The sequence below is a fragment of the Pezoporus wallicus genome, unplaced genomic scaffold (genome assembly GCF_028554395.1).
Source record: "Pezoporus wallicus isolate ANWC-B61680 ecotype Strahan unplaced genomic scaffold, APGP_CSIRO_Pwel_v1 contig_7162, whole genome shotgun sequence".
In the NCBI taxonomy this organism is placed as follows: Eukaryota; Metazoa; Chordata; class Aves; order Psittaciformes; family Psittacidae; genus Pezoporus; species Pezoporus wallicus.
The window spans coordinates 826,118-970,296 of record NW_026641997.1 but is presented as its reverse complement, the minus strand read 5'-3'; the positions used below and the strand labels follow the sequence as shown (position 1 = coordinate 970,296).

Below are 144,179 nucleotides of genomic sequence, written 5' to 3'. Positions count from 1 at the left end.
ACTTTTGCATTGGATACTCATTCACACTGATGGCATTCCACTCAATTTCAGATGCGTTAGTATCTTAGCCGTAGCCGAAGGAGACTCCATAGCCTTTCATGCACAGACAGAAGAAGCAGGCAGTTATACTCCCTTGCTGGCATGCTCACTTTCCTAAACAAAAGATCTCTGCGCGATGTCACTGTGTAATGAGTTGCACTTCAGTTGTAAATACACTTTCGGTGTTTCAAACCCACTTCAGAACAAGGAGGAGTGCCTCAATTCAGGTCAATACTTTGCAACATCATCATTTGAGGAGAAAAATAGTTTTTGTCACCAGTTGTCTTGGTATCACTGTTTCATGGAAGGAGGCTTCCTGATACATTTGACACTGGCTGTGATGTTGAATACCTGTCACTGCCCTCTTTAATCTTAACTGGTGATCTCTGCTTTTAACTTTGTTGAATTTATGTACACTCAGAATTATGTGAGTGAATCCTATTTTATTTGGCCTTCAAAATTACACTCCTGGTTTTCAAAGGTGCTTGCAAGTACGTAAAATCTGAGAGGCAAAAAAACAACAAAAGACATGCTGGGCTGGGAGCAGGAAGGTTGGTTTGCTTTTCCATAGGAGGGCAAATTTTCAGATTGGTCTACATAGTTCAATCCATCTCAAGGATCACAGGTCTGCAGGCTTGTTACATAGTGTGTTTTCACCCATACCTTCCGCATGGACTTTGTATTTTGATTTTGAAACTGGCTCAAAATACTGTATTTCTTCTAGAGTCTGGGTTGAAATTTAGAATTTCAGCTACTGCATGCTACCTTTCAGGGGAGTTAATGCAACTGTTTTCAGACAGTATGCTTTTAGGATTCCAAAATTAGATTTGCTTTCATAAACACCAACAGAAAAACAGAAAGACATTTTTTTTCTGAACTGAATATTACAGTAGACTTCCTAATAATCAACTAATTAAAGCTGTGAACTAGCATAAATAATAATTTATTTTCAGTTGGAGATGCCCACATCCCTCTCACTACAACTAACAGACAAAGCAAAACTACATGTTAATTTAAAATTTTTCAGCTTTATTTGTTTCTTCAGCACAGCAGGATTTAAAGAAGCCTGTTGGGTTAAAAAAAGCCCTTACCTCAAAATCTTTGTCAATCTCTTTACCAAGCTCTTCAGCACATCCTGGTTCTAGGTTTGCTCTTCTCTGTTCTTATTACTGTATATACACTACCTTTCAAGTTTACAGGTACAAATGAACAGAGACAAGTGATTAGAGATTGCAGTAAGCGTTCTGAAGACCTTAGTAGTACCTTCTTTTTTTTTCTCCCAGAAGTGATTAATTTATGTTTATATGATGGTGGCCTGAGATTGCAGTAGAAGTGAAAAATATTTTCGTGTGCCACATTTCCAGTATCAGATAAGTCTTTGCAACTACACTATTAAAATAAAGCACTCGGAAAATATACCCTACTGAGTTCCTAAGTAAGGAAACATACAGGCAGATTTTCTTGGCAGATTCTAAAACTAACATACCAGCACGTTAACAAGGTACTTTATAGCAATATATGGCCAGGTTACTGTGCAAAATATTTAGTTTTAGAAACATCAGTACCTTTCGGTATAACACTTATGCTTCCTCTCTTCCGAGTGTTTTGCATGCTTTCACTTACTCCCTTCCTGGACTTCCAGAACATGTCTGCATCATCTCATGGCTTTGATGAGCCAATCCCCTTTTTCTACCTCTGGCAGGAAATTCCTAGAGCCTGATGACTACAGTTCCTTTGGAATTATATTACTCTTCTTTTAGACACAGACCTGCACTTGTTGTAGTGCATTGTTTAGACCCAGGCATAATGGTAGGGTTTCTAACCTCTCACAAGGGCTACCTCAAAAACATGTTACCAAATGAGGCAGAACACGAAATATTCCTTGAGTAAACAATTAACTAACCTTCACCCCTGCTCACTCCTCACAAATCAATCAAGCCTAGGTGTTCTGCATCTTTGCTTCTTCTGAAGTGGTGGTTTCTGACCCACCAGGGTGTTTTCTAATTATATAGTAGCTTATCAACTGGCATCATGTCAGAGGAAAAAAAGTTCCATGGGAAAGACTGCAATCTGGCTCTTCTGCAGCTGTGCTTGTGCTAGAAAATGGAGATAGCTTTGGAGAGCGAGTGTTTTTTCCTCCCTTTCCTCCTCTGGCTGGCCAAAGCAGGGAGGCTTCTGACTTCTGCTTTCAATTGAGATTTTATTTTCTTTGACTATTGTTAAAACCAAAAAGATTCTGTGAGGGGGAAAAAGCTTTTAAAAGAAGATGGGTGTGGCTTTTGCTTCCCCTCTCAGGCTGGTAACACAGCCTACATGGTTGTAGTTTGAAAATGCTTTTCCTGAGGGGGAATGAGGAGCCGGGATGTCTCCTGCAGTATAAAAGATTCTCCCTCCATAATCACAGCAACAAAGACAAGGTCAAATTTAAGGATTTCAGAGATTTGTCAGGATGATTCATCATGATGTACTGCAGAATTTAACAAGCATGTTAGATGTAGAGCTGATTTCTCTGATCCTATCCTACTACTGCAAAAAAAAAAACCCCAGTAAACGTCTCTTCTTCCATTTATGACTCTCCACCCCTTCATGATACCTGCCAAAAAAAGCACAAGAGCTTTAATATTTAAGCATAACTGAAAAAGTAATAATAAAAAAAAAATTATTAAAGGAAAACTTCAGCTTATCCAGTCAAAAGGGTCTATTTACAAGGGGCTCAGGAACTCCAGTTCCATCTTTATGGAACAAGATGTAGAATTCAACCTCCCTCTTCAGGACACAGTAATACCACAGTTGTAGAAGAGTTACAACTTTTCTATTTCTTTGGTTTACTTTTTGTTTCAAAACAGAGGACTTTATTCCAGAGGGATGGAATAGGTAGAACAGAATAACTGGAGGAACTCCTTAAATTTCTGTATTTCATTCAAGCATGATGCTGGACCACAAACAGATCAGATTAATGTCTGTCTGATAGCTGGTTTTCACAGACATTTCTGTACACTATTCAACTTCATCCAAAGCCTGTTTTCAAGAGATTTCTTATTTTACAAACCCAACTACACTAGCAAAAAAGACAGATGGGTAAAACTGAGTATTTGAAGAACAATCAAAAAATTATGCTAGCGCCAAAACAAATAAACAAATACAATACCAAAAGCTTTGGTTTTGTTCTTCTAAATTGTAACCTTATTTTGAAAGTTGGTGTGTGTTTTGTCATTTTTTTGTTTTCTTGTTATGACAAAGAACAGCATTCACTGGAGATTTAATTCACTTTAACATGTTCTTTGGGGAGTTTTTTTTAATGATGATAAGAAAAAGCCTCTGCTTTTTATAATAATAATTTAATTTTTTCTTTAAATTCTGTGCTTTTTTATAGCATTTTATTTATTAAACTTTCATTTGGAAGAAAGAGAAAGGGATGACAAATTAACTTAGATGGCTTTTAACACAGATGTCATTATTTTAATCTTTTTTCTTTGAAAAATACATTGAACCAAATCCTACTTTCAGTTGTAGAATATAGTTTCAAAAACTTCTAATAAAGTCAGTGGATTTCCTCTAGTTTTACAGGTGTAACAGATTAGGCTTTACCCATATATAAACCCTATGAACAGCTTTATCTAGATATAACCAGTGCATCTCTATTTATGACAAAAAATTACAAATGAAAGTGTCTCACTCTTCAAAAGAATGCTTGTTTTTCCTCTAAATTTGGTTCCCAATTTCACATGGAGTCGTTTACTTCTTGTCTTGAAAGGATTATGATTCTGACAAAACTATTTAAAAAGCTTTTCACATATTTACAAAATAATCTAGGCTGTTCTTCATTCCACAAGGTACTGTTCTTCTCTCCAATAAAAATCTACTCCTGAAAGTCATCATATATTAAAAACTACTCTAATTTTTGGATTACCAATTTATTTTTGCCTAGTGTTTCATAAAGGTAGCAAGGCAATAACTTCTTAACTGAGGCCATAACATGTAAAACTGCTTGCTAGATTATGCTATAGTTCTATTTAGAATCAGAAAATCACAGAATAATTTTGGTTGGAAGGGACCTTAAAGATCATCTAATTCTAATCTCTACCACAGGCAGGGACACCTTCCACTAGACCAGGTGCTCAAAGCCCCGTCCAACCTGGCGTTGAACGCTGCCAGGGATGGGGCAGCAACAGCTTCTCTGAGCACCCTGTGCCAGTGCCTCGCCACTCTCATCATTAAGAATTTCTTCCTCATGTCAAATCTAGATCTATCATCTTTCAGTGTAAAAGTGTTGCCCCTTGTCCTGTCACTGTGGGCCCCAGTGGAAAGTTTTTCTGTCTTTCTCATAGGATCACTTTAGGTACTTTAAGGCTGCTTTAAGGTGTCCCTGAAGCCTGCAGGCTGCACATGCCCAACCCTCTCAGCCTGTTTTCACAGAAGAGGTGCTCCAGCCCTCTGAGCATTTTCTTCTGGCCTTGCTCTAACACTTTCTTGTGCTGGGGATCCCCAGGGCTGGAGGCCCCAGTACTGGCTGCAGTAATCTGGGTAAGATGTCACTGCAGGGGAGTAGATGGGGACAATTACCTCCCTCAACCTGCTAGCAACGCTCCTTTTAATACAGCCCAGGATATGGTTTGCTTTCTGGGCTGCAAGAGCACATTGCAAACTCATATGTAATTTTTCATCTACCAATATTCTTAAGTTCTTCTCCTTAGGGCTGCTCTTAATCCATTCTGCCCCCACTTGTTACTGATCTCCATTTGGACATTGAGTCATTGACCACAAATCTTTGGATGCAGTTATCCTGTTCCTCGAATTGTCCATCCATCAAATCACTATCTCTCTAATTTAGCGACAAGGATGTTGCGTGGGACTGTGTCAAAGGCCTTACAGAAATCAAGACAGACTACATCATTTTTCCTCCCTTATCCACCAATGTCCTTAGTCCATCCTAGAAGACCACCAGATCAGTCAGGCATCATTTTCCTATTGTAAATCCATGTTGCCTGTCTCTAATCACTTCACCGTCATATGTATGCTTTGACACAGCTTCCAGCAGGATGTGCTCCGTTATCTTATAGATACAGGGTACAGAAGTAAGTATGATAGGTTGATAGCTCCCAGGGTCCTTCTTTTTATCCTTTTAAAAAATGGGTATGATGTTCGTCTTTTTCCAGTCACTGGGAACTTGGCCTAACTGTAAAAACTTTTTACTTTGTGCAAACTATAAATATGGTGTGGTTGATAAGACAGTCTTCTAGTCTAAAGTTACTCTGCTATCTACCCCTTACACAGAATTATAAGGAAATCAAAGGAAATGTCCTTGTCTGTTGATAAAAATAATATAAACCAGAAGTTATCTATGTCAGAGAGCAACAACATTTAATCTCTGTCTCCATTTAGAGTATAAATGCTTTATTACTGCATAAAATATTGCATTTCCCAATTTTGGTAATTTCCTATCTCTTACTGCAGTATATTTTTGTCTTTGACCATGATCAAAAAATACTATTTTTACAACTAGATGGAGAATAAGTTCATAATGTAGCTTTAACATTCACAATTTTCTCCTTTTCTCGTATGGTTTTTCATATTTAAAAATTAAAATCCACTAGGCAGGATTATTCTTTTCTTGAGATGGGGATTCCCACTGGTATAGACCCCAAACTCATTTAGCTCAACTTTCAGGAGAAATTCAGGGAATGGATGATCTCTATTCCATGTTTCTTAAATCAGTGAGTTTGGAGTAGCTTCAGCAACAAAAGGATGAGAAAAAGTGCATCATCAAATTATAGGTTTAGAAAAAGGAACAATTTCAGAAACTAATGCTCAGACATCACAGAATTTCTATTCTCCATACAGTGAACGTTATGTGTATATGAACAGTTATGTCTCCAGCTGTTACTACTGTAGGTTTCTAAGTAGTTTGCATGCAATGGAAAAGATTTTGTATTTTGACCTAGCTGCATATTTTAAATGAATGCCATAATTTATTCCCGATGATCACAGCAATACAAACAGGAGATGGTAAGAGCAGGAGTTCCTATCAGAGAAAGATAATCATAAACCACCAAAGACGGTGTTTATGTCACACACAACATCCTTATCTCTAAATTGGAGAGACATCAATTTGATAGGTGGACCTCTTGGTGGAATAAAGAACTGGCTGGATGGCCGCATGCAAAGAGTTCTGGTCAATGGCTCAGTGTCCAGCTGGAGACCAGTAACGAGTGGTGTCCCTCAGGGATCGGTGTTGGGACCGGTCTTGTTCAACATCTTTGTTGCTGACATGGACAGTGGGATTGAGTGCGCCCTCAGCAAGTTTGCCGATGACACCAAGCTGTGTGGTTTGGTTGATACCCTGGAGGGAAGGAATGCCATCCAGAGGGACCTTGACACGCTTGTGAGGTGGGCTGATGCCAACCTCATGAAGTTTAACCATGCCAAGTGCAAGGTCCTGCACCTGGGTCGGAGCAATCCCAGGCACAGCTACAGGTTGGGCAGAGAAGAGATTCAGAGCAGCCCTGCGGAGAAGGACTTGGGGGTGTTGGTTGATGAGAAAATGAACATGAGGTGGGTTCAGTGTGCGCTCACATCTCAGAAAGCCAACCATATCCTGGGCTGCATCAAAAGGAGCGTGACCAGCAGGTCAAAGGAGGTGATCCTGCCCTTCTACTCTGCTCTCGTGAGACCTCACTTGGAATATTGTGTGCAGTTCTGGTGTTCTCAACATAAAAAGGACATGGAACTGTTGGAACAAGTCCAGAGGAGGGCCACGAGGATGCTCAGGGGACTGGAGCACCTCCTGTATGAAGACAGGCTGAGGAAATTGGGGCTGTTCAGCCTGGAGAAGAGAAGGCTGCTTGGAGACCTCATAGCAGCCTTCCAGTATCTGAAGGGAGCCTATCAGGATGCTGGGGAGGGACTCTTCATTAGGGACTGTAGTGATAGGGCAAGGGGTAATGGGTTAAAACTTAAACAGGGGAAGTTTAGATTGGATATAATGAGGAAGTTCTTTACTGTGAGGGTGTTGAGGCACTGGAATGGGTGGCCCACGGAGGCTCTGAATGCTCCATCCCAGGTTGGACAGAGCCTTGGATGGCGTGCTTTAGTGTGAGGTGTCCCTGCCCATGGCAGGGTGGTTGGAACTAGATGATCTTAAGGTCCTTTCCAACCCTAACTATTCTATAATTCTATGATTCTACTAAGGAGATCTTGACACTGAGTCTGTGCCAGGGAAGTTTGGACCACAGATGTTTCAATTTAGTTAATGAAAGCAGTGTGACATACTCCCTCCCACATAATGGGATTAGATATTAATTTAGGAACACTAAATATCCTAAATTATCAGAAGATGTTTGATTTATAAACACAAAATCTGTGTACACAACAGTGATGCAGGAGGGTGAGAAATTATGGAAAACTCATAATTCCAGAGAATTTTTTCAATTTGCTCAAGTTACTTTAGCAGATATATCAACATGAGAAGGAAGGCTGAAGACACAAAGTTATACTGAAACAAAGATGGAGAATGATAAATCACTGATGTGTCAATAGAATTATGCAAGAATGAAGTGGAATATTTATTAGTAGAGGGATTTCTGATGATTAATGCTAGCCTGGTGGGCAAATTCTCATTAAAAATATCACTAAAACTAATACTTCTGTCTCAAATCTGCAAAAGAGCTCATAGCAGTAGCAGCACAAAGTTTGGCAGTTAAGACATTGGAGGCAAATGCAAGGTAAGATAAAAACAGGGGCAATTATCCACATTTTTAGATACAAGAACTGGGGTGGCAGATGATTGGAGAGTCATTTGTCAACTAAAAATGTCAAGTGTGATAGGGCCTTGGTCTTGTTGCTAGACAAGACCCACCTCTTCTCCTTCTGTCTCTCATTGTTTCCACAGTGCACCATGGTCCAAAAAACGCAACCATACAAAAATGCTTTTAAGAATAGGAAAGAAATCAAATGGCTCATTTAGAAGAAATAATTCTTCAGTACTCTAATAGGGGCATTTTAATAATTATATTTGCTATACAAATGAAAAAAAAACTCAGAAACTGTGAGCATTCAGTAAATAGACTACTTCTTTAATTCAAAAGAAATAATTTTCTTGATTACTATATACAACTGCTTGCAGAAATCAAGTTGATTGTTACTCATATTTCAGCTTTCTTGATGCACTGTTTTCATAGTTCACATGAGTATCTGAAGTTACAAGCAGACCACAGGCCTTAGCTAGACATGTAACATTTTGTGTTTGCAGATGCAATGGTAAAAATTAGTTTGATTTCTGCAGAATTTATTATCAAAGCTTATATTGCTCTCCTGGGCATGTTCTTTAGTTTAATACTTAAAAGAACTCTGTATTTCATTCTGAATTTCTGTAAAAAAAATCAAGAACAAAACATCTCTTTAGCAGAATCTCATGATAGTCCTATGAAATGTAACAGAACTCCTAGCAAACATTACATACAGGGATAAACTTGTTTTTTAGAAGAGTTCTCATCTGAGAATAACAATTAAAATTTCACACCTGGAGAAATATAAAGAGTGAGTTCAAACAGAATGAACAGTTTTCCTGTTAATTGCAATTTAAGGGTAAGTGGCTGAAACAAAGGCTCTGAAAATGGTTCTTGGGCTAGCTCAGCAGAGGTAGGTGAATTATTAAGAAAAAAAATCAGGCAAGGCAAATTTACTTCCTCTGTGAAGTTATACTTCAGATCCTTACCCTAACCTCCCATTACCTTCATCCCCATATTCTACCTCTTTCCCGCAAAGTCAGTGTACTGTAAACAGTTACAGGTCTTAAACTGACTTGTCACATTTGGCATTAGTTTAATTAGTTTTGGCAAATGCTTTTTGGTGACTCATGGGAGAGTTCCTTTGGTCTCTTTACTAACAGATGTACCATTTCCTGTGCTAAAAGCAATGACAACAATGTCATAGGGCTATAACATTGTAGGAATTTGCTACTCATAGTCCAATAAAAACAACTTGCTTAAAAAAAAAAGAAATGGAGCAGATAAGATGGAAAATGCACATTAGCAGAAACATTTGATCATAACAGATTTGATCCTTTGTCACATATCTAAACTTTGTAGGTTGAACTAGAACTACATATTATACAAACCATTAACTTGGGGGCAACCATCTCTTTGTGCGCCAAAGAACCCCACTGCATTGCAGAAAGCCACCTCTTCCTGTTACGTGCATGGAGTAAAACAGACACATATAAACAACTATCACTATTTATCAGCTCTGGTACAATTTCCTATATGTTCCCTTATTTATGCTAGCATGTTTCTCCTGGTTAAAGATTTCTGATATGAAAAGCAACCTCTGTGGAGTAATACTAGAAGACCAAAATACTCCATAACAATTTCTAAATCACGATTTATCTGCTTAAATGTCCTTACTTCCCTTCTCTGGTTAGTTTACGCAGCAGAGAAGCCCCCAAAAGATACAATAAAAAGTTAAAGTCTAGCGATTGGATTATGGCAACTTTTGGTTTTGATCCTCAATCTCCCCTCCCCATTTGCAAGTAGAGGGGGATGACATCTCTTCTGGGGAGAGAAGGGAAGCAGCACCCTGCCTGCATGCCATCTTCTTGTTAAAGAGAGAACCCTGGAGAAGGCCACCAGATCTTTGTTAGACCCTCCTCAAGCTGCCAGAAGAAAGCAGCTGTAGATACAAGAGGAATGTCCTGCCACATGTCACTCACAACTAATGTTTCAAGTAAAGCCCCACAAACACGAGTACATATTTGATAGTAAATTCAATTACCTTTTGTAAACATTGTGAGATTTTGATTTTTTTATATATATGTATGTATTTCTCTTAAGAACAGGAAAATCCTATGAATTATCAAGAAGAGAGTTTTCCGTGTGAACATTTGTCTGGGCATTCTGAAATATTTTTGAAATGCTTGTCCTACAGACAAAACTATGTAGCTAGTGCCCTGCTGAATTACACAAATAGCATTTCAGTGTGTGGTACAGATATCTGGATGAAAGTAAAAATGAAAGACTCTCCTGCTGTTACTAACCTGTGATTTTTAGACCTAGCTGAAACATTTTTCAGATAATTCAAGAAAAAAATAGAAGTTAATGAAATAGGTTTTGAGCCATTTCTTAACCAGCTTCAATGACTTCATTCCCCTGTGCAATTTATCTGTCACCTTTATCTGAGCTGAATTCACCAAAACAAAACAAAAATGAAGGGAATGTATTCATCACTTAATTGCAATTAAAGGTTCAGATTTAGACAAGCTGCCACAGGGAGATGTAATTTGCACTTCCTAACATCAGCCAACCCTTCTGTGCCAGAGGGGGCAATTCATCACTGTGGAGAGTATTGCTGGTTTGTGAGAGCTCTGCTGGCAGCAGGCTCCAAGTCAACACCTTTGTTACACATCCCAGTTATGCCCTCTTTCTGGACAATCCACACACAGCAGCCTGGAGTACCTATGACTCTGTACAGATAAAATTTATATTGAACCAGCAGTTTGCAGTTACAGCTTCCCCACACATCACAAGGCGGGGAGAATAAAATTCTTTGGAGTTAGAAACAAGATATAACAGTACACACACATATGCTTTTATGCCTACCTGTACAAATATATGAGGACAAGAAAGGAAAGTTCTTAACGAAAAGGTGGACATAAAAGTGAGACTGCAATTAAACCTGCAGTTCAAATTGTCTCAAATGTATTTCTTCAATCACCTTCTTTTATGTTTCCATGCTGCTTACCATGATGTTTTAGATAGGACCTCATCCTGTAATGTTTATTCAAGCTTCAGTTAATCAAAATTTGGTATTTCTCAACTATCACTTTAATATTTTAGTAACATGTTCAGTATTTGGTGAAATACTGGTCTAGATTCATCAAATGACGTACTGTGGAAAATCTTTTCAGAATAGAATCACAGAAATTAGATGTTCAGTGTTAGGGAGTTTAAACATGTCCAAGTTTCGTTTGTTTGTTTGTTTTTGGAGGAGACTCTTTTTGGAGTCTCAGGACAATGTTTAACACTTAATGAGCTATTTTGCTAATAAAGAAAGCCTACTGTGACCTTTACATTGTTTGTGATATGAAAAGCTCTCACCTTAGCAGAAAGCAATATCAGATTTAATTTAATTCCTTGCAATTTGAACTGCCATCAGTGATAAGTTATCCCTCATCAGCAACAGGGACAACATGTGCAATAGTTTGGAAAAGTGTGAAAACCTTTCATGTTAATGAAAGCAAGTTGAGTATTATTTCCAGGTTAAAATTTTGGTTGTATTAACTGAAGATGACTAAGCACAATTTTAACAGAGTGATAATATCTCCTGTCAAAAGACTTCAGACCACTTCAGGAGAACTTTAAGTGGTAATGTTTTAATTTTGCAGTGGTAATGTAGATCAGTATAATTGCCTCCTCTAGAGACAGACAAACTGAATGAAGTTAAGATTCTATTTTATGAGAGACCTTTCTGGATTTTTTTTTTTTTTTTTTTTTTTTTTTGGTGGGCATTTAACTGGAAATAAGAATGCTTTGCTGATGCAAAAAAGAAATGCTGGGTGTCTCATGTGCATGTTAATGGCTATTTAGAGCAGTATCTAGTGGAATGACTTGAGTCTTGCACTATAATTTAGTCTCCATTCATGTTCCTCTTTTACCTTATCAGGAATTTGTAGCCAAGGAGTTGAGAAAATCATTATTTACAAAATTCCTGACAGTACTACATAGTTCATATTGTCTCCAATGAATTTATAGGAACATTCATTTCATTACCATCTTATCACCACTGAGCATAAAAACAAAAAATAAGGCAGTTTATTGTCTTCCTATCAAAAATCTATTACAATTAAAGTTTCAACTTTTAAAATGCCTGTATTTCATGAATGCATGGTCATTATAACTGAATGCTATAGCAATCCTTTCTTCTGTCTTTCAAATCTATTCAGAAAACGAAATAAATACTAGTCACAGAAAAAGGATGTGTAACTTTAACTATAGAACATGACTTGTATTTTCATTACTGTTTAGATAACACACTAGATTTTATATAAAATACATTGTAAGCATTGCTTCTTACCAGTTTTTAGTAGCAGTTTTTCCTTAGAAATTGTTTCTGTTTCCAACAAACTTGAAACTTGTTCAGGGTGGCTAACTAATTTTTGTGTAAACAGTAAAAATAATCGTAAGACATCATGTTGGAACCTGAATTACCACCCAATATTTATCTTATTTTTAAATGTCATTACTCATGTGTTTATATTTTTTTAGATATGCTTTTGGCTTGATTTTCAATTCTAAGTCCCCAACTAGGCTTTATATATATAACAGGAAAAATTTTTTTGCCGAGAAGGTGAACAGGTATTGGAAGAGGCTACCCGGGGAAGTGGTGGAATCACCACCCGTAGAAGGGTTTAAAAACTGTGTAAATAAGGCGTTCTGTGACATGGTTTAGTGTTGGTCTTGATAGTCCTAGGGTAATGGTTGGCCGTGATGACTTAGAGATCTTCGCCAACCTATTTGATTCTGTGATTCTATATAATCTGCCTACATCATTGGGCAGTTGTTTTCCAATTAGTATCAGTTACCCACTCCTCCACCTCAGGGAAACTTCATCACTGCTAATAAAAAACCTTTCTAATGATTTTTGGATTTGTGTAGCAACATAGTTTGGGAAAGACATAACAAGCGTAAGGGTGGTAAATTCAATCCAGCAGCATTACTCACCAGTGCAGGTGAAAAGAGAATTCACATCAGTTTCCTACTAAAAGTGACGTGAGATCTGATATGAGGATGACTGTGTTGACAATCTATTACAGCATTAGGCACTAGGAATATCACTGAAACACTAGACTTAGGAGTGATCAAGTTTATTTAAAAAAGTAAACTTGAAAACACAGGAGAAGTCACCATTTTTGATCAATATAAAGGGGAAATATTTCCACCGTATATTCAGATGACAATGGAGAATTTTAGTTCCGTAAAATTTTGAGAAGCAATCTTCTTATTTACCAGAGTATAGCTCTTAATAAATGCAAAAAATTTTAGCATGAATAGTCACAGAAGATTATTTTGCCCACCTTGTTTGATGATCAGTATCTTTTACAAAATAATGAATTTGGGAATGTGCATTTGAGTATATGGATGCATGCACAGCATTTACAACATAGGCAAACTCCTTGTGGCATATTCCTGTACCCAAAGATTTTGATGTCTTCTGTGTAGTGACCATGTAGTGAAAAGAAAAATGAATTCATCATTCTAATGATCCTTCTCATTAAATGTCCCACACGCAGCTAGGATAGGTATGCACAGCCCTCTAAAACAACACTCAAGAAGAGTACAATGTTTTTTACTGTACTCTTACTCTTGGCAGGTCACTGTGAGAACCTTTTTCTTCTTGACCTTCTTGACCTTTCAGCTTACACATCTGGACTCCAGAACAGCTCTCTTACAGGGTCATATAAAACCATCCCTTCTTGGATATATATATATATATCTTCTTGGTCATATAAAACTGTCCCAAGTCCAAAATAAGCACAAAACACCAAACTATTTCACCGCTTTTGGGCCCAGACTTCCATGAGCCTCTTCATGGATGATAGACTCTGATAGACAAATGCTTCTATACTGCCCAGGTTCAGGCAAGCCTAAGCTGTTTTTTGGCAGCTAAGTAAGTAATCATCTCCTATTATGCTTTACCCTTCCACAGAGAACAATCTTCCCTAGATCCTGGCACTCAGCCAGTGCTTATACTCCTAGAGTAAGAGATTAAAAAAACTCTCTTCTTCCCATTATCAAAGAAAAAAAAGCCAACAAACCCAAACCAGTGCTTCTCCCTTTGAATCCTCCAAGAAGCTTAACATTGGTCTCAGTTGCTCCAAAGCTACCAATTAAGATTTCTTGGAGTGCACTGTAAATCTCCTGTGCAAGGGTGACAAATCTCAGTAGAGCTGTCTAAACCTTAGAATACCTAATTAAAGAAAAATAAAGATGGGGTGCCTTTTTTCTAAAAGAAAAGAGGTGAAAAGGAAGACCACATCATCATGCACTGTTCACACCACGGATTTTGACTCAAATAATTCCAAGAAGTGTCTCAAAGTGTATAGATTGTATCTATACCATACACACAAATGTAGTGGGGGAATGTGCAAGAAAGAATGGAGGAATAAGCATTTCAACTACTTCATTGTACCAAGGAAATTACAAACATAGACATGTGACATTAATTAGACCAAATAGCTTTCATCCTGGTGTTATAGAATCATAGAGTCAACTAGGTTGTAAAAGACCTTTAAGATCATCAAGTCCAACCACTACCCAGCACTGTAAAGTCCACCACTAATCCATGTCACTGAGGGCCTCATCTACATGGCTTTTGAACACTTCCAGGGACGATGATTCCACCATTCCCTGGGCAGCTTCTTCCAATGCCTGATCACCTTCTTGGTGAAGAAATTTTTCCTAATATCCAATCCAAACCTCCCCTGATGCAGCTCAAGGCCATTACCTCTTGTCCTATCATTTGCTACCTGGTAGAAAGACCAACCCCTGTCTCACTACAACCTCCTTTCAGATAGTTACGAGAGCAATAAGGTCCCCCTGAGACTTCTCCAGACTAAACACTCCAAATTTCCTCAGTCGTTCCTCATAAGACTTATTCTCCAGATCCTTTACCAGCTTCGCTGCCCTCTTCTGGACTTGCAGTGAGGGGCCCAGAACTGAACACAGGATGAGAAATGCAGCCTCACCAGTGCTGAGTACAGGGCTGATCACTGCCCTGGCCCTGCTGGACCCACTATTTCCAATATACGTCAGGATGCTGTGGCCTTCTTGGCTGCCTGGGCACAAGCTGGTTCATATTCAGCTGTCAATCAGCACCTCCAGATCCTTTTTCACAAAGCAGCTTTCCAACCACTCTTCCCCAAGCATGTAACGTTGCATGGGGTTGTGGTGGCCCAAATGCAGGACCCAGCACTTTTCCTTGTTGAACCTCATACCATAGGCCTTGGCCCGTTGATCCAGCCTGTCCAGATCCCTCTGCAGATCCTCCATATTCTCCAGCAGATCAACTCTCCCACTCAAGTTGGTATTGTCTGCAAGTCTGCAAATCTACTGACGGTGCACTCGATCCCCTCATCCAGATCATCAGTGAAGATACTAAACAACACTGGCCCTAACACCAAGCCCTGAGGGACACCACTAATGGCCGGTCACCAACTAGGTGTGACACCATTTACCACCAGTCTTTGGGATTGACCACACAGCCAGTTTCCAACCCAGTGAAGAATACACCCATTCAGGCCATGAGCAGCCAGTTTCTGCAGGAGAATGCTGTGAGAGAGTGTCAAATGCTTCACTAAAGTTCAAATAGACAATGTCTACAGTTTTTCCCTCATCAGCCAGTCAAGTCACCTTGCTGTAGAAGGAGATCAGGTCGGTCAAGCAGGACCTGCCCTTCATGAACCCATGCTGACTGAGATACATACAGGAAAGTTCTAATGGGTAAGAGTATGGGTTCATAGGTAGGTGTACAAAGGCAACAATCTAGAAAGATTTTCTGATACTGTGATTGTTGCTTGTTGTTTCAATCCTACTGTAAATTAGAACTAACACATGCAGGTGGTCTGGGAAGCTGTAACTATATGCCAATACTCTGCCAGCAGAAAACTTCAAACATAAGTTGTACCACCCAGGAAGATACATTTGTTGACACCAAACAATCAGTTGACACTGATTTACCCTAACAACGGCCTAACAGGTCAAGTTTTACTATTAATGTTTATTATGTAGAACAGTGCCTCAGGGCATCAGTACCTTCCATATCCAGCTTAATATGTACGTTGCAGAAAAAAAAAAACACCAAAAAACCTCTCCTTTGTATAGATCTTTCTGTTTGTTTATTTTGCTGCTTACTGAAAGATTTACTATGTATTGGCTGTGTCAGCTCCATTGCAGATCCCAGTGTTATGTCACTGTTGATTCTTAAAGGTAACTGAATGTCTTGTATGCTTGTTCTTATTGGTTGACAACTCTGTAATGACAGGTACAGTAGCAGGAAGTATTGCAATTTTAAGAACAAGTTCTGAGATGCTGGGAACATTACTATTAAATGTTTTTGCCAAGCTATCCTACTTCAACAAGGCACACATTTTTCAAATAATAGAACACGGCCAGAGGGTTAAGTTATGGCCCTCTGGTGTTAGTTGGCTGCTTCGTATGTGTGATGTAATTGTGAATCACAATATATCACAAAGTTACTCAGTCTCAGTAATAGAACAGTTTCTTTTCATGCATTCTGTGAATTTTTTTTCCTATATAATAGGAAAATAAACCAAACAAAACAAAACCAACAAAAACCCAGCACAAACTTTTACAGTGAATTACAGTTTATGGTATTCTTAGCCAAAGAATGATTTTGTACATACCAGTGCAGATCTTCACCAGTACTAGGAGTGCAATGCCCTGTTACAATTCCTGTTTATGTAATAAAAATATTCTGCATTGTTGATGCCAGTTTTCAAATGAGACTGAAACAGTACATTATGACCAATTGTCATAATTAAGGGACCTGTCAACTTTTTTTCTTTGCAAGAGTGGCATGACTGCTATGGGATTCTGACCAAAATGCAGACAAAAATATCTAATTATCTGATACCGACTGAATAATGTATTGAATTTAATTAGCTCAATGCAATATGGACTTCCTGACATATATAGTTATAGCAAAGAAGTTCTACGCACAGTAAAGGAAAGACATACATACGAAGCTTTTGCTTTCTGTCATCTGGTGTTCATGCAGTGTACTGAATGGTTTCTCAGGAGAAGTTTACATCTACTTCTAGTCTGTGTTTCAAAGAGAGGTTCTGGAAACCGGTGCACCACAATAACCAAGGTTTATACTTTTTCTCCTGAGTTACACATTCCTCCTGGGAACAGATCTTGCCTTCAGCATTCCATTCTTGCGGCTAACTTTGATATCTTTGTGACCCATATACAATAGGATTATCCTACAATTGGACATAGGATATAATGTACCTAATGACTCAAACTCTCCCCTAGAATTAACGGTCCCATATCCAAAAAAGAAGAAACTACATTTCAGAGACAGACAGCATGATCAGTTGTTATTCTAAAAGACACTGAAGTCTATGGTGAGAGTCTAAAATCAGTAAATATTTTAAATAGGCAAGTTCTCTCTGAAAAAGCAAACAGGAACAGGAAATATCAGATGAATATGCTGAAATGGAAATTATGCCCATGCCAAAGGCAGGAGTTTTATCTAGAGGGGGAAAAAAAAAAAAAAAAGGAAAACAGACTTGAATTGTGCAATGACTAATACTTTTTTTCTTCTGCTTGGTTGTTGGTTTAAAATATGGTTAATATAAAAAAAAAATCCTTTTATTTACATATCAGACTAAAAGGCTAGTAAGATTGAAGGAACATTCATGTCTCTGTGATCTCTATGTCTTCCATTGCATGAACCTTCTGTTCCAGATAAAGATTTTGGTTTTAACACTCACTTTTCCTTTCCACTCATTTTCATGGTTTATCACCTTTCAGAAGATTAATGTGGCATGGATCTACTGGAGGATTGCTTTGAAGCTTTTTCTCCTTATATTCCTGTACTTGGATGCTCTCCATGTTAACCCACCGAGGCTTTCTTCTAGAGCTTAGGCTTGTGCCTCAGCACTCCACCTTCCAAGTGGGAGCTGTTTGTTAAGGAAAACGAGCAGGAATTTCAAACCAAACCTGAAAACTTGCTTGACAAGAAGAAGAAAAGAGATGTAAGATCAGCTGGTGCACTCTAGCTAAATAGGGTGTTGCCATTTCCTCTCACTGGACACCTAAGTTGCCCTCCCAGGTGTTGGTGTTAAATATCAAGCAAGTGTAGAGTGATTTCTTTTGGATGCTGAGTTGGATTCTTCTGGAGGCTATGTGGCATAGAATATTCAAGATGAGTTATTTGATGCAGAAATAATCTGTATGGGTTAAGCTTCTATTCTGAAAACAAATCTTTATTTGTAACACTTGAATGCATATCTTGAAAAACTTGTATAGTCAAGAGGTTGTAACTGTGTATAAAGTTTGGGTCTAAGACCTGATAAGATTTCTAATGAATCACACCTAACTGAAATCAGTAGGTGTGTTTCATGACTTCCAATAAACTTTAGATAGGAATCCTTCTCAGCTACTGAGGAAGCCATGAAGAACTGGAACAGTGGTGACACCAAATGTTATAAATTATCGTATCTTCTTAGACTGCTTTTAATTTTATATTTTAATAGCACAGAGCAGATTCAAGCCCTCTATAATAGGACCTGTATGCATAGAGAAGCGTTAGACCAAAATAGTTTAGGGAATAAAATGCAAGCTGAGACACATAAGACTACAGTGGTTAAAACTGCAAACAATGTAAGTTGGATAAATGGTGACAGACAGCATATTAGTTCTCTCTAGTTAAAGAACAAACAAACTCTTCAGTAGATTGAGGGGACCAAGTATGTGCTAAATTTTAGAGAGGCCAGCAAAAGGGAAAGTGATTAATTCTTGGGGTTGAATCTGGCACAGCAGATCATTCTCCCTCTTCTGACAGCTACTTTTATTTTGTGGCAGTCTACTTTTTGACAGCATCTAACCTTCCAGCTAGTTTATACACACTTTAAACTTTACAAGTAGTACCCATAGGAAACGTGCATAGCAGTGCCAGGACCCTGATGAAGACTGCAGCCTTTTTCCCCAACCAAAGCAAGAAGAAGAGTACAAAGTACACAGAAGCTGCATGCAACCTGTTTCTCAAGTTTCAACTCTTCCATTACCCAGTTCAGTATCCTCCCTTTTTACAGGCTGCCTCTGCTGTCATAGGAGCTTAAAATCTGTAATGTGTTTCCTACAGGTATTCAGAAATAAACTTTCCACTACATAGCCTAATGTCAAGATAGGGCCAACAGTCTCATCACCAAGTCCGATTCATTGGCCCTCACAAGACTAAGGTTTTCTGTCCTTTCTATGAACTTGAAAGGTACAACTCTGAAATGATAAATAACAGTGCCCCAGGCAGCAGGGAGAAGGAAAGGCAGTGTTTCCTTCATCATATTCAGGCATTACTGTTGACAGAAAACAGTATTTCTTAAACAAGATAGAAGGAAGTCTAAGGCCAACATCTCAACTGCTTCATAAGCCTCTTCTTCTGGACAGCTTTCAGTTTAGCTGGGAGATATCAATTTTTGCTTTTTCAGAATGCCCTCAGTTCTGTGTTAGAAGCATGTCCCTGAGGGACAAAGCTTTATTATAATGTGCATAGAAAAGAACCCATTATTAAGACAAGCTGCCTTTCAAGAAGCAAAATACACAACTTTTTACCATCAAATAATCTTTGGTTCATTTTCTTCATAATACCTGTCAGAGAAGGCTCACTCTTGCTGGCAAGAAGTGCAGACTTTAGTGTATGGTCAAAGGGAAGAACTGGCTTAACTCATGACATATAGGATGGAATATGGAATTTATGAAACAGCCTTCATCTCTTCAGTGCCTGAAATCTTCCGAAGTCATCATTATACAGTTATCAACCGAATCGCTCAATCAAGAACCACTTGGAATTCAGCTATTTGGATTTTTGGTGATTCCATCTAGAAAAGCTTGTTTTCCACAGAAACTAATTTCCGTATTTCCAAGTGTTTCTCTATTTAGCTTCAGAAGCACAAGACTAACAAGCCTATATGCCCAAATGGTTCATATTTAGTCAACCAAGAAGCATTTTTGTTACTTTTAAGCACAGAGAGCACTTTGGAGGCCTACCTCAACAGACAAGGAACATTTCCATTGTTTGGAGAGTGACAGATAAACAGCTGTTGGCCACAAATAGATCATCTTCTACGGTAAGATGCAAGTATTTAGCATACAACACAATGCACAGACTGCAGTCTAACATTGCCACCACTATAGATCATAAATTCAGCCAGAAATTATTCTCCCTGCTATCCTGGAGGCCCCGTGCCTATATTCTTGACCAGCAAGAATCTCTTCTCCATTCCTGAATCTATCTTAAGCCCCTGGGGTTTAGGCAAAATTAGGAGTCCCCCAAAATGTACTTGTAGGGCCTCTAGCGCAGGACTTTTTTTTCTGTGTTTTGCAGATGGTGAACACAACGCAATCAAATAGAAGCCAACACTTAGCAAAAGGAGTCTACCTTCATATGAAAAAAGCTTTGACAAGTGGCACTCTGTTAGGATACAGTACTTTGTTTCAGGGCTGAGGAGCACCTAATCTCTACGACTCTTGATAGCCTACTTGCACAGGTCTTGCAGTGTGGCTGATGTAGGGCTGTATGTGACTAAGAAGTCCCAGGGTACCAGCAAAAGGTCTGAAGCTATTAATGTGTGACAAACTTGCACATTATAATTATTACAATAATTTTAGGACACAAACATCAACCCATTGCCCCCTTATTCTCTTTTTTTTTCACGTCTGTGAATTAAAATGCAGTGCTGAAATTTCAGAAGCTGTGTTTGAATTATAGTGTCCTTTGGAGGCAGGAGAATTCTTCCAGCTCCAATCCATTTCTCATAAGGAAAATAAAATGGAAGCCCTCCCATGCCCCATGGAGTGTGTCTGGACTGTGTCCAACTATGGCTAGATTTGTTTGTATTTATTAAATGTAGCAATGGAGAACACTGCAGAGAGCCAAAAATGTGTTTTGGAGGGCAGAAGACCACTATCAAAAAGCAAAGTCTGCCAGTATCATTAGACTATTGATTCATAATGATGTTTACTATTATTCTCACATTATGTGATAGGGAATAGGACTGAAGAATCTTTCAGCTAGCGGTTGTCAATACGAAACTCCCCCAAACCACAGATTTTTCATAGGAGAGCAATTGTTGGGTTTGTCCAGTTTTGAAGGAAGAATTATTCACCCTCAAAATCCACCATGCAGCTAATTCAGTTAACGTTACAAAATAATTTAAGTTGCTCAGTTATACACGAGAAAGATTTGTCAGGAATGTATTTCCTACAACTCCAGCCACTTCATAGGGGCCCTCTGTCCATGGTGCCAGCCCAGGCACTCTCTTACTGGCTGCCTGCTAGGTAAGTGGCACAATAGAAGATCAGAAATTATGAATACGTAGGGATAAAGTATCTGAGGAGCCCGAAAGACACAATTTAAGATGTCTCTTTAAAGTTCTGGAGGACTGCAAGAAAAACAAAATTGCAAACATTTGTCCTTTTTCTAAAACAAAGGCTTTAAAACACTATTCATGTAACCTTGTGGAAAAAATGATTTTGGTCCCAAAAGCCTGCAATATAGACAAATAAGAGAAAAAGCAAAATAGGAAAAGGCATGCAACAAGAGCAAAATGACATAGCCCTGACAGTGAGCCTGTGTCTTTGTCCACTTTATTCTAATAAGTTTGTTTGGGTTTTTTTCTTCTCATTCTGTATAAACTGCTATATTGGAGAAAGAATTGAAGGAAGTAGGAAGCTAAATGCACTAGCATTAAATGGGAATAAAATGAAGCTCAGCCACCTCAAAATTCAGGTGTTTTTTGTTGTGGGTGGTTTGTTTTTTTTCAATAAAACTCAACCTATGTGTACATTTTAAACTAATCTTTTCTGAAAAATACTTACTTCAGAAAAAGACAAGTAAATTGGAAACAAAACATACGGCATTTAAACAAGAAGCCCACTGATGGAGATGCCACCCCCGTATCTTCTGTGAAAGAAAACAGGTCTTTACAAACTGCATTATAGCTCCATCTGTAGGAAGTTTGGACATAAATAATTTTGTGAGTCAGCAAATACACATATGGATATGTCTCTCAGCCCTGTGAGTTCTTGTACCTGTTTTTGAAAGCCCACAGTCAACAAGTTAGGTCTTTTATTTCTAGTTCCCCTCTGGTCCTAGGACTCCTTCCTGAAGTCAGAAGGAAAACAGGTGAAAACAAAAGTGAAAAACAAAAGTAAGTGAGATCCTATATAACCAGTGTCTTCATTGCAGTCAACGGAACTGTTTTATATTACTCAAAAAGTTAGAAAAAGCCTTTCTATAAAATGTAGGATTGTAATGTGACTGGAACACTTTTCAAAGTTCAGTTCCCCTGCCTTGAGTATTTTTCTTTGAAATTAGCAAATGTGATGCACACCTACAAGAAGGGTTGGAAGGAGGGTCTGGGGAGTTACTGACCTTGGTGACAGGGAAGGGGATGGAGCAGATCAGCCTGAGTGCCATCATGCAGCACGTACAGCACAACCAGGTGGTCAGGCCCTGTCAGCATGGGTTTATGAAAGGCAGATCCTGCTTGACCAACCTGACCTCTTTTTATGACAAGATGAACTACTAAGTGGATGAGGGAAAGGCTGTGGATGTTGTCTACCTGGACTTCAGTAAATCCTTTGACAACATCTTCCCACTGGAAATAACAAACAAAACTCCACCATTGCTGAGCTCTTTTCTGGCGTGGCTGAACTGCTACTTGATATCAAGATTAGCTAATTTAAAGCTAGTTCATTGTAGACAACGTTCCTCATTGAAGACACATTTCCTGGTATAATTACTATAATATAGCTACACTTGGAGACTCTTTTAATTTAAATACCACCCACCCTGGCAAGATACTACTTTTTGGGGAATAATTTCTGCTATTTCTCCAAACAAAATAATTCAGTAATATTCTTACTTAAAATATATGTTAGAAAACATACCGCTTACACTACAATACTGGGAAAAGTTTTCAGCAGACATGTGGACTAGCTGGTTTTGCCAAATAAAACTGTCAAATGTCAGCAGCTAGGTTTGGTGGTGTACTTTCATTTAAAATGGTATGTAAACTAAGTAAAAAAGTACTCCATTTTCTTATCTTAGAGGCATATCCATTCCAAAACAAAGACTGCAGAGTCAAGCACTAAGCAATACGGTCTTTTCTTACTAAAATGGCCACACCCACCCTAGGATATAGGATAATGACATCTGTGTTTATATAAGATTATTTTCTTGCATGAACAATCCTGTTTCACTGTATATTTCGTGTTTCTGAAGCTAAGCTTGCAAATGAGTTAAGGGTCCTTTAACCTCTCTATGAAACTCAAGTTTTTTAGTAGAAAACAACATACTACCAATAAAATTTGATCTCAGAATTTGATTTTAGCAGTGCAAATCTGGAGTTTAGAAATGAGAAACTAAGAATCAAAGGACTACTCTTGGCTACAACAACTACAAAGGACTACAAAGGACTAATCTTGGCTACTCCAAGAATTCTTTTTTTTCTGTGGGGCACGTCTTTCACTCAACCTTCTCATATTTGATTACTTAGCTGTGAAGTACTTTGCTACCCTCTGTATATGCTGCAATATGTTACTAATTAGGTATCAGAGATGCTGGGACAGAAGGTATTGTTACTATTAAGTAATGTGTTTGAAGGAAATTAATTAGCAACAACTCCATGCAGTTTATGGTATATTTGGTTTCCAGTTATAGATTCATTCTGTCGCCTGTTTTCACTAGTGTTTTTAAAAACTGATAGTACAGCAAAATGGAGAACTGGGTAATCATACACTTATTTCTATAATATACTGCTTTTTTTTTTTTTTTTTCACTGTTAAGCTACAGTGTCTGACAACAAATTGAAAATTCCTCTAGAATTTTCCCCTGTGGTTAGGTTTGTTTCGGGTGAGCAACTCAAAAGCACAAGATCTGTTTGCTTTCTTATTGAAATGTGAACAGCACATTATCATCAATCCTGATCCCTGAGAATACCGTAATCCAGATCTACTCTGCAGGAAATCCTGTCTAGTGAATAAAATGAAAGCAATTTTTCAGGAATAATCATTCCTCATCATTTATGAAGAGGGAACAGAGTGCCAAATATGATGTATGAAATAAATTGTATACCAGGAGATTTTGACTGACTTCTCCAGATCATAACCTGGACCCCTAATAACAATGAATTATGGTTGTTCCAGTGTGAGCTGCACAGTGGTTTGCCGGATGAACTAATATTCAGCTATGTGCACTCTGGACTTGAGATCTTTCTTGGATGTTGCACCATATGTGTTGTAAACTTCCATATGACTTTGAAAAGAACATCTACAAGTCTCCTGTAGTAATTCCTAAATCTTTGGGCCAATTTCAACTACAGGGAGACAGAATCACAGGATATTTGACAACACTATTGTCAAACAGAAATATAGAAAAATAGAACAGGTTTTGGTTGACCATATATCCAACCTCTTGCTGAAAGTAAGACTTATTTGAAGTCAGAATTTCAAATTAGAAGCCTAATTTCAGTTAGAAGCTCAGCATTCTGTCCAGTCTAGTTTAAAAAAAAAAAACTCTAAAAGGAGATTATCCCTTTTTAGAATCTCTGTAATTACATTTCTAAAATTTAGGGGTTTTTTATCTTTTTCTTTTTATCTGGGTAGAGAGGTCAATGAGTGGCATTGTTAAAGGAAAGGCAGATGGGAGGCAGTTCATATACATTTTGCTTGGCTTTTTCTAGTTAGCTATTCAGCTGACAGCTGAGATTATTATGGCCTATGGAGGAACTGGCGAGAAAGAACCTCGTGAACATATGGGATAAAAAATAAGCTTTGTTAAGTTTCGTGTTTCCAGCATAGCTTGAAAATGGAATAAACACAAAATGGTAATTAGGATTTTCTTTTTTCAACTATTTTTTCACTTAAGAAATGAAGTTCGATTTATGTACAGCATTTTCACTATAGAGGTATAAAATGCATATATATGTAAGTGGCCCAGAAAAAGAAACCTTAATCGCAGACCTCTTTCAAATAAATGTAAACCATCTAGATGGATTTTATCTAGAAATTAGTTTAATTTTGAAGGCTGGATTCAGGTGGCTAGGGCTGTTTCTGTTATGTGCTGTCTAATCCTGCAATTGTTTCACAAATCCATATTCTTGATAAGGCAGAGTTCATTTAGAAATGCCTTAGAGAGAAAAAGCACCAAACTCTGCAGAATGGAGGTCAGCATCTCAAATTAGGCTGCAACACCTATCATTCTGTAGATTCATACAGATAAGGACTACTGACATACATTCAGCACTGACACACTTAGACTTCTTAATCTAGCTAAACCTAGATTTATGAGCAAACGTCATGGAAAGGGCAAAGAATGTCCGCTCTGCTTACGATTTTAATCAGAAATAAAAACATTATAAATGTAATATATTCTTATCATATCTTAGAGACTGTAGATTTCTGGACCTCTGAATGTCCCGTTACAGTAAGAAAATATACAGAAGTTTATTGAGAGTGGCTGGCATGCCAGTTGTGTAGCAATGGAATACAAAAGTCTTTCTAATGAAGTTTTTATTGCATTCTATCAAACATATCTGTCAATAAAAAAAACCTTATATTACATGATATAATTTAGTATATTACATCAGAGGCATTAACAAAGTTGAAGACCTATCCAAAACAAACAGCTTTGATAAAATATGTGTTTCAAGCTGATTTCACTGTTGTTTAAATTGGTATCTAACCTCTAAGTATTAAAGAAAAATAGACTAAAATGATAGAAATAATTCTCAGTATAGAGGTAAATGCTTACATGCAAACTAACCCAAGAAATCAGTTGTACGTAAGTATGGTAACTGTGGTTTCTGTATAGCTGTCCAGCAATACTTAGCAATCCAGCACCATATATTCTTGAAAGAGAGAGTGACATCAAAACTGCTAAGCATTTCAGGGATCCAGTAATATAGACTGATTCCTTCTTATTTCAGATGTGGACATTTGTTTAACTGACAAATTGTATTTTATTTCCTACTCAGCTATATCTTTCAATGACCGATCATCATCCAACCTTGAAATAAATGTTACTTGATTAAAGTAGTAAAGGTTGAAACATTTAAAACACATGCTGTAGATCTCAGAAATCAAGTCAAGATGTGTAAGGGTAAGAATCATAAGAGGATTTATGAAATCTGCCCTGAACAAATTAATTCATCAATTTAGCCAAAGGCCTGTCAATGAATTCAAGAGCTTTTAAAAAAATGGAACATCTGTTGCATATTTAAAGGTTCTCTTTATATGTAAATGGAGTGGATGACTCTTTTTGAGGTGGAATACACAGTTTACATAAATGTATCTGGAAGTTAATTTGGAATTGCTCTCACGTCCTTGAGGATCAGGGGTAATCCATGGAGTGATTGAGGAGAATTAGATATTGAGTGAAGCTGAAAGTTACATCCATAAATCTGGATAATGACATTGTCAAAACAACCTATTACCTCACAAGAGTTAATAGTAGCCTTCTGGTTTGCTGGTTGTTTTTTTTTAAGTAATCATGTGGCTTTTTAGAAAAAAGGTAGAATTCTTTGGCATTCTGTGGTCTGTCCAAGGTGAAGTAATAACCTATGCTGCCATTTGTCCTAGCATTAACTAATCTCATTTTGGTTTAGAAAATCATTCAAGCTAAGTCTTAAGTCCACTCAGCTAAAACAATTTGGTTTACCGTCTTTGTTGTGAAAGGATGGTACTGGGCAGAAAATGTGCATTAAGCAAAAGTTTAAGAACTTTGGTGTTTTTTCTTCTGTACATCTATACAAACATTCCATTGCATATGAGCAGCCCAATTTCTGTAGAAAACTGTCTTGATTGTGCTACTTTGTAAGAGCTATGTTAACTTCATATACACACAAGTATAAATGAACACAGCTAAGTTATTCTAAGAAAACACTACATGAATGCAAATAAATGCAAACATTATTCTTACAATGCAGAAGATACGGTACCTCAACAGTTTGGCTTAGGACACCTCAACTCTGCCTCATTTTCCACAGAGGATACTGCTACTCCACTTATTTTTATGGCTCCAGTAATTGTAGTAGTTAGATGATAAACATCAGTGAAGTCACAGCAACAGCATATCTGTCTTAATACAGAATTATTCCCTCCCACATACACATACAGAGCTGGGTAAATCTCTTGAGAAAAAAAAAATAAAATAACACACCAAAACCCAAAAGGAAAAAAAAACAAAAACAAAAACAAAAAAAAACCAACAAAAACCAACCAAACAAAAAATCCCCAACCACCCACCAAACAAAAGTAACAAAAAAAACCCAAACCAAGACATGCAATATGAGTGGCTATAATAAGAATGCTCTTGGGAACTTCTTTTGTGCTAACCTTTCCCCTTTTAATTATACCTGTGAGTGCAGGTTTGGATTTTTAGCATGCCCTTTTTTCTTTTTTTTTTTGGTGAAAGTCAATGGAATACATTTGACAATTGGCTACGGATTCAGTTACTTGTGCCTCATATTTACAACCAAAGTACCACATGGAGAGAATAGGCCCCTAGGACTGACCAATAGTGACAAATGAATTTGGACTAGCAGTAATCTTGAACGTTGAGGAAGGCAGGCCTGTGCAGAAATCACAAGCAATCAAATGCTGTATATTTTTTATTTCTCTCTGGTTTTTGGTTTGTTGGGGTTTTCTTTGGCTTTATTTACTTACTATACTTCAAGCACGAGTCTTCTATTAGTAGAGAAAATGAAGCAGTAAGCATGAGAGTGTGCCATGCTGAAGAAGGTTGGTCCATTGCTCAGTGCTGCCCTGTGGCAGTGCAACTAAGTTGATTACAAGTCTACTTACAAGTCAGCAAGCAATATCCTCAGAAACAAAAGTATTTTTGGAATTTCCAATACTCCCCTTCTTTGGCCCTAGTCTGTTCCTTAAAATGAGCTAGGAAACCCAGTATTTTAAAACTAATTTAATAGCAAATATATATATATATATATATTTAAAAAAGGGAAACCTGTGCCGGTTACAGTAATAAAAAACCTCCACAAATTAAGGTTGGAAAATCCAACCCCAGAGTAAGGCTGAATATTAGGGTTTTTTTGGTTTCAAGAGGGTTTTTTTATAAGGAAGCCTACTACCTGTCTTTGAGATAAATTAAATCTAGAAAAAACAAGTATGTCTTTAACAGTGATTCCTTTTTTTAAGCTTTTTTTGTTGTTGTTGTTGTGTGGTGTATAAGTAACTTTTATACACTACATCTTGAAAAAATGTGGTATCAACTCAGAATTTCCTGGGTAAGGTGAATCAGAAAATAAGAGAACACTGCAGTTCAAAGTAACAGAAAATTTGTTTACAGATGAAGAAGCTACATATGTTTAATTTGGACAGTAAGATTTAGCTATTATGGCATATGAATCAAATTTTCTATTTTGTGGTTTTATTAGGTTTTAATTGTTGATACTTGCATTTGTACACCCTTAACTACAAACTAGGAATGGGTTTCAGTTTGTCTGTGGGCCAGTGGCACAATAGATGCATGTGTGTACATGTATGTGTACAAGGCAGATTGTTTGGAATAAACCTAACAGAGATGTTACCTATTACAGTGACCAGACATCTGACAACAATTACAAGTTACATTAACCCAACAAAGGGCATGCATGGCAACTTACTTTTTGATATATAATGTATTTCTGAAGAGTAAATTATAGTAACTTCTAATGTAATCAGCTTAATAATTCCTTTGAAACTTTAGAAATTATATCATATTCTTTTTCCTATTCTATCTTCAATTTCATTTATAAGCAAGGCTTGAAAAAGTTTACCAGTATTTTTACTGTTACTGTAATCTGTTGCTGGTGTCACAGAAACTGTCCTATTTTTTTCACTTAACCTTGAACAATGACCATGGGCTCAGAATTTTTTTAAATAAAAAATACACTTTGCAGTGCAGGTCCCATTGTGCTATAAAATCTGTCTGTGCCTGGGTTACTGGTTTAATGCGTTTGTTATATTGAGAGCTGATTCAGCAGAAATAATCTCTGACATACTGGTCCCAGACTTTTGTGGTTTCTGGCACCAACAGCAGCCTGATCCTCCTAGTAAAAGAGGTTAACTGACTTCAGAGTTGGGGAAAAATCCCCCAGGAGCAAAAATATCCTTGCTTTCCACATGAACATGCAGCATTCCTACATGCTTTAGGGGAACTGACTGGTGAATTGTTTGACAAGCACCCAGTTTAGCTTGTCTAGCTCCAGCTTACATCTTTAACATATCTGTACACAGCTACAGTATTCCCCTAAAAACTGCCACTTCATCAAGCTACCCTATTTTGCTAGATGTGTTGTATAGATAGCACAAAGAAACACAGGAAATAACTTTGTATAAAGCACTGCATTCTAATCACAATACCGGAATAGGATTTTTTTGTTTAAACAAGAGTAATATATTTTAATAGAGCTTCAGAGTGCTTCCTAGTATGTTTGGTTTTTGTTTTCTTGTATGTATGTGTGTATGCCTCTGCACGTTTCCTCAAAAGTGTAACACATCAGTTTGGCTCACACAATTACTGATATAAACTGCCTGAAAAAGATCAGAAAGGAAAAAAAGTTTTAACTTTTAAGAAGATAATTGCATAATGCTTTCTTAATTTTCAGATCATCATATCAGCCTGACATTTCCCAGCTGGTATCACATTTCCAAAATGACCCTACCGTTTCATTTGATTAGAGATGCTCTGATTATGTTTGACCTGATGATTAAGTCAGAGAGCTATTTACAAGGGCTGTGTACTCCAGGTTTTGTGGGTTTAGTTATGAAAGCTGCAAGTCCCAGAATCCTGCACCAAGATCCCATTTGCTTAGGAAGCTTTAAGTGATTACTTTCTTATCTCTTCAGGACACCTTGCCATGTTACCCCTCACAAAAAAAGAAAATAAAACCCTCTATCCTTCCAGTTTTAGGTTTTTTTTCTCTCTGTATGTATACTGCTCTTACATTTTCCCCTCCATGCTTTGCTGTCAATCAAAAATATAAAAAAAAAAAAAAGAAGTGAAGTCAAACCTGAGGAAGCAAATACTTTTTATTTTTTTCCTTAAGGAAAAACGGGATTACGGGAACCAAACTTGACTGTCATCTCCATAAAACATTTCTATGACTACTACCCCTAATGGAAAGCTCTGTTCCATTTCTGAAATAATTTTTATTTGTAAAGTGAAATGTGTAACACATAATAAAAGATCCTCTGAAGAACAATTATGCCGATTTGGTTTAACCAGACCCAGAGCAAAACTGAGGCTGGTTCGCAGGCCTTTTCAATGTTCACATATTTTTCTGAAACATTCAGAACTGCTCTACACAAATACCCGCCGCAAATCCAGTGGAGCTGACAAGTCTCATTATCCAGTTCCCACTCCAGGCAATCATGAAATCTGAGTGTTGCTGACATGATCCATTTATACACAATATTTATTTAAGGACAAAACTTTACATTTTCCTCAAGTCTGCCTTTAACCAGACACTTGAAGGAAATTAATCAATACTTTGTAACACTTGTGGAATCACCCTCCCAGGTTTATTCAGCTGAGTAACACATCATCTGGCAGATGAACTTTAAAGTACAATTTTGCAGCAGGTTATAAGAATTATACTACCCTGGCTTCTAGGAGTTAGTAAGATTCAGGATTAACCAGAATCTTTTTGAGAGAGGAGTTAACAATGCAAAGGATATCTGAACCTGAGTTAAACTCTCAACTGTTGCCTATTTTTTATGTGTTGTGAACACGTTTAAGTGTTGTGTAGCACTTTCAGATATCCTTATTTAGCATTTTCAGGCTTTTTTTTTATTATTAATGATACAGAAGCGTGACTTGAAGATCTTGTGAGTCATTGAGAATAACTGCAAGGCAAGACTGGAAATATGCTTATAGCTAGGTAAGAATTGGTACTGTCTCTTTTGGCACTGGGTTACAGGATAAACTGGATTCCATCCGGTATCTATAACTCTTATTTTTACATAATAGAGAGTATAAACATAGAGAGTATTTGGTTTGTCCTACATACTTCTTCAAAGAACCACAGAATGGCTGAGGTTGGAATACTCCAGGGCACATCTAGTCTAGTCTCCCCTACTCAAAGCAGTCACCTAGCACAGGTTGATCAGGCTTATGTCCAGTTCAGTTTCGAGTATCTCCAAGGACGGGGATTCCATAACAACTCTGTGCAAACTGCAGCAGTGTTTGGCCACACTCATAGCTGAAGACTTTTTCCTTATCTTTAAATGGAATTTCCTGTCTCAATTTGCACTGACTGCCTCTTGCCTTGGGTACCATCGAGAAAGAAGGCTTTATCTTCTTTATACCCTCCCATCAGGTATTTGTGCACACTGAAAAGATTTATCTTCTTTATACCCTCCCATCAGGTATTTGTGCACACTGAAAAGATTTCTCCCAAGACTTCTCTGGAGGTTGCACAATTCCAGCTCTCAGGCTCTTCTGGTATGGTCAGATGCTCTCATCTCTTCATTTTCATGGACTTGGACGTTCTACAGCATGTCTGTTTTCTGTCTTGTGGGAAGCCAAGAACTGGACACAGTGCTTCAGAGGTGGTCTCACCTGGGCTGAACAGAGGGTTAGGATAACCTCTCTTAATCTGTTGGACAATGCTCTTTCTAACACAGCTCAAGATGCCGTTGGCTGCCTGTGCTTCAGGGGTGCACCACTGGCTCATAGCCAACTTATTGTCTACCATGACCCACAGGTCATTTTCTGCAAAGCGTCTTTCCAAATATTTGATCTCCAGCCTATACTACTGCACAGGGTTATTCCACCCCGGTGCAGGATTTTGTTGAACTTCATGAAATTACTACCTGTCCATTTCTCCAGGCTGTCGCAGTCTTGGATGGCAACACAAGTGATCTCTCAATCACTTTTCCCAATTATATACCGTCTATAAACTTGCTGAGGATACACTCTGTCCCACCATCCAAGTCATACAAAGCCAGTACTGACCCCAGTATCAGACCCCAGAATACTTCACAAGTAATGGGACTGCAGCTGGACTCTGTGCTGCTGATAATAATCCTTTAAGCCCAGAAGTTCAACCAGTTTTCAATCCACCTCACTGCCCATTTATCTAGCCCATAATTCATCAGCCTGTAGATGGAAGATGTTTTGGGAGAAAGAGGTGAAAGCCTTGCTGAAGTCAAGATAAACAACATACACTGGTCTCTTCTAGCCCTCGAAAGCAGTCATTTCATTGTAGAAGGCCAGTGGATTGGTCAAGCATGAGTCTGAACTCTTGAGGTTCAGGGTTATGACCCTGCTTTATTCCCTTCTCTCAAGATCCTAGACTCTGCCGCCTGATGGTGACTACACACCAGGCAGAACTTCATGTACCCCTGCTGCTATCTCACACAAAATGCCAGCTCTTTTCCCCACTGTCATGGCTCATCCTTACTAAACAGCCTATATCTGCCCGGAGCTATCCCTCCACATCACTGTGATCCCAAAGACTACAGCTCTGCGCTCTAGGGCTCTAATACGTCTTTTTGGTTCCATATGGGTGTGCATCAGTGAACAGGCACTTCAGAGCACCTAGTCAGGCTTACTTCCACAAAGAACTCTGGGAGTGTCTTCAGTACTGTTAATCGGTAATGTGTAAAATACTGTGGCAAATGAACTGATGGAGAGACCAAAACCTTTCCAACACGCTAATTCAGTGCACATCCCATTATAAACTCTTTGTAGCACCCTTAATGCTTCCATGCTTAATTCATACCAGTGACTTGAACCACCTATTCTTTCTTCTAGTGTAGAATTAAACAACTGAATGACATTTTCAAAAATTCTAAGCGCCTGTACCTTCCAAGGCTTTCAGGCTTGCAAATGCTGAGTGCATCTGAGAATCACCAGCTTGCTTTGTTTTCAGACATACTGACATGCAGGATGCTGTAAATGTAACTAAGCTGCTCTTTTTAGATGCACATCAGTTAATTTATCTCCTCTCTCTGTCAAAGAAGAGTGAACAGGAAGGCCACAATGTTACATGTGAAATGCTTTCAGGGATATAACACATATTTAAAAAGTGCTTATCTCCATCATCCAATTCATTTTGGTTGTTATCTGAGCCTGACACTCCTCTTATGAAATCTAAACTAAGTCAAATATGAGCAGAGTTCAAATTTTAATAACGGTTTTGGATATATTCAACTTTTCAGTAATGGCAACAGCTTTTCAAAATGAAATCCTTTTACAAATCATTCCCTGAAGGAACATGGTGTGAGACATTCTTTGCATCCCAGCAGATAACTTCTAACTTGTGCTAGAAAGATTCCTGAAAGATGGACTTTTATATCACAGAAACTTTTAAAGGTACATGACAGAGCTAAAGAATTCTCTACCCTCTGAAAACATTTTTGTTATGGGCCTGGTGCTGTAAGGGTACTGCATGAAAAAAAGGCTTAATCTTACTGGGCCATCTTGTTTTCTAGCTTGGTTTTTGTTTTTTTTGTCTTTTTGTTTTTTGTTTTTTTTTAACAAAGCTAAGTAAAGACACAGAAACTGCTCTTAATTTGGGAGAGGAATTTTAATGATCCCCCTCCTGAGGGGAAAAGCATCAAGAGCGTACCTAACAACTGTAATGGAGACTCACCCTAGTGACTTCATTGGGATTTTCAGGTGCAATTCTCTTTCCAGATAACCGAGGTCTTACCACTGACATAAAAGCAGAATGGGATTCTTGGAGTGTAGGCAGAATTTACTTGCCTATTAGAAAAATTAGCATGTTTGAGCAAGAGGTTAATAAGTTTCTTATTTCCTTCTATTGTGAAGTTGTAATACTGTATCTGTGACTAACATAACAGCTGTATTCTGCATGAGAATGTCTTTATTAAGCACAAATATCTTGCTAAGAGTCAAACGCAACATAGCATTCGTTAAATAAACACCTTGTAGTATAAACACACCTTTATCTTCACACATGATTCAGTTTAATAGCTTCAATAGCTTGTGTTCGAATTGGAGCCTATGTACTTGCTGATTTTAATAAGATGCTCTGAGGGTTGAGATATAAAGTATCTGACTATAAGTATCTGAGAGTGTGAGTATCTGAGGTCATGGTAAAGTTACATTGTGTTTATTTTGCCAGATTTTTAAAATCTGAAATGCCATCCTGTTTTCTGCTTTGGTTTAATGTTTGTTTGGCTCTTCCCACGTTCTTTTGGCATGAACATAGTTAAGTGCATGATGACATGTATATTTTTAAAACAATGTAATTTATTGGTACTGTATTATGTTTTATTGTTGAACAACCTCCCCCAACATATGCAGTGCTCAATATACATGCAGTTTATTGTCGTAACAACTGTATTGGTGCTTTCAAGCTTGCTATATTCCCATTAGTATAATATAATTTGTTGATCAAACACCATCCATCTTTCATTAACTTCTATTAGAACAAAATTCTGGCTAATAGCAGACTACTTAAAGAAGCAACATAATGCTGCTCCAGTTTCTGCAAGGCTTCTTTATTCTTCGAGCAGGCAGACAGCTGCCTGAATGTTAGCTACATGCAGAAAAAGCATGGAGACCCATGTACTAGAAAATTTATTGCCTTGGTTTCTGAAAATACTGTAGGATGTAGGATTTTGATTAGCTAGTCTGAATATCCATCTTCATTGTACAGTTTTACTGCAGATGCTAAAAGAATCCTAGCTTTTTTCTCTAATGCTTAATCCCTCGTCACTAAAATGACTGAACTTACAATATAAGTAGAAGCAATGATTCATCCCAAACTGATGTCTTCTGTTAAAGGTTTAAAAATATTTCTTGCATTATATTTGCACATAACACACCTAACTCTTGTGAAACTACTTAGTATTGCCTGCTAGATACATCTGAAAGCATTTTGTCATAGACCCATGCTAGTAACATGGATCTGAAAATTCATTCCTTCATGTACTTTCTGCTAAATTCCGACTGAGATGTGAAGCAATCTGGGTGGTTTTTGGTAGGTCTGAATTTTTTCAGCAAGAGCAATATGCTTCTTACAGATCAAGTTTACAATTTGCAGAGCGTTGCTATGTCCAGCCAAGCTCTCCTGAAGATGGACAGCAGCGGAGCACGGGCATCAGTGGACCTCTCACTTAGGCCTGCTCCCCAAGTGCCATCTCCTGGGGTACATCGGGTTTTACTGTACTTTGACCACCTCACCGCAGCCAGCTCTGTCCACCACGCCAGCTCCATCGCTGGGCTCTGCAGCGTCTGCAGGGTACCAGCTTCTTTCCCTACTTCCTTACCTGCGCAAATTCTTCATGCAAAATAACTTGCTCTTGGCTTAACTCCTTCGTTTGCAACAACATCCTTTCCAGATGTTGTTACAAACAAGGGCTGCATTAGGAGGAAACTCGCGTTACAGTATAGCAGTATGGGTCAAGATGCCAAATCATTCCACCCCGGATAGCTCTGGCAACGCCGCACCCTGCAGCAGCGGCTAACTCGTACAACACCCCTACACGTCCTACACCTCGCTGCGCTCCTGTGGGTGTAATACGGCACAGACACGACTTACTCCCAGCCCTCTGCGCGTCTCTCCCGGAAGCTCTCCACCCTTGACCCGAGTGCCCCTCGAGCCGCGGCACCCCACACAATCCCATGACCGGCGACGGAGAACACTCCGCCTCCCTCAACGATGCACACAGCACCACCCCGCCGCGCCAGCCTCTCGCGATGGGGCCAGCAAACCTCGCGATACTTCCTGCTCCTCGCCCTTCACCGCGGGCTCCCTTAAGAAGGAAGTCTCGCCGCACCGCTCTTGTCGCGATAACTCCCTCCCTCCAGGAGTTTGCAGTCGCACCTATGGCCGGAAGTGGTGTGGCCCTGACCCGGTGACGGGAGCCGGACTGTTCCCACGACCCGGCAGGGCAAGGGGGGCCGTGAGGCTGCCCCGCCCTTGTTGGAGTCGGCAGAGGGTGAGCGCCCTTCCCTTCCCTTCCCTGGCGAGGTGTGAGGTGCCTGCTGGGCGACTGCTCTGCGCTTCCTGGGTTTCCTCAGCCCGTGCCCTCTGGTGTTGTGCCTAGCGAGGCCGGCCCGTGTTCCCCTCTTGCCGCTGTAGACCGCTAGGGCGGCGGTCCGGCAGGCCTAAGGTCTGCGCTCGCCCCCTAGTTGCCTTCGACCAGGCAAGGGTTTTGCACGGCCAGAGGTTAGAGTGTCGGTGTCCAAGGTAAGCATGTTCGTGTTATTTTCACAGAGCGACGTGCAGGCACTGCACATACGCAGTGTGCAGCCACCTTTGCTCAGGTGAAAAATGAAAACAGGTGTGGTAGTTGGAAGGTGCTTCCCTGTACGGTGGGCCCGTGGGAGTGGGCAGTGCCCAGGGCACACGTCTTGGTACTATGGTGCTGTGAGGCCTCGCTAACGGCAGAGCTGAGGTGCTGGATTGTGCCCGTATATATGTTTTAGAAATAGAAGGGAGAAAATGCTCTTAAAATCGAATCTGTTACCAGCAGCATACATTTCGAGTTTGGTTCTTGCGACAGGTGGAAGTGTGGTTGTGTGAACTCATGACATCCTGCTTTGACATCTTTTGGAGGAGAACATTTTTGAATTTTTTTAGACTTTGTTTATCAACTTCATAGTTAAGCTTTACAACTGAAGGATGGCAGTGCTTTTGCTTTACAGTATCCTTGAATTTTGCTGTGACAGGTAACTTACTAGAGTGTACAAACCTGTGGTCTACATTCAGTGATCAGTCCTCTAAAATTAGAAAGCAGTCATGATAGTTTCACTTTCTTTTTCTTTTTTTCTTTTATTTTTGGGGAGGAGTAATTGTTGAAAGGAGCTAGTGTATGACAGTAGATTCATGAGGGGCAAGTCCTGCTTGAGCCTGGTCTTGTCCAACAAGGTGACCCACCTGGTTGAAGAGGGAAAGGCTGTAGATATTTAATAGGTCTGTTAAGACATTTAATAAGGTCTGTTTGGGCCTTTTTAAAGCATTAGACACTGTCTCACACAGTGGTCTGGAGAAACTGGCTGCCCATGGGGTAAAGATTGGACTTGATAGTACTAAAGGTCATTTCCAACCTAGCTGATTCTATGACTATGATTTAATACTCTTAGTAAATATATAATAGCACATTTTTTTTTTTTCAACAATGATGAGTAGAGGCTGACATCTGAAGTATTAACTTCCTTTGATGATGGTATGTGTACTGTATCCATATCAGAAAGCCATACCAGATGATTTTCTTCAAATATACAAATATAGTTTTGGTTCATAACCCAATAAATTAGTGAATCAGTCTGGTTAAAGCAGTAATTCTTGCTTTGGCTTGTGCAGCATTATTTTCTGGAGTTTTGTAGCAATGGTGTCCTTACTACCATTGCATTTCTTTTCTTTTTCTTATTCTATGCCTTGTTTCTCACAAGGTTTGGGATTTGGTAGCACTGAAGCATGCAATTTATTCCACTTTACACCTGAAACTCCAGTTCTGAAAAGTTATGTGCAGCTTATTAAACTCAAGTAAATGCTTAGTTAAAGACAGAGGTGCTGTCATTTGAAATCCTGGTTTTAACTTGAGAGTCTTTACTGTCACAATATGTAATATGCTTCAGATATTACTGTAAAAGAAAGTAATTACAGAAATGCTGTCTTATTTTAAACTTTGTTTTGCATATTTAACTGTGTTCTTTCATTTTTTCAGTATCGCTTCTTGTTTTTCAGAAATTGCTCAAAGACTTAGATGCTACTGGGAGAAGTTCGTGTGCACATTTTTTTGCGTTGATTTGAGCATCTGTGATACACAATACAGATGGCTTAACTTTTAAGAGATTGGATATGTATCATATGTTGAATATACTGTTTGTTCTTCACCCTTTGCCACAAAAAGATACGTTTGAGCTTCAAGTCTCTGAGGAAACCGTTGAGAATGGCTGAAGGTATGGGGGAGTTTATGTACTGGTCGCAGGGTGTGGGGCTAAACTTCTCAAGTGAGGGTGATGGGAGGCATTATGAAAGACACCTTCAAATAGTGAGTCTAATGGAAAGGTTGTAGTTATAATCTCGTTAGTATAAGAAGCAGGTCATCAGTTTAGGTTGTGGGATGCAAGTTCATAGCATGCAAAAGCTTGACAGTGCTAAAGAGCATACTTGTAAAATTTGTGGTCATAAGACCCCAAATGCAAGGAATCTGCATGTGGTAAAGAGGAAATGGAGCTACTTTAAAGAGAGGAGTGTGTTGGGGTTTGCTACATGCACAAGCTATACCTAGCCCAGGGTGTCTGTGTGGCTAAAGAATACTTTAAGGCCAAAGAATTTTAGAAGAGAATTTCCCTTTTTTTTTTTTTATTTTTACTATTACGTGGATGTCAGCTTATGACCAAAGTGGTTTGTTTTCTTTAGCATATACACTTCAGTGAAATTTTTTAAATGAGTAGTTATCACTGATCTCGTACATTGTGGAGAATAATCCTGTAAGTGTACACTTCCAGGAGCTCAGGAACTGGTGAGAAGAACCTGTCTTTCTCCATGAATTTTTTTTTGCACTGACACAGGAAAATGGGGGAAGGTGGAATTTCTTGTCTTCAGGACTTCCTGTTTTCTTTCTCTTCCCTCTGGAAAGTAGCTGGGTTGAGAAGCCCAGAAACAGTGGACTACCACTGGTCATAGGTATGAAGTACAAATACGTGCTTTGAATGTAAGATTCTGTCTGACTTTCTTCTTTCCATAAAAAGCTTAGGTGCCTCTCACTGCTACTGATAATGACTTTCTAAGGAGGAGCAGGGCTTATTCCAACAAATAGATAAGAAATAATAAAAGTGCTAAAATTAGTTATATGTCCCTTTCTTTGTTTTGGGGTGGCAAAGCTGGGGAAGGTTGGAAACTGTCTTCACAAATTTGGAATGACAAGAATTCCTCAGTTCAGATTTGGAAAGCTGTACAACTGTTACTTACAAGGTCTTTCTCTTTTTACTATGAAGAGTGATGGCGTTGTTTTTTCTGATAGAGGTATTTTGTTGGGTTTTTCAATGTGAATTATTTGAACTCTGATACACTGCTGTTCTTATCTTCCCTATTCTTTGTTGGAAGCATACATTATCGTTTGAGAAAAGTTGTCTTTGCGCATTAAATGTAAAAATGAGATAGCTGAAAATGAAGCATGTCAGTCATCTGTGTTGTTAATACTTGATATGCTGTATTAAGGCTGTAGTGAGACCACTCAGAGGAGGGGATTTTAACAGTTCCAGACTTGACAGCTGTAGGCATTTAGTTCACTGAGTAATTAGCCACTTTGATGAGCAATATAGGCAAATGGTGCACTTAAAGTACACTTCTGTTGTTTCTAAGCATATTTGTTTGTTTGTTTTTACCTGTTCCAGACTGTGTTGTGAGAAAGGTGATGTTTTGCTATGTGATTATAATCATGAAACAATTTACTAACACTGCAGTAGTAAATTCTGGTAGATCCAAAGTGTCTAATAAACAAGGTCCTGTGGTCTTTTAATTGGACACTAAACCTGCAGGCATCAGTATTTACATATATGAAGCCACTATGTAACAACTTAATGTATCAGAATTTTGCTTTTACATCACATTTTCTTCGTATATGCTTCCAGATATTTGTAACATAGCAGTGTTTCAGCAAACTATAATTTTATGTCTACCTCAGGATTTAGTTCTAAACAATAACAGGTATCCTGATTCTAGTGCTACTTTCAATAAATTCTTTTAAGTTGTATGCATTTTGTCAAATAAATTTATATCCAATGTTTTATTAATGTGACATAATGAAATACTTTGTGCATCTGGACAGTTTATCACTCTGTGTCTTTGTGGTTTTTTTGTAGATAATTGGCATACTGGGGAGAAGTGCCTTGCCCCTTGTCTTGAAGATGGGAAACTTCATGAAGGAACAATATCTTCTATTGAGAAGGACAAGAATGGAAAATCATTTGCTGTTGTATCATTCTCAGAGTCTGAAGAAAGGAAAATATTAATAACTAAACTTTGTAGAGTCAAAGACAGAAGAGGGCCCTGGAAAAGCTTAATATTTGATGATCGTGATCTGGAAAAGCCATATTTTCCTGACCAGAATTTTCCATCTCCTGCAGTTGCTTTTAAATTATCTGACAATGGTGATTTTATTCCATATACAATTAACAGATACCTACGTGATTATCAAAGGGAAGGAGTCCAATTTCTGTATGGACATTATGCTAATAAAAGGGGGTGTATTCTTGGAGATGATATGGGCCTTGGAAAGACAATACAGGTATTCTTTAAGTTTTTTTGGCAATGTATTTTCTATGAGGTTTTAATCTTTTTAAAAATAACTTATTTAAGAATGCCATGTCAGTGAGCTTAACCTCCCTTTGCTGTTGTGGAGTTGGAGGTGGCAGGATGCGACTGTCCAGGACAGCACTTAGAGTCAGGAGCCACTGCTGATTTAAGATCACTCCTGATAAGTGTGAAAACTGGGTTGTGTCCCCTTTTGGTGTAAGCATGGATAATGACAGTGGTTAAAATGTTAGTATTCATTTTATGTTGAATTTACCTGGAGGATTACCTGTGCATCATGAAAGCAGTCTGCACTGGAGTATGCTAAAAGAACTTACAACCCTTATCAGACTGTTCTTTCAATATCTTTTTTTTCCTGAAAACAGATAGTTCAGCTGTACTGGGAATGAATAGGAGCAGCCGCATTTACTCCCATTTCTGGAAAAAGTGCTTAAGTGTCCTATGTTATTTTTATTACTCTTTTGGAAATACAACTTTGGTTGATGAAAAGACAGAATGTGACAGGATTTTTCCATTATGCTTTGAATCAGTGTGGCCCAAATGAATTATTTATTTTACTAAAATTAGGGTGATTTTACATTTGAGAATTCCCTTTAATCCTTTCTGTTTTAAGCCAGCAGCTTGAATCCTGTGTTGGCTAGTATTTGTCCCTCTCTCTTTTCTCCCTCTGTGTGTCAAATGCAAGATCATTCCTTCATTGACAAATACAGGCTGTAGCTTCTGTTGTCCTTCACCCTTCCATTTAGGATGATGGCAGACACCCTTCAGTGCAAAGAAGTATTATTCTGTAGCAAGCTTGACAAAAGGAGTGAGTAAATTAAACTGGCAAAACCTCTCTGGATAGAGCATTTAGAGGTCCCTCACAAATTTGTGTAGCTGCTGCTGATCTGTTGACACGTTTGATGAAACTAAATTTCATCCATTTACCTTGTGTTTTACTTAAGCTTGACTATGTTTCTTGTCCATGGCAGTTTAAGAGCTCTGTACTTACAGAAGTTTGTTACTACTCAGAATTGCAAATAATCTGATTTCATGTAGCAGGAAGCATCATATAAGACAGTAAATGGGGCAGGAGGAAATGAGTTGTCTTGCTTGCATCTCATGTATTTGTACCTCAGAGCTGATTCTGTAGTGACTTGGTCACATTTGTCACACAGTGACAGTGTGTTCCTGTGTGGAATTCAGATCTAGTGGTTACTTCTTTTCCTCGCAGTGTCAAGTTTTGAAGAGTATCTTGTGTATTACTTATAAAACACAGTATTTATGTTCAGGTTCAGTAGGGGAAAGGCAGTCCAGGATATGAAGTAAAAGAGGATTTCACTTAGTTAAAAAAGAAGTGTTAGTTAAACTTCAAGTAATGGTTTAGTCTTACAGAAAACTTATGTTTGTCAGTTGCGTAAGCTTTATTGTTTCTGAATTATAGGGTGATTTATGACATAAAGGGTGTTCTAGACAACTTTTGCATTTTAATATTCTTTGTACTTCTGAACTGATTTTTGCTTTAATTGTCCTGACTGTATGGCTGTTTAATTTCAAGATGAAGTTGAGGTGGAGGCAAGTAGAATAATGTTGTTTCTTAATGTGATCGCACTAAGTTAGTTTCCTAGCAAGGCCTTTAGGTTGCTTCGTGCTCTATCTGGACAAACCAAAGGTTTGTCATCACAGTTGCCCTTTTATAGTCTTTTCTATTGTTAAATTTGTGATGCATAATTCTTCCGAAAGAAGATCTGGAAGACACATGGAGCTTTTATGTTCAGTTGAATTTCATTCTTACTCTCAAAAGGATTGAAGAAAAAAAATTAAATGTGAAAACTTGCGGTTCCTCTTAGCCTCAGTTTATATGAAATATTATCTATGCAAATGTTTGGTTTTCTTTTCTCCTGTGTATCTCTTTCTCACCCTGTGGCCACATATGTGATGGATTTCTTCTTTCTTTTGCTCATCAACCCTTACTCTTCTTGGGTATTTTTTCTGGACTTCTGCACTCCTGTCTGGCTCTTTCTTCTCCACCTTCTCTTCTTCCCCCTTCCATTAGGGGGAGAAAGCTCTTGAAATTTCTTCCTTTTGGAAATCAACAGCTGATAGCTTTACTGCAGCCCTGCTATGAACAGCTGTGTAGCAGCTGCAAAAGGAAGGGGCTGGAGCTGACTGCTCAGAGTAAAGGCAGCCTGTTGAGTTTTCAAAAGAAGGGCACCCCTCTGATGATGCATCTGGTCCTTGCTCCTGCTTAGCCCCATGATACCTTTTATCCCAAGTGGATTTCATCAATAATGCACGTACTGGCCAGTCTCTGTGCCTTCTTCCTGTTTTGGATTGTCATGGGAGAAGTTTGTAATAGCCTATGCGGGGATGTTTGTCCTTGCTGTGGTGTATAATAATGAATGCCTTAATCATAATCAAAGGAAAATCACCTTGACTGTTTTGGGACAGATAAGATAGTGAAGCCTAAACACAACAGGAAGAGCTGGTTTTGAAGTTAATGACAGGAATTGGAAGGAATGGAGTATACAGGAAGCAACATACTAGTGAAAATTGTTAAATTAAGCTCTAGTTTAAACCTCTTGCTTTTTCAGAAGTATAGTGGGGAGTATACTTCTCCGTAAGAGATATTAAGCAAGTATCTCTTCCTTCTTTTTTGCTACTGAGTCAAGTATCATCCTGAAAATGGAAAACTGCAAGGCATACCTCAGTTTTAGGTTTTCTGAGTTCATTCATAGTCTCTTGTGTGTTTTGGGGACTTTTCCACTTAGTGGATGAACGAGTGAAATAGAGCAACTAGTTGCTCTTATTGTGAATTCAGGATTCTCCAAGGGAAGGGGTTCCTATTTTAAAAATTAGATCGATTTAACACAAAACCCCCCAAACAAAATCCCAACTCCGATCCAAACTACTTTACAACATCCCATCCAAGATCTTGTCCTAAATGTTTTGGGTTATTTTTTGGGGTTTTTGTTGTTTTTTTTTGGGGGGGGGGTTGTTTGTTTGTTTGTTTGTTTTTCAGTGGATCTCCCTCAGTTTCTGCTTGCGTTTTTGTACATAATCACTGAGAATTGTTTTCTTCCTCAAGGTCATTTCGTTTTTGGCTGCAGTGTTGCACAAAAAGGGAACACGTGAGGATATTGAAAATAATATGCCAGATTTTTTACTGAGGACAATGAAAAAAGAACCCAAGTGTAACCCCAAGAAGGTACAGCTTTTAGTGATACAAGCTTAAGGATTTTGGTAAAAGGCAATACTTGGAGTTGTTGTGTTTTGGTTTTTTTTTTTCATTTTTTTTGCTTGCTTTCGGAGTTTATGCATACTTATTTTTAAAATTCAGCTAATTTGGCAGAATAAGGGCTCATGGTCTTCATAGTAGTGCTAGGGAAACCTTCAGTTTTCCAGACTGTCATAGTGCATTGTTTAACTGTTACTGTTGAATCTGGTAAAACTGTTGATCAGCACTAACACAAAACGTTTGGAAATACCTGTATGACATCTGTGGCTAGAGTAATTTGAAAAGCCCCTGTCAGTGAATAGAAAACTACAGTTTTGTGGGATTGTGTTTCTCAAGTAAAAAAAGCATATGCACATGTATTAACAGGATATGTAAATAATTAAGGTGAACGTATATATTTGGAAAATTTATTTGTTAATATTCTTGTGACTGCACATGTTTTCTTGAATGACTGTCATAATTTCTGGAGTTAGACTGATGATCCAAGGACCTGTATTTGATTAGAGCTAGTAAAGATACATTTAAAAGCTCTGTGTGAATGAGAGAAATCTGAAGATTGTTTTAATTTTACCCAGCATATGACTTAAGGAATTTCTGGTTTTGAGTACTGTTTTTATCATATTGAAAAAATTGGAATATTTGGCAGTGCTGTTCATATGACTATGGCTCTCTGAGGAATGGATACGGGTTTCTCAGGACATACAGGCAAAGAGGAAAAAGTGAAGGGGTAGCACTTGACATAAAAGAAGAAAAACAACCAAACAAATAAAAACAAACAAGGAACACTCCTGACTGGTAATAAGAGAAAGAGTTTCACTTTGAGGCCATTAAGTACTGAAGGAGGTTACAGAGAGAGGTTGTAGACCACTCCCATCCCTGCGGGGATTTGAAGACCTGAACTGAGGGCGCACTTAATACTTGTTCTTAATTCAGTGTTACCGCTGCTTTGACCAGAATGTTAAGACTAGAAACTTCTTGAGAGCCCTTCCCACCTCACTGATTTTATTATTCCACGATATTAAATCAGTTGTATGATCTGTCTTACATTTTTAAAGCCTTTTCATGTCTTTCTGTTTTGAAGTCATATGATGACTTGTGGATTGGAGGAAGCTGCTTACCCTCTTCATCCTTGTATTTTCTCCATCTGTAAAACATTTTATAACATATAGATGCTATAGCAAAGCAAAGTGGTAGTGTATGTCTTATTGCAGTTTTTAGAGTGTAGTTTGAGTAATTAACACTACTTTGTGGGGTTTGTTTAGTGTTACAGTACATTTGTATTATTGACATACAGTACTTCTGTATTATTCACAAACTGTGAGTAAACTGATTACTTTTGAATTTGTAGTGATTCTTCAGGTATTTTCTGTATATGCTTTAAAGTGACAGAATTAGACATGTTGTTCAAAGTGTTGAAATCAGTAAAATAGATATCATGCTTTTGCTTTCTGTTATTGAGGAAGAAGTGCTAAGTTGCAGTTTTTCCAGTAATACTGTAACATCTTTATTTTCAGACTTTCCTCATAGTGGCCCCTCTTTCAGTGCTTTACAACTGGAAGGATGAGTTAGACGCATGGGGGTACTTTAAGGTCTGTGTCTTACATGGCAGTAAAAAAGATGATGACTTCAGTCGCATCAAGCAAGGGAAATGTGAAGTTGCCCTTACAACGTATGAGGTGCTTCGCCTGTATTTGGATGAATTTAACAGGTAATGATTTTAATGTATTTTTCTACACACAGAATTTTAACTATATTGTTTTGCATTATTCTTTGCAAGTACTTATTCTTTCTGTGTGATATATATACTGTTAAATTCAATGACTCACTGTGCTGAAGAGGAAAATCTCATTTAACTGTCTTTGCAGGGTTTACCCTGTTATCTTTATTATGGGATGCTCAGGAAAACTAACTAATTGAATAGTTTTCTTAAAGGTAGTCTACACCATTCATGAAGTGTCTCTAAAAGGCATAGGAATTGCTTGTCTGAAAACAGGTGGTTGCTAAAAGATATGCAGAAGATATTTTCTGTCTTTTAGTATAAGGTAAAAATCTGGAATTTTTAGCAAATGTTCAAAATGTGCATTTTCCTTGTTACTGCATTTTTCACCAGCTTCAGGAAATCCTTGAGTCTGAAACTTGAGATAAAAGATGTATATTTGTGTGTGTATGGTTTTAAATACCTGATGGACTTAGTAGAATCAAGGTCTTTCTGACAGTGGATGTATTAGATATGCTACTTTATTTCTTCATGGCTGTCAGGATTTTCAAACTAGGAGTTTTGCCTTTCCTTTGGCTATGTTCAGGAAATAGGTATATATGCAGAACAGATCTGACCAACAGCTTCCAAATACGTTGCTGCAGCATACAGATTTACCCATACTCTGTTTCTACAGAGCATGTGGCTGGATGAGCGTATGACCTTGATGCTGGGAGAGGTTATGTGTCTTGCTTAACTAGAATGATGGATTGGTCTCAACTGGTCTTAAGTAATTAACTATTGTGGAGAAGAATACATGGGATCAGTTATGCGTGTACATCCACATAGTGAGAGGTTAAGTTGAAGGAGCTAATATATAATAGTTTGTTGGACCCTCTTCAGAAACTCCCAATTTTTAGCAGATCTTAGCACATAAGGAACTTAGATATGAAAGAATGTATTTAACAGGCATCACAAATGCCACAAGTTTGGCTTTCAGATTAGTGAACTAAATGCAGCCCATTCAGGAGAGGGGTTTCTTCCTAAGCATGTCTGTTTCAGCTTTTTGGAGTCTGAAATATTATTGAAGTGGATATGATTTTGTCGTGAAATATGCATTCATATATATATAAAGCAGTCTCATACAGTTAACAAATCTCTTCCTACGTACTTGATAAATTAGTATCACAGGATACATACAGGTCATTCTACCTCTGAGTTTTATGCTTGAAATCAGCTGCAAAATACCTTTCAGTTCTTGCTTCTAGATACGTTTTTCCTAGTTGCAAAATCACAAAATATTTAAACTCCTCTGCCATATTGATATCATACACATAATGAAGAAGTTGAGTGATGTAGAGCACCATGCAGATTGAAGTGCTTTCAGTCTACTTCTAGTTACACTGGATAGTTTTCATTGGGAAAATGAAGCATACCTGCATTAAGCATCTTTCAGTAGTTTATCTTCAGAGATTTAATTTTTCTAACTCTTACTTATGAGCGAAATTAGTGCTGGTGAGATATGCTGGATTGATTGCTCCAGATACTGAAAACTGCTTTCTTCAGAGAAAGCATTTGATACATTTAGCATTAGTTCATTTATTTGGCTATGTAGTTTAGCCATTATACTCAACTATGGCAGTTGAATTTATTAAACAAACAGACTATAGAGAAACTGAGTAGTGTAATGCAATCAAAAAGCAATAGTGTGTGGCTTGTGTGGCTGACTTCATGTGGAATGATGGGATAAGCAATTTCAGTTAACACAGTATTTTTTGTTGATCTGCAGCGTAGAATGGTCTGCTGTAATAGTGGATGAAGCACATAGAATCAAGAATCCAAAGGCTCAAATAGCTCAAACCATGAAGTCATTAAAATGCAGCGTTCGCATTGGTCTTACTGGAACCATTCTTCAGAACAATATGAAGGAACTTTGGTGTGTTATGGACTGGTAAATAAAGTTTTATTTATTTTTTTATTTTTTTTATGGGCAAACATCTCTGTATGTTAACCATGTGGTGGGGCTGGGAAGGAGATGGATGATATGGACCCATCTGTGTCAGAAAACCCAACAAGTTGTAATCCTCCCCCCAAAAAAACAGTGTTTTGTCAGTATGTAAGTATGTTTTTCCACTGCGTCTGCAGAGGTAAGCTCCTGATATGAGTTTTTCTGTTATTTAGTACATTTGGAGCATCTCAGATCTGGCTTCTTTGGGGAATATAGGAAGCAGTTAAAATGCTACCCATCCCCCTCCTGCCCTCCATGTTTACCTTCCTTTTCCAAGGACAGACTTTTCCGTCCTTCTGACCTCCACAGGGTAGATGGAGAATCATTACAGAAGTTTGAACACTGTTGTGCATTTGCTCTGTCCAATATGTGCAGGTCATTCTGACTTATTTAGAAGATGAAAGTAACGATATCTTACTGTTTTGCAAAACACACAAGTGCACATAATTGCAAAGCAGTAGTTTTCTCCAGGAAAATGGAGCGGGAGGGGTGAAACGAGCCCTAGATAGAAATTGAAACGTAGGAGACTTTCTGGAGATCCTCTACAGAGGAGGAACAGAGCAAACATACTTTAAATATAGGGATATATGTAGTGAATTGAAATATGGAGAAGAAAATATTTTGACAGTAAGCTTAGTGTTGCATCCAGTCCATTAAGACTATGCTGATATTGTTAATAAATTTTTCCAATATGTAAAGCTGCCAGTGATTACCAAACCCTTTTTGCTGTTGGGTATCCTAAGATTTTATTTAGTAAATTTTAATATCTGCATAATGTGATTCTAAGAAAAACAGTAAAAAATGAGAACATGACTGCTTAGTTTCCAGTTCAGGCTCCAGAACAGTAATGGTCTGATAGTTTAGAGGTTTTGTATACTTGTGACTTCTGTTAGTCTGATGAGCTTTTGTTTTTCTGGAGATAACAACTCTTTTCTTAAGGGGAATCTCTTAATGTTTAAGGGTCACAGAAGGCAGATAAAAAAAAATGGCATATCTGGAAGTAGTATATGTTTTTATCTATATACACAATTTTTATTTATTTTTCTAAGATCTCTTGCTGTTGTGCAGAAAAAATTCATGTATGCTTTTAATTAATGGAAAAAGGGAGACTGCCTTAGAGTAAAGAAAATGCTGTTATTCCTTTGCGCACATGCCACCCTCCACACCCTTTTGGTTTTTTTTATAGGGCTGTACCAGGACTTTTGGGTAGCAGAGTACACTTCAAGAAGAAGTTTTCTGATCCAGTGGAGCATGGCCAGAGGCACACTGCAAGTAAAAGAGAGCTAGCAACAGGTCGTAAGGCCATGGTGGAGCTAGCAAGAAAAATGTCTGGCTGGTTTCTGAGAAGAAGCAAAGCACTTATCAGTGATCAGTTGCCAAAAAAGGAGGACAGAGTAAGAGTGCCTGCAGTTTTGAAATACAGTATTAATGAATATATATCTTCTTTTTTGTTTTTGTTGTGTTTTCTCTCTTTCATCATGCCTGTAGTAGTTTATGTTTCTGTCTTGGACTTACAAATTTAAGAATAATCCAGAGCCTTGGAAAAAATGCACATGCAGTAGTGTGCTTTGTTCACATAATTACAATGATTGCTTGTTGAAATGGAGTTAATCAAGCATGAAAATGCTCAGCTAGACTTCTGACTAGTGATTTATACATCTATTTTATGTGCACTTTTGCACTTATCTGTGCAAAGCCAGTACAGTGTATCTAAATCTCTCAATTCTATGTAGGACTTCAGAATTTGCAGCTTAACACCTTGTGCGTTGAACTATATGTTTTTAGGTTTTTATTTTTAATTCCCTCAGTTCTGATCACTAAATAAAAGAAAACCCTAAATCCTGATTGTTGATAGGTCTGGGATCCTGTTCATTGTAATCATTATACGAAGTTATAATACTTTATGACTATAGCTGAGAATTCTGATAAATTCTTATTGCACATACTTGTGCTTTCCTTCTAAATAGACAAATACATTAGTTTGCAGCTGTTTGTTTTTTTTTTCAAAATTTGGTATTTATTCTTCATCCTTAGTGTATAATAATGTCATCTAAGCTGTCTTTGGAAGGAAAGATTAACACAAACATCAGTCAGTTGCTTTTTCTAAATCTAGCAGGTTTTATTCTTTTTATTCTCTTGTTAATGTGAGTATATGTTCAAGTTACTGCTTTATTATTATAGCTCAGCATGGTGCTGCTGCTGTGTGGGTAGCCTAGGTTAAGGAATGATCTTAGGATTTCTGTCTCCTGCTGCTAAGGCTAAAGATGTCATGGAGATGCCACCCATGGTCTCTAAGAAGAGGGATAAGAGTTTTGGCCATAGCACTGTATAGATCCTTGCCTTCTCATTCCTTATTCTCTTTGCCCTGCCTGTGGTAGTGCCCTACAGCAGCTAGTGCCTAAAAAGAGGAAAGAAAGGGAAAATTAAGCAACTGGCAAAGCAGAGGGAAGTCCACAATTACAGTTACGTGTTTATTTCTCTTACTTTTTCCACCTCTACAAGAACCATATCGAAAGGTTTATAGAAACCTAGCAGCAGGTTCTTGTAGCTTGAAATTGATACTCTCTAGAATTCTGGGAGGTGATAAAAGAAGTATGCATACATTTTTGGCTACAATTTAATGCTGTTACGATGTCAAGATCCACATTTTTTAATTTGGCGGCAGAATAATTTTCTGTAACTACTTGAGCAAATATAATCTTGTTTGCTACTTTGTCTCCTATGGTGTATTTTTTTTGATTCAGTACTCTTTTGCTTTTCATTACATGCTGCATGAAATTGTGTTTTGGGGGTTTCTCTTTGGCAGATGGTGTACTGTTCTCTCACTGAATTCCAGAAAGCAGTGTACCAGGCTGTGCTAGAGACAGAGGATGTGAGCTTAGTATTACGAGCAGGAGAGCCCTGCAGCTGCAACAGTGGTCGTAAAAGAAAGAACTGTTGTTACAAAGTAAGGACTTGAACTGTTTGGATTTTAGAATGTAATCTTTCTGATTTTCTCCAGAGACTCGGTGCCGATGAAATGCTGATTGAAATGATTGCATGCTCATAAGCCATCTGTTTGGGAAGGCCTGACTGGAAACAGGGGTGGCTGCATCAGGAGCATCATGGTGTTAGGCACTTTGGGATCACAGCAGAGCTGTTTTGCATGCCCCAAGCAGGTGTTTATGCAGTAAATTCTGGATCTTTGCCTTAAGTCCACCTGTGATATAGTTGATGTTGGCGTGGGTATTGCATTGGCATGTTCAGGATGTGTCGGGCATACTGCTCCCATGTGCCTCAGGCAGTCTGTGCAGAAACTGCAAACCAGAGGCATTCTGGACCTAGCAGTTTGCTGGGCTTTGCATAACAACTGCAGTTGGATTGTCTTTCTGTGCCAATAAACATGTGCTTTGCTTTGCATCATTTAAAGGAGAACTCTGACAGTAACCATAGAGCGCAAGCAGAACTTTGTTCAGTAGTAGCAGCTTTGCAGATTTCTTCTGTCTTCCGTGGACTTCATTAGCATTCAACAAGTCCAGCTTTGGGTTTGTTTTGCCCATGTCACTCGGATTAAACACATCTTAAGCATTTAGAAGCATATGTCTTGTACTTGCATCTCCCTGTTCTCCTTCTGGCCTGTTTTGATCCTCATGTTGTGGGTGTCTTTGTTGTTTTTTGTTTGGCCTTTTTTTTTTTTTTTTTCCAAATGATGTAGCTTATTCAGTCTTCACATTATTCTTTTAAAACAGTCTTCCAACCAGCCTGTTTAATATTTCATGGTTATAAGCATTAGTTCTTTGCAGACTTTTGTTTCTCATGATGTCTTGTAGAAAAATTAAAATGTTATTGAACTTGATTCACAAAGGGCAGTAAGCACGCCTGCGGATACTTAAGTGCTCTTAAAGACTGTCTTATTCCAAAGTTAACCATGAAATTTAGTAACTTGAAAGGAAAACAAATATTGGTTGAATCAGGCAACCATAACCAGAAAAATAGCTGATGTTGCTGCTGCATTGTAGAATATTTTGTTTGTTACTTGAGATGTTTATAAAACTTTAAACACTTTTGCTGTAAAGTTAGCAGTCATTACGTAAGAATTCATACAAACACTTCTGGTTTGGTTTACTTTTGCATCAGTTGTAAAGTTTGTCTTTTTTTTTTTTTTTGTCTATTGAGGAATTCTTGGTTATTTTAGTAATTTCTGTAGATACTGTGCTATCTGAAGTGTTTATTGAACTATGAACATAGGTGTGGGGTTTTTCTTTTTGAGAAGATGTTTTCTGTTAATAGTATCACAAAGCTGAGTGGAAAAAAAAAGCCATTTAATTTTTGTTAGAAATACAGTATACATCTATTTGGGGTCAATTATAGTACTACTTACAATCGCTAATGCATTAAACCTTGTAAAGCTAGCAGCTATTATAGATGAATTTTTATTTTCAGGAGTATTTGTTTGCATAACCATTCTTTTCTGTTTTTTTTATGGGGAGTAGGAAAACGCTTATGGTGAAACAATTAAGTCGCTGCGCTTCAGTTACCTGACAATTCTACAGAAGGTTGCAAATCATGCTGCACTGCTGCAGACAGACAACACTAGCAAGCAGCAGGTTAGTCTCAGAAGTATGTAAAGGATGGTCTAATGGAAAAAAGGATGAAAGCTTTTGAATGAAATTGCTGCTGGCCTCCTTTTTAAGTTTTATCTAACTGACATTAAAATATATTGCCAAATTCCTTTTCCGTTTAGTAATTTAGAATGCAGCCCTTGTAATGTTGTGTAACAGCTCTCTGTATATCATTTAATTGATGCATATTTTAAAATAAGGGTTATAGACACTGAAGAGCTTTAAAGGGGAGAGTAATTTGTAGTCATTTATAATATTGGCATTTCTGCTCCATTTATGACAAGTGCCTAGTAAAAGGAATATATTTGTGCAAATAAATAAATAATAGCAAATAGAATGTGTTGTTTTTTTTCCTGTGGTACTTCATATTTAGTGAGAGATCAGTATCAGTTTATCTTGTTACTGGGGCAGCTAACCTACAAGACCCACAGTTTTTAAAAACAATTGTATGCGAGCCTTAAAATCCAAGAATGAGCAGAGGGATCAAGGGATGTTGCCACTTCACCTCAGAAGCCACAGAGGAATGGAAATGGAAAATCCTAGCTAATTCTGGCAAGTTTGTTCCATTAAAGCAGTTTTGCTTTTTAGGGAGTGTTGTTAGCATTCATAGTCTTATATGCAGTATACACCCAAATGTTTCCCGTATTGGTTTTGTTTTGGTTTGTTTCATTGGTTGGTTGTTTTTGTTTGGTTTTTTTTTGTACTGTGGATGTAGTTTTTGTTGTAGTAACATTTGAGAGTTTAAATAGCCACAGGAATAACAGTATAGGAGTACATAATTATTAACCTCTCAAATTTACTGAAGAAACTGGTATTTTGTAGTATTTCTTACTTTTAGGATTAAAGTCTGTCACATGTGCTGTTCTTAGGTGAGTCACAAGACCTTTTCTGTTCTTCTGGAAAGGTAGACTTAGAGTGTGTGGTCAAGATCTGAGCTACCCAAATTCTAGTAGTGGCTTTTCAGCCACTGCTGAACCCAGGACAACAATTTAAATGCATTCCCCATATTTTTATTTTTATTTTTGTCATATTGGTGGAACAGTATGTAATTCATGTGTTGGTGTATGCAGGAGGGTCAGGAGAAATAAACACTGATACATACCTGTAAGGTAACGGAAACCTCAGATCATCAGGGTTCTTGAGGCTGATGATTCTGGCCAGTCCTATTGCTGTCTCTCTCCAGGAGAAGAAATTTTGGACATCTCTTACTGTAGTAACTAGAATCTGTGGTTTCAGATTAAGGTCCTTTTTAAATGAAGCAAACTGAAACAGACAGGAGGTGTTTTATCCAGCACTCTTGCAGAGACCTGAATAAAAACACTAGAGTCATTCTGCTTGAGTTACTTCAGCAGGGCACTTGTTTCAGCCTGTTTGACTCCTTGTATGGCTTATTGGTTTCCCAGTGTAGTTCTGTAATTTTTAGTGCTTACTCAAACTTTCTGCTTTTTTTCCAGGAAGCACATATCAAACGGGTGTGCAGCCAAGTATTTTCCAGTTTTCCAGATTTTGTGCAGTTAAGCAAAGATGCAGCCTTTGAAACCATTTCAGATCCAAAGTACAGTGGAAAAATGAAGGTAAACATGTTCTTTAGAGGAAAATGAAGTGTTGGTAATAGTAATAGGTCTGCTAGTATAGTAGATGCTTATAAGAAAATGTGCACCTAATGGTTGTTGGTTTTTAATAATTCTGTTTGTGAATAATATGTCGTGCTACCGTGACAACAGGTAGCTCTTGTCGTGGATCAGGGTGTCTGTGGGCAGACTCGAAGGAGTGATCTGAGATAATCTAAGATGTAACCTTCACATATTCAGTGATGGGCACAGAAATTACCCTTATACTCAAGGGGTTGGGGTCATATTATGACAGAGTTCCATGAAACCATTGGTGCAGTGGCAATCAGAAATACTTGGGAAATGGAGCAAAACAAAATCATTATGGGCTTAATGATTTCTGCACACCTTCAGTATTGTGGGTAGTTCCAGTGCCTTCTCTCAAAAAGCATCTGTTAGACCTTGAAAAGGTTCAGAGAAGGGTTCAGGAAAGAGCCACAAAGGTGATCAGTACAGTGGAACAGAAACAACCAAATATAATGTGGCTCTTCAGCCTGGAAAAAATGTCTTAGAATGAATTTGAAAAGGACCTGCACTTTCGTGAGTAGCATGGAACTGGCAAAGATGTACTGAGTGTTTATTTTGTCTTCTAACCCTTCAGACATCAAATGAAGCTAGTAATAGCCACATTAAAGATGAACAAAATGTGTTAAGTCTAAACCTGTAAAGCTCCTTACCTGAAAAATGGTGACTTTTTCTGGTTTCAGAGGGGAACAAGATGAATAACTGGAAATGACGTTTAATATAGCTAATTAGAAAGAAAACCATACTAGGTTTAGGAGCGTTCCTGGCCTGAGAGTAATTGGAGGTGAGAAGCTATGCAGGATTGAGTGTGCTATATTTTTGTTCTCTATAAATCTTCATATTACAGTTGCTAGTTGGGACTCTCAGGGAAGCAGTGGCAGGGCCACGTTTTTGTAGCAGGAGTAGTGGTTATCACTTTATTGATTTGTTATTATGTGAGCAACATCTTTCTTTTCTGTTACTACATCCATGTGAGAGGCCTGCATATTAGCTTGGTTATAAACACTTAGTCATCTCATGGAAGGCAACTTTATTGTTAAATTACCAGCAAATATTTAATACATACCTGTAAAAACGAAGTCTGTGATCTTCAGTAGTGCTTATGAGGCTCTTTTTTTATTGGTTAAAAATAATTTTCCTTGCTCTAGAAATTTGTCTCTTAAGGCTCTTGCCTCCTTCACTCCAACACTGCCTGACAACATTTTGGTTGTCTGTTTTGACGGAGTAGCAAACAGCACAGGCAAGCAGAAATGACTGAGTTAAGACAGAGGTCCCACCATCATCTGCCTGTTGAGAGGAATCTGTTCCACACCATGGCTTAGGTCTGAGTTGCTTTTGGGACAGCACAGACTGCAGGGACTTCTTGGGGGTGCAGCTGGCTGTGGCTGTGTGGGTTGGGTGTAACCTTGGCTGGTAGCAGTAAGGTTTTTCCTATGCTTGTGTGTGGTGATCTTGGGTGGTAAGGAAGAAGATTCTGCTATTGCAGTGCCAGAGTATGAGCATAACTGTGGTGGCAAAAGAGCAGAGGCTGTTACCTTATTTTTACCTAGCATATTATCATTATTTCAGTAGAAATATGTATGTGTTTCGGAGCACCTTGCAAATTATAGTAACTTCTGCCGCTAAACATAACCTTAACCCAGGCAGGTGTGGCTCTGAAGCCTAAAAACACTGTAGGCTAACTTGGGCATCTGTATACAGACAAGGTGTTCTTAAATGTGGTAGGTACCACTTCATCACAGACGAGTCACAGTGTATAATAATGAAGAGATACACATTTAAATTCATGTGGTCTCTTAAAAAGAGCACTCTACTTTTGTTTGAGTCTGATCAAGTGTGTCTTTTTCAGATTTAACTTTCAGGAGTTGATGCACAAACATAGGTTTTATTTCTTTTTTGGTGCAAACCCATCATTTTTCGTTCTTAGTCAGAGCTGTTCTTCAAAATACCTGAAATCTCAAAGGGCATGACATTGATCCATTTTATTTAAACAAAACAGGTGGATTTGTTTGTGTGTATTCTTACAGAAAATTCATTATTTGTGTACTTTAATAGCAACAGTACAGTAGCCACATTCCTTCTACTTTCAAAAAATGTCACTGGTAAATTGACATTCAAATGTAGCTAAATTGAAATGCAAATATAAGTCATTTAGCTCTTTTAAATTACCTGATACAGACTTACCCCAATAAAATAAATTCTGGATTATATCTTTTTGTACAAACCAGGCAAATTCTCTCATTTTACCTTGTTTTCACTTGTAACTGTGTGGCTAACACATACAAAAAGGCTTGTAAGTGATGTATAATTAATATTTTATAGTCTAGATACCATCCAGAATTGTAAGATTAATATAAACAGTCATCATTATTTGGTTGAGGAAGATTTGTTAGGCTTTTAATGAAATCAGTGTTGATTAACAGTTATGTTTATTACTGAATAAATACAATTTTTTAAATATTTATTGCCCAGTGGGAGAAGGCTGCAGGCCTGGTACAGAAAATTCCACTTTCCCCTTTGTGTATTGCTTCTGCATGGTACTCTGGAGCTGCCATTGCCAGATGTGGACATGCTTCCTTTGAAAATAACAGTATCACTGTTATATACAAGGCTCTGGATTATTTGCTTCCCCACCAGCAGAACCTTGTGTGTGGGCGGATTATTGGCATTTCAAGGTCCGTGCAGACGCTGGGAAGCTGGATCCTACTGTAAACAGAGCAACAGGCAAGAGCGGGAATGAGGAGGGGCATACATCTCACTGATTATTTTAAGAAGTCAAGTTCCAGTTCTGAGCTCAGATGTAGTACAGAAAGTTTAAACAGGCCTTCATGTTTTCAGGGTACTGTGTGCATTTGTGAAATGCAAGGATTCATAAGTTGAGCTAGCACATGAGATAAGGAACGTTTTTTGCAGTCGATGCACTGACACAAATAGCTTTTGAATTTACCTGTTAGTGGTATTATTGCCTTTTTGCAGCAGGAGTTCCAAATACATCACTGAAGAAATGTACGCTTGGCATTTTTATTGTGTTAGCAGAGTTTTTTTGTTATGACTCTGGCTTTGCAAACAATTAATTATGGTGTAGCATATTTAAATGCTGAAAACACAAGTAAGTGTGTGTGAGATGACCTGTAGGTAAAGTCTCTGGTTCATTTACAGGTCCTTCAGCAGCTTTTAAATCACTTCCGAAGGAACAAGGATAAAGTTCTTCTTTTCTCCTTTTCCACAAAGGTGAGCTCCATATGATTTTTATCAGTTAACTACAGTAGCAAGTTCTGAAGTGTAAAGCCTGGAGGTGACAGCTATCAACTACATTCTCTTTGTGCTGTGGGTAATAATGATGAGGACAGTGCAACGTACTCCAGAACCACGTTGAAAACCTCATGTTCATGATAAAAATGGTGATAGCAAAACAAACGAAAAACTGCTGCCTTACTTAAGAGCTTTTCAAAACTGTTGTATTACTTCAGGTGTAGATAGCTCATACTGAGTTCAGCTAGTGTGTCTTGTGTTATAGCAGTGTCACAGTGAAGTACAACTGAAGGATACCACAACCTTTGTGTTGCCGCTTAAAATAGGTAAATTTTTCTGATCTGTTGGCTTTTGAGCATCAGCAGCCATGAAACTTCATCAGTTGGTTTGAACTTAAAACTGTTTAACTAGAGCAAGAGGTGTATGCACGTTTTGCTTTTAGGAGACCTTCTTGAGTTTCTTGCTAAGGAGTAATGTGTTTCCTGAAATGGTGCAAGCTAAAATACATATTTTCTTAAATATGTGTGATGATAGCACTAAAAAGTATTAAAAAATAATAGCATCAGTGACAGTTCTTAGTCTTTGATATTTAATTTTTTTTTCAAGAAAGACTGCAAGTTCAGTATTTGGATGCAGTAGCAAAGTGTTTGTTCACATGTCTTTCTCTTTCACTTCATTCCTCTGAACTCTGACTGTGCATACCAGTGTTCTGCTTTTCCTGGTGCTCATCTACTGTATTTCAAGCCATTGTAATTTGCCGAGATGGTAGAAAACTGTTTAAGTTGCCTTCCAGTTTATTGGAAGAAACTGATTCAGCATACCTTAGGGGTGGGACAGAAAGTCATGGTTGGAGGATTGAGTGAGACCACAGCAGACCAATACTGATCACCTTGAGTGCTGTAGAATCGCAGCTAAAGAGAGTCAGTGTTGATATAAAAATTATGAAGATTTGCTCTCACTTTCAATTCTTGATCTCTTAAAAATAGAATATGTCCTATTGTTTCAGAAGCATGTCCTCTGTAATTAAGTTAATTAAGAAGATAATAGTAAGCACTTCATCCTTCTTTTTTTTTTTTTCTCTTTCTTTTTTTCCCACCCAGTTGCTAGATGTGCTGGAACAATACTGTATGGCATCTGGGCTAGATTACCGAAGACTTGATGGAAATACAAAATCAGAAGATAGAATGAGAATTGTAAGAGAGTTCAACAGTATTCAAGAAATTAACATATGTCTTGTATCAACAATGTAAGAAAATTTAACTTGAAATTTGTTTCATTCTGCCTTCCTAATGTTTAGTAAATAAGTCTGTATTTTGCTTGATGACCTTGTGAAGTATTACTTTTCTGAGAAAGTGAATTGTTCTCATCTGTTAGTTGACATAGACTCACTGCTGTGCTCTAAAGCTTCCTATAATATTTGGAGGCTTCCTCCCTTCCCTTCTTCTCTGCTTAATGGATTTCTAAGATCTGAAGCAAGTGAGTCTTCTGAATCCTAGTTTCAAATGGTTTTACTGATTTGTTTGTGTTCTCAATCAAATCTGGAACCTGGCCATCAACTTCTGTAAGACCTTTATGAGTTCTTGTTCCTTGTGTCTGAAGACTGTAGGGAGTAACTGCATCGATAGCATTAGGAAAGACCACATAGTTGGTGCTTTTGTCAGTCTAGTTTAGATATATAATCATAACCTTTTCAGTTCTCATCCACTAATTTACATGGGACTAAAAATGAAGGTGAGGTAAAGAGAGAAGGACTTTCTCCTCTTCGTTATGAGAGCTTGTGAATAGAGAGACCGGTGAGCTTTTTATACCTGCTGGTGGTACCTGAGATGAGTCTTGATTCACTGAATAAATGGAAGGAACAACGATGGAATCACAGTCACTATAACCAATGTTTACTAAGCAAAACATAAGGGGTGATACTTTGTGTAGTTTATCACAGATAACACAAAGTGATCTTTTTTCCTGCTTGATAGGCAGTAATGGAAGCAGCTTTAATATTTCCTTTGGAAATTTAATAATCATTTGGAAATCGGTGATTTATCCCAGTGCTACTCTACAAAAGATTAATTTTCCCTCTTACTCACATTTCAGGCAATAGGACTTTACAGTATTGTCCTGGTTTCAGCTGTAACAGTTTAATTTTTTCTCTTCCTCCGGTAGTAGCTGGCACTGTGCTGTGTTTTGGTTTCAGTTTGAGAATAGTCCTGATAACACACGTATGTTTTAGTTGCTGCTCAGTAGCTCTTAACCTGATAAAGGTCTTTTCAGTCTCTCATGCTCTGCCAATAAGGAGGGGCACAATTAGCTGGGAGGAAGCAGAAACAGGACACCAGACCCGAAATAGCCAAAGGGGTATTCCATACCACAGCACATATAAACTGGGGGGACTCACCCGAAAGGCCAGCTCATGGCTCGAGTTGGGCTGGGTATCGGTTGGCAGGTGGTGAGCAATTGTATTGTGCATCACTTGTGTTTATTGCTTTTTTTTTGCCCCTTTCCCTTTTTAGTTTTATATTCTCTCCCCTTGTTGTTTTCCTTATCATTATTATTGTTAGTAGTAGTAGCAGTAGTAGTTGTAGCATTTGTATTTGTATTAAGTTACCGGACTGTTCTTATCTCAACCCGTGGGGTTTACGTTCTTTAGATTCTCCTCCCCATCCCACCCGGGGAAGCAGGAGGTGAGTAAGCAGCTGTGTGGTGCTGAGTTACCAGCTGGTCTTAAACCACAACAAGTATGTTCTTTATTTCTCAACACATAGTAAATTAACAGAATTGGGTCATACGCTTCTGTCTGGTTTTGGCCAACTGTTCCGTGTAGTCAACCTGTATGTGTTCTGAAAGTCGTATTGCTTGGAGAACCAAATGTTGATTTTTGCTGAAAATACACAGTCTTTTGGCTGTAGAATGCAATCTGCAAAGGGTGAATTCCCTGCGCAGTGATCTTGAGTCTGCCATTATATTCCACTGGCATAGTCAACATACGACTTTAAATCAGGAAGCACCAATCTGTAAATTCCGCTTACAGAGCAGAGAGTGGTGGTGACTTCGCTGTTAAATTTACAGTGTTCCTAGTTTCTATTCTTTTTTTTTTTTACCACTAAAGCACTGTTTCTGCCTTCAGTTGGCTAGGTACAGCCCACAGGCATTTGGAAAACCTCATTTTAGTTGCTTGGGGAGTTTTCTGGGAAATGGAGCCTTAAGTGAAAAAAAGAACTCACGAACAAAAAATCCCGCATGTCCATATAGTAAGACCTCAAGTCTTGCAGTTATTGGTAGTATTAAACATAGTCATAGGTAGCCATAGTACCTTTATTGATAGCTATGACTAATGTAGCTATATGGATAAATATATTTTATGGGTGTTGAGAGAAAATATGATTGATTTCTACAGAGCTTGTCAATTCTATCAAACCATTAAGTATAGACCATGAGTTGAGAGCAGCTATGAACTGAGGAGAAGGACTTGGGAGTGTTGGTTGATGAGAAGCTCAGCATGAGCTCCTCAAGTGTGCACTTGCAGCCTAGAAAGCTAACTGTATGCTGGGCTGCATCAAAAGGAGTGTGACCCAGAAGGTCGAGGGAGGTGATTTTCCCACTCTGCTCTCATGGGACCCCACTTGGAGTCTTGCATTCACTTCTGGGGCCCCCATAACAAGAAGAATGTGAACTTGTTGAAGCAAGTGCAGAGGAGGGCTATGAAGATAACCTGGGGGATGGAGCTCCTCTCCTGTTGAGACAGGCTGGGAGAGCTGGGTTTTTTCATTCTGGAGAAGTCTAAGGGAGACATTAGAGCACTCTTCGGGTAACTACAAGGTGCCTACAGGAAATCTGCAGAGTGACATTTTACAAGGGCCTGTAGTGACAGTTGAGGAGAAATGGCTTTAAAATGGCAGGGTAGATTTAGAATATATATTAGGGAGAAGTTCTTCACTGTGCAAGTGGTGAGGCACTGGCAGAGGCTTCCCAGAGAATTTGTGGCTGCCCCATCCTGGCAGTGTTCAAGGCCACATCGGCCAGGACTTTGAGCTGCCTGGTCTGGTGGGAGGTGTCCTTGCCCATGGCATGGAGGTTGGAACTGGATGATCTTTAAGGTCCCTTCCAACCCAGTCCATTCTATGATTAAAGACAGACCCTTGGTTAAAATTACAAAGTGTTTCACTGGGTTTTCCATGATAGCCTTTCTCTAGAACAATGAGGTATTAAGCTGTCAGTGATGGGTTATAAAACCAAGCCATTTATTTAACACAGTGTGCAGTTTTAAGTAAGATGATCTTTTCAAAGCTGTTGTTTGTAACAGAGCTGTTATAGGACCTTTCATGTAGGGGTCTTCATTTGAGTCATACTACAGTAATTTGCATGGACCATCTTGCCGTAGTGACTAAGAGCTAGTTAAAATGGAAGATACTATTTAGTGTGCACAAACTAATTACTGTATTCATTGTCTCCATGAAGGATATAGCAGCCATTTTTTTTTCCATTTTGGAGTATCTGAATTTTTGTGACATACCTAAAAATAACGAAAGACAAAATCTTTAAAAAGCTAAGTAGCCTATTCAGTTAATTTTTATAGGCAGTCTGATTTACTTGTGCTAAGGCTTTGCACTGAGGTATAATTCATACTGCAGTTCCAAATATTGCAATTTTTTTATTAAAAAGCATTGGAGAAACATGTTGACTTATATTTCACTTTGACTGCAGGGCTGGTTTGGTAAGATGAGAGACTGAATTCTGTCTTCACTAAAAAAGAAATACACCAAAATCCAACATACAGTAAGGTATTCTGAAAAGTACAAAGATTTTTATTCAGCATTTCAAACTTTGAGAATGCTTATCCACCGGAAACCTCCGTTAATATTGGCAGGTTCCCACTTCCTCTCTTTTTCCAGATTTAACTAACCCAACACCACACCACACCTGGAAGGAAGAGGCCGCAACTGTATTTATGTTGACAGGAATTCCATGTAGACCAAAAACTGGTGGCGTTCCATAAGCTTTTAGTTTCTGTCTCCATTCATTCTTATACCTGAAAATTTTAACTTTCCCTGTGCAAAATACAATCTTCCAAAACTAGGTGCTTGATAAATTAAATGGGATTGACATTTTCAATTTTGCAGTACTTCACTCAGAAAAAAACACCCTTAAAAATTAGTGCTGCCTATGTCAATATGAAGAATTATTTTAATAGTTAAATTAATAATAGTATTTAGTACATGCTTGTGTAGTATCTTGTCTCTTCCTGTAGGAGTGTTGGTTGAACCAGTTGAAAAGAATTGTTATTTGCCTGATTTGTTGCTGAATGAAAAGTGGTGTTTTCCTTACTTTTATTTCTCCAAAATAAAACATTCAGCTATGCATATGCCAAGGTCCAAGTAACTGACCATTGTTAATTCTTAAAGATATGACATACCCTAGACTATGACCGTTTTAGTAGAAACTGCATAGCATTACTGTGAAACTATGTACTGGGATTAGAGGAAGCAAAGTTTAATGCAGACTCTTATTTAAGCTATAGTTTTCCTTCTTCTGTAATGTTAACTGGCCTGAAAGTGGTTATGAATTTCAGTAAAATCGTTGGTGGAGTAGACCTGTGTAGGGCTTAGTGGGTATGAAGTAACAGTCAGGGCTTCTACTGTAGTAAAGTGATAGCAGTTGGTTATCACAGCTAGTCATACAGTTTGTAATCTACTTCTTAAGAGAGAAGACTGCATTCTACAGCAGTGGTTATTTGAGTACTTAGTGGTTATTAACACAATAGTAACACAAAGCTATACCCCACTATTTTCAGTATCTCTATTGTGGTCTTTTTTATGTAGGGGAAAGGTACGTCAATGTGAAATTAATACATGGGGTGGGGTGGGGGAGAGGGAATTCTGTTTTTCTTACTGTCAAATAGTCCTATTTTTTCTTTTTTATATTTTTAGGGCTGGTGGACTGGGTCTTAATTTTGTTGGTGCCAATGTTGTTATACTGTTTGATCCTACATGGAACCCAGCAAACGATCTTCAAGCTATTGACAGGTATATTTTCAATATACAGAACTCAATCCAAGTTGTATTCTTCTTTAGCTTTGTTCAACTAGAATTTTCCTCGGGGAAGAAATTTTTCATATAGCCTTGCTTGTCCATGAGATAGTAAGAGATGTCTAGCTAAGTTGTTTTTTTTTTAGTGTTGATATTTTAAACCCTGAAATTTATTTCTTATTTTACATTTTATTTTTGTGGCACTGTTATGTAGGGTCATAAAAAACCCCAAACAAACAAACCAAAACACAACACCAACACCACACCTTCCCCCCCGCCCCACCAGAAAAAAAACAAAACCAAACCAAAACCCAAGCAGACAACAAACCGTAGCTCCTGTAACTTTTCATGATCTCTAGAATGTGTGTGTCTGTGTAGCTGGATGGCATTTCTCCTGTTTGTCAAGACAAAATGCATTGTAGTTGACCCTCATTCAAGTGATGTTTTGAATTCCAGAATCCTTGAAAAAAAATTTATTCTCTTTTCTGCTTCACACTTGTGGAGATTAGTGTCTCTTCAGCACTCGCTCCCATCTCTGATATTATGCCATTGGAGTGTTTCCAGGAATCTGGATTTTTCTTTTAGGGCTTTTTGACCGTAAGATGCTTGCCTAGGAATTCAGGGTAGACTTTTGAATATCTGAGGTAAAAAATACTGGAAGCCTTGTAAATTCAGTAGATACATGTGTATTTTCATGAGCAGAAATAAACTTGTTTCTGTTGTCCCTTCCAGTTACGGAATTCCATTTTAAGAGTCTTTCTGGCTTCTAAGAGAAATACCAGTTTCAGCAATGTGTGTTGTTGAAAGGGTCTGCTTTTAAAGAATCTTTGTAAGATCACATTTCTATAAATTGGATCAGCCTCTGTTGAATTTTTGGAATATAATCTATTAGAAGTCTCAGAATTTACCATTTAGATAGAACATTGCCTGTTTATTAGCTGTTTTGTGATGTTGTGACTTGCAAAGTAATCTATAAAGTTAAGAAAGAACAGACTGCCCCAAGTAATCCTGTGATCTAACTCCTATATAATGCAAATAAGAGAATACCTTATGCAAGAGCAGATGGAACACGGGATGGGGTGGTGAAAAAACACAACTGAGAAAACATATTGGAAGATGTGTTTTCAAGAGAGGTGGGAGACAGGCCTTGTGATACAAACTTAGGAGAAAGACTTTTCAACTGGATAAACCTTGGAAGAAATATTGAAAACTAAGGGTAAAGGGAATTAAATACTGAGGAAAATTTGGAAAAGTAAAAAACCCAACCAAACAAAAAATCCAAATAAACCCAACAAAAACTAGCAAAAAACACAACCAACTCATAAATGCTTTAGAGTACTAGAGTTTTATTGGAATTTTTATTTACTTATTTATTTTACTACTCGTAGGAGTGCTTTCTCTTTTTAACAGATAAAAATGTTTTTTAATATGTTGTTTTCCCTGCAGAGCTTACAGGATTGGCCAATACAAACCTGTTAAAGTGTTCAGATTGATATCCTTGGGAACTGTGGAGGAGATGATGTACTTGCGACAAGTTTATAAACAGGTAAAGTTCAGAAACTATTGAAATTGGGATATCTTTGAAGCAGTTTGTGACTGAAAGCAAAGTTAGCCTATAGCAAAATTGTAGTTTACCTCAGTTTCATGATATATGCTATTACCTTAACTGATTAAGCAAAGACACAACTTTAAGTAATTGTTAAAGAATAAAACAATTTTATTTGTATTTGAGTTTTTCTGTAACTTTGGACAGATTAATTATACAATATACATTTATCAAGTTATACCGAAAACTTCAAGACTTGTAAAATATATCCTTGAGAGTTGTAGTTAGACTCTGCATCAGTCTGATTTGGTTGGAATCTGATTTTGTCCAACCCTCCAATGAAGGGTTGGAGAAAGACGAGCAAAAATCTTACTGGTGCTATGGAAGAAAAGCAAGAAGGCATTGCTGCTCTCCTGCCTTTAAAAACTTGCTTGTAAAAGAAAGGAAAACCGGCTTGTAGTTCTGCTATTACAGAGCTTGCCACAATACTGAACCTGGAACACTTGCTCTTTTAAAGTTTTGCTAGTTACATTGATAAGTTTAGACACCTAAGACTGGGAAAACCAGAAGTTTGAGGAGCACAGAATCTAGCAACTGTTTCCTAATGAGATCAGCATAATAACTTGGTTAATAGCTAGTCTTCAAAATGGTGACCTGTCACTAGTTGGGTCCCACAGGGCTCAGTGTTGGTCCCAAGACTGCTTAGTACCTTCATAAGTGATCTGGAAGATGGGATGAAGTGTACCCTTATTAACTTTGCTGATGGTACCAAACTGAGTCAGGAAATGGACACTTTGGAAGGAGGAGCTGGTCTGCAGGAGGACATGGACTGAAAGAGTGAGCAAACAAGAACCATATGAAGTTCAGCAAGGAAAAGTGGAAAGGCTTGCACCTGGCTAAACGCAGTCCAAGAGTGCAGCACAGGCTGGGATCTACCCAATTGTGGAACAGCTCTGGAAAGAGACTAGGGGTCCTGTTGGACAACAAGCTTAGTATGAGTGAACAGTGTACAGCTGCAGCAAAGAAAGCTGACAAGATGCCGGGTTCCATCAACAGGGACATTGCCAGCATAGATAAAGAAGTCATTATCCTACTCTTCTCCTTGCTTGTCATGTCACACCTGCAATACTGTGTTTGGTTTTGATTTGTGCCTTACAAAAATGGCATGGACAGACTGGAATGGGTCCAGAGAAGTGCTACGAGGATTATCAGAGGAGTGGGAAGCATGCTGTGTGAGGAAAGGCTGAGAGAGCTGGGCTTGTTCAGCCTTGAGAAAAGAAGGCTTAGGGGAGACTTTATCACCATGTTGCAGTGTTTAAAGGATGGCTACAAAGAAGATGGAGACCCCCTTTTTACAAGAAGCCATGCAGAAAAGACAAGGGGTAGTGGGTACCTGTTACTCCCAAGGCGATTCTAATTGGACACAAGGGGAGAATTTTTCACAATGAGAACAATCATCCATTTGAATAATCTCCCCAGGGAAGCAACATTGGATGCATTTATGATATGGCTGGTCAGGGTGCTGGGACATCTTGCTAGACCTTGCTTTTGCCAAGGTGTTCTTTGAGGTCCCTCGCAACTGGGTATTCTATGATTCTAGAGTAGTAATTTAGTTTTCAAACGCATCAGGAGCAGGAATTGCACTGCTCTATGGACGTTACTTTAGCAAGGTCTAAAGGAGTGTTCATTGCCGAAAAAAATAGTTGATTTATTCTTTATACCCACATTAATGGAAAAGCTTAGAGAGCATCCTGTTTCAAAGTTTCTGTCATGTAAAGTACGTAGGAGGATTCACTTCAACAGCAGATGTCAGTAGGTGAGATCTCAGGCTAACAAAATGAGCAATAGCAATTTACCACCAGCTCTATTCACTAAAATCCTGGAGGAGTGTCATGCTTCACAGAGGTCTTTGCAGTTGGTAATCCTGTAGATAAAGAAGACCTGGACATTGTCTGTTTAGCCTTCCAAAAGGCATCTATAAAACTTGTTGAAAGTCTCATGTGGTTGGTTTGTTTTTGTGGGGGCATTTTTGTCTTTTCTTGCCCCAAGTTGACTTGTGGTTTTCAAGTTGAATAGGAAGCAATAAACAGAATAAATCTTGAATTTTAATTTTTTTAGTCTACACTTGAATTGCATTGCCTGATATTGACGCAAACCCAGGAAATTTTCAGTCTGTTTTGAAGCAAATGCGTTTTTATGCTATTGAAAGTTCAGAAACCAAGAGTACTTGTGGGCACATGGCTTTTGGTGAACTATACAAATGTGCTCTCAGGGAGCTAAATGTTGTCATCTGTGCTTTTCAGAAATCAAGTTATGTGAAAACACTTTCTCATGTTTGTAATGTATTCTTACCAAGGGACCTATTTGACTTTAAAATTGCTAAATTCTTTTTTAATTTGTGGTGTTTGATTGTCTGATTTAGTCATTTGTGATTGAATAATCTGATGTAAATAAAATTGAAATCTAACGTAATAGAAACCCAGGTAAGTTATATATGTATCCTAAAGTATACTTTTGTAAATAATATGAGTAATTCAAGAAAGATGTAAACTATGCTTGGCTAAAGTTAAACTAGAATTTGACTGTACAGTTACTGGCCTGTATAATTCCAGGGATGTGCTGCCCAGGAAAATGCCGGTTCAGTGCTAGAACTAGGAGGAGAGCTGAAGAACTACCAACTACTTAGAGGCTGTCACAAAAAATATTACAAGTCTTGTATCCATAAAACCATGGTTTTGATGTTCAGTTTAAAATCAAATAGACCAGTTATCCGAGTATTGAAAATTTACGGTCAATGAAACCTGCCTGACTGCAAAAATGTTTTAGTTCTGCCTGACAAACCATTTACTCATTTTTCCTTTTTACCTAGCTTTTTAAGTCACTTCTGTTCAGTGTACTTAGCGTGCATGATAATTAAAATATTCAGAGATTATTTGGAGTAATCTTGTGGCCTTATTTAGTCCTTACCAAGTAAGCATACAATGCAAAGGACTGTGGAAAAGTTAGTAAAAATTCAGTACTGATGAAAGATGAGAAGTCAAGGTACAGAGAAGTGTCAGTAGTGTATACGGCAGATGTCTGATATCAGACAACAATGAAGTAAAAGACTTGAAATATTCTTATTTTTTTTTTATTCAGTAAAACCAAGCAGGTTCATATTGTAACACAATCTATTATACCGGCATCTGCCAGGAAAATCAAAACAAAATATCCTCCCTTAGGAATTTTTGGCTGCTCCAACTAAAGTTGTGTATATAATGTGGATGCTGGGAAATTCTGATGCATAGTTGGAGCAAACACTTCTGAAATCTTTTGTGTTGTTCTGTTTTAGCAACTTCACTGTGCGGTGGTTGGAAGTGAAAATGCCAAGCGGTATTTTGAGGCAGTGCAAGGATCAAAGGAACATCAAGGAGAGCTTTTTGGAATCCATAACCTTTTCAAACTTAGGACTCATGGGTCCTGTCTTACCAAAGACATCCTGGAGGTGTGAAGTCTTACCCTTTTAATTCTGTTTATTAGTTTTATATTTTTGCTTTCCTCATGAGTTATTTTGTTACAATTTTAAATGGAAACACTTTATGAAGCTGAATGGTAAAATTTAAAAAAGTACCTGTCTAGGAGTGCATTAAATGAAACAGGCATGCTAATTCCTGACTCTGATGTAGACCAGCTAAATTTCCTTAAATCAAACAAAAAAACTGGAAAAAGTTCTGATTATAGTTTTCTAAAGTTTGCCAATATTTTTCTTTTCCTAGTAAAAATGCCATAAGTTATTGTTATAATACTTTCACATGTAGTTAACACTGTGTACAGGTACCTTTTATTCATCAGTAGATCAGTGACCATATAAGCCAGAATTCTGATTATAGGAATACTTTTTTAAGATCACAGTAACCTTTATATAGTACATTTTGAGGTGTCAAAAGCTATCTAATAACATGTATTTTAGAATGCTGTATTTAAAAACGTTACAGGATAGAAGTAAATAACTGAGGCTTTATGCTTTAATTTCTTAGTTATTCTAAAAAAGAAGTCTTTTTGGTCCAATTTCACAGTGTATAGTGCAAACTGATTTTAAGTATATGCAGTATCCAGTATGTTTGTTGCAGCTAAATTGCATCTTGGAGTTTATTGCAGCTTTATTCTAGGTTTGTTTCCCTCTGTTGTGTTATTTTGCCTTTGCTAGGAGGAGGCTTGGGAAAGTAATACAGTAACACAAAGTTAGCATACCCAAGAGTAACCTTGGGGATATTAAGCTCAAAACTTCTCTAAATTAAATTAAAACATGGCATGTAATTTCAGCATTGAAGCAGGTATTCTGCTTTAGGAAAAAAGTTTAAAATTATTAAAATAGTATGTAAATCAAATGCTCCAAATTTATGCAGTATGTTGCTTTTACTGCAGGATACGCATTAGATCAAAGAGCAGTAAGTGTATTGCCAAAATGCAAGCCTGGTCTTTGCTGATTGTGTTTCTGGTGCTTAGACCTCTGTAAAAAGAAATTAAAACTGGGCCTGCCTTCGTTAACTTGAACAGATAAAAAATTTTATTGCAAACATTCTTAACTCTTCTAGAGGGAAGGACGGGTAGAAGCAGGAGTCATAACAGCAACTATGTGGCTAAAGGAAGAGACTTCTCCATGCAGCTCAGAAAAGGTGAGGACTATGAACCACAGCATGGTAGTCCCTCTGGTTCCTGACACTGTAGTGGCAATTATAGACAGTATGTAATTAGACTGATAATACTTTTACCTTAGATTGAATTTGCTGTCTTTTATTGCTTGCTTGCCCCTGGTTTCATGTATTGTAAAGTATTGGGTAATATCATGCTCTCATTCTGTATTTAAAGTGGAATATTCTGAATATCGCATAATATGATATTCTGTGACTTTTACAACACTTGGATATCATATCCTCAGTCTGAAGTTTTTACTAATATGCTGTTATTACAGAACAATATTGTTTACTGAAACAGAGTCATAGAATGGATTGTGTTGAAAGGGACCTTAGAATCATAGAATAGTTAGGGTTTGAAAGGACCTTAAGGTTATCTAGTTCCACCCCCTCTGTCATGGGCAGGAACACCTCACACTAAACCATGTCACCCAAGCCTCTGTCCAGCCTGGCCTTGAACACCGCCAGGGATGCAGAATTCACAGCTTGCTTGAGCAACCCATTCCAGTGCCTCAACACCCTAGCAGTAAAGAACTTCTTCCTTATGTACAACCCAAACTTCCTCTGTTTGAGTTTGAACCCATTGCCCTTTGTCCTATCACTACAGTCCCTAATAGAGTCCCTCCCCAGCATCCCTATAGTCCCCCTTCAGATACTGGAAGGCTGCTATGAGTTCTCCATGCAGCCTTCTCTTCTCCAGGCTGAACAGCCCCAACTTTCTCAGCCTGTCTTCATATGGGAGGTGCTCCAGTCCTCTGGTCATCTTCATGGCTCTCCTCTGGACTTGTTCCAACAGTTCCATGTCCTTTTTATGTTGAGGACACCAGAACTGTATGCAATACTCCAAGTGAGGTCTCACGAGAGCAGAGTAGAAGGGCAGGATCACCTCCTTCGACCTGCTGGTCACGCTCCTTTTGATGCAGGCCAGGATACAGTTGGCTTTCTGGGCTGCGAGCACACACTGAAGCTGGCTCATGTTCATTTTCTCATCAACCAACACCCCCAAGTACTTCTCTGCAGGGCTGCTCTGAATCTCTTCTCTGCCCAAACTGTAGCTGTGCTTGGGATTACTCCGACCCAGGTGTAGGACCTTGCACTTGTCATGGTCAAACTTCATAAGGCTGGCAACAGCCCACCACACAAGCGTGTCAGGGTCCCTCTGGATGGCATTCCTTCCCTCCAGTGTATCAGCCGAACCACACAGCTTGCTGAGGGCGCACTTAATCCCGCTGTCCATGTCAGCGACAAAGATGTTGATCAAGACCGGTCCCAAAACACCAGTCCCTGAGGGACGCCACTCGTTACTGGTCTCCAGCTGGACATTGAGCCATTGACCACAACTTTTGCGTGTGGCCATCCAGCCAGTTCTTTATCCACCGAGTGGTCCATCCATCAAATTGATGTCTCTCCAGTTTAGAGACAAGGATGTCATGTGGGACAGTGTCGAATGCTTTACACAAGCCCAGATAGATGACATCAGCTGCTCTACCCCTGTCCATCAGTTCTGTAGCCCCATCATAGAAGGCCACCGAATTGGTCAGGCAGGATTTCCCCTTAGTGAAGCCATGCTGGCTGTCACCAAGCACCTTGTTGATTTTCATGTGCCTTAGTATGCCTTCCAGGAGAATCTGCTCCAAGATTTTGCCAGGCGCAGAGGTGAGACTGACTGGTCTGTAATTCCCCGGGTCATCCATTTTCCCCTTCTTGAAAATGGGGGTTATATTTCCCTTTCTCCACTCGTCACCTGACTGCCATGATTTTTCAAATATGATGGTTAGGAATTTCATTCGCCAGCTCCTTCAGGACCCGCTGATGGATTTTGTCAGGTCCCATAGACTTGTGTGTGTTCAGGTTCTTAAGATGGTTTCGATCCATAGATCCTCTCCTACAGTGGGCCCAAGGTCTTCATTCTCACAGTCCCTATGTCTGCCTTCCAAGACTTGAGTGGTGTGGTCAGAGCATTTGCCAGTGAAGACTGAGCTGAAGAAGTCGTTAAGAACTTCAGGCTTCTCCAAATCCAGGGTAGCCAGTTCTCCTGATAGCTTCTGCAGAGGGCCCACATTGTCCCTAGTCTGTCTTTTATTTGCTGCGTACCTATAGAATCCCCTCCTATTATCTTTCACATCCCTAGCCAAGTTTAATTTTAACTGGGCCTTAGCTTTCCTAACCTGGTCTCTAGATTCCCAAAGAACATCCCTGTATGCTTCCCACGCCTCCTGTCCTTGCTTCCTCCTTTTATAAGCCTCTTTTTTCATTTAAAGTTTCCTCAGGAGCTCGTTATCCATCCAAGGAGGTCTCCTGGCCCTCCTGCTGCACTTCCTTCTAGTCAGGGCACCACACTCCTGAGCTTGTAGCAGGTGATCCTTGAGTATCAGCAAGTATTCTTGGCCCCCCCTGCCCTCTAGGGCTATATCCCATGGAACCTGACTAAGCAGGTTCCTGAAGAGGCCAAAGTCTGCTCTCTTGAAGCCCAGGGCAGTGAGCTTGCTGCACGCTCTTCTCACTGTCCTGAGGATCTCAAATTCAACCATCTCATGATCACTGCAACCGAGGCTGCCCTGGAGAGTCACATTTCCAACGAGCCCTTCCCTGTTGGTGAGCACGAGGTCAAGCATGGCACCTCTCCTTGTCTGCTCCTCTGTTACTTGCAGAAGGAAGTTGTCTTCCACACAATCAAGGAACCTCCTGGATTGCTTGTGCCGGGACATACCATCCCTCCAACAGATGTCAGGGTGGTTGAAGTCCCCCATGAGAACAAGGGTCTGTGAGCATGAGGCTGTTCCTGTCTGTTTATAGAGCGCTTCATCCACAGAGTCCTCTTGATCAGGTGGTCTGTAACAGATCCCGACAGTAATGTCTCCCATAGCTACATTCCCTTTAAACCTGACCCACAAACTCTCTGTTAACTGCTCACCTGTCCCCAGACAGAGTTCCATACTCTCCAGCCTATCCCTAACATGAACAGCAACTCCCCCTCCCTGCCTACTGGGCCTGTCTATTCTAAAGAGCCTGTAACCTTCCATTCCAACACTCCAGTCATAGGAGCCATCCCACCATGTTTCTGTGATGCCTATTATATCATACCCTCGTAGACCTACACACATCTCGAATTCCTCATTTGTTCCCCATGCTACGGGCATTTGTATAGAGGCATCTGAGCTGAGCTCCAAATGACGCCGGCTCATTGGCTGGAGCGACTGGAATATCTCTGCATTGATCCAAGCATTTATTATAGGTGCTGGCAACTGACTGGGTGTGTTGGGATGGAATGATGCCCCCCTCCTCCAACACACCTAGTTTAAAGCATCCTTGACCTGTCTGGCAATCCTCCTACCAAAACCGCTCTTCCCCTTTAGACCAGCTCCACCAGCCCCCAGTAGACCTGGCCTACTAAATTGATTCCCATGTTGTAGATGCCCAAACCCCTGACTATGGCACCACCGTTCTAACCATTTATTAACCTGGCCAATCCTCCGAGCCTTTTCAAGGTCCTCCCCTGTATCCTGAAGAATTGACGAAAAGACGATCTGAGCTCCAGAGACCCCAACCATTTCTCTCAGAGCTGTGTAGTCCTTCTTTATGCTCTCCGACCTTAAAGATCATCTAGTTCCAACCCCCCTGTACTTGACAGGAGACACTTTCCACTAGACCAGCTTGCTGCAAGCCCCATCTGACCTGGCCTTGAACAATTCCAGGGATGTGGCAGCCACAGCCTCTCTGGGCAACCTGTTCCAGTGTCTCATCACCCGCACAGTACAGAATCTCTTCCCAATATCCAATTTAAATCTACCATCTGTCAGTTTAAAGCCGTCCCCCCTTTTCCTGTCACTACATGGCCTTGTAAAAAAGTCCCTCTTAAGATTTCTTGTAGGCCCCCTGTAGGTATTGCTCTGTAATGTCTTAAGCCTTATAATACAGTACGACATAACAGCTTTCTGGCCAAGAAGTCAGTTGAGAATCTGACACCTACTGTTTAGAAGATTTAGGAGATTTTGGAAAGGAGTACAGTTAGTTTCAAGGATTGAAAAATTTCTTCAGGTTTTGTGGACCTCTGTTTTGGTTTTCTTTGGGATGGGGTTTCTTGTTTGTTTTGGGGTTCTTTTTTGGTGTTTTTTTTTAACTTCCCTCCCCCCCCCCCCCCCCCCAAATGCTGTTTCTGACAGTTTCTTTGTAGAACAATGTTTTGGTTTTTTTTTTCCCCTGAAAAGCTTGGGTCATTTTTGTGAATGTTTTTTGACTGTACACTGTTCATGTGTTTTGGGAAAGGAACAGTTTGATCTATTATATGACATTGTAAGCATGAAAATATTGTTATATTAGATCACACACCATGGTACTAAAAATCAGTCACTGTCTCTTACGCTTGTGTCATTACACAGTATTTAGGTTTGAATCATGAAGTCATTTTTCAAACCACCTTTGAAAGATGAAATGTGGCAACAAGATTAGTATAAACTGGCTGGGTTTAAACCATGACATTGTGTAATCTGTTTCCTACATTTTTTTGATTAACATAGTGAGAACCCACTTTTTTTTTACACTGCTTTGGAATTAGGTGTGTTATATGTATTATATGTATACTGTATTATATGTATATGTATATGTATTATATGTATATGTATATTATATTATATATGTATATGTATATGTATATTATATTATATGTATACTGTATTTAATGTTATTTACATTTTTAAAAATACTTTTGCTGTGATTTCTTTTCAGTATGAACAGCCAGATTGTAGAGAAGATAGAGATTCCCAAAGCATTCAGGCACAATTAATAAGAGAAGAAATAGACTTTTCTGATGACTTTAGTGATGATGATATTCTGGAAACTTCCATGAAAAAATGCCACAGAAGGAAGCCTTGCAATGCAAATAATTCAGTGGAAACCAAGGGGCAGCTTTCCTTAATGCAGTGTGGATTCTCTAAGTTGTTGCAGAGAGAAGCTGAAGCTACCAAAGAAGAGGATAATAATTACAACTCTCATCATTCCAGTTCTGATGATCAGACTTTAAGAGCAAATGTAAATAGCAAACACACTGATTCTCAGGAATGTCAGAGCCATGTGTCTGTTTTGGAGCATGGGAACACTGATCACTCACCAGATAGAACTGATAAACAAAATTTGTGTAGTATAGACTGGCTTGTTTTAACAGGCTCTGAGGAGGAAGGGGACATAGAAAGTGATGATCAAGGCATTTCAAAGCACAGTGATACAGTCATGAATACTGAAAACAGTTCTGAAGGTGATGATGATGTCATCTTTCCTACCCAAGTTTCAGCGTGGCAGCAACCACTGCTTACTAAGAAAGTTGAATTATGCAGATCAACATCTGAAAATTGTGAAGAGTTAGCAAAAGAAGAAGATGGGTTTGTATTTAAGGAAGACAGTAGGCAATTTGGACTCCATAATAGTGAGTCAAATTTCAGCAAAACTGCGTCTTTTGAGGACATCAAGAACCTCACAAGAGAATTGAAAGGAGCAAGTGACATAAGTGATGAGTCCGATGATATTGAGATTTCCCATAATTCTAAATCAAGAAAGTCAAGAACTTTCAGCTTTCCGAAATGGAAAGAAAATACCTATAACAATGGACAAGGTAATGTCTCAAAACCTCAGCTACAAGCAAAGAAGCCCAATAGAAAAGAAAAGGAAAGCGATTCTCAGAATATAGATGAATTTTCATCCTCTGAAGATAACTTGCCAGTTGAGAAAACACATGCCAGAAAGCAAAGCTATAAGTGTAAAAAACAGAGAGGCAGAGTTTGGTTTGGGTCTAAAATACTCTATCCTGTTCAAGATACCTCTGTTGCACAAATGAAGACTGGCAGTTACACTATGTGTAGAACTTCTGCAAGTAAAACTGCATTTGAACATCAGGAGCAGAAAGTGGAATCAATGGACAGATATTTAGGTAACTTTTAGTTTTTTATTTCTACTAAAGTAGTAACATATGTTACTAAAGTAGTAACATATACTTAATTTAACATTGTTGGCAGGTTTAAAGTTCTTCCTGATATACGTGTTTTTGTTACAAGATATTAGTAAGTACTCTGCTAAATTATTTAGTGATATCTTTCTGTGTCACTTTTTAACTGCTAGCTTTACTTTCCTGTGTTCCCAGGTATGGAGAAGTTTTGTAATACTTTGTTAAAAGCAGTCTGTTGAAAGATGCTCTGATTGAAGATAGATTAAGAATTCACATATCTAGATACTTGAAATGTAAACCCTTAAAAGTCTTGACAGAGCTGTTCATAAAAAGTAGATTTAAAAAAAAATGTGATCTGGGAATTTGAAATACCATATAGAAGATTTGGCTCTGTTAGAGAACTTTATTAATATTGCAGACATTAAAGCATAGATGCTCTGAAACTTCTTTGTCCATCTGGAAAAAAAAACCCACATTGAAATCAATATTAAACTATCTAAATAAATCTGAATAAGTCTAATGATTGTTGTTGATCTCATAGAGCTGAGAAACTTGTTGCTGGGTAAAATCATAGCAAATTTCACAACTTTGTTTTTTTTTGTGTGGTTGGTTTGTTTGGGGGGGGGGGGGGCAGGGAGTTGGGTTTTTTTAATTCCAGTATCCTTCAGTGCAACTGTATACCTTCAGAGTTTTGGAATAGCCACATCTTTGATTGTATCTTTCTCCTGATATTAGATGGTGTTCCAGAAGTGGCATATATTCATTCAAATCAGAATGTAGTTGGATCTAGCAAGGCTGAGAATCACTTGAGCCGGTGGGCCGTACGAGATGTATTTGAGTTGAAGCAGTTTTCCCAGCTCCCTGCTAATGTAGCAGTCTGTAGTGCCAAGGTAAAGAGAAATGTTTGGGAAATGTTGTTTTTACTTTTTTTTTTTGTTTAATCCTCATTTTTCATCTTAACAAGCTCTAACAGACTTGTTATTCTCTTAATGACCACCATGAATGATCAAAGCCACAGAGGATGGGTGGAGGAGGAGGCTCAAATGGAGGTTTAATAAATTACTTTTGTGATTTGGTATTTGGGGTGGTTTTTACATTGGCCAGCTCTGAAAGAGTTGAGCACAGCACCCTCTGTGGGATTTTTCTGTGAGAGAAATGGTTGAATTAGAGATTGTGTGTTTGAAATCAAATTCTATGCCATGTTTTTCTGATTTGAGACTTGAAAAAATTCGTGTTCTCTACTTGGATACAGTTAACAAAAATCCAGTTGCCACAGTACATACTGGAATCTCTGTAGCATAGAAATTCAAACATAAATCAGTTTGCAGGTTCTTTTTGGGGGGTTGTGAATGCAGGGAGTAGAGGGGACAGATGAAGTTGCTATAAATTAAATTGTCTATGCTTAATGTCTGGAATGTAAAACTGGAGCTTACTGGAAGTGCTCATTTTTAGCAACAGACATGTTTTACGCTTTTTGTTGGTCATGCATCTTGTTTAACTACATTTAGACTACATATAAATCTGAAATTCAGGTACAGCTTTCAGATTTTCATTCTCATTACATAGTGGTTTTAATCTACTCTGATTATCTGGACACTTTGTTGTTTGCCTTGTAATAAACATTTGCAGTTTCCTACACTGATTCTTGAGATAAACCACAAGCATAGAGTAAGTAATTGGTGAATGTGCAGTTTGGTCTTTACAAACATGTTAGCAATCATTATAGAAATTATAGACATAGAACTGTGTTGTTCTGGGGTGTTGGACATCCGCTGGGGGTAGCAGAGTTTCTTCCAGTGTTGTTGATGTACTGTATTTAATTAAGCCATTAGCAGGGATGCCAAAGAATTTTTACACTAGGAAGATCAAACCAGGCGAACTAGTAAAAGTGAGGTCTTTTCAATTCTAACACATTTGCATCAGAATGTCCCTTATTAACAGAAGAGTTGGTCAGAAATACTCAGGAATATTGTAGAAAAGTACTTAATGGCAATGGCTCACAATATTATTAAATGGCAATGGCTCACAATATTATTAAAACTATATATAACTAGAAGAGAACTTTGAAGAGAGTACTTTGAGTAAATGTTTGTTGATCCACCTGTGTTCAAAACTAGTTTGTGACAGTTCATCTGTATTGTTCATGTATCTTACATCTCATTATTTTACAGTTTGTGACTGCAGGTATAACAAATTAACTAGTCAACTAACTTGTCAGTGATTTTTCAAAGCTACATACTTTTCACCCAGAAGCAATAGTATCAGTTCTCTTGGAGATTTTAGTAAAAAGAAAAATATCACTAATTATTGGGAAGGCTGCCTCTTCCTTCACTTCCTGTTCTTTCTGTTATGTAGAGGCACTACCTAGAAATAATCCTTAGATGTCTGCCTATTCTTAAATGCAGAGCTTTGAATTTTTAATGTTCTGCTTAAAAAAAGAGCAACTAGGGCATCATAGACAACTTTGAAATATGATCTTCTTAGAATATTATTGCTACTATTTTCATTTCTTCATTATTTTAGAAAATGTTCTGTGAAAAACATGATCATTTTTGCTTTTGTGGCCATTGGTCTTTGCTGGTCATTTTTCACTTACCATCAGTTACGACATTCATTGTTAAGAGTAACTGATTGCGTTATCACAGTATCACAGTATCACAGTATGTTAGAGATTGGAAGGGACCTCGAAAGATCATCTAGTCCAATCCCCCTGCCGGAGCAGGAACACCTAGATAATGTTACACAGGAATGCATCCAGGCGGGTTTTGAATGTCTCCAGGGAAGGAGACTCCACAACCTCCCTGGGCAGCCTGTTCCAGTGTTCCGTCACCCTCACTGAGAAGAAGTTTCTTCTCAAGTTTAAGTGGAACCTCTTGTGTTCCAGTTTGTACCCATTACCCCTTGTCCTATCATTGTTTGCCACTGAGTAGAGCCTGGCTCCGTCCTCGTGACACTCCCCCTTTATATATTTATAGACACTGATAAGGTCACCCCTCAGTCTCCTCTTCTCCAAACTATAGAGACCCAGCTCCCTCAGTCTTTCCTCATAAGGGAGATGTTCCACTCCCTTAATCATCTTTGTTGCCCTGCGCTGGACTCTCTCCAGCAGCTCCCTGTCCTTCTTGAACTGAGGGGCCCAGAACTGGACACAATACTCCAGATGCGGTCTCACCAGGGCAGAGTAGAGGGGAAGGAGGACCTCTCTCGACCTACTAACCACCGCCCTTCTAATACACCCCAGGATGCCATTGGCCTTCTTAGCCACAAGGGCACAGTGTTGGCTCATGGTCATCCTGTTGTCCACTAGTACCCCCAGGTCCCTCTCCCCTACACTGCTCTCTAACAGGTCGTTCCCCAACCTATACTGGAACCTGGGGTTGTTCCTGCCCAGATTCAGGACTCTACACTTTCCCTTGTTATATTTCATCAAGTTACTCCCTGCCCAACTCTCCAGCCTATCCAGGTCTCGCTGGATGGCAGCACAGCCTTCTGGCGTATCAGCCACTCCTCCCAGCTTAGTGTCATCAGCAAACTTGCTGATAGTACACTCAATTCCCTCATCTAAATCATTGATGAATATATTAAATAATACCGGTCCCAGTACTGACCCTTGAGGCACTCCACTAGTTACAGGCCTCCAACTAGACTCAGCCCCATAGACTACAACTCTCTGGCTTCTCTCCTTCAGCCAGTTCGCAGTCCACCTCACTACCTGATCATCCAGTCCACACTTCCTCATTTTAGCTGCGAGGATGCTGTGGGAGACTGTGTCAAATGCTTTGCTGAAGTCAAGGTAGACCACATCCACCGCTCTGCCATCATCCATCCACCGTGTTATTTCCTCATAAAAGGCTAAGAGATTGGTCAAACATGATTTCCCCTTGGTGAAGCCATGTTGACTGCCCCTCATAACCTTCTTATCCTTGATATGCCTTAAGATGGTACCAAGGATAAGGTGTTCCATCACTTTCCCAGGGATGGAGGTGAGGCTGACCGGTCTGTAGTTACCCGGGTCCTCCTTCTTGCCCTTTTTGAAGACTGGAGTGACATTTGCTTTCCTCCAGTCCTCAGGCACCTCTCCCATTTCCCAAGACTTGGTAAAGATGATGGAGAGTGGTCTAGCAATGACTTCCGCCAGTTCCCTCAGCACCCGCGGGTGCATCCCATCTGGACCCATGGATTTATGGATGTCCAGATTGCTCAACTGGTCTCTAACCCATTCCTCATCGACTAAGGCAAACCGCTCCGTCGACCTGACTTCATCTAAGGTCTCAGGGGTACAGGGCTCTTCAGGACTGCCCGCAGCAGAGTAGACAGAGACAAAGAAGGCATTCAGTAACTCTGCCATCTCTTTATCTTCTGTCACCAGGGCACCCATCCCGTTCATCAGTGGGCCTACATTGCCTCTGGTGTTAGTTTTGTCTGCCATGTATTTAAAAAAGCTCTTTTTGCTGTCCTTGACCCTTCTTGCCAGGTTTAATTCTAAGGATGCCTTAGTCCTCCTAGCTGCCTTCCTACATCCTCTAGCAGCAGCCTTATATTCCTCCCAAGTGGCCAGCCCCTCCTTCCATGACCTGTAAACTCTCCTCTTCCACTTGAGCATACCCAGCAATTCCCTATTTAGCCACGCAGGTCTCTTGGCCCTCTTCCTTGACTTCCTACGTGTCGGGATCCTCCGATCTTGAGCACGGAAAAAGCAGTCCTTGAATGTCAACCAACTATCTTGGGCCCCTTTACCTTCAAGCAGCCCTGCCCATGGGATTTCCCCTAGCAATTGCTTGAAAAGACCAAAGTTTGCCCTGCTAAAGTCCAGGGTTGCAATTCTACTTGGTATTCCACTAGTCCTGCCACACAAGATCCTGAATTCCACCATCTCGTGGTCGCTGCAACAAAGGCAGCCCTCAACCCTTACTGCTTCGACCAGATCCTCCTTGTTAGTGAGGATGAGATCCAGCAGCGCTCCTCTCCTGGTCGGCTCATCCACCATTTGCAGGAGAAAGTTACCATCCATACACTGGAGGAACCTCCTGGACTGTGGCTGGGTTGCCGAGTGGTCCTTCCAGCAAACATCAGGGAAGTTAAAATCCCCCACGACGACCACGGCCTGTGACTGTGAGGCCGCTCTCAGCTGCCTGTAGAAGGCCTCGTCAACTTCCTCACCCTGATCCGGTGGTCTGTAACAGACACCTACAACAGTATCCCCCCTGCCAGCCTGCCCCTTAATTCTCACCCACAGACTCTCAACTCGCTCATCATCTGTCCCTGGACAGAACTCGGTGCACTGTAGTTCCTCCCGCACATAAAGAGCGACCCCACCACCCCGCCTGGCTGGCCTGTCTTTCCTGAAAAGGACATAGCCTTCCATGACTATATTCCAGTCATGTGAGCTGTCCCACCACGTCTCTGTAATTGCCACCAGATCATAATCTCCTGACTTAACACAGGTTTCCAACTCCTCCTGCTTATTTCCCATGCTGCGCACATTGGTGTACAGGCATTTCAGGGAGCGAGCTGAGCACACCGATTTCACCCTAGGATTGTAGGAGGCCTCCCAGTCTTCATTAATTCTGGAGCGCTGCCCCACTGGGGGGCAAGCCCAGCTACAAGCCCATCCCTCATATCATAAAGAGAATGGTGATTTCAAGTGAAGTTTAATAAAAAATAAACAAGTTTATAATAATAAGTATTAAGCAAAGCGTAATAAATAATAAGTAAAACTAAACGAGGTAACCTCATGTAAGAATATTGGTATTTTGTTTATTTCTTGCTATTGATTAGTCATCGCATTTTGGCTTGACTAAATTCTTGTTAACTTTTATATCGTAATTTAAGCTCTTTAGTTTCAGTAGCTAATTTATGTTTTTCTACCTGCAGTGGCTAAAAGGAGTATAAATCATGTGTATTAATGCTTCCTTTTTTGTTGACGCATGGAGGCTAATGCAGTCACTTGGGTTGTAAAGACTGCTTAAAGCTGAAGCAAAATGCAGAACCTGTGAGAACACTTCCTTCAAAGTGAGAGAGGTTGTGTGGGAAGATGATCCCTGAGAGCCAAGGTAGAAGGGACAGGTGCAAGGGTGTTCTGTTTCTTAAAAGATAACTTTGAAGGTATGTAGAACATCTTGTGTAAGAACATGGTTAACTAGTGAATAAATAAGCTTTGGATTTAAATTGCTTCTAAAAATTGTAAGATTTGAACTTTTGGATAGAAAAAGGTGTTGGTCTTGGTGGTAGTTTTTTTCCTTAACTTGGCTTCAGAAGGTCCGTGTTGAATCTGGACAGTTGGCACTAATGTAATTCAGTCAAATCTCTGTTAGCCTTTGAAACTGTAGGTTTCAATCCAGCATACCTTGTTTAATCCAGTAATAAGTAGTGAGTCTGTCATTAATACCTGTGCTAGTATTCATATAGCCCAGCTGCCTTTTCTCTGAAGTGATAAAATATTTTAACTTGCTATTGTTCTGCACCTTTAAAGGTTTAATAGAATTTTTTATGAAAAAATAGGTCTTGCTACTATTTCTTCTGTTCTTGCTTGCTTTATGCTCCAGGCTCCATGACAATTCTGGTACTTGGCTTCAAGATCGCTGCAGAGCCTTTGACTCTCCTTTCCCCAGAGGTGGTAGGGAGTGAAGTCATATTTTCTATTCTTTTTTCTTTTAAATCAGTTGTGCAAACTGACGAGTAGTTTAGCTAGAATGTTCAGACTTACAGTATTGAATGCTGGCTTAGTGTTTATTTCCAGAAATTATGTATGACTATGGAAAATACAGTGTAGGTGAATGCTGGTTTAGTGTTTATTTCCAGAAATTATGTATGACCATTGAAAATACAGTGTAGGTAACAGCAACCAGAATATGAAGTCTGCCATCAAGAAATATACATCATGAGAACTCATGATTACCAGCTGCGAAAGGTAAAATGTAACAGTAGTAACAGTATAAAGTATGCTTTAATTGTACAAGCAAGAGAATAAACCATATTTTGGTTAAATATCATTAGTCTTAAATATCATTAGATGTTTAGCATCTGAATTAAAGGAAATTATTTGAAGATAGTTTGTATATGATGATAGTAGAAGGAAACAAATGTGAAAGTTTTTCCTTTTTTTTTTTTTTAATTGTATGATCCTGAAGAAAGGAAAATTAGATTGTGTTTTGGGGAGTATATTCCTTTTATCACAGAAATCCATGGGATTACATGAAAGTAGAGGATTCTGTAGCTGTTAGGTGAGTTGGAGTAGCGTTTTCAATGAAGAGAGATACTGTTGTCTTGTTATGGAGATGGCTTTCATAAATCCATCTACATTAGCAGAGATCTGCTTATACCTTATTTTGAAAGTATGGGGGGGGGCACTTAAAAGACTAACAGTTTGGGGGGTTTTAAATAGACATGGCATTTATATAATGATATCCCCTTAAATGCAGAATGCTTAGAATTCCAGTAAAAATATTTTAACTTATGACTGACAATTCCTGAACTATATGTATTATCATGTGTCTGAAGATTGTTTTCTGACCATTGTCTTCAACTGGCTGTGAGATCAGTGTAGATTTTGAGAAGGACATAGTGAAGTATGATAATCTTCTCTCAAATAGTTCATGTTTCTTACAGTGCTGTTTAGGTAGGAGATGCTGAAGCATCAGTAATTAGAGGTGTTTAAAAGCCCTAGTGATCAAAACAAAGCCAGGAATTTTTGTTTCATTCAGAAGTGTGGCAGAAAGCTGTTACTGGAGAATTTTTGGAGATACAGTTTATACTGTATAATAGTCTAATAATACATTTCAGCTTCCATAGTTCTAAAAAATTGCTGGATGTCCCAGGACCCAAGTGTCTTAGAAAGGAGTCAAGTGTGTCTCTTTGCAGTTTAAGATCTCTGGCTATTTGTAATCTTTCGTACCAATGTATAACTGTTAAGGCAGAAGTTATGGTCAGATCTGTGATGCATGATGCAGGAGAACTCATGCCAGGCTTCAGTATTCTAAACATCTGAGGGCAGAACATGCGCATCGTTTAGTGTGGAAGATAGCCACTCCAGTAAAAGTTACTAAGAAGTGGGTTTTGTTGCTTCTTTACGCATATGACCACAAAAACACCCTTGAAATTCTATTTAACAAATTATTCAGAGGAAGGGTTTTCTGGTCCTCAGGTAGACGTGTGAGGAAAGATTATATTAAGTTAAACTAGTGGAATAATTAACTTGTTTTTTCCTGTATTATTTTATTGGGTTTTAGCCTGATTTAATGGCACTGAGTAATCCGTGTTCTGCATTTTAGTTTAAATTCAGGACTTCTGTTTACATGTGTGTGCAAATAGACATTGTTAAAAATTCTTTTTTTTCACTGAATAAGTGGAAGATTGTTTTTATTGCCCCATCACTATCTGTTAAGAAGGTAGCTGAAATCCAAAATGAAGAATGGTCTTGTGTAACTACAGCAATAAGAACATCAAAACCAAAAGTTTCGAAAAGAAAATATAGGAAATGAACCTGCAGACTGGATATGGCAGATTTATAAAGCCAGACTATAATTTTCAGAGCAGATCTACATGTAGTTCAGCCTTTCAAGGTGGGGGCAGGGAGAGACAGAAGAAAAGGGGAAAGTGGGGGAAACCACACCAAACCCTGAGGTATTCATGTGATGTTTTACTCAGAATTATTCTGACATCATTATTTTGGAGGGAAAAAATTGAAATTGTTAAGAACTTCTCTAAGACCACAGTTATCTACTAAGTATTTTTAGAGGCTTTAAGGTTTGATCCTTTTTTCTGATGAGTTCCAGGTTCCAAAGGAACCCGGATAATTTTCACTGCAGGAGGTTCTTACTTACTTTGGTTTTGCACTCCTTTTTGTGAAACTTTTTCTTAGCTGATATAAGAAATAAAAGCCTCCTAAAGTCAACAGATGTCTTCTAATGTTTCTAGTCTATTCTGAATTAAATGACTGCATTCGTTAATTTCCTAATTAATTTCTATGTTAATTGGCAAAAACAGCCTATGTGAAATGTTTTACACAAGTGCAGAAGTCCGGAATAGGCTTTCTGTCATTCCTATAAGGCTGAATTTGAGTAGTATTTCTTCAGTTAGAATCTGGGGGGCTGGAGCATGGGGATGACTTTGGAGAAGGCCTGGAGGCTTCACAAAAAAGACACAAAATGGGAACAGGCATACTAAGTAATTTGAAAAACTGATGATGTCCTGCATTAAAGCTAATTTGCACCTTTTAATATGTGGAAAAATATTAGTCACAAGAACTTGTGCTGTACCTGTTGAATATGTGGAATCTTTTTTTTTTTTTTTTCAGTCAACTGCATGTTTTCAACTTAAGTTTACTTAAAGTTTTACTGAAAAGAAATGTACAAAGACAGCCATTCAATTGAGGATTAATCACTATGGCAACAGAAATGTGGTGACTGAAAAGGGGGAGGATGTATTCTCCCCTCAGTTTCCTGCCAGCTGTCATATTCAACCTCTGCGGGATGAATTCAGGCCAAAATATAGACTGTGACCAGCTCTAAGAAACTATATCTGTATTTTTATAAATTCGTACAGGAATTGCACTATAAAAGAAGACTTAATCCTCTGAATTGGATGACAGACATTTGGCACTCTTGCCAGTGTTTGACAGAGAAATAACGGGATGCTTTGTAGTAAAACCTGGATTAATGGTAAACCCCTCTTTATGTTATTGCAATGTGGTGTAAATGAGAGAACTAAGCATGCTGTCAGCCTAGGAAAAAATGTGCCCTTTGTATCTCCAATGCAGATTTAAGTGCTGTTGAGAATACTGTAAATACTAAAGTTGTGTCATTAAGAACTCCTCTTTATCTTATTTGTATTACATTGACATTTTGTAGATTATTTAGACAAAGACTTCTACCAGTTATAGTAACTCTGATTGCAGTGTGTTTGCACAGCTTTCAAATTCAACAAGTTAAGATAGTTGTTTACAAAGAGTAGGATTTTGAGAGATAACATGCCATTTTCCTTGCTCTTCTAGGATGGGGAGTGTTATTCAGCTTTATAATAATTGTTCCCAAATGATTGGCCTGTAATGCTGTTTTATTGAGTTTAGTGTTTCAGTTTACAGAGGAATTAACCATTTCAGTATGTCTTTCAGTTGTTTTATTTTATTTTTTCTTAAATGCAGTGAGTTCATATATGGCATGGAATCATAGAATGGTTTGGGTTGGAAAGGACCTGAAGATTATCTAGCTCCAACCCTACCACCATGGGCAGGAACACCTCACACTAAACCGTGTCACCCAAGGCTCTGTCCAACTGAGCCTTGAACACTGCCATGGATGGAGCATTCACAACTTCTTTGAGCAGCCTGTTCCAGGGCCGCACTACCCTCATCCTGTGAAGCGTGTAGTTGCATTTTCATATGATGTATGTGCATGGCTTTTGGCTCTGCTATTGTTTGATGGAGGAATGAGGGCGTGAGTGAAGGCAGGTGCAAGCCCACTTCTGCTGGAGTAAGCCATTACCTTAGTTTTGAATTCTGAGGCAGGCTGATTATGTCCTCTCATTCTCAACAGTAGTAACTATGTTGGTTCATGGTCAAGTTTTTGGTGCAAGAAAGTGATACGGCTTATAGGAATTCTTTTTGTTAAAGAGTCAACAAATTAAATAAAACTGCTCCTAGTGAGAAATTCTTGCTTTGTTACGTGATTGGAGAAAAAACAGAAGTAGATGTGAAATAGAACACAGTCTATCTGTTGACTTAGTAGTTGCTTCTCCACTACCAGGCAAAAGGTTAGAGTTCATGGAATGTCCTTCGACTCAGTTTGTACGAGCAGAAAAGCTAGATAAGACAACCTGGCAAAAAATGACTACACATTACTCTGATAAAATTTACTTTTATCAGCAGGTATAGCTGGTCTCTGGGTATTGGCAAGAGTATTTTGGAGAGGTAATTCAGATCCAGAATAAGCCAAACAGTTTTTGTAGCTATTGGCCTGCTGTTATACTATCAAATATTAGATACATTTGTAGTCATAGCCAACATCCTGAGTATTTGTTTAATTCAGAAAGCTTAGGTATAAATGTGATTGTCCTACAGTAGTCTAAAAGTTTTAAGCAGTTTAGCTTCATTTTCTACTGCAATTGAGGTATTGACAATTAGCTATACAATTACTTCTAATACTTATTTTGCAATCTTGTTTTGTTAGAACAGTAGACAAATTCAGTCTTAGACTGCTTTTCAATTAAGAAAGTTAAATTCAGAGGGAAAATCAATGTCCACGTCAGAAATAGTCTTAAAATATTGTAAGATTCAGGCTTATTTCATACAACGAAATGTATAACTAGCCATAACCATCTGAAGCTGTAATAGCGTGTTTAGTAGTGTGTCCTCTGTAATCAGAAAAGTAATTCTGGTTCATTTAAGAGTCAGGTGAAAGTGGAAAAAAAACTTACTATTTGATAACTTTTTTTATTGTTTTCACCATGTGACCTCATTTTTAGAAAAACTACATTTAAGTTTTATGTGGACAGTTATACTTCATCTTCTTTGGCATGCAGAATAATTTAGGAAGAAATTCTTGTTTGACATGTGTACATGCATAAAAAAGAAGGAAACCAGATCAGGAAGAAACAATCAGGTAGCAGATGTTTCAGGGTATTTATCTATGTCCCAACAATTAGAGAAGACATAGGTAAAATAAAAACAATATCTAGGACTATAGCGTATGTTCATGAAAAGCATGTAGAAAGGTGAAAATAATTCATAAATATTCCCAGTGGCAGGGGCGGAATTCAATGAAAATTGAATGGAAAAAGATTAGCTGAAATAACTTGGAATTGTAATTTGGGTAGATAACTGGAATGGAGTCAGTATCACTTGATCAAAATAATAACAATCATCTAAAGCTATTGCAGTTTGTGATATATCTGCAAAGTCGTATGTTTTCTCAAGTTTTGAGGAGAGTGGAAAAATACGAAGTAGTAAGGGTTTGTTACTTGCTTGTAAGCTGTATTTTAAGAGGACAGTCATACTGAATTCACTGTGCTTCGTGCTTTTGAATGATTTAGATGACTTGCAAGGCAGCTAGAGATTTGAGAAGGCTTTTCTTGTTTATTTTAGAAATGGAAACAAGCAAACTGCAGTGAAAAGTATCCTGGATATCCTGGCAGTAGTGGTTTCATGCATACCTGAAGACAAAAGTGTGTTAACCCTGTTTCAGCTGTGAATGGGGAAGTCAATGAGGGTTATTGCTGACTGGAAGTCAGTATCTGGTAAGATACTTAGAGTGGCGATACTTTGGATAGTCAGGCAGTAAAAGCATTTTATGATTCTAAAACAGAAAGATGCTCAGACACAGTGCAACTGTGGCTGAGGAATCATTATGTAAGCATGTGTTCAACTTCATATTCAGGCTTTTGAAGGAAGTTTGTTATCCTCTAAGTCTGGTGATTTGAGGAATTACCACAAATGTGACACAGGTTAAAAACCAAGTATTTCCGAATCTCTGTTTCTCTTTTTTCTCTACTCATCTTGCTCCTAGCCTCTGCTTACTTACTCTCCCATACGTTTTCATCATGCTGTATGTAAAATGATGAACATTGTTTTCGTTTGCCTTGCTTGAAGGGGATAAAGAGAGGAAAAAGGAAGTCATAGGCTGAAGGTGGCCAGTCATCTCAGTAATGTCTGAGGGTGCTTATACATGGATTATCATTCATTGTTCCAGAGTGTAGAGCTACTTCTTTATGCCTGTAGGAAGAACAGATACTGAAGTTTTGTACTTCAAAGATAGGCAAATTTGGGTTTGGCAGGTGTATCCTATTTTTAAAATTATGCTGCAGGAGACAGATTGTTACACAGAGCTAACAGATCCAGGAGTTGTTGCAGTTCAAGTTGCAATCTCTAAGTAAAAATTACTCCTGCATTCTGGCACTTAAATTTTTGCTTGGTGCTCAGCTGCGTGTCTTCCTTCTGCTTGAAGACCATTACCCTTAACTGTGAACTGATGTGGAATTCTAAATGTGCAGATGCTACCCTTTTTGCTGGACTCTTGATTACAGCCTGTATTCAATATGCAGTTCAAAGAAATGGATGCTCATAATTGGTATCCAAAGCCTGATATATACTTTTAAGAATAAACTACATAAACAATGAAAGAAGAATGAATGAATGAAGGAAAAGATCTGCTGTGGTAGGAAGATAGAACATGTTCATGTTGGAAACCCATAGACTAAATGGAACATGAAAACTGAAAACAAATGCTTGCTTTGAAGTGCTTTTTCATGTATGGTAGGAGTCCCTAGGTTTTCTGAATAGATTAAAAACTATTTTCTGCACAGCTATGTAATAATCCCACTTCTTTCCCATTGCAATATATGGAAAGCCTCTTCAGAGTAAGTGCAGTAAATGAGGGGGTGATGGGATAAGAAAACAAGTGTAAATCAGGAAGGAATGACTGAGTTTCTACATGCTGTTTTCCGTGGTTTACAACAGCACTTCACAATTTCACTTTACTGTATGTATTCATGAACTTTATTTCTTTACATTAACAGGTATGTTTTCTATAGTGTCACCTTTTCTCATGTAATTTTTTGTTGCCTTCTACTAAGCAACTTGCATGGGTGGCCTTTCTCTTATATGTATGCACTTGAAAATGAATTGTTTCTTTTGAACTTTGTGTGAAGGTTTTTCCCATGAAAGTGTAGAAAGGTGACTAAAGTAGTAAAACTGTTACATTCAGTAATTCAATCAAAATATTTTATCTTTGTCAAATTATTTTGCTGCACCTTTTTCCCCCACTGAAGTACTGTATTGAGAAAGGAGAAAATATGATGAATACCAAAATGTGTAATGGTGTTAATAATATATAGATAGATATATGACTGGTAAGTAGGTGGACAACTATAAGTGAAACTTTCCCACTTTCAACTGTGGAAATTTTGTAACGTGCACCACAAATGTTGTCTTTAATGTAGTTAAATATTTAGCAGAGACTGTTTTCATGATTGCTGTCAATTTTTTTGTAAAAATTATTTTAAATTACATATAGCAGACAACTGTATGTAAAAGTAAGCGAAAGTATTTCTTTAGCTTTGTGTCATGTATTTTAGAATGCTAATCAGAAGGTGCGCTAGGTGCAGCACATGAAAAAGTTTTAACAGTATGTATGTGTGTGATGGTATAATATTTGCAAGAATACCTTTGGATTTCGATACTATGATTTTACTTGTCATTCAGAGTAGCTTGGCCATAATAATGTCTTTGAAACTTTTTAAGCATATTTATATTTAGAGTGAGAAAAACATGCTATTACTTATTCTGGTACTGGATGGAATTTTAATTCCAGGAGAAAGAATTTGTGTCAGTAATTGTGCCCTTTCAGTTTCTTGACTGATTTTCTTCTCCTGTGTTAAATTTGTTAATTTTCTTTTTTTTGTTTTTTTTTTTTTTTTACACTAAAAGTTGTCTTGTTCTCAGTTGTCCTATCTTTCTTCCTATGGAATCCGCTTCAATTTCTTTATAGTCTTTATAAATTAAGCAATTGCTAGGGGAAATCCCATGGGCAAAGCTGTTTGAAGGTAAAGGGGCCCAAGATAGTTGGTTGGCATTCAAGGATTGCTTTTTCTGAGCTCATGATCAGAGCATCCCGACACGTAGGAAGTCAAGGAAGAGGGCCAAGAGACCTGCGTGGCTAAATAGGGAATTGCTGGGTATGCTCAAGTGGAAGAGGAGAGTTTACAGGTCATGGAAGGAGGGGCTGGCCACTTGGGAGGAATATAAGGCTGCTGCTAGAGGATATAGGAAGGCAGCTAGGATGACTAAGGCTTCCTTAGAATTAAACCTGGCAAGAAGGGTCAAGGACAGCAAAAAGAGCTTTTTCAAATACATGGCAGATAAAACTAACACCAGAGGCAATGTAGGCCCACTGATGAACGGGATGAGTGCCCTGGTGACAGAAGATACAGAGATGGCAGAGTTACTGAATGCCTTCTTTGTCTCTGTCTACTCTGCTGCAGGCAGTCCTGAAGAGCCCTGTGCTCCTGAGACCTTAGATGAAGTCAGGTCAACGGAGCGGTTTGCCTAAGTCGATGAGGAATGGGTTAGAGACCAGTTGAGCAATCTGGACATCCATAAATCCATGGGTCCAGATGGGATGCACCCGCGGGTGCTGAGGGAACTGGCGGAAGTCATTGCTAGACCACTCTCTATCATCTTTACCAAGTCTTGGGAAATGGGAGAGGTGCCTGAGGACTGGAGGAAAGCAAATGTCACTCCAGTCTTCAAAAAGGGCAAGAAGGAGGACCCGGGTAACTATAGACCGGTCAGCCTCACCTCCATCCCTGGGAAAGTGATGGAACACCTTATCCTTGGTGCCATCTTAAGGCATATCAAGGATAAGAGGGTTATGAGGGGCAGTCAACATGGCTTCACCAAGGGGAAATCATGCTTGACCAATCTCTTAGCCTTTTATGAGGAAATAACACGGTGGATGGATGATGGCAGAGCGGTGGATGTGGTCTACCTTGACTTCAGCAAAGCATTTGACACAGTCTCCCACAGCATCCTCACAGCTAAATTGAGGAAGTGTGGTCTGGATGATCAGGTAGTGAGGTGGACTGTGAACTGGCTGAAGGAGAGAAGCCAGAGAGTTGTAGTCTATGGGGCGGAGTCTAGTTGGAGGCCTGTAACTAGTGGAGTGCCTCAAGGGTCACTACTGGGACCAGTATTATTTAATATATTCATCAGCGATTTAGATGAGGGAATTGAGTGTACTATCAGCAAGTTTGCTGATGACACTAAGCTGGGAGGAGTGGCTGACACGCCAGAAGGCTGTGCTGCCATCCAGCGAGACCTGGACAGGCTGGAGAGTTGGGCAGGGAATAACTTGATGAAATATAACAAGGGAAAGTGTAGAGTCCTGCATCTGGGCAGGAACAACCCCAGGTTCCAGTATAGGTTGGGGAACGACCTGTTAGAGAGCAGTGTAGGGGAGAGGGACCTGGGGGTCCTAGTGGACAACAGGATGACCATGAGCCAACACTGTGCCCTTGTGGCCAAGAAGGCCAGTGGCATCCTGGGGTGTATTTGAAGGGGGGAGGTCCTCCTTCCCCTCTACTCTGCCCTGGTGAGACCCCATCTGGAGTATTGTGTCCAGTTCTGGGCCCCTCAGTTCAAGAAGGACAGGGAGCTGCTGGAGAGAGTCCAGCGCAGGGCAACAAAGATGATTAAGGGAGTGGAGCATCTCCCTTATGAGGAAAGACTGAGGGAGCTGGGTCTCTGTAGTTTGGAGGAGAGGAGACTGAGGGGTGAGCTTATTGGTGTATATAAAAATATAAAGGGGGAGTGTCACGAGGTCGGAGCCAGGCTCTACTCAGTGGCAAACAATGATAGGACAAGGGGTAATGGGTACAAACTGGAACACAAGAGGTTCCACTTAAACTTGAGAAGAAACTTCTTCTCAGTGAGGGTGACGGAACACTGGAACAGGCTGCCCAGGGAGGTTGTGGAGTCTCCTTCCCTGGAGACATTCAAAACCCGCCTGGACACGTTCCTGTGTAACATTATCTAGGTGTTCCTGCTCCAGCAGGGGGATTGGACTAGATGATCTTTTGAGGTCCCTTCCAATCTCTAGCATACTGTGATACTGTGATAGTCCTGAGATATGCTTAGGTACTAATCACTAGCATCTTTCCAATAATGATTTGAAAACACTGCAGTCAGATCTTATTAAATTTTTCTTTCACAAAGTTCAGCAACACTTGCTGTTATAATTAGTATATACTATTTTCAGTTAATCAACTATTACCCACACTTCTAAATGTACAGAATATGTCTTGTGTTGAAAGTTTTTTGTTTCATTATTTCATCGTCATAACATTTATTCATAATGAGTCTGACATTCAATAATGTAAATAGCTAAATGTGCTAGTATCAGTAGTGTAAGAACGACAGAGGTTCTTAGCTGAATCAAATTGTACTAATTTCAATTTTGCTTTGCAAGATTGTCTTATGCATATGAGATACATAATAATTCAGGTGAACGAAACCAGTTCTGTAAGGTCAACATGGGATTTCATGTAGTAGCAAATAATGGGGGGACACACTAGTTTGGTAGAGAAGTAGTTGAAGAACAGAAAGTAAAAAGCTTGTGAAAGGGAATTTTCATCATTAAATAGATTTCAGTTGGTGTGTTAGAAGTTGAAAAAGAATCGGAAATTGGCCATGGGAATGAAGAATTCAGGAGAATAATAAACAAAGTCGAATTCAAAAGAAAGCAAAATAGTGTGGAATGTTGACTGAAGTTTTCACTTTCTTTAAAGGTAATACTAGTAGAAAGGTACTAGGAGTATTTTCATCTGTGTGTGTAAAACTTTCCTCTACCTAGACCCTCATCCATGTATTGCTCAGAATCATAGAATAGTTAGGGTTGGAAAGGACCTTAAGATCATCTAGTTCCAGCCACCCTGCCATGGGGGCAGGGACACCTTACGCTACATCATATCCCCCAAGGCCTCGTCCAACCTGGTCTTGAACACTGCCAGGGATGGAGCATTCACAACCTCCCTGGGCAACCCATTCCAGTGCCTCACCACCCTAACAGGAAAGAATTTCCTTCTTATATCCAATCTAAACTTCCCCTGTTTAAGTTTTAACCCATTACCCCTTGCCCTGTCACTACAGTCTCTAATGAAGAGTCCCTCCCCACCATCCCTATAGGCCCCCTTCAGATAGTGGAAGGCTGCTATGAGGTCTCCATGTAGCCTTCTCTTCTCCAGGCTGAACAGCCCAAACTTTCTCAGCCTGTCTTCATACAGGAGGTGCTCCAGTCCCCTGATCATCCTCGTGGCCCTTCTCTGGACTTGTTCCAGCAGTTCCATGTCCTTTTTATATTGAGGACACCAGAACTGCACACAGTACTCCAGGTGAGGTCTCACGAGAGCAGAGTAGAAGGGCAGGATCACCTCCTTCAACCTGCTGGTCACGCTCCTTTTCATGCAGCCCAGGATACGGTTGGCTTTCTGGGCTGCAAGCGCACACTGCCTGCTCATGTTCATTTTCTCATCAACCAATACCCCCAAGTCCTTCTCTGCAGGGCTGCTCTGGATCTCTTCTCTGCCCAACCTGTAGCTGTGCCTGGGATTGCTCCGACCCAGGTGTAGGACCTTGCACTTGTCATGGTTAAACTTCATGAGATTGGCATCAGCCCACCTCACAAGCATGTCGAGGTCCCTCTGGATGGCATTCCTTCCCTCCAGGGTATCAACTGAACCACAGCTTGGTGTCATCGGCAAACTTGCTGAGGGCGCACTCAATCACACTGTCCATGTCAGCGACAAAGATGACCAGTCCCAACACCAATCCCTGAGGGATGCCACTTGTTACTGGTCTCCAGCTGGACGTTGAGCCATTGACCAGAACTCTTTGCGTGCGGCCAGCCAGCCAGTTCTTTATCCACCGAGTGGTCCATCCATCAAATCGATGTCTCTCCAGTTTAGAGACAAGGATGTCGTGTGGGACAGTGTCGAACTCTTTACACAGGTCCAGGTAGATGACATCAACTGCTCTACCCCTGTCCATCCGTTCTGTAGCCCCATCATAGAAGGCCACCAAATTGGTCAGTCAGGATTTCCCCTTAGTGAAGCAACACTCCTGAGCTTGTAGCAGATGATCCTTGAATATCAACCAACAGTCTTGGGCCCCTCTGCCCTCTAGGGCTGTATCCCATGGAACCTTCCTAAGCAGGTTCCTGAAGAGTCCAAAGTCTGCTCTCTTGCAGTCCAGGGCAGTGAGCTTGCTGCACGCTCTTCTCACTGTCCTGAGGATCTCAAACTCTAGCATCTCGTGATCACTGCAACCAAGGCTGCCCTGGAGAGTCACATTTCCAATGAGCCCTTCCCTGTTGGTGAGCACGAGGTCAAGCATGGCACCTCTCCTTGTCGGCTCCTCTATTACTTGCCGAAGGAAGTTGTCTTTCACACAATCGAGGAACCTCCTGGACTGCTTGTGCCGGGCTGTACCGTCCTTCCAACAGATGTCAGGGTGGTTGAAGTCCCCCATGAGAACAAGGGTCTGTGAGCGTGAGGCTTTTCCTATCTGTCTGTGGAGTGCTTCATCCGCAGGTTCTCCTTGATCAGGTGGTCTGTAACAGATCCCCACAGTAATGTCTCCCATAGCTATATTCCCTTTAACCCTGACCCACAAACTCTCTGTTAACTGCTCACCTGTCCCCAGACAGAGTTCCATACTCTCCAGCCTATCCCTAACACAAAGGGCAACTCCCCCTCCCCACCTGCCAGGCCTGTCTTTCCTAAAGAGCCTGTAACCTTCCATTCCAACACTCCAGTCATAGGAATAATAAACTTCAGATTCGACCTTTAGTTTTTCTTAAGATAGCTCCTTGTTCACTAAGTGTTTTGATTCTACTGACAAAATGTTTATTTTTTTTAAAAATAAATTACTGGATTTGGAAGTTGGGAGCGGGATTAAGTTGGCAAACTTTCTAAAACATTAACAAGTTCAACAGAGCCAGTTGTGTTTCAGCCATTTAATGGGAGCCATTTAACTAACTGGCTTTGTTCCAGAGAGCTGAGATAAATTTTTCAGGAGAAATTCACAGTGGCCATGAGCTTGCACTGGCATTAGCTGTCCAACTCTTGGGGTAACTTGTTTATAGTCACTTCAACTATCTTAAGAAAAAGCTTAGAGCAGCTAATTCAGGTACAAGAGGGGGAGCTCTTTGTGTGTATATGGTGGTATTTTGATTTTCTTTCAGGTGTGGCAGTGTGGGTCAATGTGCTTAAATTTTGTACTTCCCAAACTAAATATACCATTTGTGAGCTTATTTGCAATTAGTGGTACTTTTTACATTAATTCTGGTTCTCCGCAAAGACAAGCAACTTTTTGACTTTCAGTGCATTTACAACATTTAGCTTTTTTCCACAAAGATTTTTAATCTTCTGTGTTTAAACAGATGTGTAAACCAAAGTATTGCTGCCTTGGTCTTGTTTAATAAGGGGTGGATGGATGCACATATATGGGGGTATAAAATACTTTTAAGATGGGCATTGGCATGATTAGGCTTGTATTCTATGCAAGTTATGCTTGCTTGAATTAAATTAAGAGTCCTGATTTCATGACAGACTGATAAATGCACTGGGTCTTATCATAGTGAGATCTGAACACTATGAATATATTTCATGCAAAAATTCGATCAAAATAAACATGTCTTAAACCTAGCATTACTTTCTTCTTTTACAATAAATTTTACAAGTAAAGTTCAATATTATCTGTGCATATCTTAATATAAGAATTTTTAAACATCTTTAATGTATACAGAGCTGGCAAAATAACTGTAGAATATTTATGCTATAGTTGACATCTGCTAATTCAATCTTAATTTTGCTACTATCATCATCACGTTATTGGGAGAATAGGGTTTTAATCTTAATTGGAACATTGGTTTCGGTTTTGTATAGTATTTTTAATTACAAAGTGAAATTTTCATCTTTGGAATTGTGCATTTAGCTTTAAAAGTGCAAAGTTATGCCTGTAGGTCCCTTAATAGTAACTCTCTGTGTATGCTAGTTTGAGGTTACTTGCCAAAGTAATGGATTGAGAACAGTCATGAGATCCTAAAGCTCAAGAACATTGTGAACAGCCCATGGAAGTAAAGGCAGTGGACATGGATCAAATAGAAACACATTGGGAAGAAGTACTATAGATCCAAACCCAAATTTTGAACTCCAAATGACAAGGTGTGAGCATAGTTTGCATGTTCATCTCTGAAGTAGTGTTAGTAGGGAGGTTGAGGGCATCTCTAAGCAGTCATTTTTTCTCCCTAACACATTTGAGAAAAATAAATTTAAAGATGGTGGAAGAAAAGTTGCTCTTCTGTTGTGTTGTGGGATTTTGTTGGTTTTTTTTTCCTCCTGTTTTTCCTTGCTCTTCAAGCACATTATTTAATTTTCATATTTCTTTTGGCTTACCTTTTGGCAAAGGGGAAATTTCTGAAAAATAAGGTGTAAATATTTTTCAGTGACTGTCAATGCATGACGAGTTGATCTGTATGACAGTCTTCTTGAGTTTGATTAAAACATTAGCTTTTTGTTATATTTGAAATTGGCATTCTTCATGTAAGAAGCATTGTGTGGTTGTTAGTGTCTTAGGCTTGCCAGTATTATAATAAAAGTGTAATGTTGCATTTTTTTCTGTTCCTTTACACGTGAGTATAGTGATACCTTTTCCAAAAGTATCACAATTCTGAGTAAGTGTGTGTATGTTAAAGATTATGATCCTGACAAATTTTTTCACTTAACTTGGTATCTTTGAGTGGCATTGTGATTAATTTTAGTTTCTTTTCTCTGAGTGTAAGCTATTGACACAGGCATTTTCTATTTTATAGCAATATTTAGAGGTTGTAACTGAGCTTTGGGTCTCATAGTACAGGATTAAGCATTTCTATAACCCCTGGTTTTGCATTAGATTACTTAGATACTTTCCATTTAGCCTTACAATTAACCTGTTTGAAAAAAGATCTCACCTTATTCTTGGAGAACCAAGACTGCCGTCGGTGTCTCTGAAAGTTTGTGATTGAGTTAGGGAGTCTGCACTGCAGCCCTGAATCCCTAGTCTTAGCATTCAAATCAATGAGTGCTAGCTAATAGTGACTGAAGTGGGCACGATAGATCTTATCATTATGTTGGAGACATAGCTGTTTTGATGATTTCTGTGTCTCATTTAACTAGAAAAATGAAAACAACACAGCAGAGAAGATTATGAAGGGACGACAAGAAATGTTGGCAAACAGTAATCAACACCACCTGTATGTTATGCATCCTGTGACCCAGAAAAACAAAAAAGTACACAAAGCAGGTTCAACCACCTTCTTGGTTGGGAAGACACCCAAAGGAATCTGCAGGTGAGACTGTTTCAGTGAGATGGAAGTAAAATCCTAAGGCTGAAACTAATCTTCTTGTGGGGAGTTGCTTTTTCCTTTGTTTCAACCATACTCATAGAATACTGATTATTTTCTATGGCAAGAGCAGAACTAATGGGAAACTTCCGCTCACATTGCACAAAGAGTACCATAACTGATTAATAAGATGAACTGAACCCACAAATCACTTTAACATGTTGATTCAGTGTTTAATATATATTACAGAACTGTGCAGTTGTCATCACCATGACTGTTCATGCTATGTGCATCATACAGTACTATAAACCAATGTTTAAACTGTAGAGAAACAAGAAATTTTATAGTGTGAACTTCTGACTGCCTGCTGGTTTTGCTCTGATCTCATCACTTTCTTTGAAAGACTATTAAAGAGCACTGGACTTTAGTGGGGTTTTTAACATAGGACTTAATGTTATTTAATATTTTATTTTATTGCCCCCCTAATTTTTTGAAGGATAATAATTTTTCTTTGTTTTGCCTTTTCCCCCCAGCTCTTGCTATTATAAATATTTAAATTCCATTGGTATATAGATAGAAGGTCAAGAACAATAGCCAGGTGATATGTGGAAATAGGAGAAAGCTGTATCTAACTAGGCAAACCTATAGAACTGGGATTTGGTATATATATTCAGTTTTGCCTTGAGACAATTAGATTACTACACAATAGTTATGTACCTAGGTGATACCTGTAAATGTTCAGAATCTGTCATATTAGCCATCTGGCTTTAGCTGTACTGTTATTGTTGAAGTGCTAGACTTGCTTACTATTATAGCTCTTGCAAAAAGCTTAAAAGCATGCTCACTCTTAAATATTAAGCAGGTCATCTGTTAGCACGTGGCTTGCAGTTACTTTGTAGTGCATCTGAAAGTGCTGTGCAATTGATGAGGATGATTAGATGCCTCAGTTTGTGTTGTAAGGCAGAATGGGAAGCTGTCTACCGTCACCACATCACAAAGGGTATAGTTAGAGCTAGCCAGTCAGTTAGTATTTGAGTCCAGACAGGGTTGAATCTCACTGTCTGTTCGAGGCCTCATACAGGAAAGGTAACACATTTCATATTCTTTCTCTGACCAGGGAGCATAAACCCACCTCGCCAGCCTTCCAGTTAGGTTACCAGTCTCTAAGTGATGGCTAACTCAGTTAGGGTAATTTCCTTTAGTTAGAGCTTGGCCTCTCAGCAGAAGCAAATAACTCCGTAGCTTACTGGATAGGATGGAGGTACAGTCCCTGTCTCCTGTGAATGTGTTTATCCAGCTGTTGTTTAGCAAGTCTTTTAAAAGGAGTTTGAGCAGCTACTTCCTTCTTCCCTTCCTGTCACCTCTCCCCACTAAAATAGGAAGCTGCTTTCAGTGATTACTTTCTGGGATACGTGAGGTAGGAGAACTGAATGAATGGCTTGAATGCTGCTTTTGTTTCTAGTTAAAGGTATCAAAATAACATTTTTCCTTGTTAATTACAGGAGACATTTTGAGGAAATGGTGTCCCACTTTAATATGGCATCAGTAGAAGAACTTGCAGAACATATTGTAAAAGCTACATCAGAAACAAGGCAGATGATGTTGAGGGAATTCTATATTTCCAAGTATCCAGAGATGGAGTCTTTCTTTCCAGCTGAAAAAGCAGCACAGTCTTCACGTGACTGTGAAGAAAGAGAATTGGGTACAACACGCTCAAAAAAAAAATCCATTGTTAATTTTGGAAGATCTAAAGCTACACCTTCGTCAGCTAAAGGACTACCTCTGAGCAGAACTACAGAAGCACAGAGCCAGCAGAGCCGTAAAGTAGAGCAGCTTCACAATGACTCGTACTTGGAAGATGTGTGTGTTGATGCAAAATATAAACAATCGCCCACTGTTGCTACTCAACATATCGAAAGGAGAAACAGTCAAACATTCAAGGATTTTATGGCATCTGGCTCATTAAGCAATAAATCAGAAATAATTGAGGTGCTGCCTATAAAAAGTTGTGAAGGACAGCAAGACTCAGAAGGAACACAGCTGCCAAGAAAAAGATGCCTGTCTCAGTCAGCAAATGGGGAGAGAAAAGCTCATACTTGTAAGAAAAAGTCTTTTGTGGACTTACTTGGAGATACCTCTGTTCTCAATGACCTCTTCAGAAATGACAGAAATGGGCCTACAGACTCACTAAGGAGATTCCCTTCAGCGCAAGTAGAAAAATCAAAGGAGAGACCAAAAGATTTCTGGGACATGCTGAATGACCAGAATGAGGAGAGCCTCAGAAAGCTCACAGACATAGCAGTTGTAGAGAAGCTATGTGCAAAAGCACCTCCTCCCCTAGTGACAGAAAAGAGAGAAGTGCATGAAAGTTTTCTTTGGAAAAAAAATGAAAATTTTCTATGGAAAAAATACAGTCCAGATGATTCAGATGAACCATCCACTGCTACATCTTGTAGTGTAGTAAAATGAGAGTTTTCTATGTGACTTGCACTATATTTTATTTGAACATTAAAATATCCACAGCTTCAGTAGTATTCAGCAAAATATAACTTCATGAGATTAAAGGCAAAGTGATGAAGTCATATTTATGATATGGATTTGCATTTTACAAATATGAATATATATGTAATTACATATGTATAGTACCTATATGCATAGTAGTACATAAGTACTATATATTGTAAGCTATGATATATTAATTTTAAATTAAGCTTTTTTAAGTGTTCTGAGTGCAATTTTTTTCTTGAATTCTGGTTATTTCCTAGACTCAGTAGCAGTACTAAGTAATTTTTCCTGTTTAATTACATTTGGACATCCTCAGTCATCAATGAAGAATCTAATGATATTAACAGGATTTGACAGTGATATTCCACATACTTTCTCAGCTACTAGAAACTCGGGGACTTCATGAGATCGGAATGATATCTTTGTGTCTTAATATCTTTTGCAAATTTTTTTATTGTTTTATAGTACACAAATTAGAGTAGACACAGCAGTTAGCTGCCTGAGGGAATTTCAAGAACCTATACGATTATAGTCAGGGCACGGTTTTTGTTGGAAGGACCTTCAAAGATCATCTAGTTCCAACCCCAGTAGTGTGGTTGGGGACATCTTCCACTAGACCATGTTGCTCAAAGGCCTCTCCAACCAGGCCTTGAACACTGCCAGGGGACACAGCTGCCAGGGTTGCACAGCTGTTCTGGGCAACCTGTTCAAGTGCCTTATCACCCTCATCTTTAAAAAAATCTTGTGTCTAATCTAAATCCACCCTCTTTCAGTTTAAAACCATTACCTCTTGCCATTACTGGCTGTTGTAAGAAAGTCTTTCTCAGTCTTTCTTATAAGCCACCCTTAAGTATTGAAAGGCCACAGTGAAGTCTCCCTAGAGCCTTCTCTTCTGCAGGCTGAACAACCCCAACTCTTCAGTCCAGCCCTCTGGCTGTTTTCATGGCCCTCCTCTTGACCTGCTCTAAGAGGTCCATGCCTGTTTTGTGCTGGGGACCCCATATCTGGATGCTGTACTCCAGGTGGAGTCTCATGAGAGTGGACTTAGAGGAGGAGAATTACTATCCAAAATTGCTACCTGGAGGACCCCTGTAGGGATCAGTCGCACTTAATTATGAAAGTTTGGTCAATCACCCACTTTCTAGTCAGATCTTTCTCTGATGCTACTCCTTTATCTTCATCTATGCAGGTGACCAGTAATTCAAGGAATAAATAACTGTACCTTTATGGTACAGGTACATGGGGTGTGTGCGCCATGAATCCTTTCACCAATGAAAGCATACAGAATTTTGTGTTCCTGATCGTATCAGACTATTCAACTCCATTACCCTTTGAGCATGTTTATACAGCAGTCTATGCTTGAGGAAAGCACTGGTGCCAGTCCCTGCTTTATGCCACCTCTGCTATGTAGGCAGATTTGTCTGTAGCGCTGGGTATTGTGTGTTCTGACTTGGGCATGAGAGCTGCTGAGTGCCTGTTCTGTCTGCCATGTTTCAGCCAAAGCAAATGTATTTACATTTGTCTTCCACGTTTGACTTTATCCTCAACACTGGAGTTGGAATGGACCTGGTTATGATCATAGCATTTTTACAACATCAGATAATGTGTACTGTTACTTTGCACTCAGCTTTCTGGGCAAATAATTTTTATTAAACATTAGCTTTGCCCAACAGTTCACTAGTGATACGCAGTGTTGCAGTCCCAAGCTTTCAGGATAAAGATGTGGAAAACTAGGATTGGGTTGAACCGTTAACTCTCTTTCTGATGCATCAAATGCATGGGTTACCAAAGAGAATGATGGATAATATTTTTTACCCAGTTGTGAATATACAGACTGCACCCCATTCAACTACTTCTGTAACAGAACATATTAATTCTTTCTAAGATGGTGAGGAACATGACCTCGGAGTTCTAATTCACATTTTGGATGCAAAACAGGCAAATTTGTGCATTTCTGAGAACATAATGAATACTTTCCATTGTGTACTTGGGGGATAAAATAAAGCTGCTGGATCTCATTTTTATTCCAGTACTTAATATGCTACCAGTATTTCAAAAAGGAGGGGTTCACCTGTCAGTTGTTAAGAATATGCAATACAGTATGTATGGAGTAAAGAAGTTCTACATACTGACAAATTATCAACTTACTCCTGAAATGCTTGCTGTAATAAAATTTCTAAATGAAAACTGCTCTTCACAGATTGGAGGAGTGGTTATGAGATATGTCATATCTCATTTGCTGAGTAGTCTTATCACATTTGTCAGTGCTGTGGGGTCATGTGAAGGAGTACCTTATCATTGTAAGCAAAAGAGGCCAGGGCTTCATGTTGCTCTGGAAACCTTAACCCTAATCCTTGTTTTTTGTAAACTTTGAAATCTCAGCGTATTAGTAAAGAGTTGTACATTCAATATACTGTATAAATTGTTTTATGCGAAGGGTAAATGTTATGAAATTTTAAAACCTTGGACACTGAAGCTGCACAGCAGCAGCGTGTGAATGGTGGTAGTTTTTGTGGTCTGGATGTCTGCCCACTGGAAAATAAGCTTAAAATTCATCTGGAGCAGCTTCTACTCTAGGTCATGGGAAGCCGTTCTAGGCTTTGCTCTGTCTCTGTGTTAACCATTATGCGCTTATTGTAATTGGAAGCCATCTAAAAAGCTAACAGGGAAATCTGAGTTAACTACCTGAACAAGGAGCTCAGTACTTAACATATTTGATAAAGTAGTAAAATCCTTGGTATTTATAGGCAGCTAACATAAGTAAGAAAAATGTATTCCCTAATTGTTTTTCTCACCCTCAATCTATGCTTTTACCGCTTTATTATACCCAATGATATTTAAGATACAAACTGAAATGTAGGATAGTCGGGGCAGATTTTAAAAAAAATCTCAACTAAGAAAATAAAAGAACTTGAAAACTGCTGGTTGTTCATACATTTGCATTATGTACAGCTGAAGGAAGCCAACTTGAGACTGAATATCTGCACCCTTTGTGTTGATTTTAATAAATACAGCATAAACTAAGGCCTTTTATTGGTGGCATGAGTATTGACTTTCTTTACAGATTAGCATTCTTCTGCTAATTCTTCTGAGGCAAACTGCTGCTCAGAGAAGCGATGATTTGTTGGAATAAAGAATATGATCATCAAATATGGAAAAAGGCTGCTGCACAGAGAAAGAGAATAGGTCTTTCATGTCCACAGCAAAAAGAGAAAAATTAAATGGCTTAAACTGCACCAAATATAATTGAAGTTACATAATAGGGAAAAATCTGTGAGAGTACATGTTGTGTAATAGGTTATGTAGTGCTCATCAAAGTAGGAAAGAGAAGTATCTGTTAGAAGTTGCATCAGTAAAACTGATGTGTTTTAGGCCAGAAGGAGGGACTGGTAACTTCCCAGTCAGAGGGCTTCAAGGGCTTGTTGGTTTCAGCTGCTATCAGGGCACTAGGTAGAGACTTCACCTGAGCACCACCAGCTTGTCAGTCATAGTCTGAATCAGTAGACATTGGGAGAGCAAAATCTGTTTGAGATAGGTAAGATTTTGTATTTTACTTATTTTAGAAGAACCTCAGAGCAGTGGAACTGTACAGGTAGAAGGCTGAACTACACAGCTGATTACAAAGTATGAAGCCGTCTTCATTTTCCTGAAGTAATCGGAAAATTATGTTTCTCATCTATAGGGTGATCATATGCATAAATTAAAACATCCATAGAAGTGTGTATTTTATTCACATGTCTGCCAAGTCCTGATGGTATATTTGTGGAAATACATTTGTTATCTGCGGTTGAGCTGAGCTACAGGGAGATGTCTTGGAAGTAAGATACATGTCACTCTGTAGCTTCCTGTGCAGATTTAATGTATTTTACTAGGGAATATCACCTAAGCCATAAATATTGCAATTTACTGCACTAGGGATCTGTGTATAAAATATTTATGTCATGACGAAGATGTCTGTATGATTTAAAAAAAAGTATCTGAATAAATTCAAAAGGGAAGAATTTGACCAATGTTTGAAGGTATATTCTTTAACTATTAAAACCCAAAAGATCAATTTTGTTTTCTTGGAAATACATGATTATCATTTTCTTTGGCTTTAAAAAATGAAGGAAGCTTTGGGGGAATGTAATACATTAGAGTGGAGTTCCAGCTTCCACATGTTCCTGCATGGTTGCAGGGAGGTACAGGCTACAGGGTAACTGTGACAGCCTCCTAGTGTAAGGAAGTAGCTTCATGTTAGTTATCACTTGTTTTCAGTATAAATTAGTCAGGAGGAGAAGGGTGTCTGTTTTGTCATTACCTCTAGCTGGAAATGGCAAACTAGGTTTTTACTGCTCCTTGTTGCAATTTCCGTTTTTTTTACTCAGTGGGATTCCTATGGATCTGACTTTGCATCCCTGACCTTACGGGGAGTACCAGTACCTTCCATTGCCTTCAACTGAAGTTCTTTGATTGGAAAAAAAAACACTTAGGGGGGAGGGGGGGGAAGGTTGTCTGTGAAATATTAAGAAATCTGACCTTGCCTAAGCTAACAAATGCAGCTCTGTCAGCAACCTGTTTACAAAACTGCCACCAGACCTAGTTAAAAACACTGTGTGTGCCCTTGGTCTGAGTTGCAGTGTAGTTTGGATCTTAACCATGTTTTGCAAACTGGAGCTATGCTTATAACTACACTTGGGAGTAGCCATGTGGTACACAGATTTCATATTTGGTCTGGGGGAGGCATACTGAATAATTTTGGATAATGAATATGTTTGAGAAAGGGAGTGCATGCAAACATTTTGTGAACACATTAAGGCAGTTTGAAAGGATGTATTTGCTCAGCTTTAGCAGGTCATGACTTTGAGCACTGAAAGGCAGACTGATGCCAGCACCATGGCTTCAGCACAGTGAGTAAAAGCAGCATTAATAGGAAGGAAAGGAAGTTGGCAATAGCACAATCAAAGTATCACAGGATACATCAAAGATCATAATACTACGTCTGAAAAAGATGGTTTAAGTTACTTGCTTAGGAATCTTAGCAACAGAAGGAGGAGAGGGTTCTGTTCTTCCAAGGAAGCATTTAACTGCCTTAGCTGCTACGTATTTTTCTGTTCCTGCAGTGCCCTGCATATTTTATTCACTGCATACCTTCCAGATTATGCAACAAATGAGGTAATATTCTTATGAAAACTCTCTCTCCTTGCACTTACTCATTCCAAGTGGCACATCTTGGTGCATCCTATGGAAAAAGTAATGACCATCTAAGTAGACCTTGTGCCAGAATCTACGTTCCTGATTAAGCACCTGAATATAGGTGACTGGCTTATGGTAATTCAGGAAATGCAATTTCTTCTCTCTAAACTGGGTGTCTAGATGTGCAGACGAGAAAGGCAGTGATTGAGAGCACTAAAGAGGTATGCCTGTTTTCCTATAGATCACGTGTAGATCACAGGATGGTCCTTGTGATGCTACATGAGTCTTTATCTCGTGTGATTCTGCAAGCTAATTCTGAGAGAGAAGGAAAGCACATCTAAACAAGATGTTTGCAGGGCTTCAAAGTTGTTTGCTAACATCCTAACCTTTGTTTGTTTGGCATCCAAAAAGCTGAATTTCCTTTCTAAATTATTATCTCAATTATTCTTTTAGTATCCTTGAGCTGAGAGGATGGTCAGAACTTGATGTTGTGTCTGTGTGTCGTCATGCAGTATGACTGGGTTGTGATTGCACACATAACTTACACTGGAGCATGAGCAGGCCAGCTGCACTAAAGCATTGTTTTCTGAAAATGCACACATGCAGTGTAATCACATTAGAATTTGTACTAGTCTATTGCAGCATGTTTCAATGACTGAACACTAGTTGTATATTTGATATCAGCATTCACAATCCCTAACACCGCACCCATGAAAGGCAATGGCAGAGCAGTGGGGATAGCTCAGATGCTAAACAAATACCAGCTCAACTCAAAATGAATCTGTATTTTAGTTCAACAGGACTGTTTATACTACAGGGCTTTTCTTCCTTTATGGTTTGATATTAAGTTGTTTCCATCAAGTGAATGCTTATATAAACACGATCTCCTATATCACCCTGAAAATCATTCTATGCCAATTACTTTAAAAACAAATACCAGATGTCTGTTTATATTGTTTGAGGCAAATGCTGACAACCATTGGAAGAGCTGGCCTGTCTGTGATCCAGCCTGTGATGGAAGTTCCAGCAGAGTTTCTAGTTGTTCTGTTTTATAATTCACAATGTGATCTAATTGGGAATGTAATTTAAGTGTCTCTGAGAAAGCTGTTGTCTTAAAACTGCTCTTTCATACTTTGGTCTTATCACCTCCACAGTGGATTCAGATATGAACTTGGCTTAGTCCTTCTATGTGCAGATACTGTAATAGCATGGCTAGAGTAATTCAGGCTCCTCCTGCCTCCTTCTCTGCCCCACACTGTTTTGTAGTTGCAATTATATATGTTTCTGTATTACTGTATGCTACTTCTAATTTAGGACTCTTGTACTTGGAGGGAGTACTGAGAAATACCTTCTCTTTAATTAAATGTTAAGGTTCCATTCTACTTCTGATGTGTCACTCTATGCAGTATTTGACAAAACCAGAATCTAAGTTCCTTATAATGGCTGTTGTTGCTTGACTTTACTACATGCCCCAATCATTAGAAGTAGATAATATTATATTTATATATACACAATGAGATATATACAAAGGTATATTTTATATATAATATATATACTCTATATATTACATACTATACATATGTCTGTGTCTAAATTACAATTATATGGTAGACTATCTGTAGAATATAGTCGAATTCTAACATATATGGAAAGAAACTGTGATTGTGTGACACACATTTTAGGCCTGTGGCAAAAAAAATAGTAAGTATTTTACCTACATACTTGACATACTGTTATTTGAACCTTGGGAAAGTAGAATAATTTTGTGATTTAGAATTTTGTGGTTCTATCAGATTGTTGCAACTGGGCAATTCACCGTCTGATGACACTTTATTTCAAACTCAGAAACCTTGGGCTGCTAAGAGAACACTTTAAAAACGTAACATGCATCCGTAAAAAATGCCTGAATTCAGTGGCATTTGTCTCTGATCCTTTGCAAGCTGAAAGCATGAACAAGGTAGAAGAAATCAAACGGGAAAATGCGCTTAGCCTAGACAGTGGTATTTGTCTTGAAGCATTTATGGCTATGTATGAAGGGATTCTCTTCTTAACTTCCATTTCATTGGAGGAGATGGAAGAAGTAGGAAGGCTTTTAAAGGGGAAAGCTGGATTTGCTACTGCTTATGTAATGGAAAAAGTAAAATCCTCAGTGATAATAGGGAAAGCTGTTTAAAAGTTGCTTTCTTTCTTTAAACATTTTTTTTTTTTTTTACCTTTGTTTCAGGCACATATTAACATTCATGAATACCAGTAAAGGAGGAATATCCTAGCTAGAGAGTGCAAAAACCCAAGACATGGAATCTGTTTTCACATGGAGACCTTGGTGTCCAGAATGTCAAACTCTTCTGCCACCTTCACTCAAGAAAGGTAAAGATTTAGGCCTTTTAACAATGTTGTGGTGTTTTCTCTGTGTGGTTACATATTTAGACAATGGTGGTAGGTTCAGTGTGGCTACAGTTTTTCATCTCATACGTGAAGTCTTATCTTCTACCATGAGAAACCTGCCTCCTGGTAGACTTGAGGGTGATGTGTCTGGAAAAAAAAAAATCATGGTAAGAAAATAATTTTAGAAAGTTTTAAGGGAGTTTAAAAAATAGAATGGGATATTTTTATTTTACTTTCCTCACGGTGGAAATCCCAAAACTCAGTAGAAGAGTTCATGTTAAAGACTCAGAGTGAGCAATAAAATGCTCTGTAATTGAGTTATTATAATTTAAGCATGTCACTGGTCTGTCTTTTGTTTCATTCCTTCAAGCGAGAAGTGGGTGTTCAGAACCCCTGGAAAGCTGCAGTGAGTCTGTTCCTCCTAGTAGCAGAGAACTTCCATTTTTAGCTTTGCAGAATTACAGGGTAACAGACATAAAGTCTGTGATATGTGTCTGGCTTTACCTTTTGTTGGTGTTGAGGCAGAGAACTGGGAATTAAGTAGAAAAGGTTATAGCTGTCCAGTAGCTTGGTTTGGATGAGTCGAGATGGTAAGCACTGTGCAGCTGCAGCCTCTTTACAGCAACAGAGGCTGCAGCTGATCTGGGATGCAACCTGGAATTTCTTCATTCTTGGCTTTGTGCTAGGACAGTCATAAGGAAAACTCCAAATCTGAAAGAGAAAGAAATAAAGGAGTCTTTCAGAGCTGTGCTGTTCTCTGCAGAGAAGAAGGTTGCTGTCCCTGGGAAAAAGTTAGTATTGGTGAGCATACAGCTGAACACTGTTCTGTGGTGCATTTACACCAGTTTGCATAAGCATTTGTAATGCTCTCATTTTCTTTTTAGTGTTTTTATAACTTTGATATTTCTTGTGCAGTTTTGACAATGTGTTTTTTGAAATCTTTCAGATAAAAAGAAAAAAGAATTCCATTACTTGGAGGTGATTCATTCCCACATATATCATAATGAACATGTAGAATCACAAATTCCTGTTTGAACAAACAAAGTAGCTAATAGCAGGAAGCAATAGGTTACGACCCTTTCTGTGGACCAGCCAGTAACAGAAAGAAGGTGTTACTAGTAGAGGTCACAGAAACTGGTTGAAAACAAAAGAGGCATATTTGAATTTTTAGTTCTATTCTGAAGTCTGGAGACAGTGTTTGTGTATTTTACACAATGGATCATTATGCCTTGGCTATGTTGCATCAGTCTCTTGGAGTCTGCTGAGTCTGCCCTGCTTTTCCATTTCTTTTGTGTTCCTTTTCAGCTTGTTTCCAAGCTAACAATCTTCCTCAAGTGCACTGCCTGGGCACCATCAACGGGTATTGATGGTACAACAGGCAGAATTTCTCAACTCTCAGTTCTGGTGCCACAGCAGCTCCTGGGGGCCAGGATCAGAAATTGCATGAAAAGCCCCAGACTGCCCTATAAATGATATTGTAATCGGGAGGATGCTCAGTACATCTTTGGGAAGGATGTACACACAGTCTGGTGATGGTTGTGAAGGTGTGTGAGGTCAGGGTCGTCTACTGTTTCAGTGGAGTGTTTAGAAAACTCCACTATGGTGCTGCTCTCCAGGAGATTTATCTGGAGCATGGATAAAACACAGTATTTAGAACTCTATAACTTTGCCAGAATTTGTCAGGTTTTCAGCTGGGCATGATCCTGACAGTCTTATCCCTTACAGTAAGGTAACACCTTTTTCCCCACCCCAAATACCTCTCCCAAAGCATGCAGACAAAACAGATTCTCAGTGAAATGGCTGCAAGAAAAACACAGGGAAGAGGGAGATTGCTCCCCTTTAACCCCGTATTCAGAACAGCTGTACTATTTTAGTTGAAACTTGCCAGAAAAAATCAGCCTGACACAGATACTCAGCATGGAAAATCTCATCTTGAGCACTTAGAGTTTGGCAAAGTTATAAACAACTGAAAGCAAGTTGGAAAGCGTTAAGCAAGGTTCAGTTGATACCCTGGAGGGAAGGAATGCCATCCAGAGGGACCTCGACACGCTTGTGAGGTGGGCTGATGCCAACCTCATGAAGTTTGACCATGCCAAGTGCAAGGTCCTACACCTGGGTCAGAGCAATCCCAGGCACAGCTACAGGTTGGGCAGAGAAGAGATTCAGAGCAGCCCTGCGGAGAAGGACTTGGGGGTGTTGGTTGATGAGAAAATGAACATGAGCCGGCTTCAGTGTGCGCTCGCAGCCCAGAAAGCCAACCGTATCCTGGGCTGCATGAAAAGGAGCGCGACCAGCAGGTCGAAGGAGGTGATCCTGCCCCTCTACTCTGCTCTTGTGAGACCTCATCTGGAGTATTGTGTGCAGTTCTGGTGTCCTCAACATAAAAAGGACATGGAACTGTTGGAACAAGTCCAGAGGAGGGCCACGAGGATGATCAGGGACTGGAGTACCTCCTGTATGAAGACAGGCTGAGAAAGCTGGGGCTGTTCAGCCTGGAGAAGAGAAGGCTGCATGGAGACCTCCTAGCAGCCTTCCACTATCTGAAGGGGGCCTATAGGGATGGTGGGGAGGGACTCTTCATTAGGGACTGTAGTGACAGGACAAGGGGTAATGGGTTAAAACTTAAGCAGGGGAAGTTTAGATTGAATATAAGAAGGAAATTCTTTCCTGTTAGGGTGGTGAGGCACTGGAATGGGTTGCCCAGGGAGGTTGTGAATGCTCCATCCCTGGCAGTGTTCAAGACCAGGTTGGACGAGGCCTTGGGTGATATGATGTAGCATAAGGTGTCCCTGCCCCCATGGCAGGGTGGTTGGAACTAGATGATCTTAAGGTCCTTTCCAGCCCTAACTATTCTATGATTCTATGATTTTATTGGAGGAAGTAACAGCAGTGTATGCAATACAAGTATAAATGTACATTTGTGTGCACAAGCAGATAGAGAGCAACCAGGATGATAGAGTAGGTATCAATGGCTTAGTTGTATGGCAGTATTACTGATCAAGTACACAGCAATGAATGAGGTACAGAAATCAGTCTGTAAGCACCTTCACTTGTTCATTTTAAGCTCTGCAGAGGCTGTTCAGCAGAGGAGCTACAACTGTAAGGCAGGAGAGCTCCTACTGAAAGCAGTGAAACTACTTTTTTCAGACCAGCATAACAGAAATATTCAAGGAGAGCTGAGCAGGGGTTTGGCCAATGTCTCAGTGTTTAAGTGCACTCACTTGCTGTAAGGCTGTGGAGAATTAAGCTCTGGAGGTGATATTGAGGCAAGGGAGTAACAGCTGTGGAAAAGTTTGCCCTTTGCCTATTCTTTGTATAGTTTGTTCTCACGAGCCATGCAGCACAGCTCCTACACTTGGGAGAGGAAAGGATGTGAGGTTTTCATATGCAATAAACTTACCTGTTTTATTTCTCTGGATTATAATGGAAAATCATATTAGAAGTACTCAGTGATTTTAGCTTAACTAAACAAGCAGTGACAGAATGAACATTATCCTTCAGGAAATATTCTTGTGGGGAGGACTTTTCCTCATCTCATTATGCCGTAAATATAGCTTTAATATGTTTGCATCAGCAGTTTCTAGTCTTGAAAGCTGTGTTTAGATGGCATCAGCTTTTATTTCTCTTTGGCATGGTATGCACATACTGTAGTAATCCATTTTTTCATCAGCTTGTTGCTAATAATGAGCCACCTAAGCTCTGAAAACCTCCCTCTGCTCTCAGCTATAGAAGAATGCTTAAAGGATTTAGGGATGTCAGTCATCATCTTGTTTTTTAGCAGGAGTGTATATATGTGTGTGTGGGTATGAGGGGAAGAGAGCCCGAAACAGAGTTCAGAAATTATGCTCTGTGTGTGGTCTGAGGTTATTTCTCATTTCATGAAATGCATGCTTCATTCCTGGCTCAGGCAAAACTTGCACGTCACTGAATAAGTCCCTTATCCAGTTTCCAAAACACTGAAGAGATTTGAAAAGGCTCTGTGGGTGGACTGCTACTATCAGCAAAAGCAAATAAGCTAACCTATTTAGCTAAGCATTTTTTAATACTTAAACAGAATAACCTTCAACAACACTTGAACAGTTGTGGCCAGCTAAGGGAAGAGAAGGGAAAAAATCCACAGAAGTTTAAGCAGTCATACCTTAATTAACATTAAAGGCTGGATTATAAATCTTCGTGTGTGAAGGTGCTGTCTGATCAGTCCAGGGAGAATACTGGGGAATGATTAAAGGAACTGACTGTGCTGCTAAGCGCCTCCTGTGGTGCATTGGTCATAGTTTAGCAAGACCAACATTCACCTTCATTCAGCATTTCACCTTCCTTTAGTCAAATGTGGTACAAACTCATTGTAGTCACCCCAGAAAAGATGAATCCAAAGACTCTTTGTATCAAGCTGTTTTGGTGTCTGATGTAAGTAAATGCTTTGACCCTGGAAAACCATGGGTGTCCTGCAGCAAAGTGTTATTATAGCAAATGCTAGCTCTGTGCTAAATCTCAGCATCCAAAATAAATTCTAGGCTATTTCATGGCAGAAAAAACAAACAAATGAAAGAAGAACAAAAAAAAAAAAAAAAAAAAGAGCCCAACCAACAACTGTGGGTGAAACCCAAATAACAGCACCAGGGAGCGTTACAAAATGTTATGATTTATCTAATTGGAAGTGGTTTGGCCAAAGCACGACTGAGCACTTCAAATTCTGTTTTCAATCCAGTATTCAGTGATCAGGATATCACTGATCTTGATAGATTTACTCCAAATTAGCCATGTAGCAAACACCTCAACTGTTGGACCAGTTTATTTTCAGGATTAACGTCATTATTGCTCTGAGCTGAATCAAGATGAAAGAATCTCTTTCAAAGTGAATCTGAGGCAGAAATCTTGGAGCTTGAGAGATCAGGATCAATGGAAGTCCAGGCAGGGCAATGCACGGTAGCACAGTTTGGTTAAGACATCCTGTGACAGGTATGCAGCAATGGTCTCCTTGCCCTGGGTAGCACAGGTTGGACCCACGCTTCTCAGAGGTCTAGCAGAGTCTAAAGGCCTTTGCCCAAGGAGAGATGTTCCTGCTTCACTGTGGCAAGGGAGGGGAAATTGTCAGGTTGCAGGTGGATGATTTTGCTGAGAACTTTGCAACCCACAACCCAACTTCAGATACTTCTCATCTGCCAATGCCGAGGCTAAATTATGTCCCCACGGTCTCACGTTTCAAATAAACAGCAGATAAATGCATGTTGCCAAGAGGCTGTTGAATCACAGGGTAGAAGGAAGAAGTATTTGATGGCTTTTTTGCTTCCTTCATGCCATTAGCAATTTTTACTTGCTTGGTGCATGCCGATGACTGATGAATTGCCAAAGCCATGTTGCATGTTCTCTTTGCAGGATGCATGGAGCTGGAAAGAACTGTGCCTTTCTTGTCTGTGTCCATAGCCTAGTGCCACAGATCTCCTGCTTTGTATCTTCCATGTAGAAAGAAGGGGGTGGAGGCTTAGCCTTGCCTTTGGTGTCAGATCTGCATCTGTCCCTAGTTACCCACTCCCCATGGGGAAGCTGAGGCACAAGGAATCTGTGATGGACCCAGGTTGCTGTAGACCTGAGCTATGAAACTATTCTTCCTTTCTTAGGTTGTGTAGCATCCTGCAACACGTCTCCTGCTGGGCTGATTGACAGACCTGCCCAAAGGGTAAGTACTAGAGGGGGTTGTGACATGAAGAACTTTGTGCACTCAAGGATGGATGGTATGGAAACCTCCAAAGCATGTGCAGTTACAATCTAGATGACAGGTTAATCAACAGAGGCCCAGAAAAGATAAATATGCTGGGACATGCATGATTAACAGTGAAAGGTAAACAAATATGGACAGCAGAACAATTTAGCTGATGGGGAAATTCAGGATTTGAAGAGATTTTAGGGTTTTCTGCAGGCCTATCGCAAATGGTCCAGAGAGAGTTCTGAGTAACAGTACCACAAAAGTCATTATGTGTTTTCCCTTCTCTTGGATGACAGCAGTTAATGTTGAAGTTCTCCGTATTTTCACCAACTCCAAAGCTGAAATTTGTCTTGTGTTGTTGTTTATTTAGTCTGACTAGTTCTGGACAAGGTGTTAGCCCCTCATTCATTTGTGCTTAATGCACAGCAGCAAGTCCCGCTGACAAATATTGGGCTGTCCTCAGCAGTTTTCTGCATTGGCATCTGGCTACTAAGACCAAGCTGTGCTGCCAGACCTCCATGACACTGTCCAGACAGGGCTTTCCCAGAGCTGGATGAGCCTAGGAAAAAAAAACCACCAAAACCCTTTTTGAGAAATCAATGCCAATTTCAAATACCACACTGTAAATTCCTTCTGCTTGTGAAGCTAGCAATCGGAAAACCTCTGCCTGGAACAGGGCTCTGAACCAACTCCTGTTATAGAACCTGACACTGAGTTCTTGGTGGTAAATGACCACATTACTCTTTGGGGCCTGTGGGTGTCAAAGAAATGGTGCATGTGAGAAAAGCCACTGGCTGAAAGCAGGGGCGTGTTTTGAACACTAGAGGTAGTTTAGTAGTCTAAGCCTGTTTCTGATTAAAATAAGAGTCCTTCAGATGAATGGAATGTAAACCACATACCAATTATTAGAATCCCATAAAGGAAACTCCCTTTTCCGTCTGTCTATCCATCCATCCGCCCACCCAGAAAAGTACAGAAATATCTCTCTGTAGAAATGATGGAAAAATTCAGTGCTTGCTTCCTTTTTCCTTACCTCCCAAGTGCTGAATGACAACTGAAGAGATGAAATTGCACTGAAACCACTTAAACACTTATCAAAGAAATGGACCTGCTAATTAAAAGGATATTTCCTGGCATCAAGACAAAACACACAAAGCTGAATTTCGAGGCCTTCCTCAAAAAAACTTCTGTGGGAATGTGGTTGTGTGAGCACTGCAGGACCAAGCCTTAGAATAAGACCTGCTCAAAGTGAAAGAATTAGATCAGCTCATTAGTAAAAAAATACTAAGGCATGCATGTACCTATTTCATTTGCCAAATTTCTCATTGCTTTGCATTCCTGTTGCACTTTTTAATGAGGCATTTCCATGTAACTGATTACAGTAGTTAATGTTCTCATCACTTCTGTGAGGCAGGAGGTTTCCTTCAGGTCAACTGTGCATTGTATTACGACATCACTTTTAAAGATGGTAATATCAAGACAAAATGTTCAGAGACAGCGATAGGTGCCAGAGTATGATAGACCACAGTATGGCTCTGATCACAGCACACACTGTTTCTCCTAAGCGTGCACTAATCTCAAACACACTGCTTAAATGAGCAGATCTTCCCTGTGTGAATGAAGGCAATATATCTGTTTTGGTGAGCACTCTTACTTCATATCCCCATGACCCCATGGAAGGAATTTAGATCTATACTAAAGGTAATACTACGGCACACTTTTTAAATTCCTGCTATAATTGCAGGACAGTTCAGTCTCAGTGCAAAAGGCAGCCTTTGGACAGCTGGAAGAAGTTTTAAATGTTAATAATTCGGGTAAGATTTGGGTCTGCAGAGGTATTATGGTCTAGTTCATGGTAACTTTTCTGATACTCTGCTGGCCTCTAGAGGGGTAATTTGTACACAGGCTGAAGCAGTAACCTAGGGATTTTAAGCAATACTACGTGCTCTTCTTGCCAGGTAGTTCTTTTCCATTTTGTAAAGACTTAAAGTAGTGAGGCTTTGTAGCTCTTTAGAAACACTTTTTTTTCACTTTAATGATTTGCCTTCTTTCTGGACAGTAGATGTAGTTCTTCTGCTTGAATAAATAAGGGTAGAAGATCCTGGCAATAAATGCCTCTCAACTGGTGAAGTGAGAAGCTCTGAGGAAAATGTGCCAGAGGGGTGAATGGAAGAAATGCAGAAAAAAATACAGCATTTTGTGTATAGCATTTATCAATAAAGTGAAAGCTCCTAAACACTGAAAGTTCTTCTCATGAACCCTGTCATGTTCACTGAAAAGCATAACTACCAAAAAAACCCACCAAAACAAAACAAAAAAAAAAAACCTAAGAAAACAACAAACCCCTGAATTTCTTTGAAATTCCAAAAAGACAGTACATCTTTCTTGGCCTTTTTTTGCTTTCTCCTCTCTTCTCCCTCTGAGGGTTTGCTGTATTATGTACTTCATTTGCAGATCCCACCCTTTCTATTTTTCCAGGGTTAAATGTACAAAATCTGAGATAAACACTGCATGGAAAGCTTGACAATTTTCTGCACAGCATAAATAATGGTTTCTAAGCAGTTACTTCTTTCAGGGAATGCTGTGGTTTTTGTTCAATATTGATTACATGTATTCTTAGTGCTCAAAGTGTACCTTTCTGTAAATTCAGAGCATAGCAGTCATCTTGGTACATCTATGTGAAGGCCAGAGTTATTGTTCCAAAGTCAGCTATAGCCTTTATCCATCACCAACAGCATACATCCTAGGTCCTTAGCGCTATCCTGGCTCTTTGCCCCCATTCCCTATAGCCAGTTCTCTCCCTTGCCTCCTAAGAATATACCCACTACCACCCTATTGGCAATTTTCTACTTGGAGTTAGGTCAGCTTGCTGAAAAGCATAAGATAACACTTAACTCCAGTGTGCCTGCAGAAAGATTTCCCTTCATGCCTTCTCTGTGCTGTTTTTCTGCAGACACATCATCAGAGTGCCACAAATTGAGTAATATATCAAAATTTGCACATTCTCTACAGCACATTCAAGAAGCTATAGGGTCAAAAAACTGAAGCATAGTGTAATGACATATAAATGTTTGGTGAGACCTTTTATCTGAATGACTGTTTAAGCTTTCTGTGAGCTACTTGAGAAGCCAGAGAAGATAGCCTATATAAAGCTAACCTCCATGAGCCTCTGTACTTACCTAGTACAATTATCAAAGTTTGTGGTGAATCTATGTAGTTTGTATGTTGTTAGTAAAAAATGTGTCTCCAAATGGATAACAAATGAAACAAAGGAAATTCTGACTGATTCAATTAAGAAAATTAATGGATCTGTGTCAAGCTGCAGAGTTTCACTGTTGTTTTGAAGGCTTGGTTAGTGTGTGGTGTGAAACAGGAGGCAATCAAAGAGCCGTGATTGGCTGGCATGGCCCTAAAATGTGGACTAGAAGTTACTGGATTAGTGGCAACGGTAACTACAGATGCCAGGGAACTGCAACAGCGACATGTCGTCTGTGCAACAAATAACTGGGGTCAAAGAGAAAGCACAAAGACCACATTCAGAGACTGTGTCCTTTTGTTGTGGGAAACAGCCTCAAATGCAAATGCTTATTCATCTGAATAAACCTTGGAGAAGCTGCTGGAAATTGGAACAAATTCAAAAAATACGCAGGTCAACGCGAGCCTCTCAGGAGGACAATGCCAGGGTATTTTGGATTCATCAGGTCAGAGGTGACAGCACAGAGCTGGCTGAAAATGCTTTAGCAATTCTGTAGCTGCTACGTGACATAACAATAATCAATGTTATTAAATGAAAGTTAAAACAAGCTTGATAATCACCTCCATGCTTCCTCTAACTTTGCAGCTAGACAGTCACAGATAATCTAGAGGGATGAATATGCAAAAATCTTGATGCTGTGAGCAACTTAAACAGGGGAAATCCATCTCTTTCTCTTGGGTTTTATTACAGTAAAGTTCACAGGTAGTTGTAAAAAGCTGAGGCTAAAACTCTGTCTTGTGAAGTGCAGGAGTGCTGTGTTCTTTGGCAAAGAGCGTCAAAAGGGTATTCATCTGATCTGCTGAAGTACAGAATATCCAGACAGCTTACTATGGAGCCTAAATTAGGTGCTGAATCTCACCACCTTCCCCCACTCAAGCTTTGTTCTGAATCACTCATTATGCTCTTGAATTTCAAGGCTGTAACAGGCATGCAGTGTCAGTGCATATGGCCCAGAGTGCCTGAGAGAAAGAAGCTGGGGGGGGGAGGGGAGTTCCTGTCTAAATAAAAATGGATCCTGAGTTTCAGGTGTGTTAACATTGGATCTAAACTTCTAGGAAGTCCAAGAAGGCCTGTAGTAGATTTTCACACATGGAGTAGATGTATACCATGTGCTGGAAGGTCTTTCCTGTCATTGCATTTCAGTCTTCCACATCAGCAAAATGTCAGTGTGCTCATGTTGACAGAGGAACTTAGCAGCTACTAAGGGCTGCCAGGTAGGAAATTATTTTCTCCTATTGCAAATAACCAATTTCTAAATCTTGCTCTAGGAGAATATGCAAAGGTCATACAAGAATGACAGAGAAACATGGTTGTTTATGACACCAGCTGTTATAATACTAATTTCAAGCTATCAATCAAGGTGTAAGAGTCGGTTGATTGCCAGTGGAAGCAGGAGGTAGCAGCAATGACAAGGACCTGGAGGCAGTCATTTTATGGCATAGTCTGATACGACAGGGCAAGATCTATCATGACCCGACATTGTCTGAACTGTAGTGTATTATGGAAAAAAGGATTGACTCATATACAGAAATTACTGTTTGTAGCATTCTTTAGTTGAAAACAAGTTGGACTAGCTGATTTGGTTTTTCAGATGATTGTTTCCATGAATCATGGCTCTTCTATGCTCCAAATAAAGCCAGGGTCTTGGAAAGATGCTGAATCAACGTTTTTGAGAGAGGTAACCATATAATCATACACAACTTAGGGGGAAATTGTATTTTATTAGTAATAATGCCTCTGAAACTTATTACTGATTTCCAGTAAACCAGTTAATTTTTTTTTTTTTTTTGGTTTGGGGTTTTGGTTGTTTGGTTTCTTTTTTCCCTGGAAACAGGAGTATAGGGATCCATGCAGGATTTATATTTTCCAGACTCCATCCCACTACCTTGCTTAAGTTTAAAATTGCTGAATAGGATTTCCAATGGGAACTCCAATATGGAGTTCACCTTTCATGACTGGATTGACAGTGAGATTTTAGATATTCTCCAAGAAAAGGAAGCTCATTGGAATAATAGGAGAAAACTGCTACTTTAGTTTGCATGAGAGACCCTTTCTGGCAACAATCTGAGTGGGCCTATTCAGCACCCTGAATGTGGTAGCACGAGGGACAGGACTTTTTAATGAAAGACTTTGTTATCTTTTTTTTTTTGCCTTTGTTTTTGAGGAAACTGGAAGGTATTTACTGAATCGCGCAGAGCTCAGGTAGTGAAATGCTGCCACAAACAACTGAATTCTTTCTCTCTAATACATTTAATGTGTATCATGCCACCAAGAATTTAGCAGGCAATTGCTTGCTGTGTGCAGGGGGTCTCACTTGCAGAACTGCAGAGCACTCACAAGAGCCATGGAAGTCAATGGAAGTGGTGTCTGGAAAATGTAAAGTGCCTGCTAGTGCCAGAAAGTCTGACAAAAAATAAATAAATCCTAGGAGCCCCAGGTTAGGCACCTAAAAGGGGTGGACCCCTTAGACATTAATCTGTGCTTCAAATCCTGTCTTTTATAGTAGTCCCTCATTTCATAGGCTTGTTATAAATGCAGTCTGTGAAGCTCTCAAGTATTATGATAAGAAGAAAAAACAGAGAGACCTGCTTGTCACTTCTGTCTTTCAAGCTGTGTCTGAATTACACGGAAGGCACATGCAGAACACTGAGGATGGCACACACCAAGAACTAGCAGCCCAGTCTGTAGGTCCTCACCATACCCTGAGGCGCACACAGAAGTGAACCCAGGAAAGACTTTATGGCTGAGAGAATTTATGGTGTTCTTCACTGTAAAGAACTGAATCTGAAGCTTCATTGTGTATTTTTAGTTCTACGTGTGCGCACCACACATGCAAAATACTGCAGGCCCCAATAGCTTTGCTTTTCAGGATCCTTATACTCCTAACCCTAATTGGAAGTTCCTGAAATATGCTTTATATTTCCTAGGCTTCTCTTTCACTGAAAACTTCTTGCGGGTTTTCTACACAATGCCATCTTTTATGTCTAAATCAGAAATAAAAGTATTTATTTGTCCAAAATCAAACCCACCCTCCCTCCATCTCTTTCTCTAGAATTGCAAGGAAAATCATGAGCTTTGTATTCCGTAGGATACTCTTGTCCTTACCTGCTTTGGTTCTCAGTTCTGTAAGTGGTCATTTACTGATCAAATTGACAATTATTTAGCATGTGCTTTGTTTCTACCTCCCTGCTGTCTGTTCTGTCCTTCTTTCTGAGGATGTCCTGTCTGGTATTTCAGTGAAAGGATTTATCTAATAACAGTAGCATTCAAAAAAATTCCCTTGGACTGTGCAGAAGGTAATACATTCTATTCCTAACACAGTATGAGTTGCTTTCTTATCTTCTCTTGTATGCGGTACTTAAATTTGCAATATGTGTCACTTTAGGTCTATCAAATACCACAGAGCTTTCTCTTCTACCAGTAAAGGAAACCTCATAAATTTTTAGTGGCTGTGATTCAGCATATTCCTTACTTCAAAGGCACTTCTATGTTCTTACTGGAATTTCTCTTCTTGAAGGTATATCCATTAAAACTGTCATTACATATAATCATGACTGGAAAAGCAAAAGGTTGACTAGAAAAAGTGTGCATTTATGACAACTGTAGGGACATTGCTGCAAGAACACACTTATGGATGTAAGCCTTGGGATGTAAGAGCCTCTTCTAACACCTGTCCATTCAACAAAGGAATTTTGCTGTATACTGCTCCCACAGCCCAAGTCTGTAAAACGTTTCTCATTCATCATACAGAATATATATGTAATGAAGCCAACAAATCTCTAGCTTGTGCACACACCTTATTTGACCTGCTCTGCTTGTTTTTGTTCTTCTTTAGTTCATAGAGACCAACTATGGTGTCCTTGGGTGAAATACGAGATATGGGGACTGCTGTGTTCTTCAGGATTTGCAACTTCCAGATGTTTCACACAACTGTTCGAAATTGAGATGTTGGATGTATGGCTTTCATTTTATTTTTTCTACAGTTCACTCTTTTGCTCCTTTGCCCCCCCTTTCCTTTGTGTGGTATTTGAGATGGTTTAAGGTAAGGGCATATATTGTCTATCCATTTTTATTGTGGCTCTGGATCCAATCAGTGATGCTAGTGGTTGAGTGAACTTCTCTGTCTAGTAGCTTTTTACAAGCTTCTTTACACCGAGTTGTTGTGTCTTTCTTTTGACACTGCTGGATTGAATGAAACAGAAATTTTCAAATTAATTTCTGAACTCTCCTAATGAAAAGGAGTAATGTGAAAAAATAAATCACTACTTTGAAAAGGTACCTATGCTGTGTCTCATAGAAGAGCCTTCAGATGTTCTTTAGTATGAACTGTATTTGTTTTTATTACTCTTCCTAATATCTAATAATGAAACCTTCTATTTATGTGCTTCATCTTCAAAGTGCCTTGGAAACATTTGTTATCTGAACATCTGCAGGATTGGATGCCCTTCTACCGTTCAAAGTGTCTCCCACTACTGCATGAGATAACCTTAACTGATTCCAGCATGACTTTACCACATGCCAGACTGTGGATGCTAGATGATTTTTCTTCAACTTTAACCTCATCTCCTGTTTGTGCAAAGGTTTGTAGCATGTTTTAAACATTCTTGGCTGTAAATTCAAACATGCTATAGAAAAATATGAATTTGATTCTTTTGCAACGGGAGTTTTCTAATAACATGCTACTGCATCATAGCCTGAATCTCCGAATCATGTGAAAGTGTAGTGCAACACAAATGTGTATTAAGATCTTCCATTCCAGTTGGGCTTATTTGCCATGCTCTTCCTTCACTATGACAAATTTTCTTTTTTTTCCTTTGGTTTAATTGTTACATCACCATCCAGTTACAATAATCCCGTTCCTATTGTGTGAGCTGGTCACATTCTTGGTCTTTTAGAGAAGTCAGACTTTGGCTGTATGAGTGTTGAAAGGGAGTTTCAAGTAACTGATTGACTCAGTTGTAAAATGTCCCCTCCCCAGATGCAGGCCATGGTGCTTAAGAATGCAGTGGAAGTCTCTAGTATCTAACAGGGTTACACCCATATCAGAGATTACCACCTCCCAGCTCTAGAGACAGGATGAAAAAAGCGCTCCCTGATTCCCTCCTGGTGGAGCTGGCTATATTAAACTAGCAGTCAGTTTGGGTGATGTACTGTGGGAGTAAGGAGAGTCAGGCAGCAGAGCAGCTCAACAAGTCCATAGTCTCCTCTACAGCATCTGCTGGGGATCTCTGCACAGCAGTGAAGCTCAGGAGTAACTTTATTGGTGAGATCACACTGCTGAAAGAAAGGATTAAATGAACTTGTATTCAGGTGAAGAGTTTTGCTGTGGGACTTAGCCTTCGTTAGGATCTCACATAATTATTCAGGAAACACAAATTTGGAGCTGAACTTTCTCCTGGCCAGTTTGCCCTGCTTGGACTTAGTTTAGGTTTTTTTTTTGCTTGGATCCTTTGGTAGTTGAGGTTCGGAAATGGCAGATGAATGTCTCTTATGGGAAAGTTGAAAGAAGGGAGTTCATGCACAGCATGTTATCAATCATGTCTTGTAAATATGATTACAGCATTTACACTGCATCACATCAAAAGCCAAATGTTATCTGACATCTCCACAATCGTAAACTTTAAGGAAGCTTTTTAAAAGTATAGTGATCCATCTCTGAAACTGCATGCCTGCTGTCAGCATTGAAAGCAGCAGCACTCTGATCTGAACGAGCTGGTAGAAGAGGGTGCAAATGCCAAGCTGTCTGTGGTGTGGCTGCTTAAGGAAGAACCAGATACTCGCTGTCACCTGCTCCAGTTGCAGTGAGGAAGTTTGGCATCTCTTCAGCTGTGCCTGTGATGAAATCATTATGGATGCCCTGCTACAGAATCTGGAGAGTCATCTGTGTTTAACCACTGCTTCCAGCTACTCTACTGGGATTAACTTTGGTTAATTTCATTGGGTGGTTTGATCACAGAATTTGGGTTGTTTTTTTTTTTTATATATATTTTTTTTTTACCTAGAATTCTACAATGACTGTGACTTTTTAGATGTTTCTGTCAGGAGAGAGCAAAAGTAAGTTTTGTATATTCTGGCTGGGGTCATGGATCTGAAAAGAAAGACTGGGCCTGAATTTTTCACTCATTATCGAGATTAATCTAAGCGCAACCTTTCTGGCTTACGATTTTACCTGCTGTCACCATCATCCATTGTGTACATCTGGCCAAGAAAAAGAGCATGACTTTGAGGAACACAGTGAGCCTTATTCTTCACTCATTAGCTATTCATCAACTCCTCTGTCAAGGATTCTGGGTAATGTAGTCCACAGGGCCTCTCTTTTTAAATGATACCAGATGGTTAATGTTAGTTCTGTAAGAGATTATGCTACAAAGAGCCCTAGGCGCAGGAACCTAACACAATACAGTTGCTCTCCAAAGAGTGGGCTGTGTGTCTGTGCTGTCTGCAGAGTCTGTTTCTGTAAAAGAGAGCCTGTGAGACTCTACACAGCAGGATTTGTGGGCATGGGGAGGTGGAACAGGGACATGCACTGGAAAAGAAGTTTAGCCTCTGGGTGCTGGGATCTGGGATACAGGAACAATGGGAACAAAAATGGCTGGGAATTGGGATTCCTGTTCTGAAAGAAATTCCAATGGTTTGAAACAAAGCTTATTCCAAAATGGAACAAGATGCTAACATGCTCCCATTAAAAAAGAAAAAAAAAAAAAAGGAAGTCTGTCAGGGTTTGCTTACTTTGATAGTACTGAAAAAAAAAAAAAGGCATTTGTTTCATTATTAGTGTTTTGGTTCTACATAGCTTTGAAACTGATATTAAATTAGCCTATGTGATGGATGATGTCCATAACGTGTAGCTATCGAGCATTGTTATATAAACTTGGTGTTTGTTACAGTCTGAGTAACTAAAGTTTAATCAAAATGAAGAAATGTAAGTTACATATTCCAGCCACTTCCCTGACAGATTTGTGGATGCCAACCTATTCCCACAGAGCTTCGTCATACTGACAAACTCTATAGACTGACAGTGGTGTACAGCAGTCATTCTGGGAAGAATGATGAGTAGTGTTGAGGGAGCTTTGACTTCACTGACAGTCTATGAAATGCAGTCAGACAGGGGAGATAAACAGCTTCTGTGCTGCCAAAATGTGCCATTTTCCAGAGCTCTTTATACCGTGTCTTATCGCATGTCCTGCTCCACATCTGTCCAGCACCTCTCTGAGATGTGTCAGACCACCAAGGCCCAGGCTGATCTGTACACCTCTGGCAACTTGATATCCCTTTCATCACTCAGCTACTCCACTTAACTTCCAAAGACCAATGAAAGGGGGCTGGTTTTATCTAAAGCTGAGGTGGGTATGATGGTGCAAAAGATGCTTTCAAAAAATTTTGCCGCTTCAGCTGCTGGTAGATAAACAAGGTGTTTTGTGGCTTGAGAATTCATCTACATTTGTTTCTGCTTTGTGGTAGTCAGGAAACAATGGCTGAGATAAAGTATAATTTCAGTTCCATATATTAAAGTAATTTTTGTTTTATCCCTGTTGTCCTTTTGCTTGACACCATGGGAGAAATTCAGTTGGCTGAGCATAGATGTCTAGCATCGCTTTAGTTTCTATGGGGTATCACACCTTCCCACCAGCTGTGTTCCCAAATGGCTGCCAAGCTCCCACAAGTCCTTTACAAGGGTTTCAGGTGTCTGAGGGTGTCTGTCTCAGATCACAGTAGTCTCCTGCATTGAAGCAACTGTAGCTGGTGCTGCAGCTGGACTATGTCTCCCATGAGGTACCTTAGCTATAACACCGCTGCTATGGCGTAGAGGAATAGCTCTGGCTTTTTACCGGTCTGACCATTTATTAAGGGGAGTGAATTAATGCATTATTGCAGAAGGATGAAAAGACCAACAAAGAAAAGTTTGATAATTCTCTGTGCTTTTAACACATATTTGAGAAAGTGACTGCCTCAAAGCACTATACATAGAGTTTGTTCAGCCTCGTGATTCAAGTAATTATTGTCCAGTTTTCTGAGGTCCAGATCGTTTAATCCCAACTTCCTCCACCCTAAAACCCCATTCTTGCCTTGGTAGAAAAGGGACTCGTGGAAGTGGCAGCCCTCTGCAGATGCATTGAGGTCTTCCAGCACCTGTTGGTCCCAGCCCACAGTTCAACCCATACTGTCCAGTGATATCAACCCTGTTTCTGCTAGGCAGAATTGCAGCAAGTTGGATTCGGGTGTCTGCCACCAGATCAGTTCCCAAGTAGCCAGCTTTGCACAGATGCTGCTGACTCTGTCCCTGCTTTCTCTGAAGTCAGCTCTGCACCATGGCCATGGCTCCTCTCTGTGCTTGGCACAGGCTCTTCCTATTGGGAACACAAAGCAAAACAAAGCCCTCTGCCACCTCTGGCTGAGCTTTTTGACTTTGTTACTAAGCCAAAAGCTGTCACTTGTAAATTCAGTGTCCTTCTGTAAAATCACTTGGAATAATAATCTGTTAACAACAAAAACATAAACAAGTTCCAAACGAAGCTTCAAAACTCAGCAAGTGGATTTATCAATAAGCACATAAATGAAGACCCCCAGAGCTGCATTTTGTCCTCTGGGGAACAGAGATGCGTTTAAAATTAAAATTCTCCTGCACCTAAAAGGAGACCTTTATCTCATCGTCTCTTCTCTCTCCTTTAAGCCCATCACTTCAGACAATGTTTACTCTTTTCTCATCATTCTTGTCTTGAACTATTGTCCTCTGCCATGCCTTCTGTTTGTCATGCCTGATTTAGATTTAAATTCTTTGGGACAGGGGAAGTATCTGTATTTGTAAAATGTCCAGTAAATTTATGGTGGTATATAATTTATGATTATATGTGCAGGACATATTTCAGTTTGACATTCCAACCTATATTTTCAAAGCCATAAATAAAGTATTTATGAGCAAGATCTTGAACATTTTATTTTTAACATGTTATACTTGAATGTTTATTTCAAGGATGGATAAATATTGAAATTACCTGGGCAGAACATATTCCTCACTTTCTCCTTCTTCAGGCAATATTAAGGGGGCAGTGCCCTCTTTACTGCCAGAAAAGAGATATTTTACTCCACTTAGGAGGATCCAGCATACTGTGCTTCACCAGGGAAGAATGAGCAATGATGGCTCCAGATAAAAATGGCTTTGGAAAGGACAAACAATGACTCCTTTTCAAAAGCACTTGTGAACTAAGCTGATATACAGAAATTCTATTTTGATATAGCACAGAGTGAGCATGAATGTTCGTCTCTTAAGAAAATATCTGAGTGCAGCTGTTGCTCTCTTGCCCCATATGGTTATCCTTTTAAACATGACTTGAACTTGAAGCATTTTCCATGTATGAAAAAAAAAAACAAACAAATCTTTTTTTCCAGAAACAATATTCACATGTTAGTCCCTGCTTCTGATACTTTTCAAATTAATCTCTTGTTCACAGTTCTTTTGCCCCCCTTCTTCTATTCCATATGCATTTTATACCCACAGCTCTGAAATCTTCCTTAAAACCCATTCAAGGATGTGGAAAGTTTAGATGCCTTAGTTTTGCTGCAGAGGATCTGGACTGTTGTGAAAGTGTATAAAGTCTCCCAGACCAGGTGTGCTGCCTCTTGTTTACAGACTCAAACCAATCCTCCTATGTTAATGTACTCACTGACAGAGTTTCCTGCCGTGTTTGTCTCTGAGACTGTTCTAACCATAACCCTCAGTATGGGCAGATGCTGTGTTAATGTATTGCTTACATCATTATGAAAAAGGCACATCCCTTTAAACATGGGAATGTGTTCATGCAAGGTACTCAGGACCGCCTGGCAAAGTAGCTGAGATTGTACATTAGAAGCTGGGCCTCTATCTACTGATACTGAAGCATAGCTGTAGACAGGTCATTTTCTTTTAAAGGTAATGTTCTGTGTGGGATGTTAAACAGATGCCCTTTCCAGTAGCCATGCAGATGGAAGCAAAAATTGCACTGAGCCTCCCAGAGAAGATTGGTATACTTTAAATTTCATTAGCAAGGCAATAGCCTGGAATGCTTGCTGTTTATTAAATGGCCTTCAGGAATACCTTTTTTGAGCATCACATTATTTTAATGAAAGTCATGAAAATAAAATCAGTTTGTCTTCCCATATGTAACCTATTACTGGCTGAGCAGAAAAGACCCATGCTGTTTCTACATCTACATCTGTGGCTATTTTTTTATAAGGGACATGAGAACAGAGCTCTTTATGTTAATGGGAAATGCTGAAATGGCTACTGATACATGACTAAAAAATATTACCTGAATTGGCAAATTTTTGCTGTGGAAGCAGTGCATCCATTGTGACATTAGATGCTAGATTTTGTCTTCCCCTGAGCCTTCTGTATAAACAGTCTGTGACAGTTTAATAAACCCAGTTTAGTATATCTGTAGCCCTCCACTATCCTCTGCTCCTATACAACATCATTTCATGTATGATGCTGGGAGACGGTGGCACTTGGAGTCTCATGATAACAGATAACATTTCTCAATTACAGACTTGCAATATAAAATAGCTTGTGGTCAGACAGGTACTGTGTATTACTACAATTCCTCATTTCCTCATCTGGTTTGTTTTATTTTTTTTTTCCTTTTGCAGCTGTTACCTGCATTGGTTAACACTGCAGTCTGAATCACGTGTGTTGATACACCACCTTTTCACACATGCTTGAAACCTATAGATTCTACTCTTAATGTGACAGAGCTAATAGGTCAGCATTCAGTGCTCAGTTTGAAAGCCAGCTTGAGAAGGTGTGGAGATGCAGATGCTTAATATTGGCAGAAAAGACACTGAGCATGCTGTCGTTTAGAGTGAGTATTTAGGGAACATGTACTACTAATATTGCTGAGAACTAGACAACCAAAATTTTAGAGAAGAAATTATGGGGTTTACCAGTTCCAAAATTAAGTGATAATGATCAAGCATCAAAGATTTTTGAAACTACCTTAAATCAAGTGTTAAAAATGCATATAATAATAGAAGTCACATTCTTTTTTTTTTACTTTCTTCATTTGTGGCTTATGGCTGCACCATAGTTTTTGAATTTTAATTGGAAAGTCCAGACACTAATCACAAAAACACTCAATTCAACAATTTAGCTGCTTGAGGCTTTAAGAAAGAGGTTCCAAATATCCTGAGGATCTGGATAAAATCATACATCAGCAACTCTAAGAAGAGAAAAGCAAGCTTTAAAATACCTGAAAATGCATCAGTGGCTGATTTGGGGAGAAAAAAAAAGAGAAAACATCTCTGTTCTTATTGGTCAATGATTCTGCTGGAATCACTGGTAGAACAGCAGAATTATTTCCATCATCCTCAGAGCAGGCTTTGAATGAAGTCTTCAGTCAGGTAGATGGGAAGGCCAGAGCCACAGCCAGATAAGCTGGAGAACATGAGGAAATACAGGGCTTTTAGAGTAATTTTGTAAATGTTTTTCCTGTTCCTATTTATCACATGACTGATGCCCAGATGGTGTTCAGCTACAGAAGTGAGGCCTTGTTCCAAATTTGGGACCATTTAGAACTTTGCTTTTCATTGGCTTTTATGAGTAAATGTTTTATCTGAAAAAAACACATCTTGTAAGACCGAAAATGAATTTGATCAAGATTTAAAATGTGACACTGAAGAGTCAGAAACAGCAAATGACTGTTAAAAAAAATAAACCAACATGAATGTGAACCTCCAGTGTTTACTTTTCTGTGATGAATGCCCAGTGGCAAGGTTTTATCCTAGAAATTCCACCCTCACTCGTTAACTGGGGACTTTCATGCATGCTTTAAACTCCCAAGCAGTTCCTTTGGCTTCCCTGGGACTAAGCAGGTGTTAAAGTTTCTTTATACACATAAGGACTTTCCTAAGTTTACACTGCTCCCTGCCACTGACACATGGACGAGGACTGTACTGATGTGTCTGAATAGTGTTCAATGTGCAGATGACAAACTTTTGCCTCTCACCTCTATACAGTCTGTCTTTGTTTGACTAGCTGACAGGGCAAATAGTGCCCAAGTTGTCCGAGTTGTTGGAGACAGGGCTACACAGATGTATAGCAGTCCCATCTCAGAGGGCAGTTTTCTGACCACCAGCAGCCATAGGGAGGTGGCTCACAAAACTGATGCTCAGCTCCTGGTCTAGATTTCTGCAATTCAGGAAACCTGTGATAAAATCCTGTGGACATTATCAGTATTTCTATAAGAGCTAGGACTACATAACTGTGGCCTGCTGACCCCCAGGAAGTTCTTTAGCTTTCCAGATATGGTGCTACAAGAGAGTTCATTTTTCTGTATAACTTCCTGTTAATCCCAATTTTGACTAATATTTGGTGTGGTGATTACACAAACATTCAAATCCATTAAAAAGTGGGAACAATTACATTGGGTTTTTTTTTTAAAATCCTGATTGTCATTGTTTCACTCTCTTCTCTTTTTTTTCTGCTTTTTTATCTGGCCCTTGATTGTTCAGCTACAGTAACAGTGTGTAACATGTTTAAGTATGTAGAAAATAGCAATGTGTACCCTCAGCAGTAAAGAATGTATTGCTAAGGAAGCATTATTTAATCTTCTCATACATGTTGATGCACAGACTTTTCTTCATTCTGAATTTGTATATTTGGGTCTTTATAAGCTCTGTAAGAATTAGGTCTGTGAAACTTACAGGTATTATTCTTTGTTGCTGTTTGATCAAATTCTGAATTTAATTCTGAATATCTGTGAACCTTTGGTGTTTGCTGTGTGCAAATACTGAATGTTCAAGCTTAAGAACAACTTCTTGCCCCTCATGAGAGGAAGGGAAAGAATTTTAAATGAGCGCTTGAATGCTTAAGGAATAAAAAGTCTTCTATGCACTTGGCAGTGGTGTGTGCAACTCAGAACTCACTCTCACTGGCACTAGAAGAATTACGTCTCGGTTTTAAACAGGGAGGTTTGGAAAAGTCCCCCACAGTCCCTGTATATGAAAGTACCATACAAAAGAGTTGCACTCCCAGGCCATGCAGTACTCATGGACCCAGACAGGCTCTTTCCAGACTGCACAGACATTTAACCAGTATGGTGTAAATCACCTTCAGATGGCGCAAGGAGGTTGATAACCCTGCTTCTTCAGTGCACTGACAACATCTTGAGCTGGTTTCAAAGTCAGCAGAAGTATAAGGTATTCAGTGTGATGATATTTAGCATAGACAGATGTCTGAATGAAGATCTGCCCGATGTTGATATCACTTTACCCTCCATAACTACCAGTAGAATAGCACAAGGGTTGGGTGACTGGAGATGGTGAGTGCTCTCCACAGAGGCTTTACACAGAGCACAGGATACATCATCAGTCATTTCTCCAACCCCAGCACTCTGTGCCTCCCTGTGATTCTTTACAGGCCTCCCAGGTAAAACTGCCATCATAAAAAATAAGGCCTGTTAAGTGACAAGAAAGATCACAGGCTTGGATTCTTTCTTGAGCTTGCGCAAAACAGCCGTTATCTGGCTAACCATCACTGTGCAATAAGTAACTTAGATCAAAAAGCGAGCCATATTTATTGTCCTCTCACATAAAGGCAGGCTAAAAAAGAGCTATTTCTGTACCACTAAAGCTAAAGCAGTACAAAGATAATTTAATCTAACATCAGAAAAATGTCTGTCAGGAAAAAATTCCACTCTCAGGAAAGGTTATTATTGTTATTTCTAGTTCAAAGTCCAGGACCACTAATATATTTCAGCAGCTAATAAAATTACTCTTTGGGATTTTCTAAATTTCCAATCCACTGTGCTTATACATTCCAGGGTTAAAAAGGAGAAATGTATCAACACTTTGAAAAATTCTGTCTAAAATGAAGTCATTCCATCTGAAAACAGATCAACTGTAATATTATAAATACCTAGCTGTGATACAGTGGGCATTGAGGTAGTTCACAAAGAAGTCATTGTACAGGTGGGGAAACTGCATCATGGTCTGGAGACGTGGCTTTTGAGAGGTTACCCAGAGCAGAGCTGGTTTAACAAGTGAACAGTGAGGAAGTGTGCGCAGCAGCACATGCACTTACCAGGTCAGTTTAGGTAAGAGACTCTCCTTTCTTGCACAAGTAGAGGAAGGAAGGATAAACACGGAGCAATACCTGAGCATCTAACTGGGCTTTCTGAGACTGATAGTACTATGCTAATGAAAAATACAAGATTAAAAATCCAGGTCTCCTGAGCCTGTCATATCCATGAGCATATAATCCGCATCTCTATTCTCAGTCAGTAAATCCACTGATAATGTAGTGGAAAAGAGCACACATTTCTTACTTTGCCAGGAAAATGTAATTGAACTACTGAGATAGACCATGACCTCTTAGTGTGAAACTCTTGCTAATATGGTAGAAGAATCTGGGCAGGCAAGGGAGGGGAGAGGAGGAGGCATACCAAAACAGAGGAAGGCAGAACACCAAGGTACGCTTCCTGAAATGAAGACCTGAAAGCGTCACTGCGTCCGAGATGTGCCTGCCTGCTTCCTCTTGAGCTGCCCAGAGTAGGCAGGTGACAACTTGCGTGATTAGGTTGGGGGAAGGCAGGTAGACCCCTGTGCTCCTTTATTTGCTGTTTCTTTTTGTGTACCTCCTTTGAGGTTTCCAGCTGGTGTGGCTCAGGTACCTCAGTAGCTCCTGTCCTATCAGAGCAGGAGTTTTGGAGTGATGGGGAGTCTAATTTCTTTTTAACTGCTGTCTTCTCAGTAGAATGGCCTCCTTTCTTCACTTAGCCCCTGTTTGCCCCTTTCACTCCTAGCTTTGTCCATGCTGGGGCAATACAGTGTTGCCAGAGATAGGGACTCACCTCTCAGAATCTCTGTTTCACCCTCAGGCTTAGCTGTTGCTAAAGCAGCTGTTATGGACTCCCCCTTCTGCTGTACCGAATAACAAATAATATACACCAGGGAGTGCAAAGGCCTTCTTACAGCTACATATTTTGGTCACGCTGTAATGAGATGAACAGGAGAAACATCTGACTACTGACCACCCCAGGTGCTGTGCAGGAGGGTGGCTGCTGTTGTTTCTCTTGGTGTTGCTACAGCTGTTGTTCCTCAACAGGAATACGCTGCCAATATTTTAACTCCATCAGTTACACAAGTCTCACTGCCTCTGCAAAATGTGCATACGCATATATACACACATACAGCTCCCATAGTCTGACTTTCCTCCTTGCCTTCCTCAAAGCCACTGGTACTTCCCCCACTTCCTTTCCTCTTCACGTGGCTGAAGCTTGTTTTTGGTCCCACCCAGAATAGCAATAGCACTTGTGAAGGGCAGGTTTCTGGCCTGGGGAGAGTAGCTCCCCTCAGAGAAGCTGCCTGCTCATGGCAGATGAACTGGTCACACTGCTGGCTGGCTGGCGGGGCGGGGAGCCAGCAGTCCTGCTCTGCCCGCTCCCTGAACCCGGGTGCCAATTCCACTGCGAAGGGGAGATGAAAACAGCTCAGGAGAAGGTGGATACTGAGCAGCACAGCTCACAGGTTTGTGTCTAGTTAACTTGTGAAATACGGCTGTGTCCAATGAACAATGACCACGGAAACATTTAGATTCAAAAATTAGCATGGAAAGGCAGAGCAAGTGCAGCGTAACCAAAGAACTAATCAAAGTCAAGTATTATTTGCAGCATGCACACATATGGCTTCAAGAGGAAGAGACAACACTGAAGCTTACTTCACACCCCAGCTATTTCTTTTGCTTAGTTACATTGTGCTTTAGAGTTTTCTGCAGAAAACTTTAATATAGAGTGTGTACACGGATTATTGTTAGAGTGAGAGTAACAGCACTTCAGTAATTATTGAAAGATTGGTCACAGTAATGCTTCTTTTGCTTTATTGAAAGCTTTTAAAGGTCAGCTTCCTAATACGCTTTCATTTGTTTCCATATGAGTAGCAACACATATATATGCCACAGAATGGCAAGGGTTGCAATTTGCTAAGAAATTGAATGTAAAATCATTTTAATTGATAGTGATTCCCTTCCCTTTAGCTCGCCTTTGCACAGTTGTTGGAATTTCGCTTTGACTGTGAACCAGAGTTTGATGAAAAAGTCTTCACTTCTCATGTTTGCATCCTGCAAATGTTATGTCTTAAATCCCTCTTTTTTCCACATGACTTCATATGCTAGCAATTTGACTTAATGAGTAGCTACAATAAATGTACAGTATGGAAATATTGTTATAAGTCTGCTAGAACATTCCCATGCTTAAACAAAGTGTTGCGTTGAAAGAGATGTAAAATATATGATTACACTGAGGCCTTGAAAAAAATGCTGTTTTTTAGTTCATTCTTACCCTTTTTTGGACAATGCAAGTAGGCTTTGTTTGTGCCTTCTTTCTGAATACTATTACTGAGTTTCTAAGCACCAGGGCTTTGCTTTCCTTATCACCATCCATGGATGCATTCAAGCTAATAAAATGAATAGATTTCCTTGTGTATTGTTTATTTTATTTGAAGCTCTGCCAGACTCCTTAGGTAATTATGTCATTAAAAAAAAAAATCTCACATGCCCATTGGTAATTTTATCTGGAAATTTGATTTTCTGGAGGCAACAAACAAGCAGAGCCTAGAATTAAGTGCAATGAGATTTCCTCTCTGGTGTATTTACAAATATTAGACAAGTTAAAACTGCCTTTTCCTCAGCAGCAGTGCCAGCTTATTCCCAGTCTGGTTTTGCTTGCCTAAAAGAGCTCAAGTCATAAATAGAAGTGTAGACTCCACAGATGAGGACTGTGATTCTGTTTCTCTCCCTTTTTTTTTCTAATTCCTCTGCAACCCACATGTTTCAAAGGTTAAGGAAATAAGTTGGTGCTACCTTATATCTTAAACAGCTCCAGTCTCTCCTGTCCCCTGCCTCCAGACCTTGGGTAAGTGGGTGTGCTTGTGGCATTTCAGGGGGTACCTGGGTGCTATTTGCAGGTCTCTCCCTGAGATGCCTTGCTCACATTGTGCCTTTTCCACTGACATACCAGCACTAGATAGGATTTCTGGCCTGAGCACAGGTTCCCTCTGTGATCCATGTTTTCCCTCCCACACCCCAGGCTTCTTTCTTGCTAGGACACAATGTAAGCACTAAAAATCCCTGGCTATAGTGTGTCATGGTAGACAAAACATGGCTGGAGAGTCCTGCCCCATGGACCATGAGACAACTGCATTTCAGCCCTCATGCTGTCAACAGCATTTCCAAAGTGGGAATACCTCCTGTCAACTGAGATGTTTTGGTTTGTCAAGAAGAAATTTTTATTATTTCTAATGGAAATTCAGCATTTTCTGGTGGAAACAGGCTTTTTTTTCGGTTGAAACTTCATTTTTCATCCAAGAGACCTCTGAACTGAAGTCCCCTGAACTATCACTGTTCTACTCTCCCATCTGGTTGGTTTTAAACACTGCCATTGGGTTTGTCCTAAACCAGCACTTATATCTCTGGCTTAGGGAGCACATATATGCTTTTATCACAGTTAGCATCTTAGTGTGGCTCAAGAACTGTCTGCTTTCAGCACTAATGTTGCAGGGAGGCCTGGACAGACTACAAAAGGCAAGGCAGAACATTCTGTCACAGTGCTCAAAACCAGCTAAATTGTCCTTGATCTTGACGCCCTAGTTCACCCTCGTAAAATCGAGATAACAATTTTTCTCATTAAATGCCTATTTCCTCTTCTGCCAGAAGATGAGAAAGGGCTGAAAGTCCTATGATGAGGTTGACAAGCCCCAGTGAGATACTGGTCCAGCCCACCACGAGCAATGGTGTGCAGCATTGCGATAGGTCCTGGTTCATGCGCACCTTTCCTGGGTAGACATACACTACTTAGATCTCCTGCTCTGCTTTACACTACTTGGCATCACGGACTCTGCTGACCAGCTCCTGAGAATATTTTGGGAAACTTGCTCAAAACCCTTTTTTATGCGGTTTGTAGGACCAGCCCCATAACAGCACTATCACACTGTTTTACAAGACCATAATTTGATTCCCTCCCTGGCATAAACCAGGAGAACTTCAGTCTGGCAGTTTCTCCACTTGGTGACTGGCTTACTGCCTTGTAAAACAGCACGATGGGACTATTACTACTGGAGGAAGGGACAGGCATCAGGAGAGCCAATTGGTCGACACCTCTTTTTCATTTGGCATAATATTTTTCTTCTTGAAAGTAGCGTATAAAACAAAATGTTTGCAACTGTAACACCTCATAATTTACTTTTTCCCCACAACACAAAACCAATTTTAATATAGTTTGCTTAATTTATAACCAACCTACTGATACTATTATTCATTATTTACACAGCACCATAAAGAAAGGAGACGACGCCGTGGCAAAGAGGTGAGAATTATGTAGCCATGCTGCATGACTGTGAGCAGTAGCACTTGCACCAGATGGAGTGGCGGTTGGTGGGAGGGCTGCAGACCCCTGGCTTCTCCCTGACGGTCAGCACCGGCCGGAATGGCACCGGTCATGTTGTAACACTCATAGTGTTTTACTAAGAGTCCTCGTGGCTCCTTCTGAAAAACTGGTTCATTGACACCCGCAAGACTTCTGCATGGTAAGGGAAGTACTTACTGTCCCTGCCTGATATATGAGTGTTTCAGGCACAGAGGGGCAAAGCTGCACACTGGCTGGCATTTGGCCACCTGCGCCAGTACAGATCCCATGGTCCAGCCCTTTACCGCTTGCCTTTTGGATCAAAGCTGAGTTGTCCCTGCCTCAGTGCAACATATAGGTTCCCCTCTGAGCTTGCCCCATATGCCAGATGAAACCCAGGATTCTGTAAGGGGCTTGAGCATTAAAAGTGTTGGGCTGTAATGGTGTGGGGACAGAGAGGAGTTACAGCTACAGCATGAGTACTTTTACGGCTTTACTTCTTTTAAAACTAGATGGTTTTTGTGATAAAATGCCTCTTTAAAAACAAGCAAATAAACAAATAGCTTTCGGAATCTCAGAGCCAGTGCTTCTGTGTGTGTAAAATTGCCTGAATCCCCAGTGGCGGGATACAGCTGACGCTGCTGTGTCTCACCTGCTCACTGCCCATCCTGCTGCGAAGGAGCAGGGCAGGCTGTGTGAACCACCATGGTTCACATCCCACCATGTCCCTGCGAACCCAATTAAGGAGCTTATTGTTGGACTGCAAACAATGGCAACTGAGAAGAAAAGCAGGTTAGATCATCCAGCCCAGCATCTGCTGCAGGAGTGGTGATCTGCAGCAAGGAACAGTATGTGGAGCTAATTCGCATGTAAACTTGATTCAGATCCCTTTGAAGCAGCATGCCAATACATTTCAAGCACAGTGAGACAAGTGTATCAGAAAAATCACATGTGTGCATTCAGTCTTGAAAATGCCCAGGTAGCTGTACAACACTAATCTAAATCCTCTTCAGACCCCACCAGTAAGTTTTCCCTGTTAAACCTGAGCTGCTCAACACATCTTCATTGTGAACCTGCTGAAGCGGTGTAGAGCATGATCCACACCGTGGGCCTTATGTGGCAAGGAAGGGGTTTCACGTGGGGAGCCATTCCCACCGCATGTCAGCACACATGGGGGGCCTGTGCTGCACATGAGCCTGCGCATGCTGCTTCCTGCAACGCCTATGGTCCCAGCAGGCAACGCCTGTCTCGCCAGCCGCAGAGCAGCCGGGGGGGGTAGACGGGGGAACGGGACATGAGGGAGGATTCTGGGATATGTTGTCAATGTAAATATTTTTACAAGAAAATGGAGCTTTTTATTTAAATTTTGGAATCAATTTCTCTGAGGGGAAGCATGGAAAAAATGACATAGGCTTGCAGATCAAAATCTAACAAGTTTATTCAAATCCCAGATCACTTTTTTTTTTCCTTTTTTCTTTTTTAATTGAAGAAAACATTCTGTACTGAAAGGAGAGTCTAGTTCCCACTTGGTAATGTTCCCAGTGTGCTGCCTGTATCTTGGCTGTGTCTCAGAGAGACTCTTCAGCGTGCTGCTGACAGGATTTAAAGCTCGCCAGTGGTGCTGGGCTGAGTTTGAAGCCCAAAGTCAGCAGCCGTGGGGGCTGTCTGTGTTTGCATGCATAGTTAGTCAGACATCGATTAACATCTTCAGCACAACAAATCCCTGTGGGTCCCAATTTAGTGGATCCCTCCTTGGTCCTACAAAGAAAACGTGGCGTATTGCAGTCCACGTGAGCTTGCCAAAAATCGGCTTCTGACTGCAAAGTGGGAATGTTTCTGATCATGTCATGAGCACTTTAGACAAGTTTCTTGCTTTTGTATACATATTTGAGGGTGGGACCTTTTATTTATCAACCAGTCCCTTTCCTTCCCCCCCCCCCCCCCCCCCCCGAGATCCCATATTATTCACTGCCTATTTATTCATCTAAAGCTTTCAGTTAAAACCACAACTGATTGTTTTGTTGAACCAGTGTTTCTGCTCTCAGAGACTGCGCACCTGGAGGTTTTTACAGGAGTTTGGTTTTGGTCTAATTCCTATGGGGTTCTGTCCCCCTCTCTTAACAAGAATCAGAATAGCTCACATTCCTACACCATGCCTTTCCTCCCAGAGGACTCTAAAACCATTTACAAACTATAAAAGCTGCTTTTTCTGTAAACAGAAATCACTTTACCCATCAGCAAAGTGCATCCACCTGGGGGGGGGGGGGGGAGGGAGAGTGGAAGGCAGCTGCTTAAAAGCACCCCACGTTGTTACCTTTTAAGCTGGGAAGTGGTAAGTACTGGAGAAGGTAGGATGTACTTTATTAAACTGTAATTTGATCAAGAGAACATCCCCAGCTCTTGCCTCAAGTGCAAAGAGGCATTTCATTTTAGCATGCAGTCATGTTAGCAACTTATAACTTATCAGAAAGAAAACCAGGACCTCTGGCAGGAAATTATCCTAAAGCTCTGTAGAAAGGAAGAAAAGAACCAAGTGGATAATCAGCTTCCAAGCACAACTGTGTAATATTATTTCATGATGGACTAAGTGCTGAGCGATCTCAGCCTGCTTTGTTTTTCAAGTATCCAAAAATTACAGCCCAGAGGGGCATGGCTGCCACAGATCTCTTGATGGTGCTCACAAAAGTGGTCTTTCTCATCATGGTCAGAGAATAACAGTAATAATAATAATAACAATATAGAAATACTAATAATATAGAAATAATCTAATAGTGATGATAGAAGTAAAACAAAGTTCATGTGAACCTACTTGAGGCTGGATTTTTTTGTTTTCAAAGAGATTTCTTTACAGTGATGCAGGAATACTAAGCTCTGTTATGGCAACTTGTGTACTTGGCAACCCGTAGAAGAAAGGTACAGACAAATTAACATGAGTTTGGAGTTATCATATGCATCTTACCCATTTAGGTAATGTGCCATGCGAGAAAGCCATATGCATTTTAAAACACTATGGCAACAATAGGTTTTAAATGAGCACCCTACTGAAAAGGATTTCCAGAGAAGACATTAACAGTTACTGAGGCTGCAGTTGTACAATCACTGCAACAAAAACAGTTACTGCTCAACACCCTCATGCATGTGTTTCCCACCCTTTCTGAGGTTGCATGTGAGACAGAGTTATGCCAGACAAAGTGTTAGAAAGCCACCATTTCTCTTTTAATTAATAAATCCAGATTTCATTTTTTTTTTTAAGTCAGAAGAGACTGTTAAATCATCTATGCTGTCTTGAGGTTATCACAGACCAGGCAGTTCCCAAGAGTTGCTCGTTTCATTGAGTCCAGTGCTTGGACATGGTCTAGAAAGAGGCACTTCATAGAACACCTATACCCATACACCATGTAAACAGGTTTTCTGCAGCTTGATTCTGCTTCTTCTTGATGTAGATTTTGTGGCTCAGTTAACATCTCTAGAAATTTATACTTTCATTCAAAAGGAAATTAGGCTTTCTGACTACAGCGACTTTCTCAAAAATAGGCCTGTTAGTTGGTAAAGTTAGAGTTAAGGTGGGTTGACTGCAGCAGTTGGTGCATTCAATTTATTTTCTTTCATTAGCATTAATTGAAGGTAACCCTTTTAATTCCATTTGCTTCCCATATGCTCTTTCCATGTTAGAAGGTCATTCACAAGGTATAAGTCGTACCTGGATTCACTTCGTGGAAAGACAGAGCATGTAATTCTTGCAACGAGATCGATTGATACTTCATCCTTCATTGATAAGAATCCACAGCAGGATGAAGATAACATCAAAGTCATTGAGGAAAAGAGTAACTGTACCTGAAAAGCACATCATGATCAAACCTGTAAAGTATGTCTGCAGGAAACCTTAGAAGGCCTCAATGTTTTTATCAACTCTATCTTTTTTAAGTGCTGATGTTATTTTATAGAAGCAGGGGTAAATGATTATAGAATTTTAGTTCCTTTACAGTATTTCTTTCAAGGCCATGGGTCAAGTAGAAATGCACCAGAAATAACCCTGACCAAATTTATTTGAAAAGTGTAAGTGCAGCCCAAGAGTGGAAGCTTTGGAGGCACATTATGTTAAGTATGAAACGTTAAGTTCTTTATCCAAAAAACACTTACACACCAGCTGATTTTGAGAGTATCCCGTTAAGCTCAACAAGCCTAATAGGGTGCATAATTTTAAGCACTGTTGAGTATTTGAAGATTTTTTATCTCTACTTTAGCTTTGTTCAGCAAAACGTATTTTGAATTCATACATAGAAGCTCATTATGCTTTGAGAAGTGTGCCTCCTATTTCTATAGTGGACAGTAAAGAATTTGTATCTTGGACTTAAAAGTGAAATGTGCAAGTAAAGGTGTGCTCTAAGACAAAGAAAATTGTGTTCTTGTAATGAAGGAACGAAAGTCCTATAAAGAATGTACATGTTAGCCTGAAATTTTTGTGAGCAGGATAAAAGAGATATTTGGGCAGTTAATGTCCACATTATCAAAGACGTGTTCTGAATATACTTGAAAAATTAATTTTTGACAACCGTATAACCCTGATTAAATTACAGTGTTAGCATAGATAATTCTGGCATAATGGCAATGGATAAAATTTTTAAATGTGCATCTAAGTATTGCAGTTTGAGGGTTAAAACAGAGGCAAAGAGAACTGTTTTCCTAGGAAGTGATCTCTGTGCCACTTATATTTTTCTGCTAAATATGAAAGGAGGTTTGTGGGTTTGAGAAAAGGCTTTGGCTTTGTAGAAAGCTTGCTCAAAGAGTAATAATAAAGAGCATTTAACTTATACTATGTGAAAGTAGTATTTATTGTGCAAGTATATAATATTTTCTATAATAACTTTAATATGTCCATGTGCTTGTTCAGTAGGATGTACCAAATGAAAGGGATATTTAACGGGTCTATTTTTATCACTGATTCTACCTAATGATCTACCACATATGCATACCATGTGGAAGACATAGTCACCAGCTAGGCAAACTCGGAGTAGGTTCAGGACAATATTTTAGGAAAAAATAGAGCTTGGATTCTAAGATAGATTCAAGGGCAGTCTGAAACCACCTTTTCTGCTCTTTCAGGACTTCACATTGGCATGGCAGGCAAAAGGTTGGGAGGAATATTCTTGTATATTATTCATACTGGAACTCTTACTTGCTAACTGTTGTCCTTGCTAACTGTTGTCCTTGTTATTGTCCACTGCTTGTGCCCAGAATTTCAGAAGTAAAGCTGTCTTCAGGAAATTCCACCTGCATTTTTGTCCCATGCTGAAGAATAAGTCCTTTCAGATTGCAGATGTTATCCAAACCTGTGGAGAAATTTCTGATTTGCGAAACCAGCCAACTCTTCCACCTAATCCCCTATGACAGAAATGTTCAGTTGTACTAAGGAGGACCTTGGTTCTGTAGTAACATGATACCATCATATGGAAAGGGATAATATTCCTTTTGTAAGACTCTGAGTTGCCTCATTTTTAGCAAGGATACAATCCCCTACTACTAGAAGATAATTCAGGAAGGCCTCTATAATGTTTTATGTGAGCTTTCCATGAAGATGTGTTCTCTTTCTTACTTTCCCCTGCAGAAATGCAATATGACTCCAGATATATTCCATCCCTCAACCTACTTAAAATGAACTGGATTAGTATAGAGTACCTTCATTTAAATCTGACCTGGAATGGGAGGGAGTAGCCAGCCATTTCCCAAAATAGAAACTTTTCTCACAGGGCGTCTAAATTATTTAAATACATATCACAGGATACTTATGCCACCTCTACTACAACTCCCTTTTTTATTGAGGTAGATATCAGCTGTTAGGATTGTGTAAGACCTGAACAACGCTTCTAGAAGTGATTCTTCCATGTGAAGTTTCAGGTAGTTACACTGTTAAGAAGATGTTAATATTCCTGCTGTATCCTATGCTACAAGGCCAGTTTCTATATTTATAGGTATGTTCTACTCATCACCTGAACCATTTCCAGGCGCATGAACAAGTTGGGTTTTTTCCTTTTTTTTTAGGTATGTTCTACCCATCACCTGAACCATTTCCAGGCGCATGAACAAGTTGGGTTTTTTTATAGGTATGTTCTACCCATCACCTGAACCATTTCCAGGCGCATGAACAAGTTGGGTTTTTTCCTTTTTTTTTCCTTTTTTTTTTTCTCCTGATTTCTAACACATGAGCAGTCTGAGTTAAATTTGATGCTGTAGATACAATTTAGTTACTGAATTTTCCTACCTGTTGTTACATTATGGAACAAAGATGCTATTTTCCAGGAACTTCTTACTGTTTTTCTTCTAAGGAGCCAAAGTATGTATTTAGGTGAACCTAAATAGTCATATTTCATGCTTTATTGGTGCTTTGCATTATTTTAAATAGATTTAGGTTCACAGAATTCTGTGAAGGCTAAACCAGATTTTCAATTATTAGTGGAAAGATATGAGGACAAAGTCTTCTAGGGACTGTGGCCATCATCATCCAAACCCAGACCTCAGAACTGAAAATGCAGACCTATAAAGATCACTTGAATGCCATCGAAGTTTTCAGGTGATGCTGAATTGGGTTGGAGGCTCTCGTTGGGTTCTATCTCCCTGCTGTCTGCAGCAGGAGAAAAATGACCAGGCTGAAACTGCCCTTTGCCAATTTGTGAGTGTGATTTTAATTCTTTGGGGTTGAGGGCTATAGCTGGTATTAGGTTGCTCAGACTGAGTATAGGAAATCAAAATGTAACTGAAACAGAAAAGGGATTAGGAAAATGGAAAAAGGGAAGGGACACAGCCACAGCCCCAAAATAATTCCTTACTGCATGCAATTCAACCCATGCCTGTTGTGCTTAACTGCCTTTCCCATGCACTTGTTTTTGATCTGCTGGTAACTACTAAAACCAAGGGAACATTTGCAAGCTATCAAAGGAGGTGGAGTCACTCAGGCAACTGGAAAGGGAAACTCTGCTATTTCTCAGGATATTTATAGAAGGGTACCCCCACTGCCATTTGTGCTTCAGGGAGGTCCTACCCTTGATTACTGATAGCATGTACTTTAGCCATGTGTGGTGCAGCAGATTGGGCGAAGCACTGTGAGCCGCAGTTCCCCTTTCCCAGAGCTTCCTTTGAACTTTGCAGCCCTATGCAATAAACTTAAGTGTGGTGCTGGGCTGGCCCACCCAGCGAGCCAGATATTTCTTGGAAGCTGTCTTCCACTTCCCTATGGCAAGCTACTGTGAAAATGCAATGATAGGATCTCTGCATCACCACTTGCCTCTCCCCTCCTTGCTTCATCCAGCCTGCCCACTGGAGGCGGACTAGGACTATCCCAGCCTGAGCAGCACCCTTTACTCAGCGTTATCTCTGATTTAGGTACTGTTCCACTCCATATGGACTGCTTGCAAAGCAGGATGTTTGGTGACAACATTACATTTGCCCAAAGCTACTGTTTCAGCTTTTGTTTTTAATTGTAGCATTCTCAATAGCTGGCCTTTTTTCCTTTTCTTTGATTATGAAACAGGGCTATGCTCCATGTGTTTCATTAGTGATGGTGCCTTTCAAATCTCTAGTCCATTCTCAAAACAACAGTTGGAAAATACTTCTTAGGTCCCCCTCTCCAACAACAGCTGGTGCATTTTCAAAGACTTTGGTTTAAGATGATAAAGGGGAAGGGAGCACCAGAAGGGCTAAGCAAGCCTGTCAGCTTTCTTATCCAAACACAGTGTCATTCCCATGATTGATGGGGTCCTTGGCCAAACTCTGGAAGGCTTTCAAACACACTCTGTTCTGGGGTGGTGTGAGTTTCAGAGGGTCATTCTGGCAGGTGTGACTATACACAAATTAAGTGTTAGCTCCCCAAATAAATACTGACTCTAGGAAGATAACAAGTACAATTTTCACAACTCGCTACCTTTCAGCAAATTGTCTTAGAGCTTAGGGATATTCAGGAAGGACTATGAGAACTTTACAGTTCACTAGGCACCAAGAGCTAAATTTATCATTTATTACTTCTGCCAACAAATATGTGGTTCACACAAAAAACTGTGAATGTATGTTTTCTTTCTGTGGCTTTAAAAAACCCAAAACCCTCACTGCATATTTTAGTTGAAGTAAAATTTTAGTCTGGTATCCAGTAAAGTATCCTGTTTACTCAAAAAAAATCTTCAAGGACTAGCTTATCAGCAGGAAGAAGCTTGTGATAGAGCTATCTTTCCACTAAGAAAAAACCCTAACATCAAATGGCTTTAAAAGAGTCCCAAACTCAAAGAGAAGCAGTCTATGCCCATAGTATATAGAAGAGAAATACTTGATACAATACAAAGCTAAATGCAAATATGACTCAATTTGATAATTTCAAGCACACTAACTAAATGGAATGGTCAAATAACCATACACACTTTTTAAACTGAACTCTCAGGCTTTATGTCCGTATATTACAAAGACATGTTTTTCTAGTGTTTTCTCCTACTGTGAACTATGACTAGAAGTGTGTATCAGCCTATAAATGCACTGCATTTATAGGCTGATAACCCAACACCTGTTTCAGTGTCAAACAAAAGCACTTCCTTCTGCTTCCAGAAAGTGAATCACCATCTTTTTTCTTTTATAAGTAATACTTTGCACATACAACACCTTCCACCTAATTTCCAGAAGGGGGAAAAGTCTCTCTGTACCCTTGGGAGACCAGAAAGTGTGAAGTGAGGAAGAGAGAATGTGTGAGGTTCCCAGTGACCCAGGGAAAGTCAGAGCAGATGTAAAAAATCAATTCCAGTTCATCCCTCTGCTAACGTGTTGCTGTAGCTATTAAATGTTACCTTCCTCATATTAATAACAGTATGTCAGTGGAGAGTTACATGCTCGGCTCATGGATCTACTTGGAAATACGCTTTTTCTGTGTTTTCCCAGGGTTCTCCAGAGGACAATAGGATCATAGGTTTTCTTTGGAATTGGCATGGGTGGGTTAAAAGAAGAAACCCCAAATACTGCGTGATATTCATGGGTCTATACATTTGGCAGAGCTCTTGGTTTTGCCAGCAGGCAGATGGGTAGAAATCAAAGACTCTATTCAGTCACTGTATGAGCTTTGTGGCTGCTTCCGGATGAAATAATCTGGGAATTTGCCTTTATCCTGGAAAATGCTGGAATTAATTTAGCTTTTATAATTGCATGGTCAGTGCTTCATCCCCTGTCACCAAAGAACAAGAGAAATTTTATGGAATGGATGAGTCAGGCTTGTCATGCGCAAAAGTCTTGCTCTTGGCAGATCTTAATGATGAAGCCCATTTCTCGTTATCATAGACTCTGCAGTATTGTTTCTTCTGCTTTGGCAGCTGCCTCAGATCCCTGCCTCTTTAAAAGACCCACCTAACTTGTCACAGGGGCACAAACTCCTGCATGTGTCTAAGGCTGGAACATTTTAGCACTTTACAGCCTACTCAAATTGAGTCATTGTGCCTGTACCTCCAGTCTGCCCTGATACATGAATCACCCTTTAAATGAGAATTCTTATTTATCATCATACCACTTTAATGCTATAAAGGCAACTAGATGTCTCCTTTACAACCAGGTTCTGAATCCTGGCCTTGAGGATCTCATTCTGGTTTTAATTTCTTGAATACTTTTGTTTTGAATATATTGTCAGTGGCTGAAAGCGTATACAGGGTGGGAAGGGGAAAGACAGAGAATAGTCACCACATTACATAGTTTGTGAAAGGCTGGAACAGGACTGCTGCTGTAGAACAATGCACATTTAAAAAGGCACAGAGCCTGGTCTGGCAACTTTAGGGAGCTTTAAAGTGATGTGGATATAATATGTCCCCAGCATTTTCCAGAGTACTGCAAATGGCGAAGTACTGCCAAAGGGTAAATGCAGAAAAGTTCCCAGTATCTCACTGAACATAGAAGCTATGAGAAACAGCCATAGAAGATGTTTTGCTGTTGCAAACACAGGAGGGGTAGGGCTGATAAGGGGAGGGAATTATTCTATTCCATCACCCCTGCACCCCACATGCGTCAAAAGTGCTGTCTCTATAGTCCTTTTATAGGTACTGGAGAAAAATTAGCCCTCTGCTGGAAATACTAGACTATTTCAGAACCTAGTTTAAAAAGGAATTAATCATTCCCTATACCACAGTGTATATTGACTTGATAGCTACTGACTATAAAAGGACTCTGAAGTGAGTAGCTCGTAAACAAATGTCTACCTCGTAAACTTTACCTGACTGTAGTTAGACAGATAAAATCACACAC

At 39.4% G+C, this 144,179-nt stretch overlaps 1 protein-coding gene across 12 annotated transcripts; it reads left to right on the top strand.

The window, feature by feature from the left end:
- Window positions 1-37,439: 37,439 nt before the first annotated feature.
- Window positions 37,440-106,481, top strand: ERCC6L2 (ERCC excision repair 6 like 2). 12 transcript variants are annotated; one of them, XR_008974555.1, is made up of 19 exons: window positions 37,441-37,722; window positions 39,631-40,055; window positions 43,149-43,268; window positions 44,813-45,006; window positions 46,784-46,945; window positions 48,189-48,396; window positions 49,809-49,949; window positions 51,475-51,588; window positions 53,058-53,177; window positions 56,397-56,468; window positions 57,590-57,735; window positions 62,411-62,506; window positions 63,956-64,055; window positions 67,387-67,539; window positions 68,630-68,710; window positions 73,454-74,648; window positions 75,399-75,553; window positions 86,743-86,894; window positions 95,206-95,642. XR_008974555.1 is itself a non-coding variant. In XM_057426433.1 (18 exons), the coding sequence occupies exons 1-18, from the start codon at window positions 37,713-37,715 to the stop codon at window positions 86,812-86,814; spliced, it is 3,564 nt and encodes a 1,187-aa protein (XP_057282416.1). In that variant the 5' UTR covers window positions 37,441-37,712; the 3' UTR covers window positions 86,815-87,218. The 12 variants fall into 12 exon arrangements, 9 of the variants coding, with proteins under 9 accessions (XP_057282421.1, XP_057282422.1, XP_057282416.1 ...); XR_008974556.1 differs by lacking the exons at window positions 86,743-86,894; window positions 95,206-95,642 and adding exons at window positions 80,538-80,768; window positions 81,209-81,279 and having other exon boundaries at window positions 37,442-37,722; XM_057426433.1 differs by lacking the exon at window positions 95,206-95,642 and having other exon boundaries at window positions 86,743-87,218.
- The last annotated feature ends 37,698 nt before the right edge of the window (window positions 106,482-144,179 follow it).

Coding starts and splice junctions, on each gene's coding strand:
- ERCC6L2 (XM_057426433.1), top strand. Junction 48,397..49,808: donor TGCCAAAAAAGGAGGACAGA/GTAAGAGTGCCT, acceptor TCTCTTTGGCAG/ATGGTGTACTGTTCTCTCAC. Junction 49,950..51,474: donor GAAAGAACTGTTGTTACAAA/GTAAGGACTTGA, acceptor TATGGGGAGTAG/GAAAACGCTTATGGTGAAAC.